Source organism: Pan troglodytes, chromosome 8 (assembly GCF_028858775.2).
Source record: "Pan troglodytes isolate AG18354 chromosome 8, NHGRI_mPanTro3-v2.0_pri, whole genome shotgun sequence".
Classification (NCBI taxonomy): Eukaryota; Metazoa; Chordata; class Mammalia; order Primates; family Hominidae; genus Pan; species Pan troglodytes.
Genome location: NC_072406.2, coordinates 17,991,117 through 18,135,295, shown reverse-complemented (window position 1 = coordinate 18,135,295; position 144,179 = coordinate 17,991,117). Strand labels below are relative to the sequence as shown.

The window sequence follows — 144,179 nt, the reverse complement described above, 5'->3', positions numbered from 1 at the left end:
CTCAGCAGGAGGGTGGAAGGTGAAGGACAGTGAACCTACCCTTGCAACACCTATACCGTTCATTTATTTTTATCGTTGTAGAAAGAGGTAGCAACAAACCCTTTACTAGAGGAAAAGCTGAGAGTTTCTTTTGCCCTTGACTATGGTGTAGTTTGTTAACTATTGCATCCTAACAGCAAAATAGGTACCATAGAAGAGAGTGGGATAGGTAAGAGGAAATGGAAAAGCAGCTTTATGTTTATTTGGTGTCCCCAGTGTGCATGTAATAGAATTAAGGAGACAAATATGTACGCAGAACAAGAAAGGGCATTCAAAATTAATTTATTCAAGGGATAAAACGGTTTGATTCATTATAATCGTAGTATATCATAAATCAGATTTTCAGTTTATAAAAAGTCAGTGACAAATGAAATGGACAAACTACAGTAAAGGTCTACCACCCATTTCCTTCCTCCCCAGGCCCTGGAGAAGTGCAAAGATGCAGGTTTAACCAAGTCCATCGGGGTGTCCAATTTCAGTCACAAACTGCTGGAACTCATCCTCAACAAGCCAGGGCTCAAGTACAAGCCCACCTGCAACCAGGTGAGCCCTTAGCCCACCGGGGCCTTCTCTGACTTTCTGCTCTTCACACACTTCCTGCTTAATCATGCTTCCAAGTTTCTGGCTTTATATCACCCGTGTAGATGACAGTTCCTTTCATAGAAAGAGAAAATACTAGAGAAAAACAGTTTGAGTGGAGTAGAAGAGCCTGACTTCAGTTCTTTGGGGATGGGTGTGAAGTTCCTATGAGACAGCCAAGCGGAGGCAGAGTTGGGAGGTGGTCGCTTTGGTCTGGGGCTCAGGGGGTAGAGGTGGAGACACAGTGTTTGAAATTATTGCTGTATAGATGGTAACAACTCACAGACAAGGATTAGCTCTCCTAGGGGAAGTTCATGGAATGAAAAGGAACAGGCAGGAAAGTTCACAGGAGAGGGTGAGGCAGAGAGGCACTGGCAAGGAGATTGAACAGGAGCTGCCAGACAGGTGGAGACAGCCAGGAGACTGTGGTGTCAGGAGCCAAAGAAAGAGCATTGAAGTGGCTTGAGTCAGACATAGGTAGGTCCTGCTGTGAGCAAACACTCCAATAGGGAAAGATAAAAGTGGCTGGATTTAGTGGCATGGAGGTTATGGGAAGCCATGCAGGGCCTGCTCCAGAGTGGTAAGCACTGAAGCCAGATCAGAGGAAAGGAGTGAGAAAGAGGAGGCGTATAAATCGTAATCAAAACATATGATTTTAAAAGAAACATCCAATATAGCCAAATATCAAACATGATTTATGACATTGTTAAGTTTAAAGCTTTGTGTAGACCATTTTGATAATTATACAAAAAGCAGTTCAAAAATGTATACTCTGTCTTAGTTTTATATTTCTAGGGATATTTGTAGACAAAACGTGTTAAAAACTCCCATCTATATTATATAGTAATATAATATATATTAACATATATATATAATTTCTAAAACCAAATGATTAGAATTTTGAATATCCACAAATGAGGAATTAATTAAAGTTCTGATGGCTTCATAGAGATCTTTGAGAGGATATTATGAAGACTAATAGCAAAAAGGGAAAGCTTATGTTATAATATTATATCAAAAGTATATCAGAGAATTATATACTATTCTGTTTTTCAGGATGCTTTTAAGCCACAAGAAACAGAAAACTCAATTCAAACAGGCTTAAAGTTGATTTACTTATAGAAAGTTTGGGTCTTGGTTGCTCTAGAAGCTGTAAGATACTCTCTTGAAATGAATATATTTTGTCTGTGCTCCATGTTTGATCGCTTCAGAATGGCTCCTCATGGCAATTGGGCTATAGGTCTCCTCATTCATGTTCAGCACAGCAGAGAGGGTTTTCTGGAGCTGTTTCTAAAGAGAGAAGAATAATAGTCACAGAAGTTTTCTAGCAATTTTTTCCTCATGTTTCATTGGCTTGAACAACATAATGTGCCTTTCATAAACCAATTAATGTAAGAGAAAGGAAGTTTGTGACACAAAAGTGTGAACTGGCTTCTTCTGGGGCACAGAAACTGAATATGGAGGAAGGGAGAAATAACCGAACAAAATCAGGATTCTTATAAAATATGTTAATCTGTACTATTCAGTATATATACTAATTTTAAATTATTTAACATCTTAAGAATAATAAAAATGACTAAAATTAAGCACACAAAATGATTAGAGGTTGCTACATGGTTCTGGTAAAATTCTAGGTGACCTTGTTGTATTTTTTGCTATATCTGACATGAAAATATTTCTTTTATAACTTTTAAAAGTTTTTATTTTTGTAAATTTTTTAAAAAAGATATAGAGAATATGAGGAGTTCAAAAAGTTCATGGAAAAATGGAATTAAAAGATGTTTATAAATATATGAACTATTTTTCAAAATAAGCTTTACCAAATTCAATATAGTTTTTAAAGCATAAGTATATGCTTATAAGTATATGAACTAAGTATGTGAACTAATAGCAAATAGTAGCCATTTAGTTCATCTCTAAATAACTGAGAGTCCTGGTAATTTAATCATGTCAATGTATTCTTTTTATTTTTTACATTATTAACTGTAAAAAAAAGAGTCTCTGTTAAAGATTCTTGAAGATCCAGACACAAAAAGAACTCAGAAGGAGCCAAATCAGGACTGTAAGGTGGATGACTAATGATTTTTCTATCAAAATTCTTGCAAAATTGCCCCTGCTTGATGAAAAAAACGAGTAGGAGCATTGGTATGGTGAAAAATAATCTCTGGTGAAGCTTTTTGTGGGTGTGTTCATACTAAAACTTTGGCTCATTTTCTCATAACAGTTGTTATTCTTCTTTAGCCCTCCAGAGAGTCAATAAGCAAAATGCCCTGAGCATCCCAGAAAATTTGCTATGACCTTTTCTCTTGATTAATCTCCTTTTGCTTTGCCTGGATCATTTCCACATCTTGGTAGCGATTGCTTTGATTCTGCTTTGCCTTCAGGATTGTACTGGCAAAGCCATGTTTCACCTCATTTTACAATTCTTTGAAGATGCTTCAGGATCTTGATCTCCCTTACCTAAAATTTCCTTGAAAAGCTTTGCTCCTGTCTGTAGCTGATCTGGCCACAACAGTTTCATCACCCATGAATTGGAAAGTTCACTCAACTTAAAATTTTCAGTTACTATAGTGTAAACTGAACCAGTTGAGATATCTATGGTGTTGGTTATAATTTCTGCTGTTAATCATTGGTCTTCTTTAATTAGGGCACTAGTAAGATACATTTTTGTTTTCCTGCAAATTGATGTGAATGGTATGCCGTTGCGGGCTTCATCTTCAACATCATCTCGTTCCTTCTTCAAATGAATTATTCATTTGTGAACTTCTGATTTCTTTGGGGGATTTTGCCCATATATTTTGTGTAAAGAGTCAATAATTTCACCATTCTTCCACCCATGCTTCACAATAAATTTGATTTTTGTTCTTACTTCAATTTAGCTGAATTCATGTTTTTCTGATAGGGGAGTTGTCTTATCTTTCTCAATGCCTCAAACTAGATCCTGTTCAGACACATCATAACAAATTAGTACAAGTTTATTTTGGAGCATTTTTTTTTGAAATCCATGTATGGTTTCTTCATAATGCACATTTTCAATAAATTTTTTGAATATCCCCTCATGTTATAATCATTTTCTTTTTATGTACCCATCATCACACTTAAGCAATAATTATCTCACAACCAAACATGTTACATAGATAATTCTACCTCTGTATTATTTTGAAGCAGACATGATATCATTGTATCTGAAAATGTTTTGTAAAATATTTTGAAAATCTCTAAATCTTTAAATAAACATTGCCAGAATACTTTTATACCACTTGAAATCGTAGCAATAATTTCTTATTAGTAAATATCATGAGTGCTAAAATATAATTTTATCATATTTTTAAAGTTGATTCATTTAAATTGATGTGGAAATAAGGCCCATACATTGCAATTGGATGATATATCTCATAAATCACTCTTTTTTTTTTTTTTTTGAGACTGAGTCTCGCTCTGTCACCCAGGCTGGACTGCAGTGGCACGATCTTGGCTCACTGCAACCTCCACCTCCTGGGTTCAAGCTATTCTCCTGTCTCAGCCTCCTGAGTAGCTGGGATTATAGGCATGCACCACCATGCCTGGCTAATTTTTGTATTTTTAGTAGAGACAGTCAGTCTGGTCTCAAACTCCTGACCTCATGATCTGCCCGCCTCGGCCTCCCAATGTTCTGGGATTACAGGCGTGAGCCACTGACCCCGGCCAAATCACTCTTTTAATAAATAAGTTTGTTCTCTTCTTTTTTTTTCACTTCCCTCCTCCTCTTCCTCTTCTCCCTCCTCTGTCTTCTTTCTTCTCTTCTTCCTTCTTCTCCTCCTGCTTTTCTACCTTCTCTTCCTTCTCTTCTTCCATAGTCCTCATTCTCGCTCTGCCCCTTTCTTTCCTTCAATTTACTAATGAAAACTTAAGCCTTTTATTCCTGTAAAGTTTTCCTCAGTATAGGATATACTGGTTGATCCAGTGATACAATTTAACATGTTCCTTTTGTACTTTCTGTAAATTGAAAGTTAGAGCTAAAGATTTGATCACAATTGGTTAACATCATTTGAACTCATGAATTTTAACAAATATGTCCTTTTCCCAACCATTGTAGTTACTATTCTTTTTGTTGCTCAACTTGCCATCATTTTGACCAGCAGGAGCCTTTTCAATTGAGCTTCTTGGTCCTTTGACTTGCCTCATTTTCTTTATGTTCTTTGCCATTTAGAATGTAAGCTGTTCTAGGCTGAACTTGTAGCTTCCCCAGTCAGAACTGGAATTAGCCATTTTTCTAAGAAATCTTGGTTTCTCTGAGTAGAAATGTCATTTAGAGACTATAATTTGGGCACGAGAGATTTTAATCATTTTAAAGCACTAATAAAAAAAGAATAAGTAAGTTATCATGTTAGTATGACCACTGATGGAATTTGAAGGCATTTCAGAAGGTGCATGGGGAAAATGACCAGTATGAAATACATAGTACATATATTAATATAGTACTAGATATTCCTTCAAAGCATTTTAAAATTTACATGTGGTTATTTGCTCATGTATTCTGACACCTTTTGGTCTTGAAAAATTACAGGTGGAATGTCACCCTTACCTCAACCAGAGCAAACTCCTGGAGTTCTGCAAGTCCAAGGACATTGTTCTAGTTGCCTACAGTGCCCTGGCATCTCACAGAGACCCAAACTGGTAATAAGAGTATCAAAGAGTTAATCTATATCACAACTCTATTGATTAAGAAACTTTTAGCATTTCATTGTAGATCAAGTCAAACATAGAACAGTGAACAAAACGGTGCAGTGAATTCCCATGTGACACCACTGAGCTTCAATGTCACCAACATTCCTTCCCTCCTGTTTCATTTGTATATCTGCCTTCTCCCAACCCCACTCCAAATACAATTTCAAAGTGATTTGAAGGTGAAATTTACATAGACTGTAATGCATATACGTTAGCTGTACAATTTTGATAAATGAATGTACTTTGTAATCCACATTATTGTCATGATATGGAAACTTTCTCCCAAAAATGTTAATTGGTGTTCCTTCTGAGACAATTCCTCCCCACCTCTAGGCAACTATGTTCATAATGTTTTTGGTCTTAGATTAGTTTTGTCTGCTGTAGTACTTTATGTAAAGAAGTCATATATATTCTTTGGTGTAGCTTCTTTTGCTCAACCTGTCTGTGACATTCATTCCTGTAGTCGCAAGTGTCTGTTCTTTCCATTTTACTGCTGGGAAATATTCCATTATATGGACATGTACACCACAAGTTGTTTATCCATTCACCTATTGATGGGCAGTTTAGTTGTTTCCAGTTTGCCACAGTTGTGAATAAATCTCTATGAATATTTATGAGACACCCTGAAACATACTATATTGTGTCTTCTCTCATTGTCTGGGGCTTTGGGCAAAAGGGTAGCACACTCTAGATTTTTCATCTATACTCTTCATATCTGTTGTTTTTCTCCAGGGTGGACCCAGATAGCCCATATCTCTTAGAGGAGCCAACCTTGAAATCCATTGCCAAGAAATACAATAGAAGCCCAGGCCAGGTTGCCCTGTGCTACCAGCTGCAGCGGGGGGTGGTGGTCCTGGCCAAGAGCTTCTCTGAGAAGAGAATCAAAGAGAACTTCCAGGTACAGGTCAAGTGGTGTTGCTCCAAAGTGAGCCATGGGCGCTGGTCTGGGTGATCTCTCTTCCAGGGGGGAATGCACCATATGTCATTCATGCCCGTGCTTCTCTCCTCTGTGTGCTAAGTGAGGGGGCAGGATGGAAAAGTGCGAAGAGATCACTGGATTCACAGTCCTAAAGTTTATCACCTCTAGGGCTGGCTTTGCCACTCACTAGTTGTGTAACACTAAGCAAATTTCAACTCCATCATTTTCATGAGTTTCAGGAGTTCTACATGGTAAGGAACTTTAAGGACCCTCATTTTTCTCCTTCACCATCTCTATCTGACAAACCTCTATTTGTATTTTATGATCAAACTCAAATAGGATTACCTGCTTTGTTACATATCATACATACATAACCATTGGGACACTCTAGCACATTTTTCACCACAATAGTGCCTGGCATGGTTCTGTTAGTGAGTCTTTTCCCTTTTAACTTAACATTGTTTGCTAAGATGTCAGTGTGCTCTCTGGGCTGTGAGACCCTAAATGCTGTGACTCCTTCTGGGTCATCTTTTATCACCTTTCCCCTGGCAGTGCCCCGGTCTGGTAGGAAGCTAGGTATAATTTCATAGACTGACCAAATTATTAATAGTAAATCAATGAGTAAAGATTTTGCCTGAAGCCTTCCTCATATACACTCCAATCCATTAGATCAATCAGTGGTCTTTATTTACTTTGTTTTGAATTCTAAAAGAATTTTGAAAGACTATGTATGCTGTTTTCCATTTAAAGATGGCAGCTAGAAAAATCAACGTGAGTTTAGTTATTACAAAGGATGATATTTGAAGCATATTTTCTAATGTATTTGTTTATTTGTTTCACAACTTTGTAGCTCTAGATTAAAATTTTTAAGTTATATAAAAATCAAATAGGCAAATCTAAACCTTGTTACCATACAGAAAAAATCTTATTTTATTTTATTTTTCAGTTTAACTGAACATATTAATACATATCCCTGTGACAACCATGTCATTTCTGGAGTATATTTTTAAGATGAATCACTGATGGGTAAATGTATGGGTGGATAGGTAGATAATGGAAAGATATAGGTAGAGAGAGAGACACACACATTAGATAGATATGTATATCATAGATGGACCGAGAGATAGATAGATAGGGCTCTGAGTTTTCCATCTTCTGCATGAAATAATGAACTTAATTTTTTTAAACCACATATCTTTTTCTTTGCTTTAAGGGATTCTTCATCAGGGGACTATGTGTCAATGTGTTTTCAAATAAAAAACAACTCTTGGCTTAAGTAAGATAAATATATTCAAAAAAGGATTTTTTGTTGTTTGTTTGTTTTTTTGTTTTGTTTTGTAAGGAAGTAGTATTTGGTACTACTTAGTAGTAGCTGGAAATAGTATTTGGGGGCCTGCAGTGAGCAAGTGGTATGGTGGAACAATTGATCAAGAAATGCTTTTCTAAGGCCAACAGATTCTTGGAGCAAGGTTGTCTTGTGTTCCAAGGCTTGCACAGTCAAAGACTGGGTCAAGTTCCAGGGGAAGTGAGTAAGGAAAATCCTGACCAAGTGTGATCAAGTCAAGGAAGCAGGTATTTTGTCCAGATTTGCCTTTGTTTAGGATAAAGAATTTATTTTTTCTGTCTCAAGCAATTCTCTAGAAATGTCTTAGATTGATAAGTTGTCTTTCTTTTGAGAAGTGGAGCAGAGCAGGAGGGAGGTGGGATGGAAAAGTAGCAGAACTCAGGGGGAAGAGGTCTCACCCAGAGGCCAATGAGGACAGAAACTTTACATATTGCCATCCTTGCCTCTGCCCCCGGAAAGCCTTGTATTCCCAGGAAGAAGCTGCTGTCCTGGGGAAAGGTTAATGTGAGTGTTTTATTCCTTTCAGGTTTTTGACTTTGAGTTGACTCCAGAGGACATGAAAGCCACTGATGGCCTCAACAGAAATTTCTGATATGCTAAGTTACAATTGTAAGTCATGCTTGAAGATTCTTTCACAGGCTGTTTTCTGTAATATGCAGGCAAACAGAGGAACACATGTTCCCTAAATCAGGAAGGCAGGCCAGATTTCAGGAATAGGTATGAAACAGGAACTTCCCTATAGTCCTCATGTGGCTCAATCTGTGACCCAACAGGAATGTGAGTCAGTAAGTGAAACTGCTGACATCTGCACCATTGTGAATGCACTTCTTCAATTTTTTTTTTTTTTGTCTGAGACAAAGTCTTGCTCTATTGCCTAGGCTGGAGTGCAGTGACATGATCTCGGCTCACCGCAACCTCTGCCTCCCGGGTTCAAGCAATTCTCCTGCCTCAGCCTCCTGAGCAGCTGGGATTATAGGCGTTTGCCACCATGCCCAGCTAATTTTTGTATTTTTAGTAGAGACAGGGTTTCACCATGTTGGTCAGTCTGGTCTCGAACTCCTGACCTCGTGATCTGCCCGCCTCGGCCTCCCAAAGTGCTGGAATTACAGGCGTGAGCCACTGTGCCCGGCCATGAATGCACTTCTTTAATGCCCTTACTACCTGTGCCTGGTCCTGCACTCAGGGCCACTGCCTATTAGAATAGAAGGCACGGTGTCTATGACCCATAATACTTACAGGAGCCCATGATAATGTTCTAGCTTTAATTTATTTTAAAGTCAGAAGAAAAAGAGAATACAACAATGATGAATATGTAATAATGAATCCAGCCTCGTCTATATTCATGTCTATACCAAGGCAATGTAAGACTTAATTTTAATATTTGTATAGAGCATTGGTCCATGAAAGCAAATGTGCATACGTCCTAGGGAAGTCACAGTGGGCCCTGCTTCCATGGCCTCCCCTAAGTGTCCAGTGACATTTCTCCTTACTGTGGCATTCCTTTTCCGAGACACCAACTATTTCTTCCAAATTTTTGTCTTCCTTGGCTTTCTTTACCTTCACAACTCCCATTTCCTCAGCTATATAATCTCACTAAGCTGAATGACAAATGAATTATGAAATTAATAGACCCTCAGTGCTAGTGACTGAGGTGTCCCCAGTGGCCTCCACCAAGTTAAGATCCTCTGGAATTTCTCTGGATCTTCGAGGCAAGACTCTTACTCCAGTGTCATCTTCGTCCATCTGAAGCCCACTTCTAAGGAACCCAACATAACTTCACTATAGTTTATTCACAAACATGACGTTCCATTGGATCAACTGTGGCAGGATCTCAGGGTTGAGGAGAAAGAAGACTAATCAAACAGAGCCAAGTTTGGAGGGGAGTTTAGAAACAGGGAGAAATATCATTTTAGTTAGGAAAATACTCAGTCTCCAAAACACATCTGAAAGGTCCCCCTTCTTTTTGTAAAACCATACCGGGCTTCCAAGAAAAGACATTTTCAATGAGAAAAATGTGAAAGCAACCTTTCTATACTCACAGGCCTTAGGTATAATCTGTGATCTGCCTCATGAGACTGTGAATGTCTCCTCTTACTCATCTCTGTGGCCCTATGTTAATACAGCTCCTGGTGCATTTAACTGCTTAGAAAGTACTCTTTAATGACACTCAATTAAAAAGAACAAATTACAAAAAAGAAAGCCCTTTTTGCCATTAAGGTAACATATTTTCAGGTTCCAGAGATAAGGGCATGTATGTCTTTGGGGGCCATTATTGAGCCTACTACACTAGTTTTGTAAGTAAATTTAGAGCAACTAAACTTTAGTTTTCTAATTTTTGTAATAGAAAGAATTCTGTGTCCAGCCACTGGATCCTGAAACTCTAGACTTTTATCTCAGATATCAAGAGGAAAACCACATGAATAAATACCTGTTTCTTTAAAGCTGATATAATCTTGACCCTATTGTATTTCCTCCTTCTGGATACATGCCCTTCATTATTTTATTCTAAAATTTATTCTCAGGATCTGTTGACATTGTCTTTCGTTGTTCATATGGAAAACTCAAGCTTTTCAGTTTGCCAACATTCTCAACTCTTCAGAATTTCTACTCATGTCTAGATTATACTTCAGGCAATGGATCCCATGTTTAGTACTTAAACATGCTTCATCTATGAAACCTTCAGTTGGACACATCTTATATTAATCAAGTCTCTTAACTCTGCAGTTTCTACTATACCTTGATTTATCAAGTTCTTGATTCATCAAGAGTTGTCATTAGGTCTCTCTTCTTTCCTCTTTGCATTCTTTCAATACCCATAGAAGTTTACGTATGAAAATTAGGCTAAATAGTATACTAAATTGAAATTGATCAGACTCCACTTATTCTACATAAGTAAGTTTGGAAACATCTAATTTAAAGAAAAGCACTTTCTCACTATGGTTTTAGCAGTCAAGATGATTGCCTTTCCAACATCAGTTTTACTTTAAATAATTTGTTTAGGTCAGCCATGCTAATTTCATTGTGGTTGGCATAGGAGTCACTGTGGATAAAGAGTTGTGACCCAGCCTTAGCCAACGCCACATAAGAAGCACTGTGCTGGGGACTTCTAGGAGAGTTTCTCTCACTTCTAAGAAGGAGCCTTTGAAGAGAGGTTGCTTCTCTTCTTCAAGGGGATATTGTCCCATTGCAAGGTGAGGTGTGAAATTGCTGTGGAGTCTCCACCCAGCCTGAGGACGACATCAATACACAGAAGAAGAAAAAGGACAAGATGAGAGAAATTCTGCACTCTCATGGATGACACCCAGAGTTTACCCTCACTCTGGACTTCTTGTTATGGGACTAACACATTTTTGTGGATTTTAAACCAATTTGAGTTACTTTTTTTGCACCTGCCTGTACTCTAATCCAAACAACCATCCAAGTTAATAATTTTCTCTTTACAATGCACCCTGCATTTTGTACCTATACAAGAGTGGCCAGAATGTGTGAAAACTGCTGAGTCATCCTGACAGCATGGCTCCAGTAGATTCTAGGGGTTGGCTATAGTATTGAGTGATATTAAAATGACAAATAATGCAGAAAAGGCATGGATCTAAAAAAATCTTTAGGAATCTTCACTCACTGAGAGTTCATATTCAGGACACAGTTTCTTCTTCAAATCACCTTGGACAAGTAAGTAACCCTTTTTGTTCCCTTTTCTGTAAAATAAGTTACAAGTTAAATCTACTTTATAGGGTATTTGAGAGGATTCCCTGATAGTCTTGCCTGATACAGAATAGAAACTCAAAATCTTAGCTAGTAGTGTTGGTGTCATTGCTATTATCACCACTATAATTTCCCTTGAGATAGCCAGAAGAAATATGAAGTTTATTGGACAGTGAGTACAGGGTTGCCTTGCTCAGATGTACTGAGCCTACTGTCAACTTTAAGCCGCTCTCTGTGAGGTTAGAGTTTATCTTGGTCTGGGAGGACCAAGCAGAGTGCTTTAGAGATGACAAGCACAGCTGTGTTAAGAGACAACTTCCAAAGTTTGTGACCACATAGGATAAGTTACTCTAACTTTCAGTGCAGTTGAGCAAGAGTCCTTGATTGGTTTCTGTTGTGAATGCCAATATTTTTGTGTCATGTTGTGGGATCTTCCAGACACTGTCTGAGAGAAAATCTCCATAGCCTGGAGAGGAAGAAAAATGTCTCTGGATGGTGGAGTTTTGTCTCCTAGCACAGTTACCACCCAGCGACCATCCTTCTTTACTTTTACAGGCCATTATGTTAAGCCTTTTTCATTTGTTGCTCTCCCATATCCCTATTTAGACTTTGATATCTGAAGGTGGAAACCATCCCTTTTCCCTCTGGAGCTGGAGTGATGTTCACGGAAGGCAAAGCAGCTGGGCCTGAATGGGGCTAAGCTCTGGGAGCCATGAGTGTCTCCACGGAAACAGAGCAGGACACCCGGAGGGACCACCCAAGACCTTGGGTCCATTTGTGAGGCCATCAGATCCTCAGCTGGCATTTGACAAGGAGGATCAAGGTTGCAACAGCCTAAAGAAGTTTAATTTCAAGAAAACAGGTAACTTTTCTTTCTTCTTACTCATCTTAATTTGTGGATTGAAAATTATGTGCACCATATAGAGGAGTTTTCTAACTATCAAAGCACCAACATTGGAGTTATTTGCTGCAGGGCATGTTGAAATGATTCTCATTGAAGACAACTGGATGAATTCCCAGTGATGTTTGAAATGCAGGTTTGCCAGAGGAAAAGTCTGTTGAATTCTGTTTTTGAGAACCAGACATTTTCTTATAGATTAGAATAAACTCCTTGCATAATAAAGGTGTTTATCCATGGACTTCACATTTTATTCCTGTTGCTGTCTGATACTTTCCCCAATTACTTGGTTTAATTTGGCCTTCAAGCTCCCCTCCAACCCTGAGAGGCTGTTAGTGTGAACCCAGAAAGATTTATTCTGTCCCATGTTTTTATTTCTCCTGGAGCACAATAGCACGAAAGAGGAGTGGATAGTATCCCCAAAATACAGAAGGGAGGAAACGGATGTGGAGAGAGAGGGAAGTAACCAGGGTACTTTGTCCACCTTCACATGATCCTAGGGATTATCCTGTGTCACAGGCACTTCAGAGTTGTTTTATTTTGGTGGTGTCTAAAAGATTTTAGTCTTAAAACACACATCCAGCCTGGGCCACAGACGTTGTCTCTACAAATAATAAAATAATTAGTCGGGCGAGGTGGCATGCGCCTGTGGTTCCAGCTAATAGGGAGGCTGAGGTGGAAGGATCGCCTGAATCCAGGTGGCTGAGACTACGTAAGCTATGATGGCACCGCTGCACTCCAGCCTGGACGACTCCTTCTCATAAAACCAAACCAATCCACACACACACACACAGAGAAGAGAAACAGAGTTTACTTTTGAATATCGTTGAGAGAATATACTGAATTGCTTGGCGTGATGTGAATGAAGCAACATAGTTCTGTTCCTATAACAAGGACATTGGAAACAAAATTTTCACCAGTTGTAGCATTTCCAATTAGTCTAGTTGGGAGTCACCAGGATTAGATCAAAGTATAAATCCAAAGACTGTCAGAAAATATTCTGAATTCAGGAGAGAAGGGAAATCATGATAGAACAGGAAGTCTGATCTGTGTACAATCAGAAGATATCGTAATCCAAATTTTACATCAAGTTAGGGGTACATGCAGGGTTTAACTCTGGAGAAACTTCACACAGAAGTCTGAAGACACCAAGAAGTGTCTTGGCAGCTGAGTAAAGGCAGCTTGGGATGAAGTTGAGAGTGCTGGGCATCTGCCAGGAAATTTCATGGTATTCAGCTTCATCAGAAATATGACTTGCAACTAAATATTTTTATCCCATTCTATAGGTTGCTTTCTGATGCTTACTCTCTTTTGATGCAAAAATGTTTTAATTTATGAAGTCTCATTCATCTATGTTTTCCTCTGTTGACTGTGCTTTTGGTGTCACTTGCATTTGATTTTCAGCAATTTCAGCCCTGTGGCTGTAAGACATAGGATTCTCACTCAGGGCACACCTAGAAGCTCTTAGGTCATGTGTGCTTAATCCAGGATTTTGAATTCCTGAGCTCATCCTTTTCTTTTCTTCCTCTTTCCAGCAATATGAGGTGCAACTAACCAACATCATTCTATTCTTAGTTTTCCACAAATGTTTGAAAGTATCACATACAGAGTCACTATTTTTTTTGCCTCTTTTAAGTTGTTAAGTAGAGTATCAATGCAGATGTTTTGTGCACTCTATAAATACTTCATATCATGGACTATCAGTGCTCTCTTCATTATTGGAAATAAAGTCCTTCGCATTTTCAAGTCTAATCTGATTAGACTGACAATGCCAGAAACCCCAAAACCAATTCAGGAAACTCAAAATTCTATTCCTCTAGAACCACTCCAGATACCAAAATCTATATTAGTCAGGGTTGTCCCAAGAAACAAAACATATAGTGTGTGTGTGTGTGTTTGTGTGTGTGTGTGTGTGTAAATGAAAGAGGAAATCTCGCATGAAAGACTCAATCAATGCAGCAAACTTTATTTTATTTTATTTTATTTTAAATAAATGACCACAGCCACCTCACCCGTTAGTAACTACCACCCTGGTCAGTCAGGAGGCATCGACATCATATCTAAAACCTCCACTATCAACAAGATTATGACCTGCTGAAGGTTCAGATGACTATTGGCATTTCTCAGAAATAAAATATTTTTAACAAATGCATGCATATTTTTTTCTTTAGCTGTAATGCTATTGCACACTAAATATATGACAGTATAGTGTAAACATAACTTTATATGTACTGGGAAATCTAAATATTTGTGTGACTCATTTTATTGTCATATTTGCTGCATTGCAGTAGTCTAGAATTGAACTTGCAATAGCTCTGAGATATGCTTGTATATAATATGTTGTCTATATCTTATCACAGTTTTTGACTAAATTTTATTTTTCCTGGTCCTAGTATAGCCACCACAGCTCTTTTTTGTCACTGTTTTTATAGAATATCTGTTTCTGTCTTTCACTTTCATACTAGTCACATCTATAGATGCAAACTGAGTTTCTAGTGCTGAGTATATAGTTGGATCTTGTTTCTTTTAATCCATTTTGCAAATTGATCTGCCTTTTGGTGTGGGGGTTTAATCCATTTACATTTAAAGTACATTCATGTGCTGCGTAACAACATTTTGGTCAATGATTGACCATATATACAACAGTGGATTTATAAGATTACAAAACCTATTACTGCTCCTTTTATATGTTTATGTACACAAATACCATTGTGTTACAATTGCCTTATAGTATTCAGTAGAGGAACATGCTGCACTCTACTGTTTATAGCCTACAGGCAATGGTCTAGACCAGAAAGCCTATAGTAGAATATACCATTTAGATTCATGTAAGTTCACTCTATGGTGTTCACATGATGCTTGAATTGCCTAAAAATGCATTTCTCAGAATGTATTCTTATCATTAAATGACAGATAACTATAATTAGTGACAGCAACTTAATTTTGCATTTTAATATTTTTCTTTTCCTGTATGTCTATAGCATTTTGTTCTTCATATCCTCCATTACTAACATTTTTTGTGTGTGTCACTGATTGATTTTTAGGGACACTTGGATTTCCCTCTCATTTTCACTTGTGTATATTCTATAATTGTTTTCTTTGTGGTTACCATGAAAATGACATAAAACATCCTAGAGTTATAAAATCTCCTTTGAAATCAATACACATTTAATTCTGTACATAAATTCCCCTTTTCCACATCTGTGTTTCTCTCAACTTCACATTACTGATGTCACTAATTACAACCTCATACATTGTGTACATGTTAACATAGATTTATAGTTATTTGTACACATTTGAATTTTAAATTTTTTTTTTTTTTTTTTTGAGACGGAGTCTTGCTCTGTCACCCAGGCTGGTGTGCAGTGGCACAATCTTGGCTCACTACAAGCTCCGCCTCCCAGGCTCATGCCCTTCTCCTGCCTCAGCCTCCCGAGTAGCTGGGACTACAGGCGCCTACCACCATGCCTGGCTAATTTTTTGTACTTTTTAGTAGAGATGGGGTTTCACCATGTTAGCCAGGACGGTCTTGATCTCCTGACCTCATGATACACCTGCCTTGGCCTCCCAAAGTGCTGGAATTACAGGCATGAGCCACTGCACTCAGCCAAATTTTAAAACTTGAACAGAAAGCTAGTATAAACAAAACTTTCAAAAATACATGTTTTTGTATTTTGTCCCATATTTACCTTGATGAGAGGTCTTTATACTTGATATGACTTTACATAACCATCTAATCTAACATTCTTTTATTTCATAGTGAATTACTCCCTTAAGCTTTTCGTGTAGAGTAGTTCTAGTGGCAATGAGCTCTGTCAGCTTTTGTTTATATCACATTGTCTTTATAACTTCCCAATTTCTGAAGGTCATTTTTGTCAGATACAGAATTCTTGGTTCGCAAGTTTTCTTTTTTCTTTTACCAATTAAAAAATATATATAATCTCATATGCCCTCCAAGGTGTCTGATAAGAAATCTCCTGATAACTTCATCCAGAATTCCTTGTACCTCATGAGTTATGTTTCTCTTGCGGCTTTTCAAATGATCTCCTTGTCTTTGGCTTTTGAGAGTTTGATTATAATGTATGTGGGTCTGGGTCTTTTTCAGTGTATTCTCTCTGCAGATCTTCAAGTTTCTTGTATTTGTAGATTCATGTATTTCATCATATTTGAACCATTCTTTTTCATCTTTTTCTTTCCAACTTTTATTTTAAGTTCAGGGGTATATGTGCAGGTTTGTTTCATGAGTAAATTTCATGTCATGGCAGGAGATGTACAAATTATTTAGTCACCCAGGTAATAAGCATACCTATATAACAAACCTGCACATGTATCCCTGAACATAAAAGTTAAAAAAATAATTTTTTAAAAGTCCTAAAAACTCCAAACATACACATTTGTATAGGAAAATCATGTAGGTGGATACACATTAAATATTTTTCAATGGGAATATTACAGCTTATTTTTGTTCTCTTGTTACAGGCTGAAAGAATGAGAGTTGTGACCAACTCAGTATACCACTGGAGGCTATATGAGCAAACAGAAAACTGTTCTTATGAAAGCAGGATGTTGGAAAACTGATAACTGTGTCTGCCACCAGAAGGGGTGCTGAGGGCAGTCAGGCCTCATGCACAGTGTTCCTTGTGATTATCTATAGGAACATCTGAAGCCTGTTGTACAAAGAAAGCAATTATGTGGACCTGTGATAAATCAAGCAGTGGACCAACCATTAGCTCTCCCTCCCTGCTCTTTCTACCTAACAAATATGAAAGACTGTAGAAACTCAGGGCTGCCTTTGCTCTCTAGAAGCAAGGAGCCCCTGACCCCCTCTTTCAAAATAGGTCTTTTCGTCTTTGTCTTTACTTCTGCATTCGACCCCCTTCATTGACCCTGTAGAAACTGTCAGTGACATTCTCTTTTCCCTTGTATTTTCTAAATTTTCTATAATTTGCATGTTATTTTAATAATTAGTGAGGGCATCAAAGAAGTGGATTCACAATGGTGCAAACATTGGCAGTTTCAGTTAGGAACTCATATTCCTGTTGGGTCAGAGATTGAGCCCTGGAGGAAACCTCTGGTCTGAGGGCTACAGGGAAGCTCCTGTTTCATGCCTATTCCTGAAATTAGGCCTGTCCCTCTGATTTAGGGAAGATTTATTCCTCTGTTTGTCTGCATACTACAGAAACAGCCTGTGAAAGAATCTGCAGGCATCACTTACAATTGTAACTTAGCATATCGGAAATTTCTGTTGAGGACATCAATGGCTTTCATGTCCTCTGGAGTCTACTCAACAATTTTTCTTCAAAGTCTAAAGGAGATTTTTTCTTCCAACATAATATTCTGTGCAGTGCAGAAAGTCTTTTCTTTTGCCTTTTGGTAACTGGCCTAAGAGATTTTACAGTTTATTGAGAGAATTCCTATGCCATTATCATTAAGTTTTGGTTTGCTTAGAATGTAAAAAAAACTGAGATTAGAACAAATTTTTTAAAAAGTAAGGTTATTACATCTATATATCTTTCTGTATGTGCTTTTAAAGTCCTTGTGACATTGAGTTACAGGGCTTTGACTCCTGGATCTATAAAGGACACCAAGTCCTGCTACATCTTAAACACTGACAACAATTAAAGCCTCATCTTCAGGCCCAGTAGAAGATGCCAATCAAAATAAATTGCATTCCTGAGACATAGGGCCAGAAATAAAAGCTATTCAACTCCTCAAGTCCCCAGGACTATTGTGGAAGAGGTGGGTGTGTGAGATTGAAAGGGCCAATTTTGAGAGACAAAATAAGTTCAATTTCTCTGTAAATTAATCATTAATGTCAAAGGCACACTGATGCAAGACAAGAATATGGCCCCTGTGACAGATTAACAAGGTTTTAGTGAAGCATTAAGTGACTCCTTAATAAAGGTTATAAAGGTTATAAAAGGCTTAAGATTAAAAGTTCATAAATTGTTAATAAAATTTTGAAAAACAGATTTAATTGGTATCACACTGTTTTTATTAGGGCTTATAGTTTGGAAAATTAAGTCTTCTCTCTCAAAGAAAAAAGGTTTTTGCCTTTTTTTGGAATCCTTGTGTTATCACTTTGGTTAAATGAATGACTTATTTTACAATGACCTGTGATATCAAGTGTTTTAAACCATTGATATTTGACAAACTTTCCAAATCAAATTATAAATTATTTCTTTTTCAGACCTAATTAATCCTTTAAGATATTAGGTTCCCTAAAATCTAAAAATGAAATTTGGCTCACTTGGTGTAAAAATTATACAGGAAGTATTGTCAAACATGAAATGGTGTTTGGTTATCTTTGGGCTGTATTTGTATAAATATGTAATTGGCATGTGTTCCAAAATTATGGGAAACTCATATAACTCTGATATAACTTAGTATACATTATCAGTAATAATCATTGTCATGTTAAATTATTGTGTGCCACAGAGGTAACAAATTTCCCTGTCAATTGTGTTTTTGACTATGGCTGCTCTAAAACTTTTTGTCATCCACAGACAATTGTTTCTTGTTTTGCTCCTCTTTAGAAGGTGGTTTATAGAACTATAATACTCTAACAGGTGCTCTTGAATGCAGGTTTCTGATAACTTTGAAGACTGTGACATCAGAATAGAGGAAAAACTTTGAAAACTCATGGAGAGCTGAAATATTCATGAATATCAAGCAGAGCAGGAATTAGCTGCATGAACTGAACTAATAGAAGACTGAAGTAATGTTTTTGACTTTTTGCTTAAAACATTGCTGATCCTTTGTTCTGTATTTTTCAGAGTCAAGGAAGCTTTTCTTTTGAGCTATTGGTAGCTTTTAACAATTTAGTATACTCCCGTGAACAAAATTTGGAGCTTATTTCTTTCTCTCTACCTGATTTCTCCAGAATTTGGAAACTATTTATTAGTATTCTTAACTTATGGCAATACAGTTATTTGCATAAGTGCAATAAGAATATGTTTTTATTTGAAACAGGACACAATTGGAGAAACTGGTTATTTTACCAAGGCTTTGACTGGAACGCTGTGCTTTCTTTCAGGAATCAAACTTGACTTGACAAAATAAAAGCCCCTTGGGAAAACTGGCCTCATACTTTGTCTACGCAGTGCCTGTACAGGGTTCCTGATCTGTGGTAAGTAAAAAATGTAACTTTCTGACAGGTCCAGGAGCCCCAAGTTTATCTTGGGATCTCAAGAGGAGAGAAATTCACCCACGCATAGGTGTTTGATGGTACAAATCCATGGCTGGGTTTTACTTCAAAAAAATATTATCTGAGATTCCTTCTGTGGAACAAAGTTCCATCAAAGCCAATTTAAAAGCCTATGTAAAAAAAATAATTATTCTTGCTGTACTGTATACAAATAATCAGGCCAAGTATAATAAAGCAAATCAGTCCTACCATGATTTGTCTTTAGTAAAAATGGGAAATTGGAGAGAGAAAAAAATTATGTTTCAAAAACTATAGTACACCTGTTGTTAGGTTCTAGTCTTGCCTAATGTTTTAAAATTTTTATTATTTTCTACAGTTTGGTCCGAATTCTAATTTTTCTTGGCTAAAATTCTGGGCATGACTATTGAAAACAGGAGTGTGCAACTAAAGGAAAGCCAAGAAGCAGGGTGGGGGCAGGGGATGGAGGATCACTAGGACAAAGTGCCCAGGGTAAGGGGCATTCTGACTCAACCAACCTAACAGGATTCCTGTAGAAGGCAGCTCAGGGTGGCCACAAATTCCTTGGGGATGGTGAGGGACAAAGAACCTGGCCAGATATTGAGGCTGAGGGTGATTGATAGACATCAAGGGTGGGGGATTCTGGCTGAATTGAGGTAACAGGATTCTTGCTAAAACTGGGGTCTTGGGACACACCCCAAAATGGGGCCTCACTGAAAAAGGAGCCCAGAGGAGCCTGACTAGGGTTTGGGCAAGAAGAGAGTCCTTGTCACCAGAGAATGTTCTCTAAACACCCTCCCATGAAGAAAAGGACAGCGGCCCAGCATTCTCTCTGCTTCCTGGCCCAAGTCCTCATCTTACTTGCGTTGACCTGATGATCTCCATGCTGTCCTCACACCCAGAGCAAAGGTGACAAGACTGTGTGGCCTTGTTTCTCCTTCAGCACAGCTGAGATGAACTAAAATCCACCGAAGGAACTTGAAGTTAGCACAAGTACAGGGACTAAGAATCCTAGAAAAGAAAAAACAGGTTTACTGAAACTCTAATGCAAGGTTGAAACCCTGGCAACAGGTCAAAATAGCACACATTTTTGTGTTTGTTGGTTTTGTAGGGACCGAGGGAAACCATCCCCTTTGCCTCTGAAAAAGTATTACTGGAAAATTAACTGGCAAAAGGCAGATTAATAAGAGAACAGGCAAACAAAGGTATTAGTGTGCAAAGGACAGAATCAGGGTGATTAACCCAACCCCTCCCTCAACTGGGTTCAGAAGTTTATGTAGTATCTTGAGGTTAACCAAAAGAATGAGAGTGGAGAGCATGGCACAAAACACGCTATGGTGGGCAAATAAGTTATGAGAGGGAGAGAAGAGGAAGCCTGCCTAGCAAAGGTGGTCTTGTTGTGTAGCTGAAACCTCATAGGGAGCAGCCCTCAGAGAGAAGACGTGAAGGTTTCAGGTCTTTAAAGGTATCAGACTCTCAGTTAATCATCCCTAGCTCTAAGGGAGGACCTCTGAGGAAGCCAGGCTGCATCGAGGCAGATTCTATCCAGATGCAACTCTCCCATGCCAAAGCCAGCTTTCCAGGGCTGTTTCTGTTGGCAGTCCCTCTGAAAAGCCACCTCAAAATATGTCAAAGAAAGACCCATATTAGGCTGAAATACTTTGGTTTCCTTCAGCTTTTTATTGGTTTTGTTTAAAAATAAAGAGCCTACGGCCAGGCGTGGTGGCTCATGCCTGTAATCCCAGCACTTTGGGAGGCCGAGGCGGGTGGATCACTTTGTCAGGAGATTGAGACCATCCTGGCTAACATGGTGAAACCCCGTCTCTACTATAAAACACAAAAAATTAGCCGAGCGTGGTGGCGGGCGCCTGTCGTCCCAGCTACTTGAGAGGCTGAGGCAGGAGAATGGCCTGAACCCGGGAGGCGGAGCTTGCAGTGAGCCGAGATCGTGCCACTGCACTCCAGCCTGGGTAACAGAGCACGACTCTGTCTCAAAAAAAAAAGCCTACCTCTGGCTTCCTGATTCAGCGTCTCCCAGGGTGAGGCCCAGGCATTTGCATTTCTTGAAAGCTCCCCAGGGGAGCTGCCGGGGTAAGAACCCTCCTCTTCCAGATGGACATTCATTCCTTTGGGCAACAATCTTCATGCACCACGTACTGTGCATCCTAATCCAAATGCCTGTGATACACCAGGGACCCCCGGGGGCAGCTGCGCCACGGAGCTTGTGTTGTTCCTCTGTCCCCTTTTCTCCCTGTCTCTGCACTGTATGGTTTCAGGGAGCCTTTTCTGATATGGATGCCACTTCCAGATTTCTCCATTGTGCTTGCTGTGGTGTGAAAGCTAGGACTATTTTTCTGTTCTTAATGTTTCCTGTGGTCTTTTTACCTGCCTGGCCCGAATTCCTTTCAAACCCTGGTTTGTCATGTGGTTCTGTTTCTGACTCTCAGATTTAGGAACCCAAGCATTGGTCATTCTCATCACCACCACGAAACCCACACACCAGTGTCAGTTTCCTAAAGTCATCAATTGTTGGTCAGGGGAACGTTTGCAAAGCAGAAGATTGTGAAGAACCCTGTCCTGAATCCTCATGCAGCTCATACTTGAGCAACCTCTCCTGTCTTTTGAATTTGCTGCCAGAGTTGCTGTCTTGGCATCTTCTCTTTGCATTGCTTTTCATGAATCAGAGGCCTGATCCATTTCTCTCCCTGGATTGGTTCCATTGTCTTTGGTGCTGCGTGGTAGGCATACCTGACAGAAATAACTTAGGCATACCCTGTAGGGTAGACACACCTCTCAGCAATAACTTAGGCATAACCCATAAGGTAGACACACCTGACAGAAATAACTTAGGCATACCCTGCAAGGCAGATGCACCTGTCAGCAATAATGTAGGCATACCCTGTAAGGCAGACTCACCTGACAACAATAACTTAGGCATACTCTGTAGGGGAGACACACCTGGCAGCAATAACGTAAGCATAATCTGTAAGGTAGACACACCTGACAACAATAACTTAGGCATAACCCGTAGGGCAGATGCACCTGTCAGCAATAATGTAGGCATACCGTGTAAGGTAGACTCACCTGGCAGCAATAATTTAGGCATAACCTGCAGGGTAGACTCACCTGACAACAATAACTTAGGCATACCTTGTAAGACAGGCGCACATGACAGCAATAACTTATCCTAAGAAATGAGGGTTGCTACTTGGAGGTCGCTGGTGGGAGGGAGTTAAGTGATGGTGTTATATAAACTGCAAGCTTTTTTGCAAGCGATTACAGTTCTCCTATCCAGCCTGCTGACAGTGGATCGCCCTGTAAGTAACCCCTAAATAAGCCCTATAAGTTAATAGGGGCCCAGCACAATGGGTTTCTTACTCATAACTTGATACCATCTTTATAGCTACAAGAGTAGAGATATTAACCTGTTCATTTACATTTATTTTAATTCTTTCTTTTTCACCTGAGTATTCTCAGAGAATGAGACTTTTGTAGTTTATTTTTCTTATCCCATTGTGTCCTAAAGGAAATGCAAGGTTCACATGTTCTGTGTTTGTAGTTTTGTTTGTTTAGTTGAAGGGAACAAGTTAGATAAAGCCAAGGGAGCTGGAAAGTGATGAGACGCATGAAATCTTACAGATCTACAGAAGTCGATATCCCAGATCTTCCCTGGAGTGTGAGCTAGTTCTTTGTGATATTTCTTGATCTGTATCATAATACTTTATTTCTTTGAGCACCTTTCCTGCCCAGTTTTCCATGTTTCTGAATATTGGTGGACTGTTTCTCCATCTCACTCGCTCCCTGTTTTGTATCTCATGAAAGCCAAACTAAACAGTAACAGCTGCTAACCTATGCGGCGAAACATGGGTAACTGAGACCTTAAAGAACTGAGCAAGATTTGCTCTCCTCTCAGCAAATCTCAACTCTCAAGTCACTCTTCTGCCTGCATTGAAGAAAATCCTGGCAGGTTTTCTCTAGAAGGAACCACCAGGTGGGATGATGAGGGGATAATGAATTTCTTCTTTCCTGCACCAAGTGAGTTACTTTCCAGAAAAATAAAGGATGTTTGAGCCCTTCCATGTAAAAGTATCAACTGAGAAAAGGCAGTATTTGTTTTAAAACATTTTGCTGGAAGGGAAGAAAGTTATTTACAGGAAAACTATGAGGAGCTGGATACAGCTTAAACTCTGATAGGGAATTTAACCAAACAAAACAAAGTTCAGTAAAGACTCTGCAATTCATGAGGAAAAGGCAACTCAGGGTTATCAGAAATGTTTTTTTCTTTTTTGCACTTTCATACCATATCGTTTATTGTCATGCATTTGTGGGATTATTGTAGACCTTACAAACTTTTATTTTACAATAATTTGCATTTATTCATTTGTTCCTTTTCCAACCTGCTTATTACAGTTCAGGACCAAGGGTGGCCAGAACCTATCCCAACAGCTCAGGGCACAAGGCAGGAAGCACTCCTGGACAGGACACCATCCCATGGCAGGGTGCACTCATAATCTATGCCCACAGTCACTCAGAATGGGACCAATTAACCTCATGTGCACATCTTTGGAATGTGGGAGCAAACCGCAGCATCGAGAGAAAACCCACGCTGGCATGGGGAGAAAGTGTGAACTCCACTGACAGTGGCCCCAGCCAGGAATTGATTTTTTTTTCCTCATTAACATTGTAACAAAAAGACATTGAGCAAAACATTACTCAAGGACCTGCTATATTGTGTCTTCTACAACCTAGTTATTAAAGCAGTTTTAACAATTGAATTAGATCACCAAAAGCTTTAAAATGACTTTCCTGATAGCCAATTCATTCACATGGTATAAAAACCCAAATCTCCTAGGCCAGGATAATTATATAATGCAACATTTTTAGAAGGGGAACTGAACAATAACTTCTTTAACTGAAACCCCAGTGGGGGATCTGAGATAAGTACAATGGAACTGCCTAAATTGGATGCTGCCCAGCCTTAGCACTCTGATCTGTAGGAAAGTGCCATGAAATTGTCATGGCAATAGGTGTTCTCTACAGGCAATGGAGAAAGAAGTGCAGAGATAAGGGTTTGCAAAGTAGCCAAAAGTTTAAAATCCCAGAGGCTGAAAAGTAAACTTTCACAAACCCACACATTTATAACTTAAGCACATTTCTGTATGTATATTTCAAAATATTCACTGAAAAAACCCCCCAAAATAGAAAGCAAACAAAGAAACAGGCAAATGCTGATTGTGAAGCATTCTACAAGACAACTGTCCTAGATCCTTCAAAAAGGTCAATGACATGAAACATATACACCCAAAAAGGAGGGATTATTCTAGATTTAAAAGGCCAAAAGAGACACAACCAATTCATGAACATTGGTTGGATTCTGAGTTGATTCTTTTTTAAAAGCTAAAAGGACATTTTGGGGGAAGACTGGGGAAATCTGAACATGGAACATGGGTTGTTTATTAGACAATATTAGGAAATTGTTAGCTTTCTAAGATGTGACAATAGTGTTGTGGTTATGCAGGAAAGTGTCCTTATCCATAGGAGATGCAGGCTGAGGAAACTAAAGATGTCTGCACTTATTTTTATTGTTTCAATGAAAACAAGGAAAAGTATTAAATGTGATAATAGTCTAACAATAAGTATTCCTTGGTCTACTCTTTCAACTTTTCTTTAAATCTGAATATCTTTTTTTTATTATACTTTAAGTTCTAGGGTACATGTGCACAATGTGCAGATTTGTTGCATATGTATACATGTGCCATGTTGGTGTGCTGTACCCATTAACTCGTCATTTACATTAGGTCTATCTCCTAATGCTATCCCTCCCCACTCCGCCCACCCCACGACAGGCCCCAGTGTTTGGTGTTCCACACCCTGTGTCCAAGTGTTCTCATTGTTCAATTCCCACCTATGAGTGAGAACATGTGGTGTTTGGTTTTCTGTCCTTGTGATAGTTTGCTCATGAATGATGATTTCCAGCTTCATCCATGTTCCTACAAAGGACATGAACTTATCCTTTTTTATGGCTGCATAGTATTCCATGGTGTATATGTGCCACATTTTCTTAATCCAATCTATCATTGATGGACATTTGGGTTGGTTTCAAGTCTTTGCTATGGTGAATAGTGCCACAATAAACATATATGTGCATGTGTCTTTATAGCAGCACGATTTATAATCCTTTGGGTATATACCCAGCAATGGGATGGCTGGGTCAAATGGTATTTCTAGTTTTAGATCCTTGAGGAATCACCACACTGTCTTCCACAATAGTTGAACTAGTTTGCAGTCCCACCAATAATGTAAAAGTGTTCCTATTTCTCCACATCCTCTCCAGCACCTGTTGTTTCCTGACTTTTTAATGATTGCCATTCTAACTGGTGTGAGATGGCATCTCATTGTGGTTTTGATTTGCATTTCTCTGATGGCCAGTGATGATGAGCATTTTTTCATGTGTCTGTTGGCTCCATAAATGTTGTCTTTTGAAAAGTGTCTGTTCATATCCTTCACCCACTTCTTGATGGGGTTGTATGATTTTTTTTTCTTATAAATTGAAGCTCTTTGTAGATTCTGGATATTAGCCCTTTGTCAGATGGGTAGATTGCAAAAATTTTCTCCCATTTTGTAGGTTGCCTGTTTACTCTGATGGTAGTTACTTTTGCCGTGCAGAGGCTCTTTAATTAGATCCCATTTGTCAATTTTGGCTTTTGTTGCCATTGCTTTTGGTGTTTTAGACATGAAGTCCTTGCCCATACCTATGTCCTGAATGGTATTGCCTAGGTTTTCTTCTAGGGATTTTATGGTTTTAGGTCTAACATTTAAGTCTTTAATCCATCTTGAATTAATTTTTGTATAAGGTGTAAGGAAGGGATCCAGTTTCAGCTTTCTACATATGGCTAGCCAGTTTTCCCAGCACCATTTATTAAATAGGGAATCATTTCTCCATTTCTTGTTTTTGTCAGGTTTGTCAAAGATCAGATGGCTGTAGATGTGTGGTGTTATTTCTGAGGGCTCTGTTCTGTTCCATTGATCTATATCTCTGTTTTGGTACCAGTACCATGCTGGTTTGGTTACTGTAGCCTTGTGGTATAGTTTGAAGTCAGGTAGCATGATGCCTCCAGCTTGGTTCTTTTGGCTTAGGGTTATCTTGGCAATGCAGGCTCTTTTTTGGTCCCATATGAATTTTAAAGTAGTTTTTTCCAATTCTGTGAAGAAAGTCATTGGTAGCTTGATGGGGATGGCACTGAATCTCTGAATTACCTTGGGCAGTGTGGCCATTTTCACGATATTGATTCTTCCTACCCATGAGCATGGAATGTTCTTCCATTTGTTTGTGTCCTCTTTTATTTTGTTGAGCAGTGGTTTGTAGTTCTCCTTGAAGAGGTCCTTCACATCCCATGTAAGTTGGATTCCTAGTTATTTTATTCTCTTTGAAGCAATTGTGAATGGGAGTTCATTCATGGTTTGGCTCTCTGTCTGTTATTGGTGTATAGGAATGCTTGTGATTTTTGCACATTGATTTTGTATCCTGAGACTTTGCTGAAGTTGCTTATCAGCTTAAGGAGATTTTGGGCTGAGACAATGGGGTTTTCTAAATATACAATCATGTCATCTGCAAACAGGGACAATTTGACTTCCTCTTTTCCTAATTGAATACCCTGTATTTCTTTCTCCTGCCTAATTGCCCTGGCCAGAACTCCCAACACTATGTTGAATAGGAGTGGTGAGAGAGGGCATCCCTGTCTTGTGCTAGTTTTCAAAGGGAATGCTTCCAGTTTTTTCCCCATTGAGTATGATATTGGCTGTCGGTTTGTCATAAATAGCTCTTATTATTTTGAGAGATGTCCCATCAATACCTAATTCATTGAGAGTTTTTAGCATGAAGGGCCATTGAATGTTGTTGAAGGCCTTTTCTGCATCTATTGAGATAATCATGTGGTTTTTGTCTTTGGTTCTGTTTATATGATGGTTACACGTATTGATTTGCATATGTTGAGCCAGGCTTGCATCCCAGAGATGAAGCCAAATTGATCTTGGTGGATAAGCTTTTTGATGTGCTGCTGGATTCGGTTTGCCAGTACTTTATTGAGGATTTTTGCATTGATGTTCATCAGGGATATTGGTCTAAAATTCTTTTTTTTTGTTATGTCTCTGCCAGTCTTTGGTATCAGGATGATGCTGGCCTCATAAAATGAGTTAGGGAGGATTCCCTCTTTTCCTATTGATTGGAATATTTTCAGAAGGGATGGTACCAGCTTTTCTTTGTACCTCTGTAGAATTTGGCTGTGAATCTGTCTGGCCCTGGACTTTTTTTTGGTTGGTAGGCTCTTAATTATTGCCTCAATTTCAGAGCCTGTTATTGGTCTATTCAGGGATTCAAGTTCTTCCAGGTTTAGTCTTGGGAGGTTGTATGTGTCCAGGAATTTATCAATTTCTTCTAGATTTTCTAGTTTATTTGCGTAGAGGTGTTTATGGTATTCTCTGATGGTAGTCTGTATTTCTGTGGGATCGGTGGTGATATCCCCTTTATCTTTTTTTATTGTGTCTATTTGATTCTTCTCTTTTCTTCATTAGTCTTGCTAGTGGCCTATCAATTTTGTTGATCTTTTCAAAAAACCAGATCCTGGATTCATTTTTTTTTTTTGAAAGTGTTTTTGTTTCTTATCTCCTTCAGTTCTGCTCTGATCTTAGTTATTTCTTGCCTTCTGCTAGCTTTTGAATGTGTTTGCTCTTGCTTCTCTAGTTCTTTTAATTGTGATGTTAGGGTGTTAATTTTAGATCTTTCCTGCTTTCTTTTGTGGGCATTTAGTGCTATAAATTTCCCTCTACACACTGCTTTTAATGTGTCCCAGAGATTCTGGTATGTTGTCTTTGTTCTCATTGGTTTTAAAGAACATCTTTATTTCTGCCTTCTTTTCGTTATGTACCCAACAGTCATTCAGGAGCAGGTTGTTCAGTTTCCATGTAGTTGAGCGGTTTTGAGTGAATTTCTTAATCCTGAGTTCTAGTTTGATTGCATTGTGGTCTGAGAGACAGATTGTTATAATTTCTGTTCTTTTCACATTTGCTGAGGAGCGCTTTACTTCCAACTATGTAGTCAATTTTGGAATAAGTGCAATGTGGTGCTGAGAAGAATGTGTATTCTGCTGATTTAGCATGGAGAGTTCTGTAGATGTCTACTAGTCTATGCACTTGGACTTTCAAGCCTCCAAGACTGAGCCAAATAACCTATTTTGAGTCACTCAGCCTCAGGTAATTCTGTGATAGCAACAGAAAACAGACTAAGACACACCCATATAATCCTCCCCGAATAAGTGAAAGTCCATTGTCAAGCAACAAAGAGATATGCTTCTGAACTCGCTAGGGAAACACACCTCACTCCTCCTTTACCACTCCACACAAGCACAGAGCCAAAAAGATCACCTTTCGGGATTCTCAAAATGCCCTCTGAAAACTCTGGTGAAGACCACACCTTCTGATTAGGAGTCTAGTTCATTAAGGCTGCTATGACAAAGTACTGTAGACTGGGTGTCTTACAAACAAAAAAGAGATATCTCACAGATCTGGAGGATAAAAGCCCAAGATGAAGGTGCTGGCAGATTCAGGGTCCGGCGGGGCCTGCATCCTGGGTCACAGACAGCTGTCCTCTCACTGTCCTCATGTGGCAAAACAAGCATGCGATCTCTCTGGGGGCTGTTTTATCGGAAGCACTGGTGTAGTGTGGAGGTTTGTCCCTTCCAAATCCCATGTTGAGGTTTGATCCCCATTGTTGGAGGTGGAGTCTAATGGGAGGTTTGGGGTCATGGGGTTGGCCCCTCATGAATACATGAATGCCCTCTCTGGGGAGGGGTAAGGTCTTAGTCTATTAGTTCCCATAAGAGCTGGTTGTTAAACAGAAACTGGCCCCTCCCCTCCTTCCTGCTTCCTGTCTCACCACGCGATCTCTGCACACACCAGCTCCCCTTCACCTTCTTCCACGCTTGGAAGCAGCCTGAGGCCCTCACCGGAATCCCAGTCCTGAAACTTCCAGCCAGCAGAACTGTGAGCTGAATAAACTTCTTTTCTCTATAAATTACCCAGCTTCAAGTCCTCCTTTATAGCAATAATAAATGGACTAAAAGGGGCTCTAATCCCATTCATGAGGGTTCCACCCTCACGACCTAATCACCTCCACAGGACCCACCACCAAATAGCATCACCTTGGGGTTTAAAGCTTCATATATGACTTTGGTGGGGATGTAAAGATTCCATTCATTGCACAGGGCAAAGGGAGGCCATAGCAGCAGGGTCATAGTGTTCTGGGGCTGCTCACTGCCCCTCACTCCCAGGCCTGCCCCACCCCAGCCAAGGCCTTCATGCTGCTCTGGGCTACCTCTCCCAGGTCCTGCATCCCAAGCAAAGGTGCAGACTCAATTGAGATCTCCTGAGACTCACTCCCTGCCCCTGCAACAAGATGGCCATGTCCTTGTCAAGTTCTTCTCTAGGAAAATGTGGGAGTCACATAGAGGCTTGTATCTACCTGTGCAGAGGTTTTCCAGAGCCTCGTGTTACCTCCTCTATCTCATCATTGGTTTTTGGCTTCAGTCTCAACTTCTTGGTGAAGTCTTTGTCCCTGTGTCATTCTAATCAAAGTAGCTCCCCAGTCCCCACTGTGTTTCTCCATCTCCTCTGTTTTAGTTTCTTCAGAACAATTGTGACCAGAGCAATTGCCTGAATTATTCCCTTATTTTGTGGTGTGTTTTCATATTTATTGACTGATTTCTCCAACACTAATCACCACACCTAGAAAAGCTCCCTAGTATGTGGTCAGTGCTCAATAAATATTTGCGGAATGAATGAAATTGAGTTCTAAGCATAGCCACAGTGGGGTTTTTAAGTTTTTCTGTGCTCTGTTCTTATTTTCTGTGATCTGCAAACTATCTCTAAATCCTTATGAAAGGTTGCATCCAACACTGTTTTTTTGCAGTGGGAAATTGAGAGGCCCATGTTGCACTCAAACAGAGCAGCGAAGCATTCGTCATCCCTCCCCTCCGAGCTGGGACTAACAGCAGGGTCTTCCTCAACAGGGTACAGCTATGCCCAGCTGAGTGACAAATGCTCTAGTCACAGAGAACACAGCAGCACAGGAGGCCGGCATGGTGGCCACAGGGGGAGTTCACGCATGGCCGCTTGTGGACAGGTGCAGGGTGGCAGCCCTGAGGAGGTTCAGAGATGACCAGGGACATCTTGAGGTAGCAGCATCAGTCATGAACCAGGATATAAAAATCCATGCTGCTTATTTAAACAGGATGTGTCATCAGATGGTGGGAGTATCTGGAAGCCAGTAGGGAACAATGAAGCAACCCAGAGGCTTTTAAACACAGGAAGTCGCTACCCTCCTAGGCTAGAGAAACAGAGGAGGCAGTGCTGGAGGCAGATCCCGGGGTCCCTGGAAGAAGCAGCAGCCATGGAGGGCCTGAGGGAGGCAGCCAGGATGACTGGAGGGATGGAAGCTGCTGCTGTGTCCCCCAGAGAAGGGAAGAAAGGCACCTGGACTCTGGCTTCCCTTTCTGCTCTCAGCAGCACCTCACAGTGGCCAAGCCCACCTGGAAGGCTGTGGGCAGAGAAGGCAGTACCCTGGGCTGAAGAAGCTGCCCTCCTGGGCTACAGCAGAGCAGGAGAGGGAGGAGGAGGGGCACTGAACAGACAGGAGTGTCAGTCAGGATGACCCTGGCCCTGCATCCTCTGGGAGGTTATCAATGAAATCCGCCACCTTAAGTAGTTCAGGCTGATGGGACGAGAATGCTGGGTTATGTAATTGTCACGGTGTTCACTGAGGCAGATAACTAGAACACATATAAACTTATTTGTTCCTGAGATTTGTTCCTTAAATCTCATTAAGGCTTCTTAAGCATTCACAAGATTGAAGCCACCTTTGCCAGAGGTTAGGATTAATAGGTGGGGTTAGATATCCTACCTGAAATTCAGTTCCAGAAATATTTACTGAGTATTTTTTACGTGGAAATCAGTGTTCCTAGTGTTAGAAATGCAAAATGTTTCTTCTTTTGTGCCACAAGGAAAAATCAGCATTCAGACAAAAAGTTCTCTCAGTGAGGCAATTTTTACTTTCTGCCGAAAGGGTACCCCTTGCAGATGGAACAATGGTGAGGACACACATAGAATAAAGAGACATCAGGGTATCTATTCCTTACGCATGAGGTCCCTATTGCTGTGTCCGTCCTGTCTCCGCTGGCTGGAGCCAGACCTCACAATCTAAATTAAAACCCGATTGGCTAATTTTAAGCTTTTAAAAATAGGTAGAAAAGTAATATTCCCAAATAAGAAAGGGGCATAGGCTGTGAGCTGGGGCATGCCTATGAGCACGTCCAACACAAATATCTTGGTTAAGGTACAAGGACATAGGATGTACAACTTGCCTGTGAGCATGTCTAACAGCTGTATAGCCTAGGGCTTAACAAAGTTATTAGTATAAAGCAAGGAGGCTTGAAGGAAGTTAGTCTTTAAAAGAAACTATCATGTCTAACATTTATGATTTATTCTTTCACAAGGAAAACTTTGAAGAGGAAACTTTACTGTTTACACTATTTTTTTTAAGTCAGGCATGTAAGAATAAGAGTTCCATATTCACTTTGTGAGGCTATATCTTCACATGTTCGCTTGGGCTGGGACTAAAACAACAGCCTTCCTTGAAACTAGGACATGGGAGTGATGGTAATAGGGCAATTGCATCATGATGAAAGAATACCCGAGACTGGGTAATTAATAAAGAAAAAGGGTTCAAATGGCTCATGGTCTGCAGGCTGGACATGAAGCATGGTGCTGGCATCTGCTTCTGGGGAGGGCCACAGGGAGCTTACAGTGACAGCGGAAGGTAAGGAGGGAGCCCGTGTCTCACACCACAGGAGTGGGAACAAGAGAGTGAGGGGGCAGGTGCCACACTTTACACAGCCAGGTGCCCATGAACTCAGTGAGAACTAATCACAAGGGGGTGGTGCTGAACCATTCATGAGTGATCCCGTCCATGATCCAATCACCTCCCACCAGGCCCTGCCTCCAGCACTGGGGATTACATTTCTGCATAGGATTTGGAGTGCACAAATATCCAAATCATATCAGTAATTATTGCTGAATTTTGAAGCCCCTGGTCCCAGGGATAAACACCTTCCCAAACTGTGGCCTGGAAGACCAAGGGAGAATTTCCTGTCTCTGGGGCATGGATTACACCAGGGAAAAACATCAGGTGTTTGAGTGCCAATGGCTCTACCATTTGTAGGTTGTAACACGTGATCAGAAGAATGCAACAGATCAAATATCCAGCTTTGCTAAGGTTGCAGAGTTTGGTCTGAGCTAGGAGTGCGCATTCTTCACCAAGGTCTTCCTCAGAATCTATGCCATGGGACCTGTGCTTGCTGAAGGGGGGATAAGCCACAGCTGAAGACACTCCAACTTCAGAGAACACAGCTCCCTTTAATACTGAAAAGCTTGCTGCCATCAGTACCCCAAGTTTTCTCCTTTCCTAGCCTTGGGTGTTCCACGTGTGTGAACTGTAGGAAAAGAGGAGACACCCAGCATCTAAGAGAGCAGTAGGGAGTACTCAGAACCCACTAAAGACAGCAGATCCTCCTGCTGTCAGCCCCAGGGCACCCCTACCCACCATCCCCCAGACCAAATGAACTCTGCTGTGCAGCTCCTCCTGCCTAAAATTGTCTCCATTCCTGTTTTTCATGCCGCAGAAAGTTAGACAAATGCTGAGGTTATCAGAACAGTAACAACAAGAATACTTACTGCTGTTTGCCAGCGCCTTTATTGAAGTATAATTTACATATCATGAAACTCACCAATTTTTAACATACAGTTCTATGAGTTTTAGCAAATGTCTAGAGTTCTGCAATCATCCCTGTGTTAAGGCTCAGAAAATCATCCTACAAAGTGGAAAATGATACCCCAAGGTAGGGAGCTTTGACAGGCTGAACTGAGACAGCAGGCTCAGGGTCTCCCCCACCATACCCCTCCCCTCCTCCCACCTTTCCTCCCTCTGTCTCCCAAGAAGTGCAAGATTAGGCTCTTTTCTGAAGTTTCTTTACCTAGAAACTGGACTCACAAAGAGGAACACAATTGCTTTCAATCTCTCCCTGAAATTTCATTAACCAAAGAGGATTAGAACTTATGTAACAGAGGAAGAGACTGAAAATTAAACACCAACATCTACAGCCTAAACCAACTTTGTCCCAAATTGTTATTTGTTCTGTGCTCGCAACATCCAAAGTAAATAGACTACAGGATGATCTTTGCCTCCCAGGTCCATTCATCTCTCCTGAAAATCATTGACTCCCATACCGCCTATTTCCCCACCTCCCCTTCTCCCATGAAGTGAGGTATATAAGCACCTGGACCTCACCTGGGTTATTAGGTCATGATTCTTCTGCAATTTTTCCATTCTATACACATAAAAATAAACTTATATGCCTTTTCGCTCCTCATAATTTTTTTTTTGTTCATTCATTTTCAGTGAAACTTCAAAGGATAAAGAGGTAAGATTTCCCTTTTTGGCCCTATAACCACAATCTCATTTTGAAACACTTTCATCACCCCCAAAAAATTCTCTGTGCCCATCTGCAGGCAATCTCTCCTCCCAACACCAGCTCTAAGTAACCTGTAACCTACTTTCTGTCTATAAAGCTTCACCTCTTCCAGAAATTTTATAAAAATCAAGTCAAACAATAATTTTTTAAATATTTGACTTTTACTTGATTAAAATATTTGTGGTTAATTTTTGTTCTTGCCTGTACCAATAGTTTGCTCCTTCTTATTGAGAAGTATTTGTTCCATTGTATGGATGTACCACGTTCTGTTTCTCTATTCACCAGTGAACGGAATTTAGATTGTTTCTAGTTTTTGGCTATTATGAATAGTATTGGTACAATGAACGTTTGTGTAGGAGTCTGTGAATCTACATTTTTCTTTTGGGTGGTTGTCTAGGAATGGAACTTCTGGGATCTAGAATAAGTGTATGTTTAACTTGTTAAACTGCCTCACTGTTTTTCAATGTGGCTGCACCATCTTACATTTTTCATTAGCCATGTTTGACCCTCCTGCCCAGAGACAGCCACCTCATCCTGTTTCTCCACCTTTGTTTGCTTTGTTTTGCTGACTGTGCCCACTGGTGTTTCTAGGTCATGAGCCTCCTCAGTGCCCAGTCCAGGATATACAGGAGGCAAAAAGATCCAGAGGACTTGCTGCCCAGTCATCTCTTCAGTCCTGGGATCTAGGTCCCTAGACAGTCTGCCTTCTTTTCTCAACATTTCAGAGACTTTTACTGTTTTTAGGTGTAATGGGTAGGGGAGCACATTTAAGTGCGACACTACATTTCTGGAACCAGAAGCAGGTGTCATGGTTAAGAGCATGCGCAAGTCTAAATCACGCTGCCAAGTCTCATCTCCTGTCTCTGGCTTACTTCTCCCACATCCCGGGAGAAGTCCAGCAGAGGCATTGGCTCCAAATCGAATCTCCTGAGACTCACTCCCCTTCCCCCCGCAACAATATGACCGTGTCCTTGTCAAGTTCTCCTTTAGGAAAGTACTTGAGTCACACCAAGAATAGTACCTGTCTGAGCAGAGGTTCCCTAGAGCACCATGTCACCCCCTCTCTCTCATCATTTTGTTCTTAGCTTCAGTCTCATCTTCTCAGTGAGGTCTTCATCCCTGTGTCACTCTATTCAGCGTAGCTTCCCAGTCCCCATTATCTGTCTCCTTCTCAACCCTCTGTTTCAGTTTCTTAAGAATTGTCATTATTAGTAATTATTTGATTTATTCACTTATTTCATGGTGTGTTTTCATAATTATTTTGATTCTTCCAACTCTAACTACCACACCGAGAAAAACTCCCTAGTATTAAACACATCTTTGTTAATCAAAATAGGAACGATTACAACCAACACATTTTTGCCAATGAGAAATAAGTTTGTTCCTATAACATAAAAATCCATGCTTAGCATTCTATGAACTCTCAGAAAGCATTTTCTGTATCAAGCTGGTTGAGGAAGCATTTTCCCTGCAAAAAGTTGTCAGATGCTTCAAAAAGTGGTAGGTGGTTGGTGAGAGGTCAGGTGAATATGGCGAATGAGTCAAAACTTTGTAGCACAATTCCTTCCATTTTTGAAGTGTTGGTTGTGCAACGTGCGACTGGGCGTTGTGGAGAAAAACTGGGCCATTTCTGTTGACCAGTGCCTGCTATAGGCATTGCAGTTTTCAGTGCATCTCATATATCTGCTGAGCATACTTCTCAGATGTGATTTTGCTGGGATTCAGAAAGCTGTAGTGGATCAGACCAGCAGCAGACCACCAAACAGTGACCATGACCTTTTTTGGTACAAATTTGGCTTTGGGAAGTGCTTTGGGGCTTCTTGGTCCAACCATTGAGCTGATCCTCATCAGTTGTCTTATAAAACTCACTTTTTGTTGCATGTTACAATCAAATCATGCAATGTTTCATTGTTGTTGCATAGGATAAGAGAAAATGAAACTTCATGGTTCTTTTGATTTTTTGCTCAGCTCATGAGGTACCACTTATTTCACCTTTCCAATTTGCTTCAAATGCTAAACGTCTGTAGAATGATCGATGTTGAGTTCTTTGGCAACTTCTTGTAAGAGGATCAGCTTTGATTGCTTTCAATTTGCAGTTGTCAACTTCCGATGGCCGGCCACTACATCATCTTCAAGGCTCTTGTCTTTGTAAAACTTCTTGAACGACCACTGCACTGTATATTAGTCAGCAGTTCCTGGGCTAAGTGTGTTTTTGTTGTTGTGTGTTTCTGCTGCTTTACAAACCATTTTGAACTCGAATAAGAAAATCACTCGAATTTGCTTTTTGTCTAATGTAATTTCCAGTCTAAAATAAACATAAAATAAACAGCAGGTAATAAGTCACTAGCAAAATAAAGTGAGAAATGCCCATTAAAATGATACATAATATAATCACATTTATTTAAGAATGTATTCTAGTATCAAACAGCAAATTCCAACAATGCAAAAACCACAATTTTTTTTATTCTTTAAGTTCTGGGATATGTGTGTAGAATGTACAGGTTTGTTACATAGGTATACACATGCCATGGTGGTTTGCTGCACCCATCAATCCATCTACGTTACGTATTTCTCGTAATGCTATCCCTTCCCCATCCCCCCACCCCACAACAGGCCCCGGTGTGTGATGTTCCCCACCCTGTGTCCAAGTGTTCTCATTGTTCAATTCCCACCTATGAGTGAGAACATGTGGTGTTTGGTTTTTCTGTCCTTGCAATGGTTTGCTCAGAATGATGGTTTCCAGCTTCATCCATGTTCCTACAAAGGACATGAACTCATGCTTTTTTATGGCTGCATAGTATTCCATGATGTATATGTGCCACATTTTCTTTATCCAGTCTATCACTGATGGACATTTGGGTTGGTTCCAAGTCTTTGCTATTGTGAATAGTGCCACAATAAACATATGTGTGCATGTGTTGTCTTAGTAGAATGATTTATAATCCTTCAGGTATATACCCAGTAATGGGATTGCTAGGTCAAATGGTATTTCTGGTTCTAGATGCTTGTTGAATCTGTCTTCCACAATGGTTGAACTAATACACTCTCACCAACAGTGTAAAAGCATTCTTATTTTTCCACATTCTCTCCAGCATCTGTTGTTTCCTGACTTTAATGATTGCCATTCTAACTGGCATGAGATGGTATCTCATTGTGGTTTTGATTTGCGTTTCTCTAATGAGTAATGTTGAGCTTTTTTCATGTTTGACTGCATAAATGTAGTCTTTTGAGAAATGTCTGTTCATATCCTTTGCCCACTTTCTGATTTTTTTTTTTTTTTGTCTGTAAATTTAAGTTTCTTGTAGATTCTGGGTATTAGCCCTTTGTCAGATGGATAGATTACAAACATTTTCTCCCAGGGTTGCCTGTTCACTCTGATAGTTTCTCTGGCTGTGCAGAAGCTCTTTAGTTTAATTGGATCTTATTTGTCAATTTTGGCTTTTGTTGCCATCGCTTTTGGTGTTTTAGTCATGAAGTGTTTGCCCATGCCTATCTCCTGAATGGTATTGCCTAGGTTTTCTTCTAGAGTTTTAATGGTTTTGGGTCTTACGTTTAAGTCTTTAATCCATCTTGAGTTAATTTTTGTATAAGGTGTAAGGAAGGGGTCCAGTTTGTTTTCTGCATATAGCCAGTTTTCCCAACACCATTTATTAAATAGGGATTCCTTTCAGCATTGCTTGTTCTTGTCAGGTCTGTCAAAGATCAGATGGTTGTAGATGTGTGGTGTTATTTCTGAGGGCTCTGTTCTTGTTCTTTTGGTCTATATATGTTTTGATACCAGTACCATGCTGTTTTGGTTATTGTAGCCTTGCATAGTTTGAAGTCAGGTAGCATGATGCTTCCAGCTTTGTTCTTTTTGCTTAGGATTGTCTTGGCTGTACAGGCTCTTTTTAGGTTCCATATGAAATTTACAGTAGTTTTTTCTAATTCTGCAAAGAAAGTCATTGGTAGCTTGATGGGGATAGCACTGAATCTATAAATTACTTTGGGCAGTATGGACATTTTCATGATATTAATTCTTCCTATCCATGAGCATGGAATGTTTTCCCATTTGTTTGTGTCCTCTCATTTCCTTGAGCAGTGGTTTGTAGTTCTCCTTGAAGAGGTCCTTCACATCCCTCTTAAATGTATTCCTATGTATTTTATTCCCTTTGTAGCAATCGTGAATGGGAGTTCACTCATGATTTGGCTCTGCCTTTATTGGTGTATAAGAATGCTTGTGATTTTTGCACATTGATTTTGTATCCTGAGACTTTGCTAAAGTTGTTTCATCAGCTTAAGGAGATTTTGGGCTGCGACAATGGGCTTTTTAAAATATGCAATCATGTCAGTTGCAAACAGATAATTTGACTTCCTCTCTTCCTGTTTGAATATCCTTTATTGCTTTCCCTTGCCTGATTGCCCTGGCCAGAACTTCCAATACTAGGTTGAATAGGAGTGGTGAGAGAGGGGATCCTTGTCTTGTGCCAGTTTTCAAAAGGAATGCTTCCAGCTTTTGCCCATTCAGTGTGATATTGGCTGTGGGTTTGTCATAAATAGCTCTTATTGAGATGTTCCATCAATACCTAGTTTATTGAGAGTTTTTAGCATGAAGCGCTGTTGAATTTTATCGAAAGCCTTTTCTGCATCTATTGAGATAATAATGTGGTTTTTGTCATTGGTTGTTTATTTGATGGATTATGTTTATTGATTTGCATATGTTAAACCAGTCTTGTATTCCAGGGATGAAGCCGACTTGATTGTGGTGGATACACTTTTTGATGTGCTGCTGAATTTGGTTTGCCAGTGTGTTATTGACGATTTTTGCATCGATGTTCATCAGGGATATTGGCCTGAATTTTTTGTCATGTCTCTGCCAGGTTTTGGTATCAGGATGATGCTGGCCTCGTAAAATGAGTTAGGGAGGAGTCCCTCTTTCTCCACTGCTCAGAATAGTTTCAGAAGGAATGGTACCAGCTCCTCTTTGTTCCTCTGGTAGAATTTGGCTGTGAATCTGTCTTGTCCTGGTCTTTTTTTTGGTTGGTAGGCTATTACTGCCTCAATTTCAGAACTTATTATCGGTCTATTCAGGGGTTCAACTTCTTTCTTGTTTGGTCTTGGGAGGGTATATGTGTCCAGAAATTTATCCATTTCTTCTAGATTTTCTAGTTTGCATAGAGGTGTTTATAGTATTCTCTGATGGTAGTTTATATTTCTGTGGGATCAATGGTGATATCTCCTTTATCATTTTTTATTGTATCTATTTGATTCTTTATTAGTCTGGCTAGTTGTATATTTGTTGATCTTTTCAAAAAACCAGCTCCTGGATTCATTGTTTTTTGTTTGTTTTTGTTTTTTCTGTGTGTGTGTGTGTGTGTGTGTGTTTGTTTTTTTTTTTTTTTGGCGGGGTTGGGGGTGTGTGTGGTTTTTATGTCTCTGTCTCCTTCAGTTCTGTTCTGATCTTATTTCTTGTCTTCTGCTAGCTTTTAAATTTGTTTCTTCTTCTCTAGTTCTTTGAATTGTGATGTTAGGGTGTCAGTTTTAGATCTTTCCTGCTTTCTTCTGTGGTCATTTAGTGCTATAAATTTGCCTCTAAAGATTGCTTTAGCTGTGTCCCAGAGATTCTGGTACATTGTGTCTTCGTTCTCATTGGTTTCAAAGAACTTATTTATTTCTGCCCTAATTTCGTTATTTACCCAGTAGTCATTCAGGAGCAGGTTGTTTAGTTTCCATGTAGTTGTGTGGCTTTGAGGGAGTTTCTTAATCCTGAGTTCTAATTTGATTGCACTGTGGTCTGAGAGACTGTTATGATTTCCATTCTTGTACATTTGCTGAGGAGTCTTTTATTTCAAATTATGTGGTCAATTTTAGAATAAGTATGATGTGGTACTAAGAAGAATGTATATTCTGTTGATTTGGGGTAGAGAGTTCTGTAGATGTCTATTAGGTCTGCTTGGTCCAGAGCTGAGTTCAAAGTCCTGAATATCCTTGTTAATTTTCTCTCTTGTTGATCTGTTTAATATTGACAGTGGGGTGTTAAAGTCTCCCACTATTACTGTGTGTGAGTCTAAGTCTCTTTGAAGGTCTCTAAGAAATTCTTTTATGAATCTGGGTGCTCCTGTATTGGGTGCATATATATTTAGGTTAGTTAGTTCTTGTTGCATTGATCCCTTTACCACTATGTAATACCCTTATTTGTCTCTTTTTTTATTTTAATTGGTTTAAAATCTCTTTTATCAGAGGCTATGATTGCAACCCCTGCTTTTTTTTTTCTTTCCATTCGCTTGGTAAATATTCTTCCGTCTCTTTTATTTTGAGCCTATATATGTCTTTGCACTTGAGATGGGTCTCCTGATTACAGCACACTGATATGTCTGACTCTTTATCCAATTTGCCAGTCTCTGTCTTTTAATTGGGGCATTTAGCCTGTTTACATTTAGGGTTAATATTGTTATGTGTGAATTTGATCCTGTCATTATGATGCTAGCCCATTATTTTCCCCATTAGTTGATGCAGTTTCTTCATACTATTGGTGGTCTTTACAATCTGGTATGTTTTTGCAGTGGCTTGTACTGGTTTTTCCTTTCCATATTTAGTGCTTCCTTCAGGAGCTTTTGTAAGGTAGGCCTGGCAGTGACAAAATCTCTCAGCATTTGCTTCTCTGTAAACAATTTTATTTCTCCTTCACTTATGAAGTTTAGTTTGGCTGGATATGAAATTCTGGGTTGAAAACTCTTTAAGAATGTTGAATATTGGCCCCCACTCTCTTCTGGCTTGTAGGGTTTCTGCAGAGAGATCAGCTGTTAGTCTGATGGGCTTCCCTTTGTGGGTAACACAGCCTTTCTCTATGGCTGCCCTTAACATTTTTTCCTTTGTTTCAACCTTGGTGAATCTGACGATTATGTCTCAGGGTTGTTCTTCTCAAGGGAGTATCTTTGTGGTGTTCTGTGTATTTCCTAAATTTGAATGTTGGCCTGTCTTGCTAGGTTGGGGACTCTTCTTCTGGATAATATCGTGAAGGATGTTTTCCAACTTGTTTCCATTCTGCCTGTCACTTTCAGGTACACCAATCTAATGTAGGTTTGGTCTTTTCACATAATCCCCTATTTCTTGGAGGCTTTGTTCCTTTTCATTCTTTTTTTCTCTAATCTTGTCTTCACACTTTATTTCATTAAGTTCATCTTCAATCTGATATCCTTTCTTCTGCTTGATCAATTCAGCTATTGATACTTGTGTATGCTTCACGAAGTTCTCATGCTATGTTTTTCAACTCCATGAGGTCATTTATGATCTTCTCTAAACGTTTGTTCTAGTTAGCAATTCCTCTAACCTTTTTTCAAGGTTCTCAGCCTCCTTGCATTGGGTTAGAACATGTTCCTTTTGCTTGGAGGAGTTTGCTGTTACCCACCTTCTGAAGACTACTTCTGTCAATTCGTCAAACTCATTCTCTGTCCAGTTTTGTTCACTTGCTGGCGTGGAGTTGTGCTCCTTTGGAGGAGAAAAGGCGTTTTGGTTTATGGAATTTTCAGCCTTTTTGCTGTGTTTTTTTTTCTCATCTTTGTGGATTTATCTATCTTTGGTCTCTAATGCTGGTGACTTTTGGATGGGGTTTTTGTGTGGACGTCCTTTTTGTTGATGTTGATGCTATTCCTTTCTGTTTCAGTTTTCCTTCTAACAGTCAGGGCCCTCTGCTGCAGGTCTGCTGGAGGTCTACTGCAGACCCTGTTTGCCTGGGTATCACCAGCAGAGGCTGCAGAACAGCGAAGATTGCTGCCTGTTCCTTCCTCTGGAAGCTTCGTCCCAAAGGGGCACCTGCCAGATGGCAGCCAGAGCTCTCCTGTATGAGGTGTCTGTTGGCCTCTGCTGGGAGGTGTCTGCCAGTCAGGAGGCATGGGAGTCAGGGACCCATTTGAGGCAGTCTGACCCTTAGTAGAGCTCAAGCACTGTGCTGGGAGATCTGCTCTCTTCAGAGCCGGCAGACAGGAACTTTTAAGTCTGCTGAAACTGCACCTATAGCAGCCCCTTCCCCCAGGTTCTCTGTCCCCAGAGATATGGGAGTTTTATCTATGAGCCCCTGACTGGGGCTGCTGCCTCTCAGAGATGCCCTGCCCAGAGAGGAGGAATCTAGAGAGGCAGTCTGGCTATAGTGGCTTTGCCAAGCTGTAGTGGGCTCTGCCCAGTTTGAACTTCCCAGTGGCTTTGTTTTACACTGAGGGGAAAACTGCCTACTCAAGCCTCAGTAATGGTGGATGCCCCTTCCTCCACCAAGGTCGAGCATCCCAGCTTGACTTCAGACTGCTGTGTTGGCAGTGAGAATTTCAAGCCAGTGGATCTTGGCTTGCTGGGCTCTGGGGGGTGGGATCCACTGAGCTAGACCACTCAGCTCCCTGGCTTCAGCCCCCTTTCCAGGGGAGTGAACGGTTCAGTCTCGTTGGTATTCTAGACACCACTGGGGTATGAAAAAAACTGCAGCTAGCTCAGTGTCTGCCCAACTGGCTGCCCAGTTTTGTGCTTGAAACCCAGGGCCCTAGTGTCATGGGCACCCGAGGGAATCTCCTGGTCTGTGGGTTGCAAAGGTGGTGGGAAAAGTGTAGTATCTGGGCCAGAATGCACCATTCCTGAAGGCACAGTCCCTACCAGCTTCCCTTGGCTAAGGGAGGGAGTTCCCAGACCCCTTGCACTTCCCAGGTGAGGCGACACCCCACCCTGCTTGCTTGCCCTCTGTGGGCTGTACCCACTGTCTAATAAGTCCCAGTGAGATGAGCCACGTACCTCAGTTGGAAATGCAGAAATCACCCGCCTTGTGTGTAGATCTTACTGGGAGCTGCAGACTGGAGCTGTTACTATTTGGCCATTTTGCCAGCCACCCTGGAAAAAAAAAAAAACTTTTCTTGTGGCTACTGAAAATGAATTCCTCCTTTTACTCCAAAAGGAAAGTAGTTCTATTGCCTGCAACTCTCACTTGAAGACCACATAGCTTCAGCAAAGCAGCCTGCCTTCTCTTAATCCTCGCTCAAATATGATGACACACACTAACCCCAGCCATCTGTTGAAACACTTCCTCAAACACTCAGCACAGTGGTGTGTCAAGACAGGCTGCCAAGTCCAATTGCTCAATCACAATTACTTTTGCACTCACCTAATGCATAGTCAATGCTCAGTAAATATTTGAAGTAAATGAAACTGAGCTCTGAGCATGGCCACATTGGGTAGTTCTAAGTTATTTTCTGTTTTGTTCTCTGTGATTCTCCAAACTATCTTTAAATTCTTACTAAAAGTTACATCTGAAACTCGACTCCACTGTGGGAAATTGAAAGGCCAATATCACACTTGGAAAAGAATAACGAATACTTAGAAGCAGTGGTTTTACCACCATCATAAATTGATGTCCCCACCTATAGCTGTATTCCCAGCTAAATCTAGGCCTGGGTCATTAAACCTCCATGAGGAAAGTGGTGTGATGATTCAGATACTGGTGTTTGCAAAGTGTTTTACATATAGAATTGTCTTTAGAAGATAGGTTTATCTAACATCTTGCATCTATTATATGTACTAATAAATACCATTTTCTTATGGGGTCTCCTAGTTCACTTAAGTTACTTTTTCTTGCTCCCTGTATGTTGCTTTGTGGAAATGCTTTTCACTGGGAAAGGCAGTAGTTACCTGACCTTAAAGTTCAGCAATACTGGATTGCAGTTTTGACCCAGGGTAGACAACCAGTTTCTTATACCTTTGGACATATGATGGTCCAAAGGCAGATAAAAGAGCATAACAGTGTCAATCAATGTTCTTTTCAGTCCCCCGACCCAGTGGATACTGGAAGGTCTAGAGAACTCTCATGTATTAATGACCTTGAGTCTTGAACTGTCCCATGGTCATATTTTCCACCAATGTAAATGCTGGGACAAAAAGTAAGCTATAAAATGCAGAGATACAAGAGAAAAAAGGAGGATGTTTTTGAAGACAACTTGGAATTAAGTCTAATAATGTCTTGACCTTCCCATGTATGTAATCCAATAAACTATATGTAATTCTGTCAAATTCAGCTTAATCAGAAATAGGACTTGCAAATATTTTCCTCATTCTGTGGGTTGCCTTCGGATTCTCTTTGTAGTTTCTTTTCATGCAAAGATGTTTCAATTTTTATGAAGTCCAATTTATCTTTTTTTCACCTTTCATTGTGCTTTTTTTTTTTTTTGTCACTTGTGTTTGATTTTCAGCGATTTTAGCCCTGTGGCTACAGGACATAAGATTCTCCTTCCCAACAAACCCATGCATTGCTTGATCTGGGAATTTCACCCATGAGCTCATCCTTGTCTTTCCCTTAACACTGTCTGGCAACATTAGGTGCCACCAACCAACTAATTATATTCTTTAGTTTTTCCACTAATGTGAAAAAGTATCTCATGTAGAGTCACCAATTTCCTTGCCTCCTATGGGTCATTAAGTAGAGTATGATTGCAGATGTCTTGTACATCTCTATAAACAATTCAGGCCATGGCCTATCATTGTTTTCTGTATTACTGAAAATAGTCCTCAGTGTTTTCAAGTCTAATCTTAGGGAGACAATCTAGAAACCCCACAACCAATCAACCAGTACAGAAAACTTATACTTAGATTCCTGTTCCTCTAGAACCACTCCTGTTACCAAAATCTATTAGTTAGGGTTCTCCTGAAAAACGGAACCAATTGTGTGTTGGTGTGTGTGTGTGTGTATGTATGTGTATGTGAGAGGGGATTTATCAGGAGCATTAGCTCATGTAATTATGGAGGCATATGGAGGCACCATATACCATTTACAAGCTGGAGAAGCAGGGAGCCAGTAGCATGGCTCAGTCCGTATATGAAGCCTTGAGAGCCAGCAGAGCCAATACTTTATCTTTCAGCCTGAAGCTGAAAGCCTGAAGCCCGGGGAGCCACTGGTAGGTGTCCTAGAGTTCAAAGACCACTGAAATTGGGGCTCTCATGTCAAAGGGGAGGAAAAAAGTGGTGTCCCAGCTCCATAAAAGAGAAAGAGACCAAATTCACCTTTCCTCTGCTATCTTCTGAGCCCTCAGCCAATAGGATTGTGCCTTCCCATAGTGGTGATGGTGGCACTTCCTTAGTTAATCATTAATTCAAATGCCAGCATCTTCCAGGATTATCCTCAGATACACCCCAAAATGATGCTTTACCATTTTGTAATGGTAGTCGAGGTACCATTTAATACATCCCAGTTGACACATAAAATGAACCGTTACACGTATTATATTTTTCATGATTTGACCCATTTATCAAAAAGGGATACCCCATTTTATTCTTTACTTTATTGTACTTTGCAGATATTACATTTTTTTTTTTTTTTTTTTTTTTTTTTTTTTTTTTTACAAATTCAAGATTAGTGACATACCTTTTGAGCAAGTCCACGGGTGCATTTTTCCAACAGCACATGCTCACTTCATGTCCTTGGGTCGAATTTTGGTAATTCTTAAAATATTTCATACTTTATTATTTTACCTGTTTTACTGGTCTGTCATCAGTGATCTTTGATGTTAATATAATTGTTTTTGGGAGCCATGAACTATGACCAGATAACATGGTGAACATTCGATAAATGTTTTCTGAATGTTCGACCAACTGGTTGTTTCCTAGTGTCTCTCCTTCTCCTCAGCACCAACCCTCCCCTGTTCCCTGAGAAACAACAACATTGAAATTAGGCAAATTGGTAATCCTACAATGGCCTCTAGGTGTTCAAGTGAAAGGAAGAATTGCACATCTCTAACTTGAAAACAAATGATTAAGCTTACTGAGGAAGGCATGTTGAAAGCTAAGATAGGCTGGAAGCTAGGTCTGTTGAACTAACTTTTTGAGACAGTCTCGCTCTGTCACCCAGGCTGGAGTGCAGTGGCACGATCTTGGCTCACTGCAACCTCCACCTCCCGGGTTCAAGCGATTCTCCTGCCTCAGCCTCTTGAGTAGCTGGGATTACAGGCATGCACCACCACGCCTGGCTAATTTTTGTATTTTTAGTAGAGACAGGGTTTCACCATGTTGGTCAGGATGGTCTCAAACTCCTGACCTTGTGATCTGCCCACCTCAGCCTCACAAAGTGCTGGGATTACAGGTGTGAGCCACCACATCCGGCCTGTTGCACTAATTTTTAGCCAAATCATGAATGCAAAGGAAACGTTCTTAAATTCAAATACTACCGCAGTAAATACACAAATGATTAGAAAGCAACAAAACAGCCTTATTGCTGATATGGAGAAAGTTTTGATGGTGTGGGTCCACCAGCCACAGCATTCTCTTCCACCAAAGCCTAGTCTGGAGCAAACCCTAACACTCTTCTAGTCTAGGAAGGTTGATAGAGATGAGGAAGCTGCAGAGGAAAACATGGGATCTACCAGAGATTGGTTTGAGATTGAGGGAAAGACACCATCTCTGTAACAAATGCCAGGTGAAGCAGCAAGTGGTGCTGGAAAAGCTGTAGCAAGTTATCCAGACTTACCAAGATCATTAATGAAGGTAGCTACACTATAGATTTTCAATGTAGAAAAGATAGCCTTTTATTGAAAGATGATGCCATGTAGGACATTTATGTCTCAAGAGAAATCAATAGCTGGCTTCAAATCTTCAAAGGACAGGCTGACTCTCTTGTTATGAGATAGTGCAGCTGGTGATATTCAGTGAAGCCAATGCTCATTTACATTCCAACAATCCTAGGGCCCTTAAGATGTAAGCTAAATCTATCATGCAAGTGTTCTGTCAATGCAGCAAGAAAGCCTGGATATCAGTGTATCTCTTTAAATAATAGCTCACTGAATATTTTAATTCCATTGTTAAGGCTCACTGCTCAGAAAAATTTCTATGAAAATATTGCTTGTTTTTTGTTGACAATGCACCTAATCACCCAAGAGCTTTGTTGGAGACGTATACAGAGATTACTGTTGTCTCTACCTGCCAACACAGCATCCATTTTGTGACTCCCAGATTGTGGAGTAATTCTGATATTTTTTTTCTAGTCTTGCTGTTCACAAAATATATTTAATAAAGCTATAGCTGCCATAGATAGTGATTCCTACAAAGAATGTAGACAAAGTAAACAGAAAACCTGGAAGGGATTTATTCTAAATGCCATTGGAAACATTCATGATTCATGGGACGAGGGCCAAATATTAACATTAATGGGAGTTTTGGAAGAAATTGATTTCAACTCTTCTGGATGACTTTAAGGGATTGAAGACTTCAGTGGAGAAATTAAATGCAGATGTGGTAGATATAGCAAGAGAACTAGAATTAGAATTGGAGCTTGAATGTTAGGGAATTGTAATCTCATGATACAATTTTAACAAATGAAGAGTAGCTTTTTACGGATGAGCAAAGAAAGGGGTTTGGTAAAATGGATTCTAATCCTGATGAAGATGCTGTGAGCATTGTTGAAATGACAAAGCATTTAGAATATTGCATACACATACTTAATAAAGCCGTGGCAGGATTATAGAATTGATGGCGTTTGCAGTAAGTTCTGCTAGGGGTAATGGGCTATCAAACAGCATAATGTGACAGAGAAATATTTCAGGAAAGGAAGCATCAATTAGTGCAGCAGACTTCATTTTTGCCTTCAGAAGAAGACATTGTCACAGAAACTCCAACCTTCAATAACTACCCTAATCAGTCAGCAGTCAACATCAAGGAAAGACTTTCTACCAGCAAAGAGATTTTCCTTTGCTGATGGCTCTTTTGATAATAAAGTATTTTAAAATTAAGGCATGTATATTTTCTTTAGACAGAATGCTATTGTATACCTAATAGATTACAATACAGTGTAAACATTCTATGGGCACTAGGAATTCAAACAACTTTTGTCACTCATTGGGTTATTTGCTTAATTGGGGTAGTCTGGAACCGAAGCTGCAATATTTCTAGGGTATGCCTATATTTAATGTCTTGTTTATATTTTGTCACAGTTTTTGACTAAACTTTGATCCTATAATTGTAAAATCTATTCTGCCAATCGATTTGCTTTTGAAATAGAAATTTAATCCGTTTAAGCCCATGCCTCTCACAGACCCACATGCCCCTCAGTCCACCTCCCCCCTCAGACCAATGCCTGCCTCTTCTGCTCTCCCCCATCAGACCCAAGCCCCCTCGGTGGCCATCCCTGCTCACACCCACACCCCTCTCAGCCGACCTCCTCTCTCAGACCTACGCCCCTTCACCTGGACCTGCCTCAGACCCGGGGCCCTGCCTCAGACCCCCTCCCCCTCAGAATCACGCCCCTCTCAGAACAGCTCCTCCTCAGGCTCACTACCCTCTCAGACCACCTCCCTTCTCAGCACACATAATAATATTTTGGTCAATGACAAACCACATATACAACAGCAGTTGCATAACTTAATAGCTTATTTTTATTGTACCATTTCCATGTTAAAATATATTTGGATATGTAAATACTATCCATTGTGCTACACTTGCCCATGGTATTCAGTGCAGGACCATGCTGTACAGGTTTGTAGCCTGGGACCCATATTTTTATTCTTTTTTTAAATTTTTAAAATTTATTTTATTTTATTATTATAGTTTAAGTTTTAGGGTACATGTGCACAATGTGCAGGTTAGTTACATATGCATACATGTGCCATGCTGGTGTGCTGCACCCATTAACTCATCATTTAGCATTAGGTATATCTCCTAATGCTACCCCTCTCCCCTCCCCTGACCCCACAACAGTCCCCAGAGTGTGATGTTCCCCTTCCTGTGTCCATGTGTTCTCATTGTTCAATTCGCACCTATGAGTGAGAACATGTGGTGTTTGGTTTTTTGTCCTTGCGATAGTTTACTGAGAATGATGATTTCCAATTTCATCCATGTCCCTACAAAGACATGAACTCATCATTTTTTATGGCTGCATAGTATTCCATGGTGTATATGTGCCACATTTTCTTAATCCAGTCTATCATTGTTGGACATTTGGGTTGGTTCCAATTCTTTGCTATTGTGAATAGTGCCACAATAAACATACGTGTGCATGTGTCTTTATAGCAGCATGATTTATAGTCCTTTGGGTATATACCCAGTAATGGGATATGGTATGGGATATGGTAATGGGTCAAATGGTATTTCTAGTTCTAGATCCCTGAGGAATTGCCACACTGACTTCCACAATGGTTGAACTAGTTTACAGTCCCACCAACAGTGTAAAAGTGTTCCTATTTCTCCACATCCTCTCCAGCACCTGTTGTTTCCTGACTTTTTAATGATTGCCATTCTAACTGGTGTGAGATGGTATCTCATTGTGGTTTTGATTCGCATTTCTCTGATGGCCAGTGATGGTGAGCATTTCTTCATGTGTCTTTTGGCTGCATAAATGTCTTTTGAGAAGTGTCTGTTCATACCCTTTGCCCACTTTTTGATGGGGTTGTTTGTTTTTTTCTTGTAAATTTGTTTGAGTTCATTGTAGATTCTGGATATTAGCCCTTTGTCAGATGAGTAGGTTGTGAAAATTTTCTCCCATTCTGTAGGTTGCCTGTTCACTCTGATGGTAGTTTCTTTTGCTGTGCAGAAGCTCTTTAGTTTAATTAGATCCCATTTGTCAATTTTGTCTTTTGTTGCCATTGCTTTTGGTGTTTTAGACATGAAGTCCTTGCCCATACCTATGTCCTGAATGGTATTGCCTAGGTTTTCTTCTAGGGTTTTTATGGTTTTAGGTCTAATGTTTAAGTCTTTAATCCATCTTGAATTAATTTTTGTATAAGGTGTAAGGAAGGGATCCAGTTTCAGCTTTCTACATATGGCTAGCCAGTTTTCCCAGCACCATTTATTAAATAGGGAATCCTTTCCCCATTGCTTGTTTTTCTCAGGTTTGTCAAAGATCAGATAGTTGTAGATATGTGGCATTATTTCTGAGGGCTCTGTTCTGTTCCATTGATCTATATCTCTGTTTTGGTACCAGTACCATGCTGTTTGGGTTACTGTAGCCTTGTAGTATAGTTTGAAGTCAGGTAGTGTGATGCCTCCAGCTTTGTTCTTTTGGCTTAGGATTGACTTGGTGATGCAGGCTCTTTTTTAGTTCCATATGAACTTTAAAGTAGTTTTTTCCAATTCTGTGAAGAAAGTCATTGGTAGCTTGATGGGGATGGCATTGAATCTGTAAATTACCTTGGGCAGTATGGCCATTTTCATGATATTGATTCTTCCTACCCATGAGCATGGAATGTTCTTCCATTTCTTTGTATCCTCTTTTATTTCATTGAGCAGTGGTTTGTAGTTCTCGTTGAAGAGGTCCTTCATGTCCCTTGTAAGTTGGATTCCTAGGTATTTTATTCTCTTTGAAGCAATTGTGAATGGGAGTTCACTCATGATTTGGCTCTCTGTTTGTCTGTTATTGGTGTATAAGAATGCTTGTGATTTTTGTACATTGATTTTGTATCCTGAGACTTTGCTGAAGTTTCTTATCAGCTTAAGGAGATTTTGGGCTGAGACAATGGGGTTTTCTAGGTATGCAATCATGTCATCTGCAAACAGGGACAATTTGACTTCCTCTTTTCCTAATTGAATACCCTTTATTTCCTTCTCCTGCCTGATTGCCCTGGCCAGAACTTCCAACACTATGTTGAATAGGAGTGGTGAGAGAGGGCATCCCTGTCTTGTGCCAGTTTTCAAAGGGAATGCTTCCAGTTTTTGCCCATTCGGTATGATATTGGCTGTGGGTTGTCATAGATAGCTCTTATTATTTTGAGATATGTCCCATCAATACCTAATTTATTGAGAGTTTTTAGCATGAAAGGTTGTTGAATTTTGTCAAAGGCCTTTTCTGCATCTATTGAGATAATCATGCGGTGTTTGTCTTTGGTTCTGTTTATATGCTGCATTACATTTATTGATTTGTGTATATTGAACCAGCCTTGCATCCCAGGGATGAAGCCCACTTGATCATGGTGGATAAGCTTTTTGATGTGCTGCTGGATTTGGTTTGCCTGTATTTTATTGAGGATTTTTGCATCAATGTTCATCAAGGATATTCGTCTAAAATTCTCTTTTTTTTGTTGTGTCTCTGCCAGGCTTTGGTATCAGGATGATGCTGGCCTCATAAAACGAGTTAGGGAGGATTCCCTCCTTTTCTATTGATTGGAATAGTTTCAGAAGGAATGGTACCAGTTCCTCCTTGTACCTCTGGTAGAATTCGGCTGTGAATCCATCTGGTCCTGGACTCTTTTTGGTTGGTAAGCTATTGATTATTGCCACAATTTCAGCTCCTGTTATTGGTCTATTCAGAGATTCAACTTCTTCCTGGTTTAGTCTTGGGAGAGTGTATGTGTCCAGGAATTTATCCATTTCTTCTAGATTTTCTAGTTTATTTGCGTAAAGGTGTTTGTAGTGTTCTCTGATGGTAGTTTGTATTTCTGTGGGATTGGTGGTGACATCCCCTTTATCATTTTTTATTGTGTCTATTTGATTCTTCTCTCTTTTTTTCTTTATTAGTCTTGCCAGCAGTCTATCAATTTTGTTGATCCTTTCAAAAAACCAGCTCCTGGTTTCATTAATTTTTTGAAGGGTTTTTTGTGTCTCTATTTCCTTCAGTTCTGCTCTGATTTTAGTTATTTCTTGCCTTCTGCTAGCTTTTGAATGTGTTTGCTCTTGCTTTTCTAGTTCTTTTAATTGTGATGTTAGGGTGTCAATTTTGGATCTTTCCTGCTTTCTCTTGTGGGCATTTAGTGCTATAAATTTCCCTCTACACACTGCTTTGAATGTGTCCCAGAGATTCTGGTATGTTGTGTCTTTGTTCTCGTTGGTTTCAAACAACATCTTTATTTCTGCCTTCATTTTGTAATGTACCCAGTAGTCATTCAGGAGCAGATTGTTCAGTTTCCATGTAGTTGAGCAGTTTTGAGTGAGTTTCTTAATCCTGAGTTCTAGTTTGATTGCACTGTGGTCTGAGAGACAGTTTGTTATAATTTCTGTTCTTTCACATTTGCTGAGGAGAGCTTTACTTACAACTATGTGGTCAATTTTGGAATAGGTGTGGTGTGGTGCTGAAAAATATGTATATTCTGTTGATTTGGGGTGGAGAGTTCCGTAGATGTCTATTAGGTCTGCTTGGTGCAGAGCTGAGTTCAATTCCTGGGTATCCTTGTTAACTTTCTGTCTCATTGATCTGTCTAATGTTGACAGTGGGGTGTTAAAGTCTTCCATTATTATTGTGTCGGAGTCTAAGTCTCTTTGTAGGTCGCTCAGGACTTGCTTTATGAATCTGGGTGCTTCTGTATTGGATGCATATATATTTAGGATAGTTAGCTCTTCTTGTTGAATTGATCCCTTTACCATTATGTAATGGCCTTCTTTGTCTCTTTTGATCTTTGTTGGTTTAAAGTCTGTTTTATCAGAGACTAGGATTGCAAGCCCTGCCTTTTTTTGTTTTCCATTTGCTTGGTAGATCTTCCTCCATCCTTTTATTTTGAGCCTATGTGTGTCTCTGCACGTGAGATGGGTTTCCTGAATGCAGCACACTGATGGGTCTTGATTCTTTATCCAATTTGCCAGTCCGTGTCTTTTAATTGGAGCATTTAGTCCATTTACATTTAAAGTTAATATTGTTATGTGTGAATTTGATCCTGTCATTATGATGTTAGCTGGTTATTTTGCTCGTCAGTTGATGCAGTTTCCTCCTAGCCTTGATGGACTTTACAATTTGGCATGATTTTGCAGTGGCTGGTACTGGTTGTTCCTTTCCATGTTTAGTGCTTCCTTCAGGAGCTCTTTTAGGGCAGGCCTGGTGTGACAAAATCTCTCAGCATTTGCTTATCTGTAAAGGATTTTATTTCTCCTTCACTTATGAAGCTTAGTTTGGCTGGATATGAAATTCTGGGTTGAAAATTCTTTTCTTTAAGAATGTTGAATATTGGCCCCCACTCTCTTCTGGCTTGTAGAGTTTCTGCCCAGAGATCTTCTGTTAGTCTGATGGGCTTCCCTTTGTGGGTAACCCGACCTTTCTCTCTGGCTGCCCTTAACATTTTTTCCTTCATTTCAACTTTGGTGAATCTGACAATGATGTGTCTTGGAGTTGCTCTTCTCCAGGAGTATCTTTGTGGCGTTCTCTGTATTTCCTGAATCTGAATGTTGGCCTGCCTTGCTAGATTGGGGAAGTTCTCCTGGATAATATCCTGCAGAGTGTTTTCCAAGTTGGTTCCATTCTCCCCGTCACTTTCAGGTACACCAATCAGACGTAGATTTGGTCTTTTCATATAGTCCCATATTTCTTGAAGGCTTTGTTCATTTCTTTTTATTTTTTTTCTCTAAACTTCCCTTCTCACCTTCATTTCATTCATTTCATCTTCCATCACTGATACCCTTTCTTCCAGTTGATCACATCAGCTGCTGAGGCTTCTGCATTCTTCATGTAGTTCTCAAGCCTTGGCTTTCAGCTCCTTCAGCTCCTTTAAGCACTTCTCTGTATTCGTTATTCTAGTTATACATTCGTCTAAATTTTTTTCAAAGTTTTTAACTTCTTTGCCTTTGGTTTGAATTTCCTCCTGTAGCTCGGAGTAGTTTGATCATCTGAAGCCTTCTTCTCTCAACTTGTCAAAGTCATTCTCCATCCAGCTTTGTTCTGTTGCTGGTGAGGAACTGCGTTCCTTTGGAGGAGGAGAGGCACTCTGCTTTTTGGAGTTTCCAGTTTTTCTGCTCTGTTTTTTCCCCATCTTTGTGGTTTTATCTACTTTTGGTCTTTGATGATGGTGATGTACAGATGGGTTTTTGGTGTGGCTGTCCTTTCTGTTTGTTAGTTTTCCTTCTAACAGACAGGACCCTCAGCTGCAGGTCTGTTGGAGTTTGCTAGAGGTCCACTCCAGACCCTGTTTGCCTGGGTATCAGCAGTGGAAATTGCAGAACAGTGGATTTTCGTGAACCGTGAATGCTGCTGTCTGATCATTCTTCCGGAAGTTTTGTCTCAAAGGAGTACCTGGCCGTTTGAGGTGTCAGTCTGCCTCTACTGGGGGGTGCCTCCCAGTAGGCTGCTCAGGGGTCAGGGGTCAGGGACCCACTTGAGGAGGCAGTCTGCCTGTTCTCAGATCTCCAGCTGCGTGCTGGGAGAACCACTGCTCTCTTCAAAGCTGTCAGGCAGGGACATTTAAGTCTGCAGAGGTTACTGTTGTCTTTTTGTTTGTCTGTGCCCTGCCCCCAGAGGTGGAGCCTACAGAGGCAGGCAGGCAGGCCTCCTTGAGCTATGGTGGGCTCCACCCAGTTCGAGCTTCCAGGCTGCTTTGTTTACCTAAGCAAGCCTGGGCAATGGCAGGTGCCCCTCCCCCAGCCTCGCTGTCGCCTTGCAGTTTGATCTCAGACTGCTGTGCTAGCAATCAGCTAGACTCCGTGGCCGTAGGACCCTCCGAGCCATGTGCAGGATATAATCTCCTGGTGTGCCGTTTTTTAAGCCCATTGGAAAAGCACAGTATTAGGGTGGGAGTGACCCAATTATCCAGGTGCGGTCTGTGACCCCTTTCTTTGACTAGGAAAGGGAACTCCCTGACCCCTTGTGCTTCCCGAGTGAGGCAATGCTTTGCCCTGCTTTGGCTCACGCACGGTGCGCTGCACCCACTGTCCTGCACCCACTGTCTGGCACTCCCTAGTGAGATGAACCCGGTACCTCAGATGGAAATGCAGAAATCACTCGTCTTCTGCGTCGCTCATGCTGGGAGCTGTAGACCAGAGCTGTTCCTATTCGGCCATCTTGGCTGCCCTCCCCTGGTTCTTACTTTTAATTTGTTTTTCAGATCATTTGAATTTCTTATTTACCTGTGTAGACACTGTGGTTTCTTCCTATAGGGCGTCTTACAGTATCCTTAAAGACTCCCTCCTCCGGGCGGTTCACGAGGGCAAGAGATCGAGACCATCCTGGCCAACATGGTGAAACCCCGTCTCTACTAAAAATACAAAAATCAGTTGGGCGTGATGGCAGGCGCTTGTAATCCCAGCTCTCCATATTTTTATTCTATAAATTTCTTTTTTGAGTCGCAGTTTCACTCTGTCACCCAGGCTGGAGTGCAGTGGTGCCATCTCGGCTCACTGCAACCTCCCTGGTTCAAGCGGTTCTCCTACCTCAGCCTCTCAAGTAGCTGGGATTACAGGTGTGTACCACCATGCCTGGCTAATTTTTGTATCTTTAGTAGAGACAGGGTTTCACCATGCTGGCCAGGCTGGTCTCAAACTCCTGACCTCAAGTGGTCCACCTGCCTCAGTCTCCCAAAGTGCTGGGATTACAGGCATGAAACACCGTGTCCAGCCCCATATTCTATATCATATAGCTTTAATGAATAGTAAGCTATGCCATCCAAGTTCATGTAATTATACTCCCTCATCTTTGCACAAAGAAAGATGAAATTGCCTAATAAAGCCTCTTTCAGAAGAGGTGTGATGTGATGCATGATTGAATTAGTGACAGGGAAAATGTGACTTTTGCTATTTTCAGTTTTTCCTTTCTGTCCATAGCTTTTTTGTCCTTCATATCCACAGTTACTATTTTTTTGGTGTGTTTGCATGACTTTTAGAAGTGACATTGGGATTCCCATATCATTTCCTCTTAAGTATATTCTATAGTTATTTTCTTTGTGGTTGCTGTGAGGATAACATACAACTTTATAAAGTTATAACAATTTGCTTAGAATCAATACCAATTTACTTTGAATCAATACCAATCTACCAGTATTTCATAAACCTTTCCACAGTGTTTCTTTATCTTCATCTCACATTACTTTTGTCAGTGAGATTACACATTATGTACATATTAATTTAGTGTTATTTGCATACATTTATATTTCAAATCTTGAGATAAATGGAGTAAAAATGTGAACTTAAAAAATACATTTTTTTCATATTTTGTCCTATATATAGAGACAAGCAGTCTTTATACATCTTTATGGGTTTGAGTTACTGTCTTTTATTTCAGCCTGAAGTACTGACTTTAGCATTTCTTCCTTTTTCTTTTTCTTTTTCTTCCTTTTTTTTTTTTTTTTTTTTTTTTGAGGCGGAGTCTCACTCTGTTGCCCAGGCTGGAGTGCAATGGCGTGATCTTGATCTTGGCTCACTGCAACCTCCGCCTCCCGGGTTCAAGCAATTCTCTTCCCTCAGCCTCCTGAGTAGCTGAGATTACAGGTGCATGACACAACACCTGGCTAATTTTCACATTTTTAGTGGAGATGAGATTTCACCATGTTGGCTAGGGTGGTTTCAAACCCCTAACCTCAAGTAATCTGCCCACCTCGGCCTCCTAAGTTGCTGGGATTACAGGCATGAACCACTGTTCCAGCCTCACTTTAGCATTTCTTATAGAAAAAATATAATGAAATGGGGAATTGGATGTAACAAAATTCTGTAACCTCTGTGTGTTCCCAGTTTAAGCTTTAAAAAATTCCAAGTAACTTTTTTTTTGTTTGCTTGTTTTTGAGACGGAGTCTTGCTCTTTCACCCAGGCTGGAGTGCAGTGGTACGTTCTCTGCTCACTGTAAGCTCCGCCTCCTGGGGTCACACCATTCTCCTGCTTCAGCCTCCTGAGTAGCTGGGACTACAGGTGCCTGCCACCACGCCTGGCTAATTTTTTATATTTTTAGTAGAGACGGGGTTTCACCGTGTTAGCCGGGATGGTCTCCATCCCCTGACCTCGTGATCTGCCCACCTTGGCCTCCCAAAGTGCTGGGATTAAAGGTGTGAGCCACTGCATCTGGCCTAAACTTTCTTTTCAAAATAAGATTTCTGTGAAAATGAAGGGTAAACAAGTAGAATAAGCCTGTAGCAGATTTACTATTTATTTATTTTCTATTTTTTTAGATTTACTATTTATAAATGACCTCTAATTATTCACTTCTTGGGGAAAATAATGTCATGCATACTAAGAAAATCTGAAATTCTTTAGCATTACATACTTGACTAATAAGTTAAAAAAACATTAATTTTTGATTATGTCAATCAACTTTACAAGATGTGAAATAATCATTACTTAGTCTAGGAACATTGAGGTGGAACAGGAAGGCAGCAATTGAAATGAGCTTTGTTTGAGTGATGCTAAGTGTGAAAGTCCATTAGGCACTAATGTAGAGATGCAGACAATATGATGTTTCATTCTGGAGTTGTGGAGAAAAAGCTGACCTGCCGATATTGATTTGTGGTTTCTTGGCCTAGAGGTTGTATTTAAAGCCATGAGAATATTTGACATCATCAAGGAAATGAGTGAAGACAGAAAACTAGTCTAAAGATCACCCAAGGGTCTTCCAAAGTTTATGGCCTCTTCCAATTCTAAGAAATAAATCATTTTAGGAAATATTGTAAACTACAAAACTTGGCAGGATATTTCTCAGCTGAAAGACATGGCTTAAGGAAACCCCTCTAATGGGGTTAAATCAGTGGAGGGTAAAAGCACTGGAAAATGTGCACAGGTCATAAACACCTGTCAGTCTCAAAGTGCTTTGGCCAGTAGCCCATAACATTGTCCCAACTTTTCAAAAAGTTGTCTGGAATGAAATTTTATTTTCTTGACTAGCTGATTAAATTTGTACCCCTACAAACTATACGAACAATTAGGTGTCTTTAGTAACTTTCAGGAATAATTATTACAAAGTTTGAAAGCATCATGCTATTGACATACACTGTTTACAGAAGAGTTTTGAAATTTTGGATAATTAGATGTATTTGCAATTTTGAAATTAATTTGACAACACGTAATGGCTTTCAGATATTTTATATTAGTAAGTGTGCCTTTTTGAATGTATGAAATATTTCAAAAGACTGAGTAGAACAAATTAAGAGTATATTTTTAGAATCTAATATTTGTTCTAAATGGAGCTGATATTCAGGAGAATGTGGCCAGTCACTGGTGTCTTTGATGTCCTGCTCCATCACAGCCCAGCAAGGTCACTGCTGATACTGGGCACACAGAGGAGGTCAAGGCCTGGCTCTCAGCCTTAAAACGATGTGGGAAGTTTCCTTTTATGCACAAGACGTAATTAACAAAAGAGCGTGTGTTTGTATTTCCCAAGCAGAATGTGCTCAACTCCCTTCTCACCTCTCCCATATCTGACTCCTAATTATTTCTCCTGGATGTGCCCTCCCACCTCCCTAACCATTACCCCACAGGGATGCTGCACCCCTAGGTTGCTGGAGCTCCCATTCTTGTGATACTGGAAGGAGGCCATTAATTGTTGGTCATCCTGTCAATATGGCTCACGTTCAGGTTCTATGCTGTGTGTTTTCTTCTTTCTGGAAGAGCTAAAGACAGACTAACAAATACGTCACTTGCTCCTCCTCTAGAGGCTGAAAACTCCACCTACTCTCACCTCAAAAATGTCTATAAAATGTTGGTTATCATCTACTCTCTTCCCCAAACTTACTGGCAAATCAGTTTTTGGCCCTAAAGAACTAGAAGGAAAAGAAACACACAAGTAACAGAGAAAGGAGTAGGAAAAGAATCTTTAAGGAAAAACATTCAATTACTTCAAGATAAAAATTTATTATGTTTGCTTTCTGGACCATGGATATATCTAGCTAGCTGAAGTTGCCAAGCAGGAGGGGAGGGATTTAACCAGAGGCCGTGTGTCCAGTGACCAGCATAGAGACATCCTCTGCATCACCATCCACACACAGGGCCTTCTGCTAGATGTCGTGCAACACCCTCTATGCTAATATTCATCTGAAAATGGATAATCAGGGTGGTCCATAAGGCTGAAAAGAGAAAGGATAGTACATAAATATGGATGAAATGACTCCATTAAAAAGCTGGTAGCAAAGTGAATTTATATGAAGCTTCCATTAGTGTGAATGTTAAGAAGTTTATTTTCGGACTCTTTGTACAATATGTCTTTCATGAACATGAGTTTATAATGTGTTTTTTTTTTTTCAAAATAAGAAAATTTTCAACTTATATTCCCTTGCCTGGAATTTATCACACAAACTACACAGGGTCAATTGTTCAAACATAGTCTTCCATATCTGTCAACAGAGCAAAGAGATATTCTGACATTTTCTATTTCAAATTCTCAATGAAAGCAGGAACTCATCCTGCATTGTTTTGAATAGAAATATCATCACTAATAAAAAGTTTTGAGGGTTAAATGTTATTGGTAGCAATCACATATCCTTTTAAAAAATGTATTCATTACTGACTAGCTGCTTACCATATGGAAAATATTTTCTTTGATTCAGACATGTAAATTGTCATATGTGATATGGGGTTCCATATTCAAAACCCTACAATATGCTAAGGGCAATCTTTAGGTGAAAATCACACAAAATAGAATGAATAAATGATTCATTAATATTGAATAATTGATTGGTGAGAATTACTGATGTTTGCCACTCTTCCTTTCCTTTTCATGATTTTCTATTTTACTATTTTCCTCTAAACTAATAAAGATATAAACAATGATATCTAAAAACGTTTGAGTTCTTATGATGTGCTGCTGTGCTTATCCTTTTTAATACATTATCTCATGTCTATTACTTGTTAACATCTCCACTGCAGGCAGTGACATAACTTGTTTTGCCCTCATCACATGAGTGCCTTTCTGTGAATCCTAGAACCTTGGAGCATATAGAAAGAGTAAGATCTTTTGTCAGCTATATATTATCCCCAAAGATGGGACTTTCCAACTCTTCCCTTGATTTTTTTTTTTTTTAATGACTGAGTCTTGCTCTGTTGGCCAGGCTGGAGTGCAGTGGCATAATTTTGGCTCACTGCAACCCCTGCTTCCCGGGTTCAAGGAATTCTCCTGCCTCAGCCTCCTTAGTAGCTGGATTTGCAGGTGTGTGCCACCATGCATGGCTAATTTTTGTATTTTTAGTAGAGACAGGGTTTTGCCATTTTGGCCAGGCTGGTCTGAAACTTCTGACCTCAAGTGATTCACCTGCCTTGGCCTCCCATAGTGTTGGGATTACAGGCATGAGCCACTGAGGCTGGCTCTTCCCTTGATTTTTAATCTATCTTCTCTAAAGCTTCTTTATACTCTGCATTGAGATTTCCATACTGCAAAAATTAAAGCCAAGAGTTCTATTGCCTACTAAGGGCAAACTTCCTGGAGGCAAAATGCAGTTTTAGGGTCATGAGCAAATGTCTAAAGAGAAGGAAGAAAGAAATTTGAAACAATTAAAGATACTGAATTGACATGATCTAGTGAGCAATTCCATATGGAAGAGAAGAGAATTTCTGGCATGGACACCAATGTTGTTGGAAATGTTTTTTATCTGATAAGGAACTGAGTGGATTTGGAAGAAAAAGCTATAAGTACAGATTTGGAAAAACATTAATCAAGCCATATGGGCAATATCTACTGTCCACTAGGCCATGGCAGAAATGCCAGGCCTACATGAAAGTTGCAGATTAAGCAATAATATTGGCTGCTCTGGAAATTTCCATGGAGTCAGGAGAGCAGAGGCACAGGTTGACCCATGCTGACCCTGGGTCCACTCACCCTGTCAGAGAACAGAGCTCTGGAGTGAATCCAGAAGGAGAGTTCCAGAGAGTTCCTGTCTCACCTCTCACTTGCACTGGCCTCTGTCTTCCTGGTATTGAGGTCACTTTCAACACCCATCTGACATTCCTCCTCTAAAAATAAACTGGGAAACCCATTTTCCAAAGTTACTTACAAATCCATGACAACATATCGATAATTTCTGTTTAGACCATCTAGAACTTTCATATCCTCTGATGTCAACTGGAATTCAAAAACCTACCAAAGAAGTAGAAAATTTTTATTCTTAGATTGCATAATTGTCAACTTGGAATAGCCAAGTATATCACACAGTAGGGTATAGAGGCAATATGTAAAATACTTGATAAGTTTCCAAAAGTTATAAAAGACCATCTCTAAACTCTCAAGTGATTAAAGAATATCAGATAAAATATAAATCTATTCCTAGATATTATATATTGAAACTGCACAAAACTGAAGACAAGATCTCAACAGAAACTAAAGATGGAACGAAGTTGACCTTATGTGCACATGATTGGTTCATGTACTTAGATTCAGAAGAATCTAGAGAAATTTTGAAATGTATAATTCAGACAGTTTGATGGTGATACAATTTGGATATTTGTCCCCTCCTAATCTCATGTTAAAATGTAATTCCCCAGTGATGGAAGTGGGTCCTGGTGGGAGGTGTTTGTGCCATGGGGGCATCCCTCATGAATGGCTGGGTGCCCTCCCCGTGGTAATGAGTGTTCACTGCATTAGTTCACATTAAATCTGGTTTAAAAAGGAGCCTGACATTTTCTTTTTTTTCCCTCTTCATCTCTTGTTATTTGATATGTTTCCTCCTCTGTCACCTTCTACCACGAGTAAATGCTTCCTGAGGCCTCACCAAAACTAAATGCTGGTGCCATGATTTTTGTACAGTCTGCAAAATGGTAAGTCAAAACAACTTTTGGCATATTTTATCTGGCCTCGGGTACTTTATAGCAGTGCACAATGGACTAATATGGAAAATTGTTACCAGGTGTGGGACATTGCTAAAAATGTCTGAAAATGTGGTAGTGGCTTTAGAACTGGATAATTAGCACAGTTTGGAAGTGTCGAGAGGGTTCAGAAGAAAAGGGATAGTCTGGAACTTGTTAGGCATTGGTTAAGTGATTCTGACCAAAATGCTGATTAAAAATATGGCCAATTAAGTTTAGGCTAATGAGGTCTAAGATCAAAATGAGAAACTTATTAAAAACTGGAACAAAGATCACCCTTGTTATACCTTACGAAAGAACTTGACTGCATCGTGTCCATTCCAGGACTTTGTGGAAGTCTGAACTTAGTGATGACTAAGGGTATCTGGTGGAAGAAATTTCTAAGCAGGAAAACATTCAAGAGATAGTGTGACTGCTTCTAACAGCCTATGATCAGGTATGGGTGCAAAGGAATGGCCTAATGTTGGAACTTAAAGCTTCCTGAAGCCTCTCCAGAATGAGATGCTGGTGCTATGCTTTTTGTACAGCCTGCAAATTGTGAGCCAAATATAGCTCTTTTCTGTATAAGTTGCCCAGCATCAAGTATTTTTTTACAGCAGCACAAAACGGACTAATACAGATGGATATTGTTGGATTTCTATATTTCTATATTTGCCCCCATGACACAAACACCTCCCACCAGACCCCACTTTCATCACTGGGGATCACATTTTAACATGAGATTAGAAGGAGACGAATATCCAAATTGTATCACCATCAAACTGTCTAAATTATAAGTTTCAAAATTTTTCTCCAGATTCTTCCGAATCTTACAAGTACATGAACCAGTCATGTACATACAAGGTTAACTTTATTTCATCTCTAGTATCTGTTGAGATCCTCTTTGTCTGCAGCATTATACAGTTTCACATCAGATGTAGAAATACTGAAATCCAAATTTATTCATCTGTATTTCCATCTTTGACAAACAGCTATAATGTGAAAAACAATTGTTTTCAATAAAATTCAAGACAGTAATTGTCCAAATCCTAATAACATCATGCTCAAAGAACACAAGTAGTTGCTTGAAGAGGGTCTCAGTATTCAAATTGGAAAGAATTTAAATATCAAAAAGATGTCACTCATTGCTAACATAATACTAAATTACTAAATTTTATTTATTTTATTTTTTTATTTTTTATTTTTTAAATTTATTTATTTTTTATTATTATACTTTAAGTTTTAGGGTACATGTGCACATTGTGCAGGTTAGTTACATACGTATACATGTGCCATGCTGGTGTGCTGCACCCACTAACTCGTCATCTAGCATTAGGTATATCTCCCAATGCTATCCCTACCCCCTCCCCCCACTCCACAATAGTCCCCAGAGTGTGATGCTCCCCTTCCTGTGTCCATGTGATCTCATTGTTCAATTCCCACCTATGAGTGAAAATATGCAGTGTTTGGTTTTTTGTTCTTGTGATAGTTTACTGAGAATGATGGTTTCCAATTTCATTCATGTCCCTACAAAGGACATGAACTCATCACTTTTTATGGCTGCATAGTATTCCATGGATTCCTAGGTATTTTATTCTCTTTGAAGCAATTGTGAATGGGAGTTCACTCATGATTTGGCTCTCTGTTTGTCTGTTGTTGGTGTATAGGAATGCTTGTGATTTTTGCACATTGATTTTGTATCCTGAGACTTTGCTGAAGTTGCTTATCAGCTAAGGAGATTTTGGGCTGAGACAATGGGGTTTTCTAGATATGCAATCATGTCATCTGCAAACAGGGACAATTTGACTTCCTCTTTTCCTAATTAAATACCCTTTATTTCCTTCTCCTGCCTAATTGCCCTGGCCAGAACTTCCAACACTATGTTGAATAGGAGTGGTAAGAGAGGGCATCCCTGTCTTGTGCCAGTTTTCAAAGGGAATGCTTCCAGTTTTTTGCCCATTCAGTATGATATTGGCTGTGGGTTTGTCATAGATAGCTCTTATTATTTTGAGATATGTCCCATCAATACCTAATTTATTGAGAGTTTTTAGCATGAAAGGTTGTTGAATTTTGTCAAAGGCCTTTTCTGCATCTATTGAGATAATCATGTGGTTTTTGTCTTTGGCTCTGTTTATATGCTGGATTACATTTATTGATTTGCGTATATTGAACCGGGATGCATTCAAAGCAGTGTGTAGAGGGAAATTTATAGCACTAAATGCCCACAAGAGAAAGCAGGAAACATCCAAAATTGACACCCTAACATCACAATAAAAAGAATTAGAAAAGCAAGAGCAAACACATTCAAAAGCTAGCAGAAGGCAAGAAATAACTAAAATCAGAGTAGAACTGAAGGAAATAGAGACACAAAAAACCCTTCAAAAAATTAATGAATCCAGGAGCTGGTTTTTTGAAAGGATCAACAAAATTGTTAGACTGCTAGAAAGACTAATAAAGAAAAAAAGAGAGAAGAATCAAATAGATGCAATAAAAAATGATAAAGGGGATATCACCACCAATCCCACAGAAATACAAACTACCATCAGAGAATACTACAAACACCTCTACGCAAATAAACTAGAAAATCTAGAAGAAATGGATAAATTCCTTGACACATACACTCTCCCAAGACTAAACCAGGAAGAAGTTGAATCTCTGAACAGACCAATAACAGGAGCTGAAATTGTGGCAATAATCAATAGCTTACCAACCAAAAAGAGTCCAGGACCAGATGGATTCACAGCCGAATTCTACCAGAGGTACAAGGAGGAACTGGTACCATTCCTTCTGAAACTATTCCAATCAATAGAAAAAGAGGGAATCCTCCCTAACTCGTTTTATGAGGCCAGCATCATTCTGATACCAAAGCCAGGCAGAGACACAACCAAAAAAGAGAATTTTAGACGAATATCCTTGATGAACATTGATGCAAAAATCCTCAATAAAATACTGGCAAACTGAATCCAGCAGCACATCAAAAAGCTTATCCACCATGATCAAGTGGGCTTCATCCCTGGGATGCAAGGCTGGTTCAATATATGTAAATTACTAAATTTTAATGGAATACTCTAATGATACAGAGAATGAGAGGAAAAGAGAATAAAAATGTCATCAATTTAACAATTGATGAGTCTAGGTAAGAAGTATTCATTGTATTCTTAGAATATTTGCATAGATTAGAAAATTCTCAAAAGTTATCCAAAGACTATTAAAAGTATAACTTTTCTATGAATAAATCTAGGAAAACATACACAAATGCCTTAATAAAGAATGCTATGTAACTAATTGAAGCACATATTAAAATATCACATAAATAACTGAATATTCATATGGCCTATGGTCGTAAACTGGAAGTCTCAATCAGTTCTCACCAAATTGATCTGCAGTTTCACAGCAATTTCAGCCAGAGAACAAAATATTAGCCCTTTTGTTGAAGTTGATAATACTGAATGTTATGTAACAGAAGACTCATTCAGGACTAGCCAAACCATTATTATATAAGAGAATAAGTCAGAAAAATACTGTTACTATTATGGTAGTAAGACTTTCTATTCAACATAATCTTAGACAGTACAGGAAAGTTAACTCGGAAAGAGGGGAAATGTCAGTGAAGTACTTATGGACACTTAGGATGAAAAATCAAGATAAGTGAGCAAATATGGACTTTTCAATAATTCTTAGTAGGACATTTTAGTATCAAGTGAAGATTATGTATATGTACATTTGTACTCTTATTTCACATATTAAAAATCAAATTACTATCCCAGTTTATAAAAGCATATTAATACTTTTATAAGATACTAATAGAAAATAATATATTACTTTGTATTACTATATAATATTTTACTATATAATATAGTAACATATTGTCATGTTTCCAATATAGAAAAAGTCATGATATTAGCAACCATGAGAAAATGTCATAAAGAATTTGACTACATTAAGAGTAGAAACTTTTGCTTATTAAAACCACCATAAAGGGAATCAAAATATGGGTACATTTTGGGAGAGGCTATTTCAACAATACATTTAAAGCTCTTAAAGAATATCCAGAATATGAATTCTGGATTAATTCTGTAGAGCTGCCTCATTGCCCTGCACACATGTGAGAAAGCCCAGCCAGAAACAGGACTAGACTGAGTTCAGGTGGAGCTTAGGCTAAATTTCAAACCATGGAATTGTCAGTTAAATAAATGGTTTTGTATTAAACCTCTATGTAGAGAGGTTTTCTTTAATAAGTTTACTTAGTATAATTATGGTCTTCTACACACAGAAAAAGACATGCAACCTAATAAAATACCCAAAGATTTCAACAGGCACTCAACAAATAATTCTAAGAGAATAAATATATGAAATTTATACTGAGTAAACAAGGACATGAAAAATCTGCAATGATTTTTGAAGATTGGAGAACACCTAACCGAACTCCTCACTTCAGAAAATGAAGAAAAGGTGATGTCCCTAGCAGAGGGATAGAGTTAAGTTGCCAACTTTATGTTGAAACCAAAATTCCTGGTTTTGGTCCCATCCTGATTCTCTCCACCCATGCTGCCCCTCCTGTGGTAGAGTAGAAAACCCTTACGCACACAAAGCATTTGTGCATAGGAAATGCCCAGGAAGTGGACTTAGTCCAAGGGTGTCCTGAGAACCTTACAAGAAGCACACATGTGAAGGACACCGTGCAGGAGCCCTGATGCCCACCCAACTCCTCACCTGGACATTCTCTCTGATTCGCTGCTCATTGTAGCTCTTGGCCAGGACCACAACCCCACGCTGCAGCTGGTAGCGCAGGGCAATCAGGGCTGGGGTTCGTTTGTGTTTCTTTGCTAAGGCACAAAGAACTGGGTCCTCCAAAAGAACTGGGGACTTTGGGTCCACCCTGGAAGGAAAGCCAGAAATGCTGAAGTCTTGAGGCTGGATTCAGTTTGGTAGGAGGCTCCCTAAACAGACTAAGGTGTACATTCTGCACCAGAGCCTCTCAAGTGAGGCCCCTGAACAGCAGCAGCATCACCTGGGATCTCATAAGAAATGCAAATTATCCCCTTACCCTGACCCATTGAGAGTGAACTCTAGCAGACTGAGTATGCTATAACTAAAATTTTTCATCAAAATGGCATTTTAGGTAAACTTCCTGATGCTCTTATTACCATAGTTCATGTCGTTGGGTTCCCAGAGCACTGTGGGCAACCAGAACAATGTCTTTTGACTTGCAGAAATCCAGCAGTTTGCTCTGGTTGAGGTAAGGATGACATTCTACCTTTTAGATGATCAAGAGAGAAAAGCATCAGATAATTCAAAACAGATATGTTAATATAAAGATTAAAATAAGCTGAATAAAGTATAACATTAAATTTGAACAGAATATTACTGTCAAGTAACGATCATTTTATAAAAATACAGTTTATATTGCTGGTCTAAAAGTATATATAGAAATGTTATTTCTGAGCATTAGCAACTCTATGAACCAGAGCCAGTTTCTAACAACCTTTGACCACTAGAAGTGCACATGGCCAATTCTAGACTTGGGATAGGTTAAGATTCTGAGCTTTGAACATCAAATTGTGCCAGAATGTAAGAATTTCTTTAAAGACTCATAAGGGCAGGTTTAAAAGAGAAAAGTAGTTTTATAGGAATCCCAGTAATATTTGTATAGATTTGAGCATCAAAACCCAACAATGAATAAAATGAATCACAAATTATAGCAAAACAATCCATGTCTTCCTAGTGTTTAGTGGTTAAAAGACAGAGTGATCAAAAGTATTTGCCTTCACCAATGGTGATTCATATGTTTTGGCTGTGTGTCCCCACCCAAATCTCATTTTGTAGCTCTCATAATTCCCACATGCTGTAGGAGGGGCCTAGGGGAGATAATTGAATCATGGGAATGGGTCTTTCCTGTGTTGTTCTCATGATAGTGAATAAGTCTCTCAAGATCTAATGATTTTAAAAATGGGTTTCCCTGCACAAGCTGTCTCTTTGCCTGCTGCCATCCATGTAATATATGACTTGCTCCTCTTTGCCTTCTGCCATGATTGTGAGGTGTCCCCAGCTATGTGAAGCTGTAAGTCCATTAAACTCCTTTTCCCCCACTCTTGAGTATGTCTTTATCAGCAGCATGAAAATGGACTAATATGGTAGAGTGGGGCGTTGCTGAGAGATAGATACCTGAAAATGAAGTGACTTTGGAACTAGGTAACATGTAGAGGTTCTGACAGTTTGGAGGGCTCAGGAGAAGACAGAAAAGTATAAGAAGGTCTGGAACTTCCTAGAGACTTGTTGAATGTCTTTGACAAAAATACTGATAGTAACCAGGCTGAGGTGGCCTCAGATGGAGATGAGGAACTTGTTGGGAACTGGAGCAAAGGTGACTCTTGTTATGTTTTAGCAGAAATTGATGGCATTTTGTCCCTGCCCTAGAGATTTGTGGAACTTTGGACTTGAGATGATTTAGGATATCTGGTCAAAGAAATTTCTAAGCAAAGCATTCAAGAAGTGACTTGGGTGCTGTTAAAAGCATCCAGTTTTAAAAGGCAAAGAGCACAAAAGTTCAGAAAACTTGCAGTCTGATGATGCAGTAAAAATTAAAAACCCATTTTCTGAGAAGAAATTCAAGCCAGCTGCAGAAATTTGCATAAGTAACAAGGAGCCAAATGTTAATCACCAAGACAATGGGGAAAATGTCTCCAAGGCATGTCAGAGACCTTTGTATCAGCCCTTCTCATCACAGGCCCAGAGGGAGGTGGAAGTCTAGGAGGAAAAAATGGTTTCATGGGCTGGGCCCAGGGTCTCCATTCTGTGTGCAGTCTAGGGACTTGGTGCCCTGCATCTCAATCACTCCTGCCGTGACTAAAAGGGGCCAAGGTACAGCTCAGGCCATGGCTGCACAGGGTGCAAGTCCCAAGCCTTGGCAGCTTCTATGTGGTAGTGAGCCTATGGGTGCACAGAATTTAAGAATTGAGGTATGGGGCTGGGCGTGGTGGCTCACGCCTGTAATCCCAGCACTTTGGGAGGCTGAGGCAGGCAGATCACAAAGTCGGGAGTTTGAGACCAGCCTGACCAACATGGTGAAACCCTGTCTCTACTAAAGATGCAAAAATTAGCCAGGCGTGGTGGCACGTGCCTGTAATCCCAGCTACTCAGGAGGCTGAGGCAGGATAATCACTTGAACTCGGGAGGCGGAGGTTGCAGTGAGCTGAGATCGCGCCATTGCCCTCCAGCCTGGGCCTGGGTGACAGAGTGAGACTCCATCTCAAAAAAAAAAAAAAAAAAATTGAGGTTTCGGAACCTCCACCTAGATTTCAGATTTTAGAGGATGTATAGAAACGCCTGAATGTCCAGGCAGAAGTTTACTACTAGGCCTGCCCTCTCATGGTGAACTTCTGCTAGGGCAGTGCTCTAGGGTCAGAGCCCCCACACAGTCCCTGCTGGGGCACCACCTAGTGGAGCTGTGAGAAAAGGGCCACCATCCTCCAGACCCTAGAATGGTAGATCCACTGACAGCTTGCACTGTGCACCTGGAAAAGCTGCAGACACTCAATGCCAGCCCATGAAAGCAGCCAGAAGGGAGGCTGTACCCTGCAAAGCCACAGTGGTGGAGCTGCCCAAGAACATAGGAACCACCTCTTACATCAGCATGGATGTAAATGGAGTTCCATTGACTCCTGGATGTGAAACATGGAGTCAAAGGAGATCATTTTGAAGCTTTAAAATTTGCCCTGCTGGATTTCAGACTTGCATGGGTCATGTAGCCCCTTTGTTTTGGCCCATTTCTCCCACATGGAACAGCTGTATTTACCCAATGCCTGTACCCCCCATTGTATCCTGGAAGTAACTAACTTGCTTTTGAGTTTACAGGCTTATAGGTGGAAGGGACTTGCCTTGTCTCAGATGAGACTTTGGACTGTGGACTTTTGATCTAATGCTGAAATGAGTTAAGACTTTGGAAGACTATTGGGAATGCATGATTGGTTTTGAATTGTGAGGACATGAGATTTGGGAGGGGCCAGGGGTGGCATGATATGGTTTGGCTATGTGTCCCCACCCAAATGTCATCTTTTAGCTCCCATAATTCCCATGTGTTGTGGGAGGGACCTGGTGGGAGATAATTAAATCATGGGGGCAGATCTTTCCCATGATGTTCTTGAGATAGTGAATAAGTCTCATGAGATCTGATGGTTTTATAAGGAGGAGATTTCCTGCACAAGCTCTTTCTTTGCCTGCCATCATCTATGTAAGATGTGACTTGTTCCTCCTTGCCTTCTGCCATGATTGTGAGACCTCCTCAGCCATATTGGAACTATAAGTCCCAGTCTTGGATGTGTCTTTATCAGTAGCATGAAAATGGACTAATACAGTGATCATTACAGTAATTTTTTTTCTAGGAAATGAATAATTAAAGGGAAGGAGTTAAGCTTTTGGCATATCTGAGAGCAGTAATTTTTTCTTTTCTTCGTGAAAAAAATTTTTTTATAATAAAACATAAAGAATAGTAAAACTTGTAGTTAAAATTGAAAGTAATTACTTTAAAGCCCCAAGGAAAGAACAAATACAATAATACAATACAAAAATTTAAAACATCATTGATGTATACTCAATCATCATGTGAAAATTTGCTGTGTAATATAACTTTCCCTCTTATTTCACCCAGCAGATTACCAGTAATTACAAAGGGGAGAACACATGTCTCTGGAAATTAGATCTGGTTACCACTTGTTTAACCAAGTGATCAAAATCAGCATCACTAATTGTGGGACAATCTGTCATTTCATGCTGCCTACCGTGGTATAATTTCAGGGATACAGCAATGTAGAGGCAGTTTCTCACCAAAAATGTTTAACTTCTATGATATAAAGCATTCAAGTATAACTTCTAATCTACACAAACTTACATTTTAAAAACTTGGAACAACAAGTTAACTGACCAAAGTACAACAAACTGAAAGTCACAATTGGATTTTGTTTGTTTGTTTGTTTTTTTAATGATACATCTTTTATTTATTTACTCTTCATTGTTTTATAATTCTCTCCTTAGAGGTCATACACATCTTTTATTAGGTATAATTTCAGGTACTTAATATCTTATTATATGGTATCTTTAAATTTTTTAATCTTCTATTTATGGTTAAAATAGAGGTATAAGAGATCTTTCAATAAAACAATGGGAAATATGAATACTGACTGGATAATCAATGATATGAGGGCATTATTGTTACTTCCTTAGATATAATAATTGCACTGTTACTGGGAGAATATCTTCATTCCTATGCCATGCTTTGAAAGGTCTGTAGAGGTGAATTGTGATCATTGGAATATATTTTGAAGAGATTCAACAAATACTACCTGTATTTATGCAGATATACTCATATATGCCTATATACTTGCCAGGTTGGCAAAGTGTCAACAATTTTGGAAATAGATGATAACATGTAGATGTCCTGTATTATCCCTTCAAATTTCTCTAAAATTTGAAAGTTGTCATAATAAAAATTGAGTAAAACTAATATTAAAACCACATTAATTCCTTTTTAATTGAAAATCATGATTTTGTATTATATTACCAAATACATAAATTTTAAATACATGTTTCAACTGTAGACCTGTACTCATTGACTCTAAGTAGTAAAAGAGTAAGAGAACAGAACCATACGCAGAATAAATGCTTCTAAACAGTTGATTTGATGACAGAAAGCAAAGCAGTGCATCAGAATAAGATGTGGACAGTCAAAAGTTCAGCTCAATGTTCTGCTAAATTTTCCTCAGTGTTGATTTCATCCACCATAACTAGTTATCTCCATAAATAGTTAACTTTTTTTTTTCACTCTTTAAAGTTTTATTTCACTAACTTTGCATCAAATTTCCACAATTGTGTTCTGGTTAATTTACTATACTTGCTTGACTTCCCAAAATGATAGTACCAAAATATTTGTGGGCTAGGGAGAAGAGACCATTTCAAGCATTACTGCATTTACTCATCTTCCACAAAGCCACAGAGTTGGGCATCTGATTGTTCAATGAAATGAAGCTTTGATAGCACCCAGGAGGGCATACAGGAAAACTAGGCTGTAGACAGTCTTGCATTTGTCAAAACCAGACCAGAGAAAATCTATTCTACATATATAGAAAAGGTATCATATTCATCTTTTTATATTACTGCAATATTTTTCTCTTCATTATCACATCATGGAGTTTCTCAAGTCCTTCCTTTATTTCATGTCCTATGATTGCACAGGTAGGCTGCAAATGCCAAGGAGTTGATGAGCTTAGTTCAACCATTGCTAACAATTTCTCAATTTCTGAGACAGACAAGTTCTTCAAGTCTAGTTTCTTAGCACCTGTAAGTACAGGGACATCTTTATTTTCTTATACCCTATTTTATAAAGTTCAGTTTTGACTTCTTCCATCCTGTTAACATCAACAGTCCACAACAAACACAATGCCATCTGTGCATCTTGCATATGGCTTCTACAGTGTTCCTCATTTCTCCTGACCACCTACATCTCAGGAGTGAAAAGTGACTTTTAGAATTTTCCAAAATTACCTTAATCTTTTCAGTGTTAAATCCTTTGGTGTGGGTATGGTATTAACAAATTTATTGAATAGCAGCCTGTATAAAACAGTTCTTCTAGCACAGTCCAAACACCAAATAGCAATGTGGAAGGACTGAAATGAAGGCAGGATGGACAAGATAGTAGTTTAGCCAGTTAGCCCATTCCCCCATTTCCAGCTGCAAATAAGTGTCCCAAAATGAAATGCTTTCTTTTTTATGCTTTAGAACCTCTCTTCCTAGGTGGTCCAGCTATATAAGACTCCCGTTTTGGAGTCTGGGTCTAAATGAGGCAACATTGGCAGGCTTTTCTACACGAGGCAGGGGTGGGGGTAGCACGCCACATCCTTTCAGCTTATCTCTCAAGCAACTCTCATAAACGGGTAACTTCCTCTCTCTAACCTGGATGACTTTCATTGTTTCCAGTTAATTTTTAGTACCTGCTCAAGAACTATGAAAACAGAGATGACAAGAAAAAGCATTCAGACATCTAAACCCTATTTAAACCCGTAGTACCTATCTTCTCTTATTCTCACTGTCTCCTGATTTATTGCTCATCCCATGTTTTTATGGCCTCTATAATTATATACATTCTACTCCAAATCATCTTTACCAATCCACTCTCTGGTGGTCTTTCATACCTTAGAGATAAGTCCACCTTCTCCCTGAGTTTTGATTAACCATTTCAGTCCTCCTTGATGAAATTCACCTCCCCCCAAAAATAGTACACACAATTTAGCATGAAGGTCTCTGTACCATTTTCATTAAGACTTCTCCAAGGAGAGGTGCAATTAAGGGTCTTCCGTTTTCTTCTAGACAGATGTTTTGCTTTCTAGAATCTTCTGTTTCACAAATGTAAGTGGAAAAAAACAAATGGAAGCCAGGCAGTAGGACAGGAAGATGGACATTGAGAAGAGAAAGGAGAGGAGGCTGAGGGTGCTCACCTGGTTGCAGACAGGCTTGTACTTGAGTCCTGGCTTGTTGAGGATCATCTCCAGCTGCCTGCGGTTGAAGTTTGACACCCCGATGGACTTGGCCAATCCTGCATCCTTACACTTTTCCATGACCTGGGGAGAAAGGGGTTGTGAGGAATTATTTGTGCAGTTGGCTGCAGATTATGATAAATGCAAGACAGAACTGTTAAAGCAACAACTGTTAAGATATGACAATGAAAATAGCAGTGATTCTCAAGAGAAAAAATTATAACAGATAACAAAAGGATAGTGACAGCAAGAAGAATTTGTGTATCCTCTTTAGGAAGCTGGAGAGATAAATGTCCATGGAGCGGGAGGGATACCTGTCTTCCTTGTCCCCAGTTTATCTCCTTCATTTCCTGCTATTCCATTTCAGTCATGTATTCTTCCCTACCACTCAGCAAAACTTCCTTTGTCAAGCTTCTTAATTTCTAGTTCCAATGGTGCATATTCCAATGTTGCATATGAAAGCTGGGGAACAGGTTTACCTCTTCTTGTCTTCCTTTTCTGTGCTCTGTCCTCCAAGCACTCACCTCCCATATGGCACAGAGATCCACTGTGTCGAATATTACTTTTCCATTTTCATCTTTTGGTAGTGGCGTCTCACCTGGCTGAAGTAGAAGCAGTCATTTTAGTGTCACAATTTAACTTTTCCACCCATAGGCATGCTCCCATGTACATTTTAGGATAATAATCCACCGTGAGGTAGGTGCTGAAATGTTCTAGAAAGTGATGTGGGCCAAGTGTTTCACGTACAGAGTTTTAAGGAATGTATTTAGGAGACAGGCTTCCTTTAATCTCCTACTTCCATTATATAAATAACCATTTTACAGGTTTTAATGGGGGTTCACAGTCGACTTCTGTTACTTTTGTCTGATCCTATAATTTTTTCTGGGGAAATGCCTCTCTTTGACTCAAACAGCCCTTGATATCCAGCAATAAGGGATTGTATTCTTGATCCAGGTGATACAATAAGAGTTCCTTATCCCCCTGAAGACTTGATAGTCCATGAGCAGGATCATAAACTAAACATGTTCAAATGGAAGTTCTTTTCAGTATTAATTTGAAAGTTGTAAGACCCACGGAGGTTCTTTTATGTTAATCACCATGAGCATTGAGCTGCCTCAAAGCTATCATTGCCAACAATCAAAAAGGCTGGGACAAAAATCCAGAAAACTTCTTGGAGTTCATAGATAATCATGGAGAAAAGTTCACATTTTTAGAGTCTATGTCAAATCTTGAAATGTATTCATGGCAGTGACTACCCATTTGCATCATGCAATAAACTCTTTTTTAAATAAACTAGCCTGAGTTTTTTTTCTATAAATTTAAAAGTTATGCACAACCGAAATTCATGACTAGGCAAAGCTACAAACTCCATTGTGAAACAAGCCTTAGTGAAAAAGGCAAGGATTCTCAGGTCCTATTATGGTTTCCTTTTTAAAACTCACCCAGAGTGAGTTCCACCAAATCTACTTCAGCTTAAAATGGGGAAAGATAATGGAAACTCACTGTACACCACATGTGCAGCAGTTTTTTTGGGGTACCACAGCTGCATGGATCTCTGTATCTGTGAAGATCCTAAGAGATGGACTCAGGAACCCTAATTAAGACAGAGCCTTGAAGGTGGCTGTTGTTATTTTCTTGAATTTTTGAAGCAGAGGCTTTGAGGTTGATGTACTGTCTTCTGTTGTCATCATACGTTACAGAAGGAAGGTTTTACTCTTCAAGAAAATGGCTTAGGCATTATACTTAGGACTCTTCTACCATGTAATAACACCTACACCCTCCTTAGAAGAAGTTCAATTCAACCATCATAAAGGATGGTCATGCTGAGAACAGAAGAGAAGTTGATCTCACAAATTCCCTACCTGGAGAGCCATTGGGAAATGAAGAAGATAGAGGTCAACATAGTCCAGTTGAAGTTTTTTCAGTGAGCTTTCCAAGGCTGGTTGGACCATCTGTGGTTGAAAGAAAGTGCACCAAAGCTGCATGGTAAAATAAAGGATTTATGTTGAATAAAAACATGAGCTAGTTTTATTAGTTTGCTTCACCTAATATTTAGACATTTTTCACCGTTCCAAACAGATGACCTCTGGCAAAAATTCCCTTTGTTTTATTTTGATATGACCTACCTATATGAAAGCTACTACATATTGCATATATAGTTAGTACAACTGCTGAACAATGGAATTAAAATTTTCAATAGGTAAAAATTGATATCAAGTAATTCTGATGATCTGAATTGTGTTTGAGAGAAATTATAAAGCATTTGAATAGTCTAATTTTTCTCATCCATTGAACCCGATGGGCAAGAATAAGCATTCCTGTTTAGAAACTGAAGAGCAAAAAGTTTTTACGTGCTGACATGTGTTGAGCATCATTCAAGATACTTCTGTTAGCTGTTGTTTCATACTCATAATATCCTTATGTTGCATCTCCCTGCCTCCCACACTCTTCAATGAAAAGGACAATTGAGATTCAGAATAAGATATTGAAGAAAGTCATCCCAGACATAAGAAAAACTAAAATATGATTATAGGTCTCTATGAATCTGTAGTCTATGTTAAACCATCCTGGTCTGAGTTTTTTGTTCCCAAGATTGTGGATTGGAGGCAGTGTTAGCATGCCTCTCCCACTTGGAAAGACAGAATAGCATATAGAGATTCACACTGCAAACTTTTTTCCAAGAAGCAATGCAGGAACTTAATAGGAAAAGTGAAAATTCACAGACCCTTTGAAAGAAGTGGCAGGCTACAGCCAACACTGTGAGACAGATGAAAAACTGTAAGTGCCCAGAGTGTGAGAAGGGGAGAAACTGCCTCCAGAATACTCTTCCCCACCAGGGAATCTGAGAATTCAGGCCATGGTTAAGGCCTTAACCCTACCCAGGCCCAAAGCTGATTTAGGGAGAGGTGAGAAATAAAGTAGAAGCGGCAGTGACAAGTGTCACAAAGGTATTACCAGTCTCCAGCATGGACTGAGGGAAGCCATTTCTTATTTTATCTCACAGGGGACATCAGCAAAGTCAGTCAACCTGAACTTGGGGAGTTCAGCCACATGTCACAGATCGAAAGAAGCTCCTAACTGAATTTCATGATATTAATATTATCTCAAGTGGGAATGAGCCCCTTTGGCCAGAACCCTGGGGGAAAGCAGGAAGTGTGCTGCAGACAAATGCAGAAGGCTGGCACCTGGCCTTGCAGGTGGATGGGGAGGGGAATAGCTTGAAAGCCAAAGTTGCTATCTCCACAGGAGATGTTCAAAGAAGAACTGGTACCAATCCTACTGAAACTATTCAAAAATACAGAGAAAGAGGGAATCCTGCCTAAATTATTCTATGAAGCCAGTATCACCAAATACCAATACCAGGAAAGGACATAACACACACACACACACACACACACACACACACAAAAGAAAACTATAGACCAATCTCCCTGATGAATACAGATGCAAAAATCCTCAAGAAAATACTAGCTAACCAAATCCATCAGCACATCAAAAATATATCATGATCAAGTGGGTTTCATCCCATAGGTGCAGAGATGCTATAATATATACAAGCCAATAAATATGATATACCACACAAAGAGAATTAAAAACCAAAACCATATGATCATTTCAATAGATGCAAAAAAGCAATTAATAAAATCCAACATCCATTTATGATAAAAACCCTCAACAAACTAGGCATAAAATGCATATATAACAAATCCATAGCCAACATCATACTGAATGGAGAAAAATTGAAAGCATTCCCCTGAAAACTGGAATAAGACAAGGACGCCCAATTTTTACCACTTCTATTAAACATAGTACTGGAAGTCCTAGCCAGAGTAATCAGGCAAGGTAAAAATAATAAAGGGCATCCAAATTGGAAAAGGATAAGCCAAAGTATTGCTGTTTGCCAGTAATATGATCATATACCTACAAAACCCCAAAGCCTCATCCAAAAAGCTCCTCTGACAAACAAATTCAGTAAAGTCTCAGGTTACAAAATCCGTTTACAGAAATTAGTAGCACTGCTATTCACCAACAACAACCATGCTGAGAGTCAAATTAAGAATTCCATTTACAACAGCTGCAAATAAAATCCCTAAGAATATGCTTAACCAAAGAGATGAAAGATCTCTACAAAAAAATACAAAACACTACTAAAAAGAAATGATACATAAACAAATGGAAACACATCCCATGCTTATGGATAGAAAGAATCAATAGTATAAAAATGGCCATATTCCAAATTCATATGGAACCACAAAAGGGCCTCAATAGCCAAGGCAATACTAAGCAAAAAGAAGAAATTTGGAGGTATTTCATTACCAGACTTCAAATTATACTACATGACTATAGTTATACAAACAGCATGGTACTGGTATAAAAATAGGCACTTAGATCAATGAAACAGAATAGAGAACACAGAAATTAGGGCAAATACTAATCTTTGTTCAACAAAGCAAACAATAATGTAAATTAGGGAAAATAACCCTATTCAATAAATGGTGCTGGGACAACTGTTAAGCCACATGTATAAGAATAAAACTGGAAGCCCTCTCTCACCTTATACAAAAACCAACACAAGATGGATCAAAGACTTAAGTCTAAGACCTGAAACCATAAAAATTTTAGAAGATAACATTGGAAAACTCTTCTTAACATTGGCCTGTACATTGGCCTCAGCCAAGAATTTGTCTCTAAGACCCCAAAATGCAAATGCACAAAAAGCAAAAATAAATGGGACCTAATTAAACTAAAAAGATTCTGCACAGCAAAAGAAATAATCATGTGAGTAAACAGACAACCTGCAGAATGGAAGAAAGTTTTTGCAAACTATGCATCCAGCAAAGGACTGATTATCCAGAATCTACGAGGAACTCAAGTCACCAAGATAAAAACAAATAACCCTGTTGAAAAGTGGGCAAATAACATGAATAGACATTTCTCAAAAGAAGTATACAAACAGCCAACGAACATATGAAAAAATGCTCAACATAACTAATAATCAGGGAAGTACAAATTAAAATCACAATGAGATATCACCTTCTGCAAGAATGGTTATAATTAAAAAGCTGAAAAGACAGTAGAAGTTGGCATGAATGTAGTAAAAAGAGCACTTTTACGGGCTGGTAGGAATGTAAATGAGTGTAATCTTTATGGAAAACAGTATGGAGATTCCTTAAAGAACTTAAAGTAGATCTACCATTTGATTCAGCAATCCCAATACTGGTATCTACCAAAAAGAAAAGAAGTCATTATATATAAAAAACACATACCCACACATGTTTACAGCAGTACGATTCACAATTGTAGAAATATGAAACCAATCCAAGTGCCCATCAACCAATGCATGAATAATGAAAATGTGGTATATATATATACATCATGGAATAGTGTATATATAAAAAGGAATGAAATAATATATTTTGCAGGAACTTGGAGCTTGAGGCCATTATTCTAAGTAAAGTAATTCAGGAATGGAAAACCAAACACTGTACATTCTCACTTATAAGTGGGAACTAAGCTACGAGGATGTATAGACATACAGATTATATAATGAACTTTCAAGACTCAGTGTGGGTTAGGTTGGGAGTGAGGTGAGGGATAAAAGGTGAGTACGATGTCCAGTGATCGCCTGACAGCTTCACTTAAATCTCAGAATCACCAATATAGAATTGATTCATGTAACCAAAATCCACTTGTACCCCAAAACCTGTTGAAATTAAAATATGAATTCATAAAATAATTATACTGATCTGAGCTGAGGCTCAAAACCTAAAGTAACTTTCAAGTAGTAAATTTGAACACAACAATGATGAGAAAGGCATCATCATTCTCTGCCTTTTATTTTAGCTTTAATACATGAATATGTGTGAATAAATTGGAACTAATAAGCACAATTCACCTACAACTACTGAACCAGTTACAGAATTGTCATCTCCACACAATCCCATTAAATACATGTGCATACATGCTCATCATAGGCACAGTACCTTTGAAGTGTAGAATATGTCTTCTCTCTTCACACTGCCATCTGCAATCTTGCTTCGGATGGCCAGTCCAACCTGCTCCTCATTATTGTATAAATAAGCAGAATCAATATGGCGGAAGCCAGCTTCTATTGCTAATTTGGTGACCTCCACAGCTCTGTTCCTCGGAACCTGAAGGAGCAACGAAAGGTAGTATTTGGTGATCCATGTGCTTGAGAGGTAGTGAAACAGGAAAAGTTCCCTTGTCCTCACAGGGTGTGCAGTGGGGGTGTGGCTCGCTTCTTCAGGCCCCCGCTGCTCAGACCTCTAGGGGAGCATACAGATGGGGGCAGGTTGTGGGACTCTGACCCGTTGACAGTGTCTAGGTGTGGATGTTTACAGCTCCTGAAGCCCCAGTGGGCATGTGTTACAGGGTGCTCTTTTAGTTTTGTTCTTTAAGTTTTGCCATCTACAGGCTTGTGTTAACCAGCTCAATTAGACCCTCTACCTTATGGCAAGGACAGAGGGCTTTCTGTATCCTGAGTTCTTGCTTTGGTATACCGGAAGGATCGGATCACACCTGGGCTTGGAGAATGAGTGCAGGGTTTCATTGAGTGGAGGTAGCTTGGAGGGAAGTCAGAAGGGGATGGAGTAGGAACGTTTTCCCTAGAGTCCGGCTGCTCAGCAGCCTGGACTGTCTTCTGACAGCCCCAGCCAAACTCAGCGTCATTCTGCTTCTGCCAGTAGGTGGCCTGCTGGCGTACTGGTGCCTTTTGGTGCATTTCTCTAGATGTCTAGCCACCTGTGTGTTCCTCTGCCGATGTGATCCTCTCAAAGTCCATCCGGTTCTGTCTCTGCCTTGCTAGGATTTGGGGTTTTTATAGGCACAGGATGGGGGCATGGCAGGCCAGGGTGGTCTTGGGAAATGCAACTTTTGGGCAGGAAAACAAAAATGCCTGTCCTCACCTAGGTCCGAGGCGGTGGAGCCGAAGCCAGGGACCACGTCCTCCTCTAGCCAGCACTTCCCTTCCTGCTTTCTGTATCATTTAAAGGGACCACGCTCTTCCCTTCCCAGCACATCCCTATCAGTAGTTCAGGCACCAGCACTGACCTTCACAAAAATCACATTATCCTCGTGTCTTGGGTTGGTTCTATATGTGGGGTGATAAACCCATCCCAATTTGCTGAAGTCTTTCCTGGTTAGTAATAAAGATTGGGTATCCCTGGACCTCTTCAGTCCCAGGCAGTTACTGGTTAATCACTAGCATGGAGTTTCCCAACAACAACCTCAGATTCAGTCATTTGTTAGAAAAATTAACAAGACTCAACTTATAAATAGTTATTATTATTTGAGACAGAGTCTCACTCTGTCACCCAGGCTGGTGTAAAGTGGGACAATCTTGGCTCACTACAAAATCTGCCCCCACCCCCACCTTCTTTACCTTGGGCTCAAGTGATCCTCCCACCTTGGCCTCCCAAATAGCTAGGACCACAGACAGGCACGATAATGCCTGGTTAAGTTTTTGTATTTTTGGTAGAGATGGGATTTCCTATGTTACCCAGGCTCAAACTCCCGAGCTCAAGGGATCCACCTGCCTTGGCCTACCAAAGTGCTGGGATTACAGGCATGAGTCACTGCATACACACTCCTAATTATTTTTAATATAGTGAAATTAACACATGGAAAAAGGCACATGGAAGAAATTATGGTAAGAATACGGTGTAAGTTCCTATGATTCGTCTCTCAGTGATGTTTCAGGAAACACACTGACTTCCTCCAGCATCACATTTTGGCAACATAGGGGAAATGTTGACTACAAGGGATGCTATTTGGAGACTCAATTCCCAAGATTTTAACTGGGTGCTGGTTAAATTGACCCAGTCTGTATAGCACACACCAAACTTCCGGTCTTGTAAAGAAAGCAGGTATACAGAAACCCCACACTTTGTACAACCAGTTAATTATAGATGCTACCCTTATCAGTTAGGAAGGGGTGAGAAATTCAACTTCTCAGATACCAGCCAGGCTCCAACTTTGAAAACAGGCGCATCTACGGGTGGCAGTCTATTGTGTTAGCTCCTTTCTACACAGCCATTAGCCATTCTGTGTGCATGACAGAACTAAATACTAGGAGTAAAGACATACATTCCAAGGATGTAGATTTATACCTAAGAAATTAACTGCGACCTATGAGAGATTAGTAAGGTACGCTTTATCCCTAAAAAATAAGATCAACTCTTTTAGAAACGATATAATTTCAGTGAAATTTAAAATTATTGACTTATCTACCAAATTTGGATAAAGATTTGAAAGGTATATTTTTTAAATGACAAAACCGTAAATGAAACAATTTTCTATTTTAATATAAGCTTTTCAGAAGCTTTCTTTTTCTAGTGAAATTAAAAGGAACTAGATGTCAGGTTGCACTACCTTCCCCTGATGCCAACCCTGATCCTCTGTTTGCTGTGCAGGCACTCAAGGTTTACCAAGGCTAGAGCTTCCGTGTTGTGCTTTTCCTTACTTCTCCTTCATGCCAATTTGCATTACAAAGTGAACCACTCCTGTCGATGGTCTTCAAGATGTTTCTCTGTAAATTCTTACAACGTATAGTTGATCAAATTTAGACACAAATTTTATGTGACTACTCCTTATTAACACACTTAGTAGTCTTGGAATACAAGTTTTCTTCCAGTGTAGAAATAGCTCAGTCTAGAAAAAATGTCTCCATTTTGCCCACTTCCGTGTCAGAGGACCACCCCTATCATTTTGATACAAATCTGATGCATATTAACACGGACCAAAAATTTAAAATTTTTCTTGTGAGGTTCTAGGTTTTCCTTAGAATAAAGTTATTTTTCCTTTCAGATAATTTTCCTAGAGGTGAGAGTTGTACAGGGCATTGTATTAAGTCCAGGACCAGTATTACTGTGTCATGCTCAAGGCCACGCGGCAGCTCAGCAGTACTCTCCCAACAGTTTTCATACACCCCATCTTTAGGTGCTGTTACCACAAATGTTTCTTTTGATCACGTCTAGTAGAAGAATAAAAGATTTCTTCAACCACAGAAATAAATGGAGAAATCATTCTCACTGCAGTCATCTCCTAGAAAGGGAACTGCCAGGCAGTGTTCTTCACTGTTGAGTTTTATATATTCTGCCAAGCTGGGCAATACACAGAAACAGCATATAGAAACAGTGTATAAAATAAAAATAAGCAGTAAATTACCATATGACAGACCTCAGTGCAAAACAAACATTGACTACCTTTTCTCTTTGAACATAGAATAGCTCTAGCCCAGTAAGACAGACCACGTGAGTCACTCAGGGTAACAGAAACACAAAGCTGAACAACCCAGGTCATCGTTCACTTATTCTAGCTTTGCTCTTTTAAATGCTCAATGCTGAAAATGTGATTATTACCTCTGGAGGTGCATAGGTGCCAAATCCCAATACGGGCATGAAGTGACCATCATTTAGCTCCACACGCTGATATTTGGGATCCATTGCTTGCCACTTCTTTCACAAAGCAGATCCTGTTTCCTTCAGCAACATCTGGCATTTATATTCAGGGGTTATGTAAAAAATGGGCAGGCAATGCTGCACTGCTCCCTGGGGCTAATCAATGGCATGTAGGAGGAAGCAAGTGATGGTGTATTACACAGGCTGTGAGGAAAATTGAATCCAGTTCACTCGTTTCTTATCAAAGAGAATTTTTACATACATTATTATATAGTCAAAATATTTTTTTCTAAAGTGAAATTTTCTATTCAGAATCAATCAATCTCTCTCTCTGTCTAATAAACTCATCCAACAGGTTTATAGAATGATTGGTGATCATGTTAGACTATAAAATACCTCCAGCTACAAATCTTGTTTTTGTTCATGCCATGATGATATCCCATCTTTATCTTCTGTCATTTGAAATAATCAACCATCTTACATCTTTCTCTCAGACAGTATTCAAAAGAATGACCAGTGAGCATTTTTTTTAGTGGTGACCCTCAATAAAGAAATTAAACAAAACCAAAGAAAATTTCTCTTTTTACGTTTTTCACCAGCAAATTAATTTTGTTTCTTCTTTAATTGTAGTAGGAATATTCATTCCTGATGAAGGTGTGGTCCTGATGATGTGGCAATCCTGCAAAGGTTCAAAGGGAAAAGAAAACAGAAATTCTGACATGATGTTTATTGGAGTATTAATTATTAACAATGTTTGGACTTTGGACATCATTTGCAACATGCAAACAGTTCTTTAATAGTGTTTGTATCTTCCATCAGTTTTATAAGAAACCAGCAAAAGTAACTTCCCAAAAAGCTGATAACTATTTTATATAATTTGTGATCTTATTAAATGTTATAAAGAAAAAAGTAATTAAAATAAATTGGTGAATAATCCTCACATGGCATAATTTCACTTGTTTCTCCCATTGGAGGGCAGACTAGAACACGATGATTAGGCCGGGGGCAGTGGCTCACGCCTGTAACCCCAGCACTTCGGAAGGCCAAGGCGGTAGGTTTACTTGAGGTCAGGAGTTTGAGACCAATCAAGTGAAATCTTGTCTCTAAGAAAAATACAAAAATTAGTCTGGAGTGGTAGTGGATACCTGTAATCCCAGTTACTCAGGAGGCTGAGGCAAGACAATTGCTTAAACTCAGGAGGCAGAGGTTGCAGTGAGCCGAGATTGGGTCACTGCACTCCAGCCTGGGCGACAGAGCAAGACTGTCTCAAAAAAAAAAAAAAAAAAACAACAAAAAAAAAGGAAAATGATTAACATCTGTGAAGAATCCATACCAATATCTGTTGTTTGACATTTTAAGAATAGCCATTCTGACTGGTGTAAGATGATATCCCTATGTGCTTTTGATTTGCAACACCCTCTTTTCTTCTATTCACTTCTTCCTAAAAGGAACAATAAAAGAAAATAATTAGGTAAATTACTATACATTGAAGCAATGGAATATAATAGAGCCATTTAAAAATTTTCACACAGAGTGTCATCAGCAGGATGGTAGATTAGAAAGCTCTCAAATCTCCCATGGAATTATCAAAAAACAATCTGAAATGAACTAAAATAAACTCATTTATTTATAGAGTGGCTCAGTAGAGATGCAGGGTGACTATAGATGCACAGATGCCACTGGCAAGAGATTAGGGGGAAGAGACATACAATAGGCCATCTATGGCACTTAGGAGAAGCTGAGCTGTGAATTTTTGACATGATAAGGTATTCAAAAGCCATTGGGTATTTGGAGAAATCAAATAGGGCACACAGAGTCTAGGCAGATGCACGTTCAGAAAAGAACTGAGAAGACCTTAAGTTTTCATGTAGAGCTGATATCGAGACTAAGAATATGCCAAGCATATTAGCTGATCATTGTCATGACACAGAATATATATAGATTATGAAATGTGGCTGTTTTTCAAATGTGCGATAAAAACAATAACAAAGCTATAAAGAAACAGGAAAACAGTGTTCATTATGAGGAAGAAAATAAACTGACAGAAACTGTGAAGAATTACAGGCATTGATATTAGTAAGGAAAGACTTTCGGATTTTTATTTCTTATTAAAGTCTTAAAAATTATTTTAGATTAAATAGGCACATGTGTAGGTTTGTTATATAGACACATTACATACTGGTGAGGTTTGGGCCTCTGGTGTACACATCACTTAAATAGTGAACATTGTACCCAATAGCAAGTTTTGTCATCTTTGCCCCTGTCTCCACCTTTCTCCCTTTTGAAGTACTTGATGTCTATTATTTCCATGTTTATGTCCGTGTGTACACATTGTTTAGCTTCCCCTTATAAATGAGAATATGTGGTATTTTGTTGTGCTTGTAAGTTAGTTTACTTAGAATAATATCCTCTAGTTCCATCCATGCTGCTGAAAAGGACTTAATTTCACTCTTTTTAGTGGATGCTTAGTATTCCATAAGCATATATGCTTAGTATATGTATGTACACTTAGTATATATATATATGCATATTAGTATGTATATGCACATTTTGCCTTCTTTCCACATCCACACTGATATTTGTTGTTTTTTGACATTTTAATAATAGTCATTCTGACTGGTGCAAGATGATATCTCAATGTGCTTTTAATTTGCATTTTTCTGATGACTATTAAAAACAGTTTCCTGTATATTTGTCAGCTGCTTGTATGTCTTCATTCGATGAATGTCTGTTCATGTCTTTTGCCTAGTTTTTAATGGGATTGTTTCTGTTTTACTTGTTGAGTTGGTTTGAGTTCCTTATAGAATCTAAATAAAAGTCCTTTGTTGGAGCCTAAATTTGAAAATATTTTTCCCATTCTGTAGATTTTCTGTTGATTATTTCTCTTGCTGCCCATAAGTTTTTTAGTTTAATTCCCATTTATCTGTCTTTGTTACATTTCCTTTTTGGCATCTTCATCATTATATCTTGGCCTAGCTCAATGTCCAGAAGAGTTTTTCCAAGGTTTTCTCCTAGGACATTCATAGTTTCAGATTTTCCTTGTAGGTCCTTAATCCACGTTGACTTAACTTTGCCAATGGTAAGAGATAGGGGTTTAGTTTCATTATTCTGCTTTGGCTAGCCAATTTTCTCAATACCATTTAATGGTTACAGTGTCCTTTTCTCATTGTTTGTTTTTCTTTAACTTTGTCAAAGATCAGTTTGTTGTATGTATGTAGTTTTATTTCTAGGTTCTCTATTCTTATTTATCCACGTGTCTACTGTTGTATCAGTACCACGTTATTTTAGTTACTATGGTCTGTTAGTATAATTTGAAGTCAGGTAAAGTGATACCTGTGACTTTGTTCTTTTGCTTAGGATTGCCTTTTTATAAAATTTAGATTTTTTTTAATTATATGAAGAATAATGTTGGTACTTTGTTAGGAACTGCATTGAATCAGTAGTTTGCTTTGGGCAGTATGATCATTTTCATGATATTGATTCTCCCAATCCATGAGCATGGTAATCTTTTTATTTGCTTGTTTCATCCATGATTTTTTTCATCAGTATTTTGTATTTCTCCTTGTAGAGATCTTTCACCTGCTTAATTTTATTTATATCTAGATATTTTATTCTGTTTTTGTCTATTGCAAATGGGACTGAATTATTAATTGGGTTTTAGCTTCAACATTATTGGTGTATAGAAATGCTACTGATTTTTCTACATTGATTTTGTATCTTCAAATTTTATTGAAGTTTTTTTTTTCAATCAAGTCTAGCAGTCCTTTGAAGGAGTCATTATAGTTTGATAGGTATAAAATCACGTCATCAGAAAAAAATTGATAATTTGAATTTCTCTTTTCCAACTTGGATGGCTTTTATTTTTTTCTACTGCCTGGGCTTTCTGGTGAGGACCTCCAGTTCTATGTTAAGTAAGAGTGGTGACAATGGACATTCTTGTCTTTTGCCAGTTCGTAGGGTGAATGCTTTCAACATTTTCCTATTCAGGAAGACGGTGGCTGAAGGTTTGTTATGTATGACTTATTATTTTGAGATATGTCTTCAATACAAAGTTTGTTAAGGGTTTTATGAGAAAGAAATGTTGGATTTTATGCAATGCTTTTTTATGTCTCTTTTGAGATGATCATATGGTTTTTGTTTAAATCTTAGTTATATGGTGAATCAAATTTTTTAATTTGTGAATGTTGAAACATCCTTTATTCCTGCAAGAAAACCCACTTGATCATGATAAATTATATCTTCAATGTGCTCTTTGTTTCAGTTTGGTAGTATTTTGTTGAGAATTTTTGCATCCATGTTCATCAGGGATATTGGCCTTTATATTTCATTTTTAGTCGTGTTGTTGCCTGATTTTGGTATCAAGGTGACACTTGTTTCCTATAATGAGGGATATTATGAAATAGCTTCAGGAAGGTTTGTTTCGGATCTTCTTTGTACATCTCATAAAATTTGGCTGTGAATTCATCTCGTCCTGGGATTTTTTTGTTCTTGCTCTTTTACTGATTAAATGTGCTTGCTTATTATTGGTGTGTTTAGAATTTCTATTTATTTCTGGTTGAATTTTGAGAACTTGTGTATTTCCAAAAATTCAATCATTTTCTTCAGGTTTTCTATTTTGTGTGCACGGAGATGTTCATAGCAATATTTGTTAGTTTTTGTGTTCTGTTCTAACAGTTGCAATGTTGCCTTTGTCATTTCTGATTTTGCTCATTTGAATTTTCTCTGTCTTTTTTGGTTAATATAACTAGCAGTCTATAATTTTGTTTAACCTTTCAAATAACATATTTTTAATATCTTTGATTCTGGCATCATTGTTTTAGTCTCAATCTCATTTGGTTCTCCTCTAATATTTCTTATTTTTTTTTTCTGCTAGCTTTGGGTTTGATTTGTTCTTGTTTTTCTAGTTATTAGAGGTGTGACATTAGGTGGTTAATTTGAGATGTTTCTATTTTTTTTTTTTTGAAATGGAGTCTTGCTCTATTGCCCAGGCTACAGTGCAGTGGCACGATCTCGGCTCACTGCACACTCTGCCTCCTGGGTTCAAGTGATTCTCGTTCCTCAGCCTCCCAAGTAGCTGGGATTACAGGCACCCACCATCACGCCTGGCTAATTTTTGTATTTTTAGTAGAGATGGGGTTTCACCTATCTTGGCCAGGCTGGTCTCAAACTCCTGACCTTGTGATCCACCCACCCTGGCCTCCCAAAGTGCTGGCATTACAGGCATGAGCCACCATGCCTGGCCTGTTTCTGTCGTTTTGATGTAGACATTTAACACTATAAACTTACCTCTTAGCACTGCTTTTGCTGTATGTTAGAAGTTTTTGTAAGTTGTGTCTCTATTTTCATTGTTTTCAAAATATATTTTTGACTTATGCCTTTGTTTAATGTTTACCCAAAAGTCATTGAAGACAAGTTTTTAGCCTCCATGTAGTTGTATAATTTTGACAGTTCTTCTTGGTATTGATTTCTAAATTTATTCTCTTGTAGACTGAGAAGATACTTGATATAACATCAATTTTTTGAATTTATTGAGACTTGCTTTGTGCTCAGGCATATGGTTGATTTTGCAGAATGTTCCACACAGAGATAAGAAAAATATATACTCTGTGGTTGTTGTGTATAATGTACTGTAAATACCCATTAGATCCATTTAGTCTAGAGGCTAGTTTATATCTGAAGTTTCTTTTTAACTTTCTGCCTTGATGACCTGTCAGGGTTATCTATGCCTGTGGAAGTATAGCAGCAAATGTTTTCTCATATGTCTAGTGGTATTTGTTTCATGAATCTGGATGCTTCAGAGTTGAATGCATGTATATTTAGGATAGATTGTGTTTTTCTACTGTTTTCAGTTCAAAGTCACTTTCAACTTACATAAGAATGGCTACTCCTGTTCACTTTTGTTTTCAATTATTATAATATATATTTAAAAATATATATACTATAAAAATTGATTTTGGTGTGTTTGTAATGAAATCTTTGTTCGTTCCTGTGTCCAGAATGGTATTGCCTAGGTTGTCTTTTAGAGTTTTTATAATTTGGGGTTTTACATTTAAGTCTTTAATCCACCTTCAGTTCATTTTTGAATATGGTGTAAGGAAGGGGTCTGATTTAAATCATATGAATATGGCTAGCCAGTTATCACAGTACCACTTGTGAAATAGGAAGTCTTTTTCCAATTGCTTGTTTTTCTTAGCTTCATTGAAGATCAGATGGTTGTAGGTGTGTGGCCTTACCTCTGGGCTCTTTATTCTGTTCTATTGGTCTATATGTCTGTTTTTGTACCAGTACCATGCTGCTTTGGTTACTGTAGCCCTGTAGTACAGTTTGAAGTGTGATGCCTCCTGCTTTGTTCTTTTTCCTTTGATTGCCTTGGCTATTTGGGCTCTTTTTTGGTACCATATGAATTTTAAAATAGTTCTTTTCTAGTTCTGTGAAGAATGCCACTGGTAGTTTAATAGGAATAGCATTGACTCTATTAATTGCTTTGGGAAGTATGGCCATTTTAATGACATAATTTTTTCTATTCATGAGCATAGAATGTTTTTTCCATTTGTTTGTTTTATCTCTGATTTCTTTGAGCTATGTTTTGTAGTTCTCATTGTAGAGATCTTTCCCCTTCCTGATTAGATGTATTCATAGGTATTTTATTCTTTTTATGGCAGTTGGGAATGGGATTGTGTTTCTGACTTGGCTGTTGGCTTGACAGCTGTTGGTGTATAGAGATGCTAGTGATTTTTGTACATTGATTTTGTATTCTGAGACTTCACTGAAGTTGTTTATCAGTTTGTTAAAGAGCTTTTGGAATGAGACTAGGGGGTTTTCTAGATATAGAATCATGTCATCTGCAAACAGGGGTAGTTTTACTTTCTCTCTTTTTATTCGGATGCCCTTTATTTCTTTGTCTTGCCTGATTTCTTAACCATGATTTCCAATACTACGTTGAATAGGCGTGGTGACAGAGGGCATCCTTGTCTTGTGCCACTTTTCAAAGGGCATGCTTTCATATTTTGCCCATTTAGTATGATATTGACTGCGGGTTTGTCATATATGGGTCTTATTATTTTGAGGCATGTTCCTTCAATATCTGGTTTACTGAGTTTTTAACATGACGTAGTGTTGAATTTTATCAAAAGCCTTTCCTGCATCTATGCAGATGGTTATGTGGTTTTTGTCTTTAGTTATGTTAATGTGATGAATCACATTTTTAATTTGTGTATGTTGAGTCAACCTTGAATCCCAGGGATAACACCTACTTAACTGGGGGAAGCCACCATTGTTTCTGTGTTTCATCCTTTATCAGAATGTTGTTGTGTGTCTCATAACTGTACATTGAATGAAATTGGCTTAAATTTTCACATTCAAAGGAAGATTTGCAGAATGGATTTTAAAAAATCTAGGACCTAACTCTATGTTCTGAACTAGAAACTCACTTTAGGTGAGGACATAAATAATGTGAACATGAAAGACAGAAATAGGTATTGTATGAAAGTAGTAATCAAAAAAGAGCTGTGATAGCTATACTAGGACCAGACACAATACAATTTAGTCAAAAACTCTGACAAGAGATAATGAAGACATAGTACACAGGCATACGTTATAGATATTAAATGTTGGGTTCCAGACCACCAACATAAAAAATAGCACAAAAATGAATTACATAATTTTTAAATTTCAACTGCATATAAAAATTATGCGTACACTATTCTGTAATACATTAGGTGAGCAATAGTATCTAAGGAAACAATGTACATACCTTAATTTAAAAAAAATTTTGTTACAAAATGCTAACAATCATCTGAACCTGCAGCAGGCTGTAATCTGAACTCCACTTCAGACCTTTCCCCAATAATTCAGACTGGAATGACAAATTGTCCATTCAGCACCTCCTCTTGAGGGTCTAATGGGCATTTCAAGCTCAGGATGCCCCAGAAAAAAATTTCTTTAATCTCCATGCAATTTAGCTCCACCTTAAATTTTCACAGTCTCAATGATTCCTTTCTTTCCATCATAAAGAACTAAATTTGGGGAGTGATTCTTGCCTTTTAATATTCTCTCATAACCAATATAAAATCTGTGAACAAGGCCTCCGATGTTCACCTTAAAAATTACCCAGAATCTGACCACTTCTCCTCACCTGCTTTACAACCATCCTGTTCCAAATTACTCAATTTCTTACATTGGTTATTAAGTAGCTTCCTAACTAGTTTTCCACTTTTATCCCTTACCAACCTACATTCTACTCTCTACACAGCAGCTCAGTTTCATCCAGTGTCTTCTTATCTGTCCTAGAGTGAAAGCCAAATGCTTTCAGTGGCCTATAGGGCTCTGCCGAAACATGGCCTTCCCTTCCTTTCTGACCTCTTTCCTAATCCTGCTGTTCCCAGATCACACGTGGCCTTCCCTGGCTACAGGGACTATGCCCTTCAGGATCCCTCTGCTTGAAGCCCTTTTCCCTCAGCTGTCAGCAAGGCTGGCTTCCTCCACTCCTTCAGGTCTTTTCTTAAATGTCTCTGTCTCAGTGAGGATCCCCTGCTTAAGCTATTAAGCTATTTGTAATTTCAATTGTCCCTGCCCTCTTTCCATACTGTACACCTTTCCCTACTTTTTTCCCTTCATGGTGCTTCCTATCATACAACATGGTTTTCATTCTATGTAATTATTAGTTTTTTGTCTGTTTTTGTCTCCTTGAAAGTGAGTTCAATGCAGGCTTCGATTTTTGTCTGTTTTTAATGCCAACAACAGTATCTTGCACATTATAGCTACTCACTATTTATTTTTGAATGAAATACACTTTCATATAATTCTTGAATGTGTTCCATGGAGGCCATTGCAACATATTTTCTGGCACTCCTTCTGCCTCTTCTTCCAGAATTGCACGTGTCCTTCTGTTTCCTTGGGTGCCTTGCTGTATTATAATTGCCATTTGCACTCTGTCACCTTGTGTAGGTTTTAAGCTGCTAAGGTTGTAGTGACTTGTGTGCAGCCATGTAGAGTTGATCTAGTACCTCTGCTCAGATCCTCAATGGGCTGCAGTAAAGGCATAAGTCTAAAGCAGGGTCTCCTGAAGGCTTAGAGGGGAATAACCTGCTTCCAAGTTCAGGGGGGAACTGGCAGGGTTTGGTTTCTTCTGGACTGTCTGAATGAAAGCCTCAGTTTTGAGCTGGCTGGTGACCAGAGGCCCCACTCAGCTCCTCTCCATGTGAGCCTCTCCTATGTTGCCACCAATTTTATCAAAGTTTGAAAACTGAGAAAACAGTAGAGTTTCCTAGCACAATGGAAATTACAATTTTGTATTTCCTAATGATGGAAATAATATCACTCTTCTTTACAATAGTCAATTGTTTAGAATAAAGACACAAGTACTAGTCACAGTTGATGAGAGGGCATTATACACATTATACAGGGCCATAAATACCAGGAGGCAGGGATCACAGGGGAACAATTTGCCATCTGCCCACCTCTTATCCAATAAACCATGAGCTCCCTGAGAGCATCTCATATCCTTGGTAGCTTTTGAAAACCTGAGGAAGTAAAAATAGTGCCAGGAAACCATGGACGAACACCTTTCCAGTTAGGAAAGGTGGATTCTGAAAAGTGCTTGCTACAAAGCATGACGTCAAATCTATAAATGTTTTAGGATAATGCTTAAGGCAAGTTTAAGGGAGCATGAAGCCCTGCTTTGGATTTACTAAGAATAAAATTGGCACACTCTCTTTCACTAACAAATTTCCTAGACTGCTAAATTAGGGAAGTGAGAGAGAAATGTCTCTTACTTGGGTAAACCATTTAGTGCAAAATACAGGTTAATATTGCAAACATGTTAGACAAATTTTTAATCTAGTGAATGATGAGCTTCAGGCTATTACCATTAATAGACATGCTTTTCTTGTGACTTGACACAGAACTTAACCCCATCTCTGTAGGGTTCTACAGTTTTACCAGTGTAATATAAATAGTATACTTGCCAGATTTATAGCTGATACAATGTTGTGATAATTATAAACTACAGGGAATCAGAATCAGGCAGAATTCGGACCTTGAGCAGCCAGAGCTATGGGTTCAAAATAAGATAAATGACAATGTCATGTTTCAGGATTGCCTCTAAAATACCAATGGCACAAATACATGTTGGAGAAAGCACCGCATAATAAAAACACCAAAGAAAATACCACTTAGGCATCTTATCTAGCAGAAGCTCCTTATTAGTGGAGAGTGTAAGTAATTTCAATGATGTGATTTTTTTTGACCTGCTTCATAGAAGCTAAGAGAATAAAAGGCACACAGAGAAGGTTGGTCAACCTCACCCAGGGAGGTTATAGAAGAAGTCATCTTCTCTTTTTATAGTATTTCATAATGTGATAATTAAATCTATTACTTAAAATTTGAAAAAAATAAAAAAAAGATGAAGAGGTGTTTTTAGCAATAACTGGTGACCCTGCTGATTATTTCAAAGTCTGTTATTTTATTTTATTTTATTTTATTTTTTTGAGAAGAAGTCTTGCTCTGTCGCCCAGGCTAGAGTGCAGTGGTGCAATCTTGGCTCACTGCAAGCTCCGCCTCCCGGGTTCATACCATTCTCCTGCCTCAGCCTCTTGAGTAGCTGCGATTACAGGTGCCCACCATCACGCCCGGCTAATTTTTTGTATTTTTAGTGGAGACAGGGTTTCACCGTGTTAGCCAGGATGGTTTCAATCTCCTGACCTCATGATCCACCCACCTCAGCCTCCCAAAGTGCTGGGATTACAGGCATGAGCCACTGCACCCTGCCCAAAGTCAGTTATTTCGAACCATTTAAGGTATTAACCTTGGTCCAGACCTGTTGTCCTCACCTACAGAGGATGAAAGTGTCCAAAGTGAACTATGCAGAAGGCCATTTAGGCTGAGCCTCTTGGCATCTGAATTGGATGCCATTTTTAATTTTCATTTTTCTCATGGTTGCTGTGTGTGTGTTTATGTTTGCAAAAGCAATTTAGGCCCTGGAATTCCAAGCTGTTCTGTTAAGACCCAGGCTGCTTTGCTATCTCCTATCTTTGTTCAAAACAAACAAACAAAAAACAACAATAAAAAGAAGGAGTCATAAAGGATGTTAGACTGTAGGAGGTGCTTTTAGGATAAGTAAAAGATAAGAAACCCGCTGGAGACCAGGAGCGAGTTGAGCAGGCTGTTCTAAAAAGAGACAATGGCTGGAACAAAGGCAAGAGCATAGAAATGTATCCATGATCTCAGACAAGTTTTTTCTGCAAAACATTCAAGGAAACAAGTCAGAGAAAATGGAGTGTGGCTTGACACAGGAGGGAAATATACTGGGAATAGGGGTGGGTGTTCTTAAGAAATTTCATTACATGCATGGCTGGCACCAGGCCTCAAGCTTTATTCAAGGAATTCTAATAAGCTGTTTTTAAAGGGATTAACAATCAAATATAAGTGAGAAAGTTAACTTCATTTCTGTAGTAGAATTAGTGTTTTGAAATGACCACCCTAATAATAACTTTGCCTCTTGTAAAGGAAGTCTAGTGTACTTATCAAGGACAGATTGGCGTGGTTCATTTTTCAACTAAGGAATCAAGTGTGAACAACACGGAGGAGAAAATCAAAGTCCTCTGGCATTCACAGCATTTCTGAATGAGTTTTCTGTAAAATACTCCCACAGAGACACAAGAATCAGAGAAAAGGCACTGGACTGATTCCAGCTTCGTTTTGAAATCATTGGCAGCTGTCATCTCCATCCCGCCCATCCTGCATTTGGTGCAAATAAAGAACGCAGGAGCCTTGTCTCCTGCTGGGCTGTCAGTGAGGAAAAGGAGGAAAGACAGGTTAGCTGGGGATGATGACGGATCTGAAGCAAAGCCATTCAGTGAGGCTGAATGATGGACACTTCATGCCAGTGCTGGGATTTGGCACTTACGCTCCTGATCACGTAAGTGAACCCCAGGAGGCTGAAGTTTCTTAGGTCAGCTGTACTTGGAGGGCAGTCATCAGGCAAGAGCCCTGCACTTGCGTAGACAGTGGATGCTTGGAAGGGCTCATCTGGGATTTCATTTAACTGTCTCTAACTTGCCCCTCTCAAGGTCACAGAGATCTTTTTTGCTTTAAGTGGCATGGCAAGTTATTGATTGTGGGGATTCTGAGATTGATAATTTTGTGGGTATATTATCTTTATTAAAAGTATCAATGTTACCTAATATATCAAATGCTTTCCATGTATTTTAGGTGTTTTACATGCATTATCTTATTTAATTCCTTAACAACTGGCCTAGGTAAGTACTCATTAAAATTTGTTACGTTTTAAAAATGCAAGCTCAGACTGTTCTCATCTTTTGCTCTGGTCAGAGCCACTCTACTCTTGGTTAGAAATGTGAAGGGCCAAGGGCCCAGGAGGAATCAAAAGCCAAAATGAATACTTAGTGGCAGCTTTGCTGTGAGGTTATTGGGGCTGGAAGTATTTGCCAGAGAGTTTCAACCATCCAAACTTTTTGCCATATAAGAAGCCACTGTGATTCTGTTACAGTCTCATCAATGGATTAAAAATATAGTAGTCTTTCATTTTAAGGGATTATCTGAAGTTTTTTGTCTTATGACTGAGAAAATTAAGGATTGTGGACACAAAGGGTAAGGTTGGAGTGAAAGTTTAATAAGTGAAAGAAGGAAGATTTTCTCAAGTAGAGAGGGGGTCTGGATGGATTGTTAACTATGAGGTCAGGTCTAGGGTTTTGATGGACTGGGAAAGAAAAGAATTTGTTGACTGGTCTTGGAGAAAGTGTAACTCAGCTTGTCCTGGGACCTTGATCTGGGACCAATCAGAGACTAAAGTGAAAGTTTGGTCCAGGACCTTGGTCCGGGACTAATCAGGAGTTGAAGTGATAGCTTGGCCCGGGACCTTGGCCCAGGAGCAGTCAGATGCTGAATGATAATTCATAAAAGCTCATCTCACGGTCCACATGTCCACAAAAGGAAAGGAAAGTGCCCACCAGAGTCCACTGGAGCCCACCATATACATGCCCACAAAAGAAAAAGAGACTTTCCTAGAAGTCTGTTGGTTACACAAAAGACAAATGTGTTTCTCTGTTGGTTCTTGTTCTCCTATGAGTGCAGTTGTTGCCATGTCTTAGGCATAAAGGACAAAGGCATTTTGATGTTGGGCCTTGTTTTTTTATCTGAGTGAGCTGGAGGTTTGTGTAAGTTTCCTTATTTGCGTATGTAGTCTGATTTTTTTCAAGCTGTTTCTCTGTTTAAAGGAGTTTTACCAAGAACTCACTCTAACTGTTTAAGTTTTTTCTCTCATTTTTACCCTCAGGAGTGGAGTCCCTAATTGTCGTTAGGGAGACTGGGTGTTGACTTTTCTGGCTATTTTTTTGTCGGATGGTGGTGTCATGTGGGGAACAGTAGTTAGAGTTCTTCCTGGGGTTGGTTTAATGATCTTTGGAAGAAAGATATGTTTATGTGTGGTGGTGTTAGTATTACCATTTAGAGTTTGATAGTTTTTATGTGAGAAGAAATAATTTGGGCTATTAGAGTACATGTATTAAAATGAAACAAGGGGGGATAAGGATAGTTTAAAAATTCTGAGGTTGTTGATACGTCCTGATAATTGGTAGTTATAGTTATGTCTGTTACAATTTCGGTGTATGGAGCTTGGTTTTGCTTAGTTTTTTTTGGTCTTCTTTTCTCAAATAAAGCAACCTCTGGATTATGGGTATTCTATATATTCCTATGACCTGGTAGGATTTGTAGGATAATTGTTCAGAACTAGAATATTGTTCTAAATTTTATATTATTTATCTTTTACTGTTTTTATTTTTTGTTGTAGTCAGAGATTGTTGGTTAGTTCATAAGAATAAGTAGGGTTAGTCTAAAATGTAGGTAAACATTTAAAAATAATTAGTGAGACTAGAATTTAATAACAAATGTATGGCAAGTTTGACACACTATTTTTCTCTCTAGTTCTTATTTTTGTCAAAAACAAGTCATGATAGGATAGTACTGAGTTGTTTGTAAAATAAATTTTAGTTTCATATTTGGTCTGATTAACTGTATAAAGAATAGTAAGAATAATTTTTTTTTTTTTGAGACAGAGTCTGCTCTCCTGCCCAGGCTGGAGTGCAATGGCATGATCTCGGCTCACTACAACCTCCACCTCCTGGGTTCAAGCAATTCTCCTACCTCAGCCTCTTGAGTAGCTGGGACTACAGGTGCATGCTGCCACACCCAGCTAATTTTTTGTATTTTCGTAGAGACAGGGTTTCACTATGTTGCCCAGGCTGGTCTTGAACTCCTGAGCTCAGGCAATCTGCCTGCCTCGGCCTCCCAAAGTGCTAGGATTATAGGCATAAGCCACCACACCTGGCCTTACAATAATTATTTTATATAGGGTTTTTAAATTGGTTTTGATGGAATTCTATTCCATAAGTAACCTCAGATAATAATACCTCAGTTTAAAGTTGAGTCTAGTCATGGGTTTGTACTCTCAAATATTTATGAGTTGGGTCAATTTTTCTCTTTTTGAGGTCCCAAGAATATGGGGTTCTTGAGCCTGTTAGAAAGTGACATTCTTTATTTATTATAGGTTAGGAACCCTGTTTGGGAACTGCATAGACAAGGTATGAGGCCAGTTTTTCTAAGAGGTTTTTATTGGTTTTGGAAGTTAAGTTTGATTATTCAAAGGGAAATATATCCTTCCAGTCAAAGTCTTGGTAAAATAATCATTTTTAAAAATTGTGTCTTGTAAAAGAAAATGGATTTTTATTGTACTGATGTAAGCAATTATATTGTTATAAGTCTTGAATATTTATAATTAGTTTCTGAATTTCAGAGGAACCAGGTAGAGATAAATAAATATGTTTTAAATTTTGTTCACAGAAGTGTATGTTATTCAATCGTTAAAAGTTGTAGTTCTTTCAAAAGTTTTTTGACTCTGAAAAAAACAAAATGATGATCAGTAATTTTTTAGTGAAAAGTTAAAGAGGATTACTTCAGTTTTCTATTAGTCTATTTTGTTAACTCTTGTTCTGTTTGATATTTATAAACATTTTAGTTTTTTGTGAGTCTTGCATGTTTTTTTATTAGAAACTTGTATTTGAGAGTGTTTGTTAAAGTCTTATAGTTGATTATAAATCATCTTTTGAAGTGGATTAAAACAAGGTAACAATTGCCTGTGAATGACAAAATGTCCAGGGTAGTTGTAGCTAAGAATATGATTGACAAAGTAATTTGGTTATTTCTGTGGTTTACAATAGTTTAACACAATAACCTTAATTATGATTGACAGTATATATTTAGACATTAGAATCTTAGACATCTTATATGGTTTTGGAACATATATTAATATTATTTACTGAAATATAACTTGAGGAAGATTAAATATCATTTTGGCAGTCTCACATATTTAAATATGTCAAGTGATCCTGTTCACTTTTTTGGGGTTGTTTTAGGGGCCTTCTATAGTATTTAAACATTAGGGATCAGGGAAGACAATCTTGAAACTCAAGTTTAATTTTGGGAAGCCTGTCGAATATGTTAGAAGTTTAAAGCCAATTGATATTATGAAACAGAATTTCAGATTACCATAAGTCATTTGTTTTGTTAAGATGATTTAAAAATTTGAAAAAGTAAACACTTTTTATAAGTCTTTATTATGACTTGAAAATCTTGTTCAAAAGAAAGTCGAATTTCACCCTTTTATTAGTTTTTTATTAATGTCAATCCCAATTTTTAATGAAACTATAGATAATTCTATTTAATCTTAACCAATTTGACAATGAGATGAGATTTTTATAAACCTTTAATAATTCTTTATACATATTGTTAAAGTAGATTAGCTTCTTAAGAAAACCTTGGGGTGGCAGCCAAGAAGGCCGAATAGGAACAGCTCCGGTCTACAGCTCCCAGCATGAGTGATGCAGAAGACGGGTGATTTCTGCATTTCCATCTGAGGTACTGGGTTCATCTCACAAGGGAGTGCCAGACAGTGGGCACAGGACAGTGGGTGCAGTGCACCGTGCATGAGCCGAAGCAGGGCGAGGCATTGCCTCACTCGGGAAGTGCAAGGGGTCAGGGAGTTCCCTTTCCTAGTCAAAGAAAAGGGTGACAGACGGCAGCTGGAAAATCGGGTCACTCCTACCCTAATACCGCGCTTTTCCGACAGGCTTAAAAAACAGTGCACCAGGAGATTATATCCCACACGTGGCTTGGAGGGTCCTATGTCCACGGAGTCTAGCTGATTGCTAGCACAGCAGTCTGAGATCAAACTGCAAGGTGACAGCCAGGCTGGGGGAGGGGCACCCGCCATTGCCCAGGCTTGCTTAGGTAAACAAAGCAGCCTGGAAGCTCGAGCCCACCACAGCTCAAGGAGGCCTGCCTGCCTCTGTAGGCTCCACCTCTGGGGGCAGGGCACAGACAAACAAAAAGACAGCAGTAACCTCTGCAGACTTAAATGTCCCTGTCTGACAGCTTTGAAGAGAGCAGTGGTTCTCCCAGCACGCAGCTGGAGCTCTGAGAACAGGCAGACTGTCTCCTCAAGTGGGTCCCTGACCCCTAACCCCTGAGCAGCCTAACTGGGAGGCAGCCCCCAGTAGGGGCAGACTGACACCGCACACAGCCAGGTACTCATTTGAGACAAAACTTCCAGAGGAATGATCAGACAGCAGCATTCGCAGTTCATGAAAATCCGCTGTTCTGCAATCTCCGCTGTGGATACCCAGGTGAACAGGGTCTGGAGTGGACCTCTAGCAAACTCCAACAGACCTGCAGCTGAGGGTCCTGTCTGTTAGAAGGAAAACTAACAAAAAGAAAGGACATCCACACCAATGCCCATCTGTGCATCACCATCATCAAAGACCAAAAGTAGATAAAACCACAAAGATGGGGAAAAAACAGAGCAGAAAAACTAAAAACTCTAAAAAGCAGAGTGCCTCTCCTCCTCCAAACGAACACAGTTCCTCACCAGCAATGGAACAAAGCTGGATGGAGAATGACTTTGACAAGTTGAGAGAAGAAGGCTTCAGATGATCAAACTACTCTGAGCTACAGGAGGAAATTCAAACCAAAGGCAAAGAAGTTAAAAACTTTGAAAAAAATTTAGATGAATGTATAATTAGAATAACGAATACAGAGAAGTGCTTAAAGGAGCTGAAGGAGCTGAAAGCCAAGGCTCAAGAACTACGTGAAGAATGCAGAAGCCTCAGGAGCTGATGTGATCAACTGGAAGAAAGGGTATCAGTGATGGAAGATGAAACGAATGAAATGAAGGGAGAAGGGAAGTTTAGAGAAAAAAGAATAAAAAGAAATGAACAAAGCCTCCAAGAAATATGGGACTATGTGAAAAGACCAAATCTACGTCTGATTGGTGTACCTGAAAGTGATGGGGAGAATGGAACCAAGTTGGAAAACACTCTGCAGGATATTATCCAGGAGAACTTCTCCAATCTAGCAAGGCAGGCCAACGTTCAGATTCAGGAAATACAGAGAACGCCACAAAGATACTCCTCGAGAAGAGCAACTCCAAGATACATAATTGTCAGATTCACCAAAGTTGAAATGAAGGAAAAAATGTTAAGGGCAGCCAGAGAGAAAGGTCGGGTTACCCACAAAGGGAAGCTCATCAGACTAACAGCAGATCTCTGGGCAGAAACTCTACAAGCCAGAAGAGAGTGGGGGCCAATATTCAACATTCTTAAAGAAAAGAATTTTCAACCCAGAATTTCATATCCAGCCAAACTAAGCTTCATAAGTGAAGGAGAAATAAAATACTTTACAGACAAGCAAATGCTGAGAGATTTTGTCACCACCAGGCCTGCCCTAAAAGAGCTCCTGAAGGAAGCACTAAACATGGAAAGGAACAACCAGTACCAGCCACTGCAAAATCATGCCAAATTGTAAAGACCATCCAGGCTAGGAAGAAACTGCATCAACTAATGAGCAAAATAACCAGCTAACATCATAATCACAGGATCAAATTCAAACATAATAATATTAACTTTAAATGCAAATGGACTAAATGCTCCAATTAAAAGCCACAGACTGGCAAATTGGATAAAGAGTCAAGACCCATCAGTGTGCTGTATTCAGGAAACCCATCTCATGTGCAGAGACACACATAGGCTCAAAATAAAAGGATGGAGGAAGATCTACCAAGCAAATGGAAAACAAAAAAAGGCAGGGCTTGCAATCCTAGTCTATGATAAAACAGATTTCAAACCAACAAAGATCAAAAGAGACGAGGCCATTACATAATGGTAAAGGGATCAATTCAACAAGAAGAGCTAACTATCCTAAATATATATGCATCCAATACAGAAGCACCCAGATTCATAAAGCAAGTCCTGAGTGACCTACAAAGAGACTTAGACTCCCACACAATAATAATGGGAGACTTTAACACCCCACTGTCAACATTAGACAGATCAATGAGACAGAAAGTTAAAAAGGATACCCAGGAATTGAACTCAGCTCTGCACCAAGCGGACCTAATAGACATCTACAGAACTCTCCACCCCAAATCAACAGAATATACATTTTTTTCAGCACCACACCACACCTATTCCAAAATTGACCACATGGTTGGAAGCAAAGCTCTCCTCAGCAAATGTAAAAGAACAGAAATTATAACAAACTGTCTCTCAGACCACAGTGCAATCAAACTAGAACTCAGGATTAAGAAACTCACTCAAAACTGCTCAACTACATGGAAACTGAACAACCTGCTCCTGAATGACTACTGGGTACATAACGAAATGAAAGCAGAAATAAAGATGTTCTTTGAAACCAATGAGAACAAAGACACAACATACCAGAATCTCTGGGACACATTCAAAGCAGTGTGTAGAGGGAAATTTATGGCACTAAATGCCCACAAGAGAAAGAAGGAAAGATCTAAAATTGACACCCTAACATCACAATTAAAAGAACTAGAAAAGCAAGAGCAAACACATTCAAAAGCTAGCAGAAGGCAAGAAGTAACTAAAATCAGAGCAGAACTGAAGGAAATAGAGACACAAAAAACCCTTCAAAAAATTAATGAATCCAGGAGCTGTTTTTTTGAAAGGATCAACAAAATTGATAGACCACTAGCAAGACTAATAAAGACGAAAAGAGAGAAGAATCAAATAGATGCAATAAAAAATGATAAAGGGGATATCACCACTGATCCCACAGAAATACAAACTACCATCAGAGAATACTACAAACACCTCTATGCAAATAAACTGGAAAATCTAGAAGAAATGGATAAATTCCTTGACACATACACCCTCCCAAGACTAAACCAGGAAGAAGTTGAATCTCTGAATAGACCAATAACAGGATCTGAAATTGTGGCAATAATCAATAGCTTACCAACCAAAAAGAGTCCAGGACCAGATGGATTCACAGCCGAATTCTACCAGAGGAACAAGGAGGAACTGCTACCATTCCTTCTGAAACTATTCCAATAAATAGAAAAAGAGGGAATCCTCCCTAACTCATTTTACGAGGCCAGCATCATCCTGATACCAAACCCGGGCAGAGACAAAACCAAAAAAGAGAATTTTAGACCAGTATCCTTGATGAACATTGATGCAAAAATCCTCAATAAAACACTGGCAAACCGAATCCAGCAGCACATCAAAAAGCTTATCCACCATGATCAAGTGGGCTTCATCCCTGGGATGCAAGGCTGGTTCAATATATGCAAATCAATAAATGTAATCCAGCATATAAACAGAACCAAAGACAAAAATCACATGATTATCTCAATAGATGCAGAAAAGGCCTTTGACAAAATTCAACAATGCTTCATGCTAAAAACTCTCAATAAATTAGGTATTGATGGGATGCATCTCAAAATAATAAGAGCTATCTATGACAAACCCACAGCCAATATCATACTGAATGGGCAAAAACTGGAAGCATTCCCTTTGAAAACTGGCACAAGACAGGGATGCCCTCTCTCACCACTCCTATTCAACATAGTGTTGGAAGTTCTGGCCAGGGCAATTAGGCAGGAGAAGGAAATAAAGGGTATTCAATTGGAAAAGAGGAAGTCAAATTGTCCCTGTTTGCAGATGACATGATTGTATATCTAGAAAACCCCATTGTCTCAGCCCAAAATCTCCTTAAGCTGATAAGCAACTTCAGCAAAGTCTCAGGATACAAACGCAATGTACAAAAATCACAAGCATTCTTATACACCAATAACAGACAAACAGAGAGCCAAAATATGAGTGAACTCCCATTCACGATTGCTTCAAAGAGAATAAAATACCTAGGAATCCAACTTACAAGGGATGTGAAGGACCTCTTCAAGGTGAACTACAAACCACTGCTCAAGGAAATAAAAGAGGATACAAACAAATGGAAGAACATTCCATGCTCATGGGTAGGAAGAATCAATATCGTGAAAATGGCCATACTGCCCAAGGTAATTTATAGATTCAATGCCATCCCCATCAAGCTACCAATGCCTTTCTTCACAGAATTGGAAAAAACTACTTTAAAGTTCATATGGAACCAAAAAAGAGCCTGCATCACCAAGTCAATCCTAAGCCAAAAGAAGAAAGCTGGAGGCATCACGCTACCTGACTTCAAACTATACTACAAGGCTACAGTAACCAAAACAGCATGGTACTGGCACCAAAACAGAGATATAGATCAATGGAACAGAACAGAGCCCTCAGAAATAACGCCGCATATCTACAACTATCTGATCTTTGACAAACCTGAGAAAAACAAGCAATGGGGAAAGGATTCCCTATTTAATAAATGGTGCTGGGAAAACTGGCTAGCCATATGTAGAAAGCTGAAACTGGATCCTTTCCTTACACCTTACACAAAAATTAATTCAAGATGGATTAAGGACTTAAACGTTAGACCTAAAACCATAAAATCCCTAGAAGAAAACCTAGGCATTACCATTCAGGACATAGGCATGGGCAAGGACTTCATGTCTAAAACACCAAAAGCAATGGCAACAGAAGCCAAAATTGACAAATGGGATCTAATTAAACTAAAGAGCTTCTGCACAGCAAAAGAAACTACCCTCAGAGTGAACAGGCAACCTACAGAATGGGAGAAAATTTTTGCAATCTACTCATCTGACAAAGGGCTAATATCCAGAATCTACAATGAACTCAAACAAATTTACAAGAAAAAAACAAACAACCCCATCAAAAAGTGGGCGAAGGATATGAACAGACACTTCTCAAAAGAAGACATTTATGCAGCCAAAAAAACACATGAAAAAATGCTCACCATCACTGGCCATCAGAGAAATGCAAATCAAAACCACAATGAGATACCATCTCACACCAGTTAGAATGGCAATCATTAAAAAGTCAGGAAATAACAGGTGCTGGAGAGGATGTGGAGAAATAGTAACACTTTTACACTGTTGGTGGGACTGTCAACTAGTTCAAACATTGTGGAAGTCAGTGTGGCGATTCCTCAGGGATCTAGAACTAGAAATACCATTTGACCTAGCCATCCCATTACTGGTTATATACCCAAAGGACTATAAATCATGCTGCTATAAAGACATATGCACACATATGTTTATTGCCGCACTATTCACAACAGCAAAGACTTGGAACCAACCCAAATGTCCAACAATGATAGGCTGGACTAAGAAAATGTGGCACATATACACCATGGAATACTATGCAGCCATAAAAAATGATGAGTTCATGTCCTTTGTAGGTACATGGATGAAATTGGAAATCATCATTCTCAGTAAACTATCGCAAGAACAAAAAACCAAACGTCGCACATTCTCACTCATAGGTGGGAATTGAACAATGAGAACACATGGACACAGGAAGGGGAACATCACACTCTGGGGACTGTTGCAGGGTTGGGGGAGGGGGGAGGGGAGAGGGATAGCATTAGGAGATATACCTAATGCTAAATGACGAGTTAATGGGTGCAGCACATCAGCATGGCACATGTATACATATGTAACTAACCTGCACATTGTGCACATGTACCCTAAAACTTAAAGTATAATAATAACAAAATAAAGAAAACCTTGTTTTTTATTTCAATGTTCGATTTATGAAAAAACATGTAATATTTTTTAATTTAGTTAATATGTTTATATAGACCGTGGTTTTGTAAAATTTTTATAACTTTTCACAACCTGTTTAATCTTTCATTTTTATTTTATTTTATTTAAGACAGTCTTTTATTCCTAGGCAAAATATTTATTTTGATGTCTTTTCATAATTTTTTATTAAAAACACTTTTTACTGTTTTTACATAGTTTGTATGTAAATTTATTTATAGTAGTCTCAATTATATATCATAATGGTAGTTCTTAGTAATTTTTAACTTTAGTGTAAAACCTGGTAAGTTGTTTTAGTGATATGTTAGGCATAAAGTCTGAGTTTTTCTAGTATAGTTAGAGGTGTGGTTATTTCTATATGTCCTCAGGTCTTATTAATTTTGAAATATGAAAGTCAAACAGTTTTTAAAGGTCAAAGAAGTAGTTTGCAATCTTAAAATATTTAGTAAATTTAGTATATGACTTGTATAATACATATCACATATTTATATCTTGAAGACATTTGTATTTTACCAATACTTTTTAAGACTTTTTATTTTGTAAAGATTAAAGACATGTGAACTAAGAGGCATTATAATTTTTAATTTTCCTTCAAAAATCTTTGGTGGTTTTTTTTTAGGTCAATTAATTACAGTTCTTTTTTTTATAGACATCACATATCTAACATATATATGACTATATAGACAGAAGAAGATCTAGTAGTTGTAAAATTTTCTGTTTGTCAATCTTCTGATTGGATTATTGGTCTCAGGATGGAGTTTTTTTTTTTTTTTAAGAATGGGGCTAGGAAAATGGGCAGTTTCTAGGGACTAATAAATAGGTTTAGTTGGAAGACAAAAATAGATTTTGAGAGGGATTTATCTGTCTCTAATTCTTTGGGTTCAGGTTCCACAAGGAAAACAGAGATTTCTCTCAAAATGGAATTTGTTGTGTAGGTGTGTATATGGTTTTTCTTTTATTTCCAAAGGAGTCCCAGGTCATCAGAAGTCATCTTAGGGCCTTTTATGCAGGTATTAAGGGTGGTAAGACAGAGTGGAGGAAAGTAATTTAGTTGACTGAGAATAAAACCTTTTCCAGAAAAACAAGATCTAAGAAGAGAAAACTATAAAGGCCTTTTAAATATACCTATAGTTTCGATATCAACCTTTAGTTGAGTGTTCTTTAAGAAAATTATTTTTCATTAATTAAAATTTTACAGATAATATAAACAGTGATGCTTATTATTCTTTTTATTGGTTTGTATAGGGAGAAAGGCCGAAAGTCTGAGTAGATTTTTTTTTTTAATCGTTTTGTTAGTATGTCTGGCTTTTCAGTTTTCTAGGGGAGTTTTTCTTGAAGTCTTTTTTGGCTGTGTAAGTTTGTACCACTATTTGTTTATAGTTATGTTCAGGTTTTCTAGTTTCTTCTCAGATGAACCCCTTCTGTATTCTTATGCCTTTGCATCTGCTTCTCACTTGTCCTAACCCTCTGCCCCCATGGTTCATCCTGCCTCCAAGCTTTCAGTCCCAAAACCCCACTCCTTCTCATTCTGCACCTGTTACACATTCAAAAACCACTTCTGCCATCCTCTCTCTCTGGGAAGTGACTGGGGTTAAAGGCATTGCTTGCATTCATGTCCCTTTCTCCATGTCTGATTTGTTGCTGATCAAAGTTATAAGTATATTCAAAAGGCTTTTATATTTTTCTCTTCATCAATCTTGTTTTCCTGGAAAAGGTTTTTTTCCCCAGTTAACTGAATTACTTTTCTCCATTCTGTCTTGCCACTCTTAGTGCATACATAAAAAACCCTAAAATAACTTCTGGTAGCCTGGGACTCCCTGGGAAAATAGAAAAGGTGCCACAAATCTCATTTTAGAAAAATTCTCTGTTTTCCTTATGGAGCCCCTGGAATTAAAGGGAAATAAGTATCTCTCAAAATCTGTCTTTGTCTTCCAGCTATGCTTGTTCATTAGGCCCTAAAAATTGTTTTCCTAGCCCTGTTCTTAAAGGGCCTCATCTGGAGGCCAATTATCCAATCAGGAAATTAGCAAATGTAAATCTTATAACTACTAGATCTTCTTCTGGTTGTCTGTGTGGCTATATGTGTGTTATGTGTGCAATGTCTATTAAAAGAGCTCTAATTAATTGTCCTAAGGAAAATAAGCACTTAAATATTTTTAAGGAAAAAAGGCTGTGGAACCTTTCAGTTCACGTGACTTTGATCTTTGAAACTTACTGGTACAGTAAAATTAGAAATGTCTTAAGAGTTGCCAGCATACATTTTTGTTTGCATTTATTAATCAAGCAATTTCATACTTATCTCTGCCAAGTACTATAAGGTGTCAAAATTTGGCATAGAGGCTACAAAAGTAAAACTCAGCCCAAACAAAATAATCTTTGCTTGTGTAATTTTTAATAAATAAAAATTAATATTAGTTTAATGAAGATAGCTGCATCTTAAACTATTTAGTAAAATATCCTTACTTTTAATCTTGTGGCCTTAGGCAGTCTAGTCCACAGACATGAAGGATTTTTTTTTGGGAAAGAACTGTTACCTTTAATATTTTAAAAAAGATAACTTATATTTAAAAAATCTTAATGGTAAATTCTTGTCCTAAAGTAAATTAACTGGTTGTTTAAAGAAAGAAATGTTTACAAGTCAAAAAATTAAGGCATATCAGAAATTGACTGTGAGGTCATGGAAAATTTTATAAAAGGGAATTTATGCAAGAAATGTTATACAATTTAAAAGTAATTAGGCCTCCTAAATGCTTTATAAAATGCCACTATAACTGTTAGCTGTACAACTTGCCTGTTTGCAGCTAAGTAAAACCTAGGACACATGAAATTAAATGCTGGAATAAGTCAGACCTTATCTGCGCTTCTGTCTGGGTCCTAGTCTCTACACCTAGTACAGAATTAAAATCCCAAACTTATGAAGGTTTTCAACAAAAGTAAAGGTTGCTGAAAGTTAACAGTGTAACATGTATTTAAAACTATTGAAGAAACAGTTTATGTGCAAGGTGTGTAAGAAAAGTAAAATATACTTTTGGTAAAAAGATTATTAAGGAGGCATAAGAATGTGGATTTTTACCTCCATTCAAAGGTTGAAGAATTGTTTTAAAGGCTTAAGCAAGTTTTGGAAGGTTAATTGTAAAGGAAATTCTGTGTGTAAACATAGTGGCTAAGGTTAAACGGGCATCATCCAGTTTTTCTGTAAATTGAGCATTAAAATAAAAGCACAATGGGTTTTTCTTAAAGCACTAACTTGCTCTTTAGCAAAAATTATAAAGGGTTAAAAAGAGTCTGTAAAAATCTTACCTTATGCTCAGACATTAAAATTGGGTAAATATGTATACAAGGTTTTATTAAAAAATAAATTTAAACTTAATAGCACACTAATATAAAAGTAAAATTTGGCTTATTTAGTATAAAATCATGCAGAAAGCATTGTCAAATATAAAATAGTGTTTAGCTTTCTTTGGGCTATATTTATATAAATACATTATTGTATGTGTCCCAAAGTTATAGGAAACACCTATAATTCCCATATATCTTAGTGTGTATTATCAGCAATAATTATAATTGTTATGTTAAAATTATTGTGTGCCACAGGGGTAACAGATATCCTTGTCAATTGTGTCTTCAACTATGGCTACCTTAAAACTTTTTGTTATCCATAAGCAATTGTTGCCTTGTTTTGGTCTTCTTCAAAAGGTGGTTTTATAATCAGCTATAAATCTCTAACAGGTACTCTTAAATGCAGGTTTCTGATAACTTTGGAGATTGTAACATCAAAATAGAGGAAAAACATTCAGGACTTTTAAAGAGCTAAAATGTTAATTAATATCAAACAGGACAGGAATTAGCTGCATAAATTAAATTAATAGGAAGCTAATCTTTTTAACATTTTGCTTAAAGTATTGTAATCCTTTGTTTTGCTTTTCAAAGTGAAAGACATTTTTCTTTTGAGCTATTAACAACTTTTAACAATTTAGTTTACTCCCATAAACAAAATTTGGAGCATACTTGTTTCGGTCTACCTGATTTTCTCCAAAATTTGGAAACTATCTGTGAGTATTCTTAAATTATGGCAATATAGTTATTTGCATAAGTGCAATAAGAATCTGTTTTTGTTTTGTAACAGGACACAATTGGAAAAACTGGTTATTTTACCAAGGCTTTGACTGGAATGGTGTGCTTTCCTTTAAGGAATCAAACTCAACTTATGAAGCCAATAAAGCCCTTGGAAAACTAACCTCATATTTTGTCTACAGAGTCCCTGTACAGGGTTTCTGATCCATGGTAAGTAAAGAATGTCACTTTCTAGCAGGCCAGGAACCCTAAGTTATCTTGGGACCTCAAGAGAAGAGAAATTCACCAACTCATAGGTATTTAATGGTACAAATTCATAAATGGGGTTGGCTTTAAAAAGGCCTTATCTCAGATTCCTTCTATGGAACAAAGTTCCATCAAAGCTAATTTAAAAGGCCTATGTAACAAATAATAATTCTTGCTGCACTGTATGCAAATAATTAAGCCAAGTATAATAAAGCAAACCAATCCTACCGTAATCTGTCTTTTAATAAAAATGGGAAACTGAAGACAGAAAATTATGTTTCAAAAAGTATAGCACACCTGTAGTTAAATGGTAGTGTTGTGTAATGTTTTTCACTTTTTATTATTTTCTATTGTTTAAATTCTAATTTTTCTCGCTACAAGTTTCTAAAATAAGCTATGCTTTCCTAAAGTCCTGTAAACCAAAAACCAGATGTTTCAGCAGTCACTGCCTCTGAGTCCCCCGACCATCACAGGAGGAAATCTCTTCACTGCTGGTGCCAACAACTAATAACTAAGGGTGTCCAAAATCCTTTGCCCCCATGTCTAGTGAGTCCATGGAACCCAGGGTAATTAAGACGGTACCTGTTACAGGAATCAACTCCTAAATACATCACACTCGAGTCAAAACCTGGAAAGCTAAGGAAGCAACCCCTGACAGCCCAAAAATGTCCTAAATATCACTGTCAACAAATAAGAAATCTTAAGCTGAAAATGATAAAAAGTAAGTAACTAAGTGAAAATTACTCATCTTACTCAGCCTCAACCCTACCTCACCAAATACTTTTTATTGTTTCTACCTCTCCTTTTAAGCTAAATATTACAACTTTTTTTTAATGGAAATTATTTACTATGCTACCCTCATGAGAAATGCTTTACTCACTCTACTATTTGCAGTAGGACTATATACTGTAGTACCCTCAGGATTGGAATATCTGATAGGTAATCTCAGTTACTGTAAGATTTTGCTTAATTATTATCCTCATAACAGGAATAACAGTTACTAACAATAAAAAAAAACATGGATCTTTCCAAACATGCGCCTCTGACTGTCATTAAGAAAAAAATGTTACCTCTGTCTCAACCAATCAGGCCTAATAAGAAACACTGCTAAAAAGAACTAATGTTTTTACCCAGCTTAATTAATCTTTTCCAAAAATTTTTAACCGACAGAATCATGGCCATTTTGTAGACAACTACCCAGAAACATCTACAGATGTGTTGCTCCTGCAATCAATCCAACACCAAGAAAGTCTCCCCAGCCCCCCAGCAGGAAGTAGCGAGAAACAACACATTAACCTTTGTCCTTTCATAACTATAGGGTCTGGAATTATAGAACAGGAGCACCATCATCTCGGATAAACACCACCACTTTAAATTGCAGCTCCCTTTCTAGCCTCATGCATTTCAAGGGAATCACTTCTCTTCTAACTACAAGCAGCCAAAAAATTGCAGACAGTAAAACACAGAAAAGACAGCTCAGGCACAGGGGGAGGTGCGGGGGACAGTCTCTTGGGTAACTGCCAAACTTCACCCTCATACAATGGGCTTCAGTAAAACAGTGGGCCTTAATCACATTTCTTTCCCTTTAGGTGCACTAAGATAGGCAAACTAAAAGCAGACTCGGGGGATATGCCTGCAGCTGCAGAAAGATGTATGGGAACAGGCACACAACTCTCCCTCCCACATAAGCACAACAAAGAAACACAGAAGGAGTCCAAGGCTCTGATCAACTCTCCCACTATGAATCCTTAAACACTCTTAGTCTGTAAAGAGAGTGAGGCTCTGACCTAACTCAGCCAGAAGGCACCTCTCAGGTTTGTTTTCTCTAAAATAAGTCTGTCCAGACTGGTGAGCCATCTTTTCATGTTTCTTTTGTGTTTCTTTCCCCTTTCTTTAATTCTTACACCCCCTATCAGAATTAAGTGGTTTAGAAAAATATCAAGTTAAAGTCTTTCCTGAGATGCCCATAAAAGTTGTGATATGGGAGGAGGGGAGGCCTGAACTGGAGAGGAGAATAGAGAGACTGGCTTCAGAGTTTTGAACAAAATCTACTTTTTTTTCCCTTTTATCTTTAGCATCACCAGGGGCCCCTGGGTAGTGATGGCAGGTTGAGTCACTGGAGTAGGGGAATTGAGTCCCGGGACCCATCAGTCTTGTTGGACCCTCTGGGAGACTGGCCCTGGACCCAGTGACCTGTGTCTCCAGGGACAGTCCACCTTCCAGTGGTCACCACGGGTTGAACAGGGTTGAGATGACTTCTTTTTGTTGCTTTGACAGTTCTTTTTAAAGTGTCCTGGCTTGCCGCACTGGTATAGTTAGTAGGTGTACCTGGGGGATCTTGGATTTTTATAGGCCTGTAATGTGGTCCCTAGAGTCTCTGTCCTTTTTTTGTGTGTTTCCTCTCCTTCTCCTGGCCCTCCTCCTCCTGGTCCCTATTGTCAAAGACTAAAGTAGTTACTTTCAGGAGTTTCTCTAGGGTGTTATTTGGACCTATGACCTGTTTTTGTAGTTTTCTTTTGATGTCAGTGCTTGTCTGAGTAATAAATTTGTCTTTTAAGATTAATTGTCCCTCAATTGAATCAGGAGATAGGGAGGTGGGTTTCACTAAAGTCTATCTCAGTCTTCCCATAAAGGCTGAGGTATTTTCATCTATTTTCAGATTCAACATGGATGGTTTAGAGTAATTAAGAGACTTGGTTCTGATTTTTTGTCAGTCTTTTAATATGTACATCAGAAAATGCTTTCTTTTTCACACCTCTATGGGATCACTAGCACTCTCATTAGGGTTTTCAAGGGATATTGTCTCTCTTGTTATTGGGAATGGGGATCTTGTCTCTTTTTCATTCTCTTTCCCCTTTTTACTGGTTTTCTTTTTCAGCCAGTTACAGGAAACATGTTTTCATCTCTGAATCTCTTTGTTGTCTGCAGAGCTCTCTGTTTCTCAGTAGTACTTAGGGTTTGGTTTAAGAGTAACATAACATCTCTCTATGTAAGATCAAACACTTAAGTTAGATTTTGGAAAGCCTTTATATATCTATCAGGGTCATCAAATAACTTGCCCAGGTCTCCCTTTATTTTTTTAAGGTCTTGTAATGAAAAAGGAATCTGGACTGTAGTGGTACCATGACTATCAGGCATTTCTGGTAGGGATAGTAGTGGACTTGGGGGTTTGGGTGGTAGAACTGGAGGAATTGATGATTATGTGACAAGAGAGGCTCTGGAAAGTGGGGACAAGAAGGGCTGGGGCACCTGGGAGTTGCATTTGAGGGTTTCCTCGGGTGTCATTTCTCTGACTTTGAGGAGTTGTCTACTGTGGGCTTGTCTGATATAACTGTTAAGAGGGCAGGGTCAATTTTGTAATGCTTACAAAGATCTGGGTTGTTTTTCAGGGCAAAGAAGTCTTGCACATAGGAAACCTCAGACCGTTTCCTCTCCTGTCTGCAGAAAAGATCTAGTTGTTGGATAGTATTAAAATTAACACTTTTCTCAGGAGTCTAGGCCTGTCCATCCTAGAGTTGGTAAGAAAGCCATGCCATGTGTATAAGAATAGAAGTCTTTTTTTTTTTTAAATCTGGTGGAAGTTAATTATGATTAGCAATTGACAAAGAAATTTGGCTATTTCTGTAGCATACAACATAATAACCAGAGTTATGGCATATTAGGTTTCTAAGAGTTTTATACAATTTTGGAACATACCTATAAAAACACACACATAAATGTAACTGAAAGAAGGTCTAGCTAGCATCACGTATCATTTTACAGTGTTTTTTATACAATTTACCAGATAAGCCTAATCATTTACTGTCTTTTTTTTTTTATTATACTTTAAGTTTTAGGGTACATGTGCACAATGTGCAGGTTAGTTACATATGTATACATGTGCCATGTTGGTGTGCTGCATCCAGTAACTCGTCATTTAACATTAGGTATATCTTCAAATGCTATCCCTCCCCACTCCCCTCACAACAGTCCCCAGTGTGTGATGTTCCCCTTCCTGTGTCCATGTGTTCTCATTGTTCAATTCTCACCTATGAGTGAGAACATGCGGTGTTTGGTTTTTTGTCCTTGTGGTAGTTTGCTCAGAATGATGGTTTCCAGCTTCACCCATGTCCCTACAAAGGACATGAACTTATCATTTTTTATGGCTGCATAGTATTCCATGGTGTATATGTGCCACATTTTCTTAATCCAGTCTATCATTGTTGGACATTTGGGTTGGTTCCAAGTCTTTGCTATCGTGAATAGTGCCGCTATAAACATGTGTGCATGTGTCTTTATAGCAGCATGATTTATAATCCTTTGGGTATATACCCAGTAATGGGATGGCTGGGTCAAATGGTATTTCTAGTTCTAGATCCCTGAGGAATCGCCACACTGACTTCCATAAGGGTTGAACTAGTTACAGTCCAACCAACTGTGTAAAAGTGCTCCTATTTCTCCACATCCTCTCCAGCACCTGTTGTTTCCTGACTTTTTAATGATTGCCATTCTAACTGGTGTGAGATGGTATCTCATTGTGGTTTTGATTTGTATTTCTCTGATGGCCAGTGATGATGAGCATTTTATCATATGTCTTTTGGCTGCATAAATGTCTTCTTTTGAGAAGTGTCTGTTCATATCCTTCGCCCACTTTTTGATGGGGTTGTTTGTTTTTTTCTTGTAAATTTGTTTGAGTTCATTGTAGATTCTGGATATTAGCCCTTTGTCAGATGAGTAGATTGCAAAAATTTTCTCCCATTTCATAGGTTGCCTGTTCACTCTGAGGGTAGTTTCTTTTGCTGTGCAGAAGCTCTTTAGTTTAATTAGATCCCATTTGTCAATTTTGGCTTCTGTTGCCATTGCTTTTGGTGTTTTAGACATGAAGTCCTTTCCCATGCCTATGTCCTGAATGGTATTGCCTAGGTTTTCTTCTAGGGTTTTTATGGTTTTAGGTCTAACATTTAAGTCTTTAACCCATCTTGAATTAATTTTTGTATAAGGTGTAAGGAAGGGATCTAGTTTCAGCTTTCTACATATGGCTAGCCAGTTTTCACAGCATCATTTATTAAATAGGGAATCATTTCCCCATTTCTTGTTTTTGTCAGGTTTGTCAAAGATCAGATGGTTGTAGATATGTGGCATTATTTCTGAGGGTTCTGTTCTGTTCCGTTGGTCTATATCTCTGTTTTGGTACCAGTACCATGCTGTTTTGGTTACTGTAGCCTTGTAGTATAGTTTGAAGTCAGGTAGCATGATGCCTCCAGCTTTCTTCTTTTGGCTTAGGATTGACTTGGCAATGCAGGCTCTTTTTTGGTTCCATATGAACTTTAAAGTAGTTTTTTCCAATTCTGTGAAGAAAGTCATTGGTAGCTTGATGGGGGATGTTATTGAATCTACAAATTACCTTGGGCAGTATGGCCATTTTTTTTCTTCAGTGTCTCAGGGTCGAAGGAATCTCAATGCTTCAGAATGCACTTGAGAAGAGTGCAGGCTGAAGATGGTTTGTTACTCATCTAGAAAAGGGAGGAGAAAAGATGTCCCTTAGTCTCTTTCTTCTTTTTAGAGTGACCCAGGGTGGAGAGAAAGATAGAAAGCGTGTCCCACTTTTCCTCTTTTCTCTCATCCTCCAGGTCCCAGTGACTGTTATAGGAGTCACCCATGGATGCAAGTGTCACCTTCACCCATAGATCTGAACAAGTTAGTCGTTAAGGGGTAGTCATATTCACCTGTGTGAGGTACTAGTTCTGTGTCTTTCTAGATTTCTTAGATCATAAGCCTCCCTGGAGGTACCCTAGGTGTCTGGGAGACATTGTACAGTAGTCAGATTTGGGTAAGATCCTTTAATGAAGGGACTCTTTTAACTCCATCTCTGTCTTTTCAAGCTATGGCCCTGGTAAAGCATTGAATTTCTAGAGAATGAGACTGATTGACTATTAAACAGAAAATACCTTTTTTGTTTCAATGTCAGTGTAAGTGGATGTAGAACAGGTGTCTCAAAAGAAGCTGAGGATTGAATGGCTGTCCTCCCTCTGATGGGGACAGCACTGAGGCTAGAATTTGTTTCTCAAGGGAAGTTTCTTTCTGATTGTTGAAAGTGGCATTTTTCTGTTCACAGATGGGGTATGAAGTTTGATCACTGTTAGAGGGACATAGGAGGGAGAGGAATTGGGAAACCAGAGGTTTTGAGCAAAGGGCTGACAAGGCTCCCCATGGAGAAAAAATCCTATCCCCCTAGGTGGTGGTGTAGGGTCTGAAATGTTAGGTAAAATTCTGACTCCAGATTTTTTCCAGGTAGAAGTTAGAGGTTTGAGGCTTAATAGGCTGGTCCTATAATATGTTCCACAGTGGGAAAAAAACTAATTTGTTTCATAAAGGAACTGTTAAAATTCATTGGGCAGTGGTGAATTTTTACATGGAGGAAAGACAACCCAAATGGAGAGGGAGGAGGGTATTCACTCATGGTGAAATAACCCCCTATACAGTGTCATGAATGTCTATCAGTAGGGACAAAAAGGCCCTTATTAGGTGAAAATTTAGACAGAAATGTTGAATTCCCCTTGTTTCTAGGGAATCACAAAAACAGTACCTATTTGAATTACATTCCTGATTACTACAACACTGGCTGAGTTTACCCAATAAGAATATATCCACAGCTTGTAAAAATGCTATAACATTGTATACAAAGAAGGAACAGAAGACATGATAGCCATGAAAAGAGAGAAAGAAAATGCAGTAGGAAAGGCTAGAAGTTCTGGTGCCAAAGCCCTGACAGGCTGTTGGGAACTGGAGTTAGTGCAGGAGCCTCCAGATAACACTGAGATGTAGCCTCGGCCAGTAACTTTCAGTTGTCTTAGGACCTCTTTCCAGCTGCATGCGACAGGTAGGTCTTCCATGAAAGAAAACTGGAGTGGAACAGGATCAACATTCCGAACACCTGAGGATGATGGGCATTGACAAAGTCCTCTTCAGGAAGCCTGTCCCCTGAGTCTTGTAAGGCTGGCAGCTGCCCTATTCACTGACAGGGGCCCAGTGTTCTGTTTGCTCTTGACAGAAAAAAAAATCTGAAATGAAAGTAAAGAGTTGGGAGGTTGGCTCCTGCTCACCCTTCCCATGAATCCCATTCCCAACCCATACACCAAAAATATGTTACAGTCTCATCAATGGATCGAAAATGTAGTAGTCTCTCATGATGTATCACCCAAAGTTTTTTGACTTACCACCAAGAAAATTGTGGACACAAAGGGTGAGGTTAGAAGGAAAGTTTAATAAATGAAAGAAGAAAGCTCTCTGTAGTAGAGAGGGGGCCTGAATGGGTTGTCATCTGTGAGGTTGGGTCTGGGCTGTTCTGAACTGGGAAGGAAAGAATGTGTTGAGTGGACTTGGAGAAAGTGTTACTCAGCTTTGCCTTGGACCTAGGCCCAGGACCAGTCAGAGACTGAAGTGAAAGTTTTGTCCAGGACCTTGGTCCGAGACTAATAGAGAGTTGAAGTAAAAGCTTGACCAAGGACCTTGGCCCAGGAGCAATCAGAGGCTGTAGTGATGATTCTTAGAGGCTCAGCTCACAGTCAAAAGCATGTCCAAAAAAGAAAAGTGTCCACTGGAAGCCACTGTAGCCCACAGTGTACATGCCCACAAAAGGAGGAGAGACTACTTTCTAGAAGCCTGTTGGTTACACAAAGGACAGGGGCATTTCTATGTTGGGTCTTGTTCTCTTATTAGTGTAGTCATAGGTATGTCTTAGGCTTAAAGGACAAAGGCGTTTTTATGTTAGGACAAAGGCATATCTATGGTGAGTCTTGTTCTCTTATTAGTGTAGTTGTTGGTATGTCTTAGGCATAAAGGACAAATGTGTTTTTATGTTGGGCCTTTGTCTTTTATCCGAATGGGCCAGAGATTTGTGTAAGTTTCCTTATCTGTGTCTGCAGGCTGATTTTTCAGGCCATTTCTCTGTTTAAAGGAGTTTTACCAAGAACCCACCCTAACTTACTAACTTTTTAATCTCAATTCTACACATTAGGAAGTGAGAAGGGAAGACTTAGGAGGCATAATGTCATAATGGGGACTAGATTGTGCTTCTCATGAAATACACTATTTGCCATCCACTCAGTTTACTGAAGGGAATTTAAAGTGTCACACTGGTCACAGTGAGGTAGGGTGAGCTTTGGGGTTGCTTTGCAAGAATTGCTCTAAAAATGACAGAACAATGTGCTTAATCTTGGTAAAACTATAACATGAGAAGTCAATTTACAACTGCTGTCAGACAGGGCCAGTTGCTTTCAATGGCATAATTATCTATTTTATCCAGTAAGTATAAGGGGTGTCTAATATGTTACATTCAATTTCTACAGTTGATTGATATGGAATGAGACATGATTTTTCCATGCTCCAGGGCGAAGCCAATTTCTCTAATTCATTTGGGAATAGAAGTTATACTGGAGTTTAATCAATGTCCTCAGGGTACAGGTCTATCACTGAAACCCATGTCATCAAAATTGGAGGAGGCGGCCAGAAGAAACCGCCAGTGAAAATGCTATTGGGGAAACGCATTGATTTTCTTTGAGTTGGGCAGATCAACAACTCTTTACTCCTGTCTTATAGACTCCCAAAAGCCAGGCTGCCGAGGCCACCAAAGTGGCTATTGATGTAGGCTTCCACCATATTGATTCAGCATACTTATACCAAAATGAGGAGAAGGTTGGACAGGCCATTTGGGAGAAGATTGCTGATGGTGCTGTCCAGAGAGAGGAAATATTCTACACCACCAAGGTGAAAGTTCTGTGTGTACAGTGGCCAGAGGCCACTATAAGTTCAGATATATTATTTTGAAATGAAAATATGGTCTAAGTTGAATTCTTTATTTAACTCCTAATATTATGAAGGCATAGTATAGAAACAGAAAAGACTTGCTTACTCTGAAATATGTTACTGGTAGAACACAATTCTTCAGTGTCTCTGGGCATCAGACAGTATTCGTGTATAAAATGGAAATAATACTTATCTCCTTTAACTGCTGTATGGATTAACCAAGCCACTATGGGTCCACTCCTTCAGTTCTTCAGTAAGAGCTCTTAGGATGTAGCAAGTAAGGTCACATATTAATCAGAAAAGCGATCCAGACAAGAAAACACTTTTTCTCAAATCAGCATTGAGTTTTCTGAACTCTCTAAAATTGTCCTAGATGGAAATCCATGCTTCATATGTAAACAGAGCTGAGGTCTCCAAGGATGCACCCTGTGTGTGTTTACATCGATAATTTATTTTTAGAATGTAGGTCTCTCGGAATAATTCTTTCTAGGAATTTATTATACAGGAAAAGAGATTCTGTTCTCCCTGTCCTGCCATTTCTTGACTCATTTCGGTGGATGAATCCTCTAATCCTTGATACGTTGAAGTTGATTTTCCTGCCCCTTATTAGTTTTACTCACAGTTTTCTTACATTGCAGTCATTCAAGGAAATCTCAGTATCCCATCAAGGACTTGATTTATACTGAGTAACATACGTTTAGTCCCAGCTCTTTTAGCTTTGGACCACAGTGTTTTAAGACTCACATCTCAATGTCTGACCATGAAGTTTAATTTTGGTCCTCAAATGTGTGAAATTATAATCCATTTTTGTTTCTTTTGGTCACTGCAGCTTTGGGCTACTTTCTTTCGGCCAGAATTGGTTCGCGTGGCCCTAGAAAGGTCACTGAAGAAACTTGGACTGGACTATGTAGATCTCTTCATTATTCATGTACCATTTGCTATGAAGGTCAGCTTTTGTTTTTCCTTGTTATGCCCAAGACTGTTTCATCATGGTTATAAGCATCTGAATTATCTCATTCTAGCTTGGTTTCCTGGGTTCTTCCTGAGGGAGGCAGATTTGAGTGAGGTGCATAGGATTGCCAAAACTTTCATGAGTATCTTTCACAATTGAGTGACTCTACCATCAAGATTTTCTGTCTATCCTTGTCCCCCAGCCTTAAGGGGGATTCAGATTCAATGATCTCACTTCCTCTACCCTAGACAGTTGAGGACATTGCCCTGTATTTCTCAGTACTTGTGTTCCTGAATGGAGGCCCTGAGCCATTAGGATCTTCAAGAATGTTGAGTTACCACAGACTGCAGAGATACAATGGGAACCCCCACCTCTTTAGTGGGAGGGTCTCCCGTACATACCCTTCAGCCCAACAAAAGACAGATACCTGGGATGGTGCATGTGGCACAGATGGGCTCCTTTGGGCTCCGCTGATCTAACCTTTCGTCACAGTGGACATTGGCTGAGCACATCTGATGTCCTCACTCTCTGAGTCGGGTGAGCGTAAACTGGGGCTAAACACACTGATGAATAGCTATATTAAGCACTGTCCTCCACACCAGCTTGTCCTTGGGAAACAAAATGAATTCCAACTGTAGGGACCTCATTCTTAGTGATGAGTAGGGATGTGTGGAGGATGGAGCCTGGAGGTTATCTTTCTTTCCTCTCATGTCTTTGCACACACATACACATATGTACACATAATCCACACATACATGCAAACACATTTACACACATACTCACACACATATATATACACACACATGCACACATGCATGCACATGCAGGCACAAATATGCACACTCAGATTAATAATCACCGCCTCCTGAAACTCTTGAAGGTTGTTTGGCCGAGCTCCTTAGGCACCAGAAAGGAGAATTCCATAGAAAACGTCCTTCTTTATCTTCTTTTCTATTTTCCAGCCTGGGGAAGAATTACTGCCAAAGGATGCCAGTGGGGAGATTATTTTAGAAACTGTGGACTTTTGTGACACTTGGGAGGTATGTTCTGCTGCAGACACCAGGCAGCACTGTGTAGTGAGGTTGGAATTGCAGGAGGAGGGGTCAGAAGAGATGGGATTTTCCTCCAGCAGTTGTCTGACCTCAGATGTGGAGCTTCTCTGTGCCTCTGTGTTCTCATCTGTGAAGTGAGAGAGTGGAATGAGATGGCCTCTACAGTTCATTTTAATTGTAACTTCTAAGGTTCTAAGTAGACATAGAAGCACCTTTGGCCTTGAGATCAGGTTGAGGATGTGAGCCCTATAAGGAGTCAGCATAGAGAAGCACAAAAGGAGTCAGCATGTTATCTTTGGATAGAAACACATCATGGAGGAGGGACAGCTGCAGACTGACTCAGCAGGAGGGTGGAAGGTGCAGGACAATGAACCTGCCCTTGAAAAACCCATTTGATTGATTTTTTTTTCATTTTTTTCCCCATTCTAGAATAGAGGTAGCAGAAAACCCTCTACTAACAGAAAACCCAAGAGTCTCCTTTGCTTATGACTCTGGTATAATTTGTTAAGGAACTATTGCATGTCTCAAGCCAGATAGGTAGCATTGAAATAAGTGGGAGACAACAAATATGTCTACTTGCTGTTCTGAGTATGCATGTAATAGAATCAAGGAGACAAACATATCTGCATAGCAAGGTAATGCATTAGGAAATTGTATATTCAAGTGATAAAACTGTTTAATTCAGTCTAATATTTATATCTGTTAAAACAGATTTCCAGCATTTACAAAGTCAAATGCCAATTGAAAAGAAAAATTTACACTAAAGGTCTACCACCCATATCCTTCCTCCCCAGGCCCTGGAGAAGTGCAAAGAAGCAGGTTTAACCAAGTCCATCGGGGTGTCCAATTTCAATCACAAGCTGCTGGAACGCATCCTCAACAAGCCAGGGCTCAAGTACAAGCCCACCTGCAACCAGGTGAGCCCTTAGCCCACCGGGGCCTTCTCTGACTTTTTGCTCTTCACACACTTCCTGCTTAATCATGTCTCCAAGTTTCTGCTTTGATGTCTTCTGTATAGATGAGAGTTCTTTTCTCTCAGAAATAGGAGATACCAGAGAAAGAGCAATTTGAGTGGGGTGGAAGAGCACAATTCTTCAGAGGGGGTGAAAGTTTCTATGAGACAGCCATGTGGAGGTGCTGAGTTGGGAAGCGGCAGCTTTGGTCTGGAGCTCGGGATGGTCCAGGTGGAGATACAGATGTTTGGAGTCATTGCTTTATGGATGGTAACTAAACTCACAGACATGGATTTGTTCTCCTAGGGAAAGTTCATGGATGAAAAGGAACAGGCAGGAAAATCCACAGGAGAGGGTGAGGCAGGGAGGCACTGGCAAGGAGACTGAACAGAAGCTGCCAGACAGGTGGAGACAACCACGAGAGGGTGGTGTCCGGAATCCAGTGAAAGTTTCGGTTTTATGAAAGAAATCAAGTCATTTGTCCTGTAAAGATTTCCACATCACTTCCTAATGGCTTACTCATTGATCCACGTGACACACTTTGACATGTTCCTTTTGTACTTCCTGTAAATTGAAGCTTAGTGCTACAGATCTGATCTCATTTGATTAATGCCATGCGAATTTATGAATTTTAGCCAATACGTCATTTTCCATTCATCATAATTACTATTTTTTTGATGCTCAAATTTCCATATTTTGACCAGCAGGAGCCTCTTCAAGTAAGATCCTGGGTCCTTTGGCAGCATGCGTCATTGTCATTCTTATCTTCTCTCCTTTCTAGAGTGCAAGCTCTTCTAGGCTCAAATGGAAACTTTCACACTCAGAACTGGAATATGCCCTTTCTCTAAGGAATCTTGGTTTCTTTCAGTAAAAATGGCTTTTAGAGGCTATAATTGGGGCACAAGGTATTTTAATAATTTTCAAACATGAATAGAAAAGGAATAAGAAAATTACTGTATCAGTATGGCAAATGATGGGATTTGAAAGTGCTTCAGAAGGTGCATGGGGAAAAGGGCCAACATGAAAGTATAGTACATCTATTAATGTAGTATTACACATTCCTTCAGACCAATTTTAAATTTGCATGTGGTTATTGGCTCATATATTGTGACACCTTTTGGTCTTGAAAAATTACAGGTAGAATGTCACCCTTACCTCAACCAGAGCAAACTCCTGGAGTTCTGCAAGTCCAAGGACATTGTTCTAGTTGCCTACAGTGCCCTGGGATCCCAAAGAGACCCACAGTGGTAATAAGAATATCAAAGAGGTAACCTATGGCGGGAATTCTGCTGATGCTGAAAAACTCCTATTAAAACGAAGTTTTAAAAATTGTATTATAAAAAGCTCAAAGATTAAAAGCGAAAAGCAACGGTGTAGTTTGTTCCCATGTATCACTACTGAGCTTAAATGTCACCAACATTCTTTCCTTCCTGTTTCATCTATGTGACTACTTCCAACCCCACTCCTAAAATAAATTTTAAAGTGGTCTTCAGGTAAGATTTGCATAGGCTGTAATGCTGTACAATTTTGGCAAATGGACATACTCTGTAACCCACATCCCTAATGTGGTATACAAATTTGTTATCTCCCAAAAAAAGTTATTTTTTTTCCTTCTGAGACAATAACTTCTCATTGCTAGGAAACTATTTTCTGATTTTTTCACCTTAGATTAGTTTTGTGTGCTCTAAAATTTCCTATGAAAGAGATCATGCGCATTAGTTTGCACCTGGCTTCTTTCACCATATCTGTGACCTGCATTCATGTAGCTGTGAGTATCTGTAGTCCTTTCCATTTTATTGCTGGGTGTTATTCCAGGGTATGGATAACTTGTTTATCCATTCACCTGTTAATGGACAGCCTTATTGTTTCCAGTTCACTGCATTTATGAATGAATCCATATGAATAGTTATCAGACCGTTTTAAATCAAATTGTATTGTGCCCACTCCTCTCAACTCTCTGGAGAATTTGGGGAAAAGGAGCAGCACACTATAGATTTTCCATCCTGCATCCTTCACATCTGTGTCTGTTCCCTCCCCAACAGGGTGGATTCCGACTGCCCACATCTCTTGGAGGAGCCAATCTTAAAATCCATTGCCAAGAAACACAGTCGAAGCCCAGGCCAGGTCGCCCTGCGCTACCAGCTGCAGCGGGGAGTGGTGGTGCTGGCCAAGAGCTTCTCTCAGGAGAGAATCAAAGAGAACTTCAAGGTACAGGTTGAGCAGAGTCGCTCCAGAGTGAGCCATGGGTGCTGATCTGGGTGATCTCCCTTACATGGGAGAATGCAACATGTGTCATTCATTCCTGTGCTCTCCACTCTGTGCTAAGGGAGGAGGGCAGTGTGGAAGGATCGACAAGACGGCACTGAACTCAGAGTCCTCAGGTTTATCATCTCTAGGCTTGGCTTTGCCACTTACTAGTTGGGTGACACTAAGCAAATTTCAACTCACTTATTTTCATCCGTTTCAGGAGTTCTTCTACATGGTAATGAACTTTAAGGACCCTGATTCTTCTCCTTCACCTTCTCTACCTATAAATGCCTATTTGTATTTTAAAATCAAACCCAAATAAAATTAGCTGCTCTGTTAAACTACTGGGACACCCCAGCCCAGTTTTCACCACAAAAGCCCCTGGCATGACTCTGTTAGTGAGTTTTTTGTTTATTAATTTTACATCATTTGCTAATACTTCAGTGTGCTCTCTGGACTGTGAGAACCTAAATACAATGGCTCCTTCTGGATTATCTTTTATTACCTTTCCCCTGGCAGTGACTCTAGCAGGTATGAAACTAGGCATAAGTTTACAGACCAACCAAACTAAGAAATTGATGAGTGAAGTTATTTTGTAAACCCTTCTCCACATCCACTCTGGACTTTATATTAATCACAGGTCTCCAACTTATTTTGTTTTGAATCCCACAAGAATTTTGAAAAAATATGTAAGCTGTTTCTCATTTTAAAATGACAGCTACAAATTTTATTATGAGTTTAATATTTACAAGAGGTGACATTTGAGTCATATTATATATAATGTATTTATTTCAAAATATTGTAGTTCTGGATTAAGTATATTGTGGAAAAATTAAATAGGTAAATCTAAATCTCATTGTGACAACTTAAACAAAAAATGCCCATTTTATTTTTTGATCCAAATCAAAATGTTAATACCTGCTCTCATGACAACCATATAACTTCTGAAGTACATTTTTAAAAAGAGTGGTGGATAAATGTGTTGGTAGATAGAAAGAGGATGGACAGATACATATAGAGAAAGAGATAAATACGTTAGATAGATAGATAGATAGATAGATAGATAGATAGATAGATCTGAGTCTTTCATGAAATTGTGTCCTGGATCACATAATGAAAGTAGCATTTTTTTAAACCAAAAAATATCTGTTTTACTATTAATGGGCTCCTCATCAGGGACTATGTGTTGACAAATGAAAACTACTCTTGACTTAAGTAAGAGAGATTTATTAAAAATGCAGAACTCTTTGAACATAAGATCTAAGTGTCTCAAAGATCAATTAGTAAGCATTTTTTATAAGGAAGAGCAAACACAGCTGGAAATAGTATTTAGGGGTCCTGAGGTGAGCAAGTAGAACAGTTGTCCAGAAAATACTTTTTCTGAGGCAAACAGATTCTTGAGTGGGAGTTTCCTGTGTTCTAAGGCTCTGTCATTCCAAGGCTGGATCAGGTTCCAGGGGAAGTGAGGAAACAAAACCCTGACCAAGTGTGGACATGTCCGGGTGGCAGTTATTTTTCACACTTTATTTTCTATTTTAAAATAAAGGATTTCCTTTTTCTTCCTCAAGCAATTCTCAATAAATATTTTAGATTGATGAGTGCACACCTTTCTTTTGAGAAGTGGAGCCCAGTAGGAGAGGGATGGGATGGAGAAGAGGCAGAATGAAGGTGGAAGAGGTCTCAAGCCACATGCACCTGGAAGCTGATGAGGATGAAAATGCTTCCCCCAATGCCATCCTTGCCTCTGCCTCCTGGCAAGTCCTTGTATTCCCATGTAGAAGCTGCTGCCCTGGGGAGGGGTTAATGTGAGTGTTTTCTTCCTTTCAGATTTTTGACTTTGAGTTGACTCCAGAGGACATGAAAGCCATTGATGGCCTCAACAGAAATCTCCGATATGATAAGTTACAATTGTAAGTGATGCTTGTAGATTCTTTCACAGGCTGTTTTCTGTAGTATGCAGGGAAATGGGGAACACATCTTCCCTACATCAGGAAGACAGGCCCAAATTCAGGCATGGGGTGAAATAGGAGATTCCCTGTAGCCTTCAGACCAGAGGTTTCCTCCAGGACTCAATCTCTGACCCAGCAGAAATGTGTCTGTAAGTGAAACTGCCAATGTCTGCACCATTGTGAATCCAATTCTTGAAGGCCCTTACTATCTGTGCCTGGGTCTAGCACTCAGGGCCCACTGCCTATGAGTCTAGAAGGCTCAGTGTGTAGGACCTCCAAACCTATAGGGGCCCATCATAACGTTCTCTTTAATTTATATTAAAATCAGAAGAAAAATGAATACAATAATAATGCATATGTAATAATGTCTCCATCCGGCTCTATCTTTGTGTTTACATCATGGCAATGGAAACACAATTTAAGTATTAATACAGGATGGGCCCATGAAGGCAAAGGTGCCTGTCTCCTAGGGAAGCCTTAATGTGGTATTCCCTCTTCAGGATACCAACTATTTCTGCAAAAATTTATGTCTTTCTTGGCCCTCTTTACCTACCACAACTCCCATTTCCTCAGCTGTATAATCTCACCATGCTGAATTGTGAATGAATTATGAGATAAATAGACCCTCAAATGCTAGTGACTGAGGTGTCAATGGCCTTTACCAAGATAAGATCCTTTGGAGTTTCTCTGGATCCTCAAGGCATGACTCTTACTCCAGTGTCATCTTTGTCCACCTGAAGTCCACCTCTGGAGAGCCCAACATCCCTTGACTTTGGTTTATTTATAAACGTGACGTTCCAGTTGCTCAACTACTGCAGGATCTCAGGACTAAGGAGAGAGAAGGCTAAATAGAGAGGAGTTTAGAGGAAAGTTTAGAAGCAGGGGAAATACAATTTTGGTTGCCAGAGTAAAGACTCAGTCTCCAAAAAGATCTGAAGAATCCTCCTTTATGTAAAACCACACCAAGATTCTGAGAGGAAACATTTTCAATGAGAAAAATGTGGAAAGTAACTTTTCTGTACCCAGAGGCTAAGTATAAGTCTGTGATCTGCCTTATGAGACTGTGAATGCATTGTCTTACTCATGTCTGTGGCCCTGTGTCAATATGACTCCTGGCACATTTAACTGCTTAGAAGGTACTTTTTAATGTCACTCAATTAAAAAGAACAAATTGTAAAAAAGAAAAATGAACATAAAAAGGAAAACAAACAGTAATTTTAATTACTAACAAGTATCTTTATAATTATATTTAAGTCATAATTGTGTTTTTCGGGTGTGGGTATTAGAAATGCATCTCATCCCCTCCATAGATTAAACCATGTGTGCCGAGGTACAAGTAGGGACGTAGTGGTAAATTCGGGAATTTTAGCCCATCCCAAGTGCTTCTTCAGAAAAACTCTTTGACAGAATGGAAAAAAGTTACTAAATTAATATTTTTTCTCTTTCAGTGCTGCTAATCACCCTTATTTTCCATTTTCTGAAGAATATTGACCATGAGCTATTGAACATTACCACCACAATTTCCTCCTTTTAGGTGACATAGAGAGGATTTCAGTATTTGATAGAGGAGTAGGAAGTAGGATCTGTAGTTGCAGGTTGCTTGCCTTTCCTTTCTTTATTTTATGAAATGAAGACTTTAACAAGAAGATGTTTGTTTTTCCTGATCATTAAAGTAATACCCATAAATTTTAGAAAAATAAAAAATACAAAAAAAGACCTGTAATTCTTTCCTTACAGAATACTTATCATTTGATGCATTTTCCTTCATGATTTTTCTAAACAACATGTCTGATATGGTTTGGATCTGTGTCCCCACACAAATATCATGTCAATGATAATCCCCAGTATTGGAGGAGGGATCTGGTGGGAGGTTATTGGATCATAGGGGCGGTCTTTACCCTTGCTGTTCTGGTGATAGTGAGTTCTCATGAAATCTGGTTGTTTAAAAATGTGTAGCATCTCCCCTTCACTCTCTTCCTGCTGCTCTGGCCACATGAAGACCCGTCTCCTCCCCCTTGCCTTCCACCATGACTGTAAGTTTCCTGACGCTTACCCAGCCAGGCATCCTACACAGCCTGCAGAACTGTGAGCCAATTAAACTTTTATAAAAGTTACCCAGTCTTAGGTATTCCTTTATAGCAGTGTGACAACGGACTAACCCAATGTTCACTTATTTACATATGTGTTTTTATAAACTTGAAATAATCAATGTTCAGATTCTATACTTTTTAAATAACTACCATATTTTTCCAAGCAAGCAACTATTATTCAAAAATTACAGAATTATATTTTACTTGTTGTAAAGCAGTGTATCTTTCAATGTATTTTGTTTCTTAATCATCTACCCACATTTTGTCATTTTTATTATTTTTGTTTATTGTTCCATTCATTCATTTATTAATCAAGCAAAACTTTATTGAGTATCCATTGTATGCCACACGTTGTTTTAGCAGTAAATTAAATAGGCAAAAATTAAACAAAATAAAAATTTTAAAATCCCTGAGTTTGTAGTCTAGTGGAGAATGTCAACTATGAATGCAAGAAACATATAAGTACGTAGTTGTTAGAAATTGCTAAGTGCTTGTAGGGAGATCCTTCTGCAAGATCTCTAACATTGCTGCATATTTGATAAGGCCACTGATTGCCCTCCATTCCAAACTTTTTTTTCAAGAAATTTGTACATTGAACAGCTTTGTCATATAAAGGTGGTAGCTCCCTCCAAGAAAATGAAGACATGTTTACTGTCCAGTAATACAAAGAAAAGGAAATATCTCCCCGCATTAAAATCACAGCTTTAGGGGCTAAGAGAAAATTTTCCCTTTGCACTCTGAAGGGCCAATGAAAATCACCTGATGAAAGGCAGACTCATTATGAAAAGGCATACAATTTAATTAATGTTGGGACTCATAAAACAATACCCTCAAATGAAGGCCCCAGAAGCAAAAGGTTTTCTCTGACCTTCTCCTAATCTTCTGTCTCTCAGTCCCATTCTTCTCCAAGGCTAGCCACAGAAACTAGAATCCCTCTTCCCCACAGCATTTCCATGGAGAAAAATGTTAATGTCTGAAGTAGTCCACAGATGAGGTTTTCTAGAGTCCTTGAAGTATTTTTAAATTGCAATGGCAATCTGACAATTTTTCTGAGTTGTAGTTTGATCCTGGTGTTCCAGTAAATTTTCTGAGCAGTTTATACATCAACAGTCACAAAGCCACTTATACAAGTTGCTGTGATGATTTACTCTGAGCCACATAGATCAGTTTGCTTAAAAAATTGTGTCCATTTTTGGCGGTAACAGCAAATATGGGCTAGAGCTCTATGTATGATTCAAGCAAACAGTGGCATTCCCAAATGGGAACTGGAAAGACAAAAATTATGTTTCAAAAAACTATAGCACACCTGTTGTTAGTTGTTCTTGAGTTTTTATTATTTTCTGTAATTTGCACTAAGTCCCAAATTCTTTGTGGGCTGCAAGTCCCCAAACTAGTGCTTTCAAATTTTTACTTTTAAAACTGGAAATTGCACTCTTTATCCTAGAACTCATTATTTACCTGATAGTATGCTGTTTGTTTAAATGCTATACTAAAATTATAGATGACAATAATAATGCCTTTGTCATGCAAACCTTAGAATCCCAGCCCAGCCTGCATGAGTACAGACCTCTCCTTGAGGTCAACTCTATTCCTACTATGACTCCTGTCAGCAGGAAGAAGCCAGAGTGGTCATTGGCCTTTTCCCATTTTTATAGCCCACACCTTAAGAATAAGGTGTTATAAAACTCAAAGGGGCTGGGTGCAGTGGCTCATGCCTTTAATCCCAGCACTTTGGGAGGCCGAGGCAGGCGGATCACCTGAGGTCAGGAGTTTAAGACCAGCCTGGCCAACATGGTGAAATCCCATCTCTACTAAAAATACAAAAATTAGCTGGGCATGGTGGTGTGTGCCTGTAATCCCAGCTACTCAGGAGGCTGAGGTAGGAGAATCACTTGAACCCGGGAGGCAGAGGTTGCAGTAAGCTGAGATTGTGCCACTGTATGCCAGCCTGGGTGACAGAACAAGACTGTGTCTCAAAAAAAAAAAAAAAAAAACCCAAAGGGAAGAATTGAAACCACTAGTACAAAATTATAAATTAGAAAATTATTGCAGTGAAAGAGAAGGAAACAAACTGACTCCATCCTGCTTCTAACCTCCAAGCTCTTCTTGTTCACTCATGGGCATAGGCTGAACTAACTTTTTGGGGAACTTAGTTTGTAGTTTGAAACAAAGATGATAACAGCCCTTTCCCAAAACAAACCCTTTCCTGCCTGGGGACTAGACTGCTTTTGTAGAACTAATATATTAGCCACAAGATTAGAAATTATGGTTTACGAGTCATGCGGCTGGAGGCTGTAAGATTCTGAACTTCCATAAATTGCTCCTGGATAACATCACTATTGTAAAGCCTAAGATCAGTGCTTGAGATATTTTGCAGACCCTGAACTTGATAGATCAGCTGGTGCCACCCAGATTAATAAATTGGCTCATTTGGTCTTGTGGCCCCCACCCATGAACTGACTCAGTGCAAGAGGACAGCTTCAGCTCCCTATGATTTAATCTCCAACCCAACCAATCAACACTCCTGACTCACTGGTCCCCTACCCACCAAGTTATTCTTAAAAATTCCAACCCCTGAGTCTTCAGGGAGACTGATTGGAGTAGTAATAAAACTCTGTTCTTCTATATACCTGGAACAGTGTGAATTAATCTCTTTCTCTATTGCAATTCCCCTGTCTTGATAGATCAGCTCATCTAGGCAGTGGCAAGGAGAACCCACCGGGCAGTCACAATGTTGTCCTGATTAGGTCTTATTTCTTGGGAAACTGAGTCTCCTTTCTATGAGAAGTAGAGGTTTTTTTTTTTTTTAATCTTTGCATTATTATGTGGCTAAATGAATGACTTATTTTACAGTGACCTGTGACTTTATTTTGTGGTATAAAATGTCTTAAGGCTTTGCTATTTGACAAACTTTCCAAAAGTCAAAAGTTCAAGTTACACATTTAGTCTTTTTTACCTCATTAACTTTCACAAATATTAGGGCTCCTAAAGTCCAAAACTTACATATTTGAGATGTTAAAATTATACAGGAAGGATTGTCAAATATGAAATAGTGTTTAACTTTCTTTGAGTGTGATTTATATAAGGGTGTTATTAATATCTGTTCTTCAATTATATGAGATTTCTGTAACTCTGATATATCTTAGTATATATTCTTAATTATTATAATTTTTATGTTAAATTGGTGTATGGCATAAAATAGTCCTTTGTCAATTGTGTCTTTGATCATGGCTATCCTAAGAATTTTGTCATCCAAAGACAATTGTTGTCTTAATTTGATCCTTCTCAAAAAGCAACTTATAATCACCTCTTGTCCAAGACTTGCTTCTTTAAATACGCTTGCAGAAAGGAGTCCAATGGGTACATTTAAATGCATTTTTGTAGTAACCATGGAAATTGTGCCATTGGACTAAAGAAAACATCCTGGAATCCCCTCAGTGAAGAGCTAATATGTTCATAAAATTATTAGCTCCAATATCAAACAACATGAGTTCATTGCATGGGACCAAACTAATAGAAGACTAAAACAATTTTATGACATTTTGTTTAAATTACTGCTGATTCTTTCTGTTTTGTTTTTCAAAGTCCAGAAGACTTTATTCTTTTGAGCTGTTTTTATAGCTTTCAGTGACTGAGTAAAATATTCTTTTTTGAGAAAAATTTGAAACAAAATTTGAAAAATATTTTTTCTCTTCGCCTAATTCTTCCAGAATTTGAAATGTATTTGTGAGTATTCTTAATGTATGGCAACATACTTATTCACATAAGTTTAAAAAGAATGTGTTTGTTTTTGGAATAAGACACTAGTAATTTATCAAAGCTTTAACTGGAATGACATATTTGCAGAAATGAACAGATTACTTTGAGAAATGGAGGTTAACTTTATAAAGCCAATAAAAGTGCCTTGGAAAGACTGTCCTTTTACCTTGCCTATGCCATCTACAGGGTTTCTTACCTGTGAAAAATAAAGAATGCCATTTTATGACAGGACCAGTAACTTCAAGTTATTTTGAGACCACAAAAAAGAGAAAATAAACCAATGGATGCAATTCATCTGAAGGCACAGATACATTTTTGGCTGAGATAGAAAGGTCTTTAAAAGTCTAATCTGAGAGTCTTTTAAATAGCTTCAGCAAAGCCAATTTATAAAGAGCCTATTGAACAATAATTATTCTTGTTGCAATGTATGCAAATAATCAGGCCAAGAATAATAAGACTATGACATATTTTGCAAATAAATTGTTTCTATCATTATTTGTCTTTGGTAAAATCTAGGGACTGGAAAGAAAAAGTATGTTTCAAAAGAAACTATAGTACACCTGTTATTAGAGTCTACACTTGTCCATTGCTTCTCAGTTTTTATTACTTACTACAATTTATCTGGTCTGAATCCTAAATTATTTTCTGGCTACAAGTCAACAAAATTATGTTTTCATTTTTTTCTACTACTTTCCTTACTTGGAATCACCAAACATTTAAATATATATAACAGCTATATATATATTTGTGCTTACTGACTGTAGAGTTTTTAGTAGTAAAGACAGAATCTGTCTTCCAGGATTCCTTTCCTTTTCTTGTTGTAATCTGACCTTGGCATCTTTTTTTCTATTTTTTTCTTTCTTTCCGTCCCTGCTTTCTTCCACAGGACACAAGACTTCACAAACTCCTAGAAATTAGACTTCCTGGCATGACATAGGAATGAGCCTTACTAAGAAAGGAAAGAAAGAAAAATATATTCTCTGGACCCCATACTCACTATGCCAGAAGGAAAGTTAAGCTTGGTAATGGAGTCATCCAAAAGCTGCCTTCCTTTTATTTCCAAACAGATAGCTGTAATTTTGCATGCTTACTACATCCTATATAAAATGTAGATTTATTGAGTGCAAGACAAATGCACAATTTTTTCCCTACTGCTTTCTTTTCACGTGTAAGATGTAGATTCAGTGAGCACTAATAAGAGGCTCACAAGAATGTAATCACTTGCCTCATTGTGTACCTGACCTGCTTTTTTTTATCCTCAAATATTTGTTCTTTACCCTTTAGATATTGCAGCTCCCAAAATCCTCTTTGAAAAAAGTTCAGGTCAAAGATCTTACTGTGACTTGCATTTTTCTTTCTTGGGTGTGTCCTCAACCTTGCCAAAATAAACCTCTAATAGAGTGATATCTGCCTTGGTTACTTTTTGGTTTACAATAAGATCAATTATTTATTTGAGGCACATGAGTGTTATTGCTGACTCAAGGATGCCCTGCATCTCTCCTCCCCACTTATTTTTACTTTCCTCCTTCCCTGCTTCTCCCCTCCTCTCTATCTCCTATGTTCCTCCTCCTCTCTATCTCCTATACTACTGAGCATTCTCCTGGCCTCCTGAGATCAGTTTCTCATTCAGCCAGATTGTATACAATCTTCAGGCAGAAGCCCCCACGTAGCAGCCACCTAGTCCCTTGAGTCTTGTGAAGCCAGAGGCCTCACACCTGGCCACTGGAGGAAATGCTGAGTATAAAAATACAAAAAAAGGAGGGGAGTTTCAAACCTGATATCTCTGTGGCACAAGAGTGGTTGAGATTTGGCAGCTTCGCTGAGCCAGGCAGAAGCCTAATGCAGGGGTGGAGGCCCCACCCAGAGTCTCTACTTGGGCAATGCTAAGCAGAAATGTGGGATCAGAAGTCACCATGGTGTTTCTACCTAGTGGAGATGTGGGAGCAGGGCCACAGCCCTCCAGATCCCAGAATCACAGACCCTTTGGCAGCTTGAAACTTCTGCCTGGAAAAGTCTCACAGGCACAGAACTCCAACCTGTAAGAGTAGCCATGTGGGCTGTGCCCAGCAAAGCCATGGAGACAGGGCTGCCCAAATGCTTGAGAGCTGGCCCTTTGCATCAATGTGCCCAGGATGCAGAACACAAAGTCACCAGAAATTATCTTGGAACTATAAGGTTGAACGTCTGCCTTGCTGGGATTCTGGCTTCCACAGTCTGTTTCTCCTGACCTTACCCACACCATTTTTTTTTTTTGGTTAATTTTTTACCTTCTGGAAAAGGAATGTTTACTCACAACTGATAACGATGTTGTACTTCAAAAGCAAATAACTTGTTTTTGACTTCACAGGCTCATAACCAGCAGGAACTTGCCTTGAGTCTGAGATGAACTTTTGTACTTTGGAATTTTAAGTTGGTGCTGGGCCAGGGGAAGAATGCTGTAATTGCGATATTTGACCCTCTAAACCATATGCTGAGTTCTCAATGTAGGAAGTGGGGCCTAGTGGAGTTGTTATGGTCATTGGGACAGATCCATCATGAGTGGCTTGGTGCTCTGCCTGCAGTAGTAAGTGAATTCTTGCATTATTTCTTTTCTTGATGGCTGCTTGTTAAAAAGAGCCTGGCACCTTACTCGCCTTCTGTTGCTTTCCTATCTCACCATCTGACGTCAGCGCATGCTAACTCCACATCTCCTTTTGCCATGAATGGAAGCAGCCTGGGGCCCTCATCAGAGGCCTACCAGATACCAGTGCCATGCTTCTTGTACAGTATGCAGAACCATGAGCCAAAGAGACTTCTTTATAAATTACTCAGCTTCAGGTATGCCTTTATAGCAACACAAATGTACTAAGACAGTATCTAATTTCTCTACACACCTAGAACCAGTACATCCTGAATGAGTGATCTTAATACCTGATAATCACAGACATACCATTAGTGACAAAGCTTTCCATTCGAGAAGATAACCCTTCTAGACATTGCCTTAGGCAATGATTTCATGACCAAGAACCCAAAAGCAAATGCAATAAAAGCAAAGATAAGTAGCTGGGACCTAATTAAACTAAAGAGCTTTTGCATGGCAAAAGGAACAGTCAGCAGAGTAAACAGACAACCCACAGAGTGGGTTATTTTGAATAGTTTTCCATAACTATTCAAAAGTATCATATATAGAGTCACTAATTTCCTGGCCTTTCACAAATTGTGGAGTATGGTAGTGTGGATACTTTATGCATCTGCAAAAACAGTTCATATTGTAAACTATTAGCACTTTCTGTATTACAAGACATAAGCTTCTCTCTCAGGGGATATCTAGAAGCTCTTAGGTCATGGATACATTGCTTGATCTGTTATTTCAAATACCTGAGCTAATTTTTTTAACTTTACCAATCAACATTAGTTACAACCAAGCAACATTATTTTATTGAATAATTTTCTTTTTTTTTTCTTCTTTTATTATTATACTTTAAGTTTTAGGGTACATGTGCACATTGTGCAGGTTAGTTACATATGTATACATGTGCCATGCTGGTGCGCTGCACCCACTAACTCGTCATCTAGCATTAGATATATCTCCTAATGCTATCCCTCTCCCCTCCCCCCACCCCACAACAGTCCCCAGAGTGTGATGTTCCCCTTCCTGTGTCCATGTGACCGCATTGTTCAATTCCCACCTATGAGTGAGAATATGCGGTGTTTGGTTTTTGTTCTTGCGATAGTTTACTGAGAATGATGATTTCCAATTTCATCCATGTCCCTACAAAGGACATGAACTCATCATTTTTTATGGCTGCATAGTATTCCATGGTATATATGTGCCACATTTTCTTAATCCAGTCTATCATTGTTGGACATTTGGGTTGGTTCCAAGTCTTTGCTGTTGTGAATAGTGCCTCAATAGACATATGTGTGCATGTGTCTTTATAGCAGCATGATTTATAGTCCTTTGGGTATATACCCAGTAATGGGATGGCTGGGTCAAATGGTATTTCTAGTTCTAGATCCCTGAGGAATCGCCACACTGACTTCCACAATGGTTGAACTAGTTTACAGTCCCACCAACAGTGTAAAAGTGTTCCTATTTCTCCACATCCTCTCCAGCACCTGTTTTTTCCTGACTTTTTAATGATTGCCATTCTAACTGGTGTGAGATGGTGTCTCACTGTGGTTTTGATTTGCATTTCTCTGATGGCCAGTGATGATGAGCATTTTTTCATGTGTTTTCTGGCTGCATAAATGTCTTCTTTTGAGAAGTGTCTGTTCATGTCCTTTGCCACCTTTTTGATGGGGTTGTTTTTTTCCTGTAAATTTGTTTGAGTTCATTGTAGATTCTGGATATTAGCCCTTTGTCAGATGAGTAGGTTGCGAAAATTTTCTCCCATTTTGTAGGTTGCCTGTTCACTCTGATGGTAGTTTCTTGTGCTGTACAGAAGCTCTTTAGTTTAATTAGATCCCATTTGTCAATTTTGTCTTTTGTTGCCATTGCTTTTGGTGTTTTAGACATGAAGTCCTTGCCCACGCCTATGTCCTCAATGGTATTGCCTAGGTTTTCTTCTAGGGTTTTTATGGTTTTAGGTCTAACGTTTAAGTCTTTAATCCATCTTGAATTGATATATGCAAATCAATAAATGTAATCCAGTATATAAACAGAGCCAAAGACAAAAACCACATGATTATCTCAATAGATGCAGAAAAGGCCTTTGACAAAATTCAACAACCCTTCATGCTAAAAACTCTCAATAAATTAGGTATTGATGGGACGTATTTCAAAATAATAAGAGCTATCTATGACAAACCCACAGCCAATATCATACTGAATGGGCAAAAACTGGAAGCATTCCGTTTGAAAACTGGCACAAGACAGGGATGCCCTCTCTCACCACTCCTATTCAACATAGTTGTTGGAAGTTCTGGCCAGGGCAATTAGGCAGGAGAAAGAAATAAAGGGTATTCAATTAGGAAAAGAGGAAATCAAATTGTCCCTGTTTGCAGATGACATGATTGTATATCTAGAAAACCCCATTGTCTCAGCCCAAAATCTCCTTAAGCTGATAAGCAACTTCAGCAAAGTCTCAGGATACAAAATCAATGTACAAAAATCACAAGCATTCTTATACACCAATAACAGACAAACAGAGAGCCAAATCATGAGTGAACTCCCATTCACAATTGCTTCAGAGAGAATAAAATACCTAGGAATCCAGCTTACAAGGGATGTGAAGGACCTCTTCAAGGAGAACTACAAACCACTGCTCAATGAAATAAAAGAGGATACAAAGAAATGGAAGAACATTCCATGCTCATGGGTAGGAAGAATCAATATGGTGAAAATGGCCATATTGCCCAAGGTAATTTACAGATTCAATGCCATCCCCATCAAGCTACCAATGCCTTTCTTCACAGAAATGGAAAAAACTACTTTAAAGTTCAAATGGAACCAAACAAGAGCCCGCATTGCCAAGTCAATCCTAAGCCAAAAGAACAAAGCTGGAGGCATCACACTACCTGACTTCAAACTATACTACAAGGCTACAGGAACGAAAACAGCATGGTACTGGTACCAAAACAGGGATATAGATCAATGGAACAGAACAGAGCCCTCAGAAGTAATGCCGCATATCTACAACTATCTGATCTTTGACAAACCTGAGAAAAACAAGCAATGGGGAAAGGATTCCCTATTTAATAAATGGTGCTGGGAAAACTGGCTAGCCATATGTAGAAAGCTGAAACTGAATAATTTTCCATAACTATTCAAAAGTATCATATATAGAGTTACTAATTTCCTGGCCTTTTGCAAATTGTGGAATATGGTAATGTGGATAGTTTATGCATCTCTAAGAACAGTTCATATTGTAAACTATTAGCACTTTCTGTATTATTGGAAATAGAGTCTTTAGTATTCTCAAGTTTGGTTAGATTAGAGTGGTCATTCCATAAACTCCAAAATGAATTCAGAAAACTCAGTATAAATTCTGTTCCCCTGGAACCACTTCCACTGCCAAAATCAATATGGTTAAAATTCTCCAAAGAAACAGAAATCTAAAATATATATAGATATAAATATATAGATATTATATATAATATATATCTAAATATATTTAATAATATATCTAGTATATGTTAGATCCATATGTTTACACATGTATTATATATACATGTATATGTGTGTCATCTCATATATAAATGCATAAAATCATTTTTATGATTTTATGTATGAACAGGAATACATTTGAGGGATTGCCTCATTTCAATTATGTTTTCTGAAAAGCGCTACCAAGCACCTTTCAAAAGCTGTAGAACCATGAAAGCCAGTGCCATGGCCAATTCCAACTGTGAAGGCCTGAAATCAGGGGAGTCATCAAAGTCTCCTCCAGTCTAAGGCTGAAAGCCTAAGAAGCTGAGGGCCACTGGTGAAAGTCCTAGAGTGCAAAGATCAGAAGGCCTGGAGTTTTGACGTTTCTGACGTCCAGGGGTAGAAGGCACTTGTGAACAAGTTCAAAGATCAGAAGGCTTGGAGTTCTGATGTCCACGGGTAGAAGATGGGTGACCCAGCTTCAGGAGAGAGAGAGCAAGCTGACTTTTCCTCTGCTTGTTTATCAGAAACGTCAGCTAATAGAAGTGTTGTTTCCCATATTGAATTAGGGCAATTTTTTTAAGTTGGTCCCTTGATTCAAAAGTCAATGTCATGCAGAGTCATCCTCACAGGTACACCCAGAAATGATGCCCTACCATGTATTGGCATACTGCTTAATCCAATCCAGTTGGCACCTAAAATTAACGGTTACACTTGATATATTCCTTATAAATTAACCCATTTATGAACACAGTACACCTCATTTTGTTATGACTCACTTTTTTGTCCTTCAAAGATACTGTATTTTTTTAAAAAAGGAATTGAACGTTTGTAGCAACCCTGCATTGAACAAGCCTGTTAGTACCATTTTTCCAATAGCACATGTTCACTCTGTGTTTTTTTCCCACATTTCAGTAATTTTTGCAATATTTCAAACTTCCACTGTATTATTATATCTGTTATGGTAATCTCTGATCTGTAATCTTGGTGTTACTGTTATACTTGTTTTGGGATACCCTAAACTGTGCCCATATAAGATAGTGAATGCAATAGATAATTGTGTGTCTTCTGACTGCTTCAGTGACAGGTGGTTCCCTATCTCTTTCACTCTGTTCAGGCCTTCCTATACCCTAAGACATAATGATGTTAAAACTAGGTCAAATTGTAACCCTACAGTGGCTTCTAAATATTCACATGAAAGAAAGAATAACGTATTTTTCATTTAAGCACAAAAGCTACACATGATTAAGCTTATTGAGGAATGCATGTTGAAGGCTGAGGTAAGTTGAAAGCTAGGTCTATTGTGTTAATTATTAGCCAAGTTGTGAATACAAAGGAAAAGTTCTTTAAGGAAACTACAATGCTACTCCAGTGAATACGATATGGTTAGAATGCAAAACAAGCTTTACTACTGATAAGAAGAAAGTTTTAATGATGTGGACAGAAGATCAACCAGCCACAACATTCCCTTAGGCCAAAGCCTAATCCAGAAGAAGACCTTAACTCTCTTCAAGTGTATGAAGGCTCATAGAGGTGAGGATGCTGCAGAGAAAATGTTAGAATCTAGTAGAGGTTGGTTGATGAGGTTGAATAAAATAAGCCATCTCCATAAAAAAGTGCAAAATAAAGCAGAAAGTACTGATGGAGAATCTGCAGCAGGTCAACCAGAAGATTTATGTAAGATCATTAATGAAAGTGACTACAATAAGCAATCGATTTTGAATGTAGATGAAAGGGCCTTGTACCAAAAAAGGTGCCATCTAGGACTTTCAGATTTAAAAGGAAGTCAATGCCTGGATTCAAAAGACAGGCTGACTCTTGTGTTAGTAGCTCCCATGCCTGGTGATTTCAGGATAAAACCAATGCTTTATTATAATTTCAAAACCATGCTCTATAAATAGAAAAAGCTGTCTTACAGCATAGCTCTTTATAGCATGTTTACTGAATATTTCAAGTCTACTGTTTAAAATAAAAAGCAGAAATTGAAACCTGCTCAAAAATAAAAAGAGATTCCTTTCAACATATTACTGTTCAATGGCAATACACCTGGTTAACAAAGAGTTCTAATGCAGAGGTACCAAAAGATTACTTTTGTTTTTATGACTGCTTTCACAACATTTATTCTTCAGTACATGGATAAAGGAGTAATTTTAACTTACAAGTCTTATTGTTCATAAAATACATTTCAATCAGTTATAGCTGCCATAGATAATGATTCTTCTGATGAATCTAGGAAAAGTAAATGGAAAGCCTTCTGGAAAGAATTCAGCATTCTGAATGCCATCATGAAAATTTGTAATTCATAAGAAAATGTCAAAATATCAACATGAACAGAAGTTTGGAAAAAGTTAATTACAACTCTCATGGATGATTTTAAGGGGGTTAAGGCTTTGGTAACTGCAGATGTAATGGAAATAGCAAGAAAGGTAGAATGAGAAATAGAGCCTTAATATGTGACTGAATTGCTGTAATTTCATGATAAAACTTTAAGAGATTAAGAGTTCCTTCATATGAATGCACAAAAAGTTGTTCTTGGATTGAAATCTACTCTTAACCATTATGAGATGGTGAAGATGCTGTAAATATTGCTCCAATGACAACAAAGGATTTAAAATATTATGAAAAGATAGTTGATAAAGCAGTGGCTGGATTACAGAGAATTGACTTCAACTTTCAAAGAAGTTCCACACTGTGTAAGCTGTCAAACAGCAGAGAAATCTCTCTACAGAGAAATCTTTCATGAAAGAAGTCTATCAATAGGCAAATTTCATTGTTGTATTTTATTTAAGAAATTGCCCCAGTCATTTCAGAACTCAGCAACCATGACCCTGATCAGTCAGTCAGCAGCAATCAACAGTGAGGGAATAATTTCTTTCTTTCTTTCTTTTTTTTAAATTATACTTTAAGTTCTAGGGTACATGTGCACAATGTGCAGGTATGTTGCATATGTGTACATGTGCCATGTTGGTTTGAAGCACACATTAACTGGTCATTTACATTAGGTATTTCTCCTAATGCTATCCCTCCCCCAACCCCCCACCCCACAACAGGTCCTAGTGTGTGATGTTTCCCGCCCTGTGTCCAAGTGTTCTCATTGTTCAGTTCCCACCTATGAGTGAGAACATGTGGTGTTTGGTTTTCTGTCCTTGAGATTGTTTGCTCAGAATGATGGTTTCCAGCTTCATCCATGTCCCTACAAAGGACATGAACTCATCGTTTTTTATGGCTGCATAGTATTCCATGGTGTATATGTGCCATATTTTCTTAATCCAGTCTATCACTGATGGACATTTGGGTTGGTTCCAAGTCTTTGCTATTGTGAATAGTGCTGCAGTAAACATATGTGTGCACGTGTCTTTATAGTAGCATGATTTATAATCCTTTGGGTATATACCCAGTAATGGGATCGCTGGGTCAAATGGTATTTCTCGTTCTAGATCCTTGAGAAATCGCCACACTGTCTTCCACAGCGGTTGAACTAGTTTATGCTCCCACCAACAGTGTAAAAACATTCCTATTTCTCCACATCCTCTCCAGCATCTGTGGTTTCCTGACTTTTTAATGATCGTCATTCTAACTGGTGTGAGATGGTATCTCATTGTGGTTTTGATTTGCATTTCTCTGATGGCCAGTGATGATGAGCATTTTTTCATGTGTCTGTTTGCTGCATAGATGTCTTCTTTTGAGAAGTGTCTGTTCATGTCCTTTGCCCACTTTTTGATGAGGTTGTTTGATTTTTCTTGTGAATTTGTTTAAGTTCTTTGTAGATTCTGAATATTAGCCCTTTGTCAGCTGGGTAGATTGCAAAAATTTTCTCCCATTCTGTAGGTTGCCTGTTCACTCTGATGGTAGTTTCTTTTGCTGTGCAGAAGCTCTTTAACTAGATCCCATTTGTCTATTTTGGCTTTTGTTGCCATTGTTTTTGGTGTTTTAGTCATGATGTCCTTGCCCATGCCTATGTCCTGAATGGTATTGCCTAGGTTTTCTTCTACGGTATTTATGGTTTTAGGTCTAACATTTAAGTCTTTAATCCATCTTGAATTAATTTTTGTACAAGGTATAAGGAAGGGATCCAGTTTCAGCTTTCTACATATGGCTAGCCAGGTTTCCCAGCACCATTTATTAAATAGGGAATCCTTTCCCCATTTCTTGTTTTTGTCAGGTTTATCAAAGATCAGATGGTTGTAGAGGTGTGATATTTCTGAGGGCTCTGTTCTGTTCCATTGGTCTATATCTCTGTTTTGGTACCAGTACCATGTTGTTTTGGTTACTGTAGACTTGTAGTATAGTTTGAAGTCAGGTAGCATAATGCCTCCAGCTTTGTTCTTTTTGCTTAGGATTGTCTTGGCAATGCAGGCTTTTTTTGGTTGCATATGAACTTTAAAGTAGTTTTTTCCAATTCTGTGAAGAAAGTCATTGGTAGTTTGATGGGGATGGCATTGAATCTATAAATTACCTTGGGCAGTATGGCCATTTTCACGATATTGATTCTTCCTATCCATGAGCATGGAATGTCCTTCCATTGTGTCCTCTTTTATTTCATTGAGCAGTGGTTTGTAGTTCTCCTTGAAGAGGTCCTTCACATCCCTTGTAAGTTGGATTCCTAGGTATTTTATTCTCTTTGAAGCAATTGTGAATGGGAGTTCACTCATGATTTGGCTCTCTGTCTGTTATTGGTGTATAGGAATGCTTGTGATTTTTGCACATTGATTTTGTATCCTGAGACTTTGCTGAAGTTTCTTATCAGCTTAAGGAGATTTTGGGCTGAGATTTTGGGGTTTTCTAGATATATAATCATGTCATCTGCAAACAGGGACAATTTGACTTCGTCTTTTCCTAATTTCTTTCTCTTGCCTGATTTCTCTTGCTCCTATGTTGAATAGGAGTGGTGAGAGAGGGCATCCCTATCTTGTGCTATTGTGGGAAGTTAGGGACACCGAATGGAGGGTCCGGCTGGAGCTGTGGCAGAGGAACATAAATTGTGAAGATTTAATGGACATTTATCAGTTCCCAAATAATACTTTCATAATTTCTTATGCCTGTCTTTACTTTAATCTCTTAATCCTGTTATCTTCATAAGGTGAGGATATACATTGCCTCAAGACCACTGTGATAATTCTGTTAAGTGTACACATTGATTGTAAAACTTGTGTGTTTGAACAATATGAAATCAGTGCACCTGGAAAAGGAACAGAATGACAGTGATTTTTAGGGAACAAGGGAAGACAACCATAAGGTCTGACTGCCTGTAGGGTCAGGCAAAAAGAGCCATATTTTTCTTCTTGCAGACAGCCTATAAATGGACGTGCAAGTATGGAAGATATCACTAAATTCTTTTCCTAGCAAGGAATATTAATATCCTGGGAAAGAATGCATTACTGGGGTGAGGTCTATAAACGGCCACTCTGGGAATGTTTTTCTTATGTGGTTGAGATAAGGACTGAGATACGCCCTGGTCTCCTGCAGTACCCTTGGGCTTACTAGGGTGTGGAAAAACTCCACTCTGGTAAATATGTGGTCAGACCAGTTCTCTGCCTTCGAACCCTGTTTTCTGTTGTGTAAGATGTTTATCAAGACAATATGTGCACCACTGAACATAGACCCTTATCAGTAGTTCTGCTTTTGCCCTTTGCCTTGTGATCTTTGTTGGATCCTTATCAGTAGTTCTGCTTTTGCCCTTTGTCCTGTTGCCTCAGAAGCATGTGATCTTTGTTGGACCCTTATCAGTAGTTCTTCTTTTGCCCTTTGTCCTGTTCCCTCAGAAGCATGTGATCTTTGTTAGACCCTTATTAGTAGTTCTGCTTTTTGCCCTTTGAAGCATGTGATCTTTGTACCTATTCCCTGTTCTTACACCCCCTCCCCTTTTGAAATCCTTAATAGAAATTTACTGGTTTTGAGGCTCAGGCAGGCATCACGGTCCTACAGATATGTGATGTCACCCCTGGCGGCCCAGTTGTAAAATTCCTCTCTTTATACTGTCTCTCTTTATTTCTCAGCTGGCTGACACTCATGGAAAATAGAAAGAATGTACACTGAAATATTGGGGGCAAGTTGCTCCAATATTGTGCCAGTTTTCAAAGGGAATGCTTCCAGTTTTTGCCCATTCAGTATGATAATGGCTGTGGGTTTGTCATAAACAGCTCTTATTACCTAGTTTATTGAGAGTTTTTAGCATGAAGTGGGGTTGAATTTTGTCGAAGGCCTTTTCTCCATCTATTGAGATAATCATGTGATTTTTGTTGTTGGTCCTCTTTATGTGATAGATTACGTTTATTGATTTGTGTATGTTAAACCAGTCTTGCATCCCAGGGATGAAGCTAACTTGATCTTGGTGGATAAGCTTTTTGATGTGCTCCTGGATTCAGTTTGCCAGTATTTTATTGAGGATTTTTGCCTTGATGCTCATCAGGGATATTGGTCTAAAATTCTCTTTTTTTGTTGTGTCTCTGCCAGGCTTTGGTATCAGGATGATGCTGGCCTCTGTCTTCTGCATCAGTCACTCTGGGAGCTGCAGACAGGAGCTGTTCCTATTCTGCCATCTTGGAATGGACTCCCAGTGAGGGAATAATTTCTGGCAGCCAAAAGATTACATCCTGCTGAAGGTTCAGATAATTGTTAGCATTTTGTAACAAAAAATGTTTAAATTAAGATATGTATATTGTTTCCTTAGACAGATACTAGTGCTTACATAATATAAAATAGTGTAAACATAATTTTTACATACAGTTGAAATTTAAAAATTTATGTGATTCATTTTATTGTGGTATTTGCTTTATGTTGGTGGTCTGGAATCTGACTTTTAATAGCTATAAAATATGCCTGTGTTTTATATCTTGTTTATCTCTTGTCAGAGTTTTTGATTAAATTTTATTTCGTCTGATTCTAGTACAGCTGTCACACCTTTTCTTTGGTTACTATTTTCTTAAAATACTTATTTTTGTCCTTCATGTTCACACTATTTATGTCCTCCTCTAAAGGGAATTTCTGATTCAGAACATATAGTTGCATCCTGGATTTTTTAAAACCCATTCTGCAAATCGTCCTTTTGATGTGGAAATTTAAGCCATTTACATTTAATGTACACTTATGAAACACATAGCAAAGCACATTAAGATATCATTTTACACAAGTGAGAATGACTATTCTTAAAATGTCAAAAAACAACAGATATTGGTGTGGATTCATCAGGGATGTTAGTCATGGATCATGCAAACTGGAATACAGTGGCACGACCTTGGCTCACTGTAGCCTCTGCCTCCTGGGTTCAACTTATTCTCCTGCCTCAGCCTCTTGAGTAGCTGGACTTGTAGGCATTTGCCACCACACGAGGCTAATTTTTGTATTTTTGGTAGAGACGAGGTTTCGTCATATTCGCCAGGCTGGTCTTGAACACTGGATCTCAAGTGATCCACCCACCACAGCCTCCCAAAGTGCTGGGATTATGGGTGTGAACCAACGTGTCTGGCCCAATCATTATGTTCAAATTTGCCCTCCAAAGAGAGACACAAGTAAAAATTAAGGCATGTGAGGATTATTCACCAATGTATTGTAATTAGATTCCAGTTTTATGAATAACATTTAACAGGATCACAAATTATGTAAAATAGTTACCAGTTTTTTGGAACATTACCTTTGATAGTTTCTTATAAAACTATATGAAAGATACAAATACTATAAGGCACTGTTTGCATATTACAAATGATGTCCAAAGACCAAACATTGTTAA

General features: G+C 38.9%; 3 protein-coding genes and 1 pseudogene across 9 annotated transcripts in view; 2 read left to right on the top strand and 2 right to left on the bottom strand.

The window, feature by feature from the left end:
• LOC746545 (aldo-keto reductase family 1 member C15-like) overlaps positions 1-8,181 on the top strand; it is a 13,289-nt gene extending 5,108 nt beyond the window's left edge. Inside the window, exons 5-8 of the mRNA XM_001154113.5 lie at positions 460-582; positions 5,165-5,274; positions 6,058-6,223; positions 8,116-8,181. Coding sequence (XP_001154113.5) covers positions 460-582; positions 5,165-5,274; positions 6,058-6,223; positions 8,116-8,181 — 465 coding nt within the window. The remainder of the gene's footprint in view (positions 1-459; positions 583-5,164; positions 5,275-6,057; positions 6,224-8,115) is intronic.
• A 50,183-nt stretch (positions 8,182-58,364) lies between these two features.
• Positions 58,365-82,357, bottom strand: AKR1C4 (aldo-keto reductase family 1 member C4). Of its 6 annotated transcripts, none has more exons than XR_010146777.1 (9): positions 82,209-82,351; positions 78,813-78,980; positions 74,691-74,807; positions 73,308-73,430; positions 72,790-72,912; positions 66,451-66,560; positions 66,017-66,182; positions 60,342-60,486; positions 58,365-58,596 (listed from the first exon to the last, which is right to left on the bottom strand). XR_010146777.1 is itself a non-coding variant. In XM_009457881.5 (9 exons), exons 1-9 carry the CDS (start codon positions 82,290-82,292, stop codon positions 58,554-58,556), a joined length of 1,017 nt encoding a protein of 338 aa, XP_009456156.1. In that variant the 5' UTR covers positions 82,293-82,347; the 3' UTR covers positions 58,365-58,553. The 6 variants fall into 6 exon arrangements, 5 of the variants coding, with proteins under 5 accessions (XP_009456156.1, XP_009456157.1, XP_063637373.1 ...); XM_009457881.5 differs by lacking the exon at positions 60,342-60,486 and adding an exon at positions 60,517-60,599 and having other exon boundaries at positions 82,209-82,347; XM_009457882.4 differs by lacking the exon at positions 60,342-60,486 and adding an exon at positions 60,517-60,599 and having other exon boundaries at positions 73,353-73,430; positions 82,209-82,344.
• On the bottom strand, positions 70,239-72,484 carry LOC104008093 (ADP-ribosylation factor-like protein 4A; annotated as a pseudogene).
• An 11,561-nt stretch (positions 82,358-93,918) lies between the features above and the next one.
• Positions 93,919-130,257, top strand: LOC100612887 (putative aldo-keto reductase family 1 member C8). 2 transcript variants are annotated; one of them, XM_003312437.6, is made up of 9 exons: positions 93,919-94,164; positions 117,175-117,342; positions 118,211-118,327; positions 119,296-119,373; positions 120,180-120,302; positions 121,476-121,585; positions 122,381-122,546; positions 124,413-124,495; positions 125,983-130,257. In XM_003312437.6, exons 1-9 carry the CDS (start codon positions 94,072-94,074, stop codon positions 126,023-126,025), a joined length of 981 nt encoding a protein of 326 aa, XP_003312485.4. In that variant the 5' UTR covers positions 93,919-94,071; the 3' UTR covers positions 126,026-130,257. The 2 variants fall into 2 exon arrangements, with proteins under 2 accessions (XP_003312485.4, XP_009456155.4); XM_009457880.5 differs by lacking the exons at positions 124,413-124,495; positions 125,983-130,257 and having other exon boundaries at positions 93,927-94,164; positions 121,476-121,605; positions 122,381-122,467.
• Positions 130,258-144,179: the final 13,922 nt, after the last annotated feature.

Coding starts and splice junctions, on each gene's coding strand:
- AKR1C4 (XM_009457881.5), bottom strand. CDS start 82,292: ATGGATCCCAAATATCAGCGTGTGGAGCTAAATGATGGTCACTTCATG. Junction 72,913..73,307: donor GAAAAGGAAGACAAGAAGAG/GTAAACCTGTTC, acceptor CTTTCTCCCCAG/GTCATGGAAAAGTGTAAGGA. Junction 66,183..66,450: donor ACCCAACGACATGAACTATG/GTAATAAGAGCA, acceptor CTTTCCTTCCAG/GGTGGACCCAAAGTCCCCAG.
- LOC100612887 (XM_003312437.6), top strand. CDS start 94,072: ATGATGACGGATCTGAAGCAAAGCCATTCAGTGAGGCTGAATGATGGA. Junction 118,328..119,295: donor ATGTACCATTTGCTATGAAG/GTCAGCTTTTGT, acceptor TCTATTTTCCAG/CCTGGGGAAGAATTACTGCC. Junction 120,303..121,475: donor ACAAGCCCACCTGCAACCAG/GTGAGCCCTTAG, acceptor GAAAAATTACAG/GTAGAATGTCACCCTTACCT.